Genomic DNA, 121,923 nt, shown 5'->3' with positions numbered 1-121,923 from the left:
TGTACCCATGCCTGCCTAACTCATCAGCTCTTCCCAGCACTTCCGTTCCCTCCTCACAACCCTCAAATCCAGAACGCACTGACAGGGCCTCTTATCAACCGTTTGTTTTTCATGGCGTTCATCTGGGGAGAAAGCCAGAAACAGATGTGGAAACACCTAATCTGAAAGTTTACCCCGAGCAATAGCATCCTCATTCCAGAGCTGAGTTCAGACCCTGCCGCCCAGGGTCATTTTCAAGTACCACGGTTATCAACCGGCAAAAACCACATTTCTCCGGGAGTGAAGGCCAAGTCCCTAAATTCATTTCCATCCAGTTTTATTTACTCACAAAACAAGTTAAAATCCTGGGCAGTAGCCATGAGCTCTGACCTTGTCCTTTCACATCCTATGGAGCTGTCCTGTGAGACCAGCATCAGTTTCCTTCACATAGACTAGCACTGGAACCCCCACAACAACCCTGTGAGGTAGGTTATCATCACCCTTTGCAATTCCATGTAACAGTTAGGGAAAGCGAGACACAGTAAACAGACAAGTCATGTGGGGGACTCAGCTCAGCCTGGAGTCTAAATCAAGGACTCCTGGGGCTAGCAACTGGCCAGGGGCCCACTGGTGTCTTCCTATCTCCTCTGGTGATCTTTGAAGCAGGAACACAGAACTTATGACTCCGTCTGCTGAATCAAACACACACTCATGTAGACAGTTTCCTTTTTGTCCCATCTAAGAGCTCCCAGGCTGGAGGCTGTTTAGGCACCTGCCTCGGCAGTGGCTCTTCTGACTTCCCCAGCAACACCCCACATTCTTTCAGGGCAAGAATGGGGCCCGCCTTCCCACCAGCTGGCATACACCACAGCTGCTTTAATGGCATTCCTCTTAGAGGCTTACTATAAAGGAACAAGGGGTAGGTTTTGTCCTGGGGAGCCTCAGCCAGCAGGACTCTGTTTAGAGGACAGCTGGTAGCCCATGGGGCTCTGAAGCAGCTTAAGAGTCCTGGAGTCCAGAACAGCCTGAGGGTTAGAGTCTGGAAGGGTGCAGCAGTGGGAGGTGGGGATGGTGGTAGAGGCTGTGGCAGCAACGACTCCAGCTGGCTCACTTGTCAGGGTTTACAGGTGGTGGCTCCAACCAGTGCCAGACAGAGGCTCAGGACCGGCTCCGGTCCTCATGGTTACCGACAATCATCTTGCTATACAGTTTCTGCTGCTCCTCCTTGAATGTGTCCTTCACCTTTTCTCTCTTCAGTCCACCATCCCTGAAAACACAAAGGATAATATAACAGCAGAGAAGGCCACTGGTCAACTCTGCAGTACCATGGATGCACTGTATGGTTCAAATCCCAGGAAAATTGGCCAGAAACATGGGGCAAGCTCCTGTTTAATGAGTTTAACGACTGCAGATGCTAGGGGTTAATTCACACCCTGGCTCACATCTGTTCTTGTAAACAAGTTTCATGGGACACAGCTAGTACTACTTGTTTGTGTATTCTCTTTGGTTGCTTTCATACTACAAATGGCACGAACAAGTGGTTTCAAGAGACCTAAAAACTGTATAGAAAAAGTGTAACTTCCTGTGCTAAGAGACAGGCAAGATAATGAAGTAAAAGAAATGCCAACTTTTCAAAGAATAGTATACAGACAACAGAGGAAATTCTACACTCTTCCCTCTGAAGTTTCCAAACAAAGTCAGGTCGTCTCTACCTAGAGGCACACACAGGTAGTCTGTCTGGAAGCCCCAACAGACTGGGCAAAGGCCACAACTCCATGTTCCGGAGGACAACACAGCACTGGCATTATAGGCTAGAACTAGGGGGAAAGGGTGTGGCCATTCCTCCTCTAGGGCCAGCAGGTTTCACTCTCTGTGCCAGGGTTAGGAAGGCCTTTGCCTCAGAGGTACATATTCTCTGGAATCAGCTCTACTCACCAGAGAAGGTCTACCAATCCTCCCTGCCGGGCAATAGCAGACTTCACCCTGTTGGCAAACTGCACAGCATCTTCATCTTTCTGTAACAAACAAACAAACAAAAAAAGAAAGAAATACTCTGCCAGACTCCTAAATACCAAAGCACACCAAGACTTGCACTGGAGGACTGGAGATACCTACCTCTCTGGTCATAGGAGGCAGGTACCAAACACTGCAGACAATGGCCCAACTGGTCATCATTCTCAGTAAGTATGTCACCATCCCATACTTGCTGCTATTCCAGAAGGCATCACCAAACTGAGGGTCATACTGCAAAAGGAGAGCAAACTGGATATAAGGAATATCCAAGCACCTGTGACCAATGCTTGGTGAAGGGTTCACGGGGGCAGGGAGCCATGATAAGAGGTATTCCTGGCCCCAAGTAAACACTGCTAAGTGGTTCTAAAGCCATGGGAGTCTGACTTGCAGTCCTCCAGATTCAATCAGGCCATCAGGGAGTCTTTCCTGACCACCGCACCAAACAGTTCCTGCCTCAGATAGCCTCATCTTGCACTCACAAGCAAACATAGGTTTCAGACAATCCAGAAAAGGATGCAGGACAGCACACTCTCAATCACACATTTCCTAGGTTCAATAATTAGGAACAGTCCACTGTGATTGCTTCATGCATCCTTTCCTCTGAAGGCATCTACTTATGTATGTAAAGTATATCTAATCAAAGTCACCTTCATACATAACCAACTTTTTCATGGGACATTCAAAGGAGAATTTCTGATGCTCCAGACCAAGAAAGAAACACTTAGAAAGCTTGCAATATACGCTATTAAATAAGTGTTCCAAATACAATTTACATATTTACAATCCTAACAAAATGAATTTCTGTTCAGGCAGAAAACATCACCAGTATCCATTAGCAAATGGGTCCACACAGGTTAATCTCATGAGGTCTCGACAAGACAGGTGTATTAGGTATTTGGGTTTGTCAGTGATTTTAATGGAGGGAAAGGCTGTTTCCAAGATGTTTTGTGAGAAAATAAGATTGTAGGCACTGAACTATTAGACCACAGTAATCTCAGGGTGGGAAAGTCTGGTGAGCGGGAAGGTACATGAGAGGTAACAGGAAGAGCTGAGTCCTTGAGAACCCTGCCTGAGTAAAGCATGGGCAGTTGCTACCAAATGTTTGAAGAGACAGATAAGGCAGTGCATTGACTGCAGAATCACAAAGCAGAGGGTCAGCATAGAGGACGCATAAATACAAGAATTTCAAGAGCTATCCCACAGGACCAAGGTACCTCGACTGGTCCTTCCCTGGCAGAAGGACGCCTGCGGAGGACTGCCATGGAGATTCATATGCTAGTGGATAGGGTTTCAACTGTCCAACTTCCCAGACAAAGTTTACGATTTCAGAATAAAAACTGAACAACTATGTTGAGATTAAGTCTTTACTATAAAAACAGAGACGTAACAACAGCAACTAAGAAACTTGGCATCTTAAAAACTAAGAGGAGCTGGAGAGGTGGTTCAGCAGTTAAGAGCACTGCTGCTCTTCCAGACGACCTGAGTCAGCAGCTACACATCAGCTCACAGCCATATGTAACTCTGGTTCCAGGGATCCGGATATTCTCTTCTGGCTTCCTCGGGCACCAGGTGCATAAGTTATGCACAGATACACAAGTTATGCACAGATACACGCAGACAAAACACCCATAAACATAAAATTAAAAAATAACAATTTTTAAATTGTAGGGGCTGGAGAGATGGCTTCAAGGTTACTCTTCCAGAGGATCCTGGTTTAATTCCTAGCATCAACATAACATGACAGCTCACAAACTGTTTGTTAACACTAGTTCCTGGAGATCCCATACCCTCATACACCTCATACAGATAATTTTTTTAAGAAATAGTAACAGTGAGCTGGGCGTTGGTGGAGCACGCCTTTAATCCCAGCACTCGGGAGGCAGAGGCAGGCGGATCTCTGTAAGTTCGAGACCAGCCTGGACTACCAAGCGAGTTCCAGGACAGCCTCCAAAGCCACAGAGAAACCCTGTCTCAAAAAAAAAATAAAAATAAAATAAAAAAAAATAGTAACAGTGAATTTTTTAATACCAGTAAGAAACAAGGGAAAATAAAAATTTAAAACTAACCTACTGTATATAATTACAAAGATAGTACAGCTAGCTAGACATATTGGAGTACACCTGTCATCCAGCTACTTGGAAAACTGAAGTAAAAGGATGATTTTGAGCCTGGGTAACAAAACTGACTCTTTTGTTATAAGCACACGAGCAGAGGTTGTGTTAGGAATAAGAGATGAATCTTTCTATTTAGGACTGATTCTCTTTCCATGCCAGGTAGACACCACAGCAAAGCAAGGCAAAACAAACATTCAAAATAACAATATCCTCAATCAGATAATGACTTATGATTGCAGAAAATATAATAAAAGCACTGTTACTGTTGAGGTTGAGGTTATCCATGTTCAGATACCAACAGAACTTCAAAAAAAGAAAAACCTAGAAACTATCTGTAGAACAGGAGTTGGTGATATGTAAGCAGGATGAAGATTTACAAGCATTTTACTTTGCAGGAGTCCTAATTCTTTCAAGAGTCCATGTTTCACAATGGATGAGAGCCATGATGCACAGCAGAGGGTCTACCACATCTGAAGTCTCACCAGGGCCTTGCTAAAATGACATTTAGAATCTGGCATGAGGCCTGCCAGTCTTTCTAGCCACCCCCCAGGTGATACTCCACAAACACAGTGAAGGAAAAAGGGCTGGTAGCTCGCTAGCACAGCTGACAAAGCCCCATGCACACCACTATGCTAGGCTGCCGGATGACAACGGCCGTACGATGGCTGTTCAGGGTTGTTAGCTTGACTTCACCTGAAATTAACTAAAACCTAGGGGGCTGGGCACATCTGTGGGGGAGTTTTTTCTTTTTGGTTTTTCAAGACAGGGTTTCTTTGTTGCTTAGCTAGTAGAAGGTGTTGTTCACCTACTCAGGAGTTGTGTCAGCTAGCTGAAAACCAAGTGAGACACATTTCTACAACACTGCAAACAGACAACAAAAAGGCAGGGGCTAAGCTGAGTTGTTTACAACTTCTGGCCCTGCTCTAAAACATCAGCCTAAGAACATGACATTACTGAAAACAATCTATTTGGGGAGTAACATTTGAGGTCTGGATTCTTTTAGAAATAATACACATCTGCACTAGGCTACAAGGAAGATGAGGGGATTGAGCAATACAGGGAAGCTGACTGGTTGAACCAGCCCACATTTCCAGAGAGTCCAAGGGGTTGGCTAGAAGGACAAGGTCCTTCCTGAAGGGTGAACACAAGAGTGGAGAAGCTCCCAGTATCCACTCCATCATCACTGAGGACACTGAGACCCAACGCAGTGGAGTGCTTAGCTACACACAGCAGACAAGGATCCACCCACCCTCTCCTCTCTACCCACCGCACCAGTCCAGCTTACAACCCCTCCGCTGCTGCTGGCAGTCAGAGTGCCCTGTACTTCAACAAAGGAGCGAGACACAATTACAGAGTTTAAGAACTTTCTGGCTGCAGAACCTTGCAGCTCTTCTTCTCCCACACCCCCCATCCCTCTGCATCCTGCAAGCACCCTCTTCTACTGCTCTGCCCACATGGTCTGCAGTGCTGGTGCAGACAGAGCAGCAGCCCCAGTGGGTTCTCCAGTTCCCCCCTCCCACTTGCGCATCTGAGCTGGCCTCAGAGGTCTTGTACCTTGATAGCAACAGGGTAAACAGTGGCTCCAATTTCAAAGCTTCCCTTTTTGAACATCATCACTGATGTGTTATTGATGCAGGTTCCTGAAACACAGACAAGAAAAAAAACCTTCCTTTCTGGACTTCTACCCAGTGTTTCTTCAGCACTAAAAATAATTCTCAAACAGGGTAAGCCAGTCATCATCCAACTCATGAATGAACACTAAGGCAGCTGCAAATGCAGTCCTTATTCCTCAGGCCACCGTCCCAGCCTTAGGTATGGAGCAGGGATGCCAAGCAGACTGAGGGAGTATTCTACCACAGACTGAAAAGCTCCCTGTCAGCAGTATTCCAGAAAGGATCCTGCACTGGTGAGGTACACACTATGAAAATTAACCAAACTTCTGAATTGACCCAAGTTGTTAAGTCCCCCATGCTAAAAGGTCCCAGTGTTACCCAGGACCAGGGCCCGGTTCCCCCCCCCCCCCAGTGTTACCCAGGGCCAGGGCCCAGTCCCCCCTCCCCAGTGTTACCCAGAACTCAGGGGCTGGTTTCCCACTCCCATCACTTTGTACCTTCTGGGAAGATGAGGATGGGCAGCTTACTTTTATCTTGTACGTGCTCAGTCAGTCTTTAGGATACAGGAATAAATGGAAGTGTCAATAAGTGTTTTGGCTTTCAGTCCATTAATCTCAGTAATGGACCATTTGTCCAGCATATATAATGCCCCACCCAGTACCACCCAAAACAAACAAGAACCACAGTTCCAAATTTGTTTATTGGGAAGGATATAATGAAAACTTAAATAAGTTTATTTACATCCTTTTTAGATGTCCTAAAACTTTATTACAACAACTGTATAGGCTCAGTAAGAAGGGATAACTACCCTGAAAATATTTTGTGTGTATTTTCTAACCAGACCAACTGAACAGCATTTTGCCCATTTACCTCTTAGCCACCAGGTGGCGATCTTTCACTTCAGAACGCTCAAACCAAACATGTGGGCAGGCTTTCACCATGGCTCTTTGAATCACACCCATAAGGCCCCCGTGTATCTGCCCCACCTAAACTCAGACAGAAAGGAATAATTAGTGAAATCACCCTTACACAAATCTCCCACTCTGGGGAGGACCCCAATCCCACAAAATACACACCCCAGCTTCTCCTTGTTAATATTTCATAATTTTCTCATGATCAAGAAACCACCATTCAGACTCCTTTGTTTCTAAATTCTCCTTAAGCCATCAGTACCAGAGGCTACTCCAGTTAAACACATAAAGATGAGTAGCTTATGCAATGGCCCTCTCCACCTTGCTTTCCCAAGGCTCCCTTCTCTTCTAATCTCCTCAGTCTAGGGACACAAGACACAACCCCAAGCCATACTCTCACTCTACTCAGAACAGCTTCTATCTAGTCCTAGAGTGACACTCTTTATTTATCTATCTATCTATCTATCTATCTATCTATCTATCTATCTATCTATCTATCTATTTACTTATTATGTGTACAGTGTTCTGTCTGCATGTATGCCTACAAACCACAAGAGGGTACCAGATCTCATTACAGATGACTGTGAGCCACCATGTGGTTGCTGGGAATTGAACTCAGGACTTCTGGAAGAGCAGAGCAGGCAGTGCTCTTAACCTCTGAGCCATCTCTCCAGCCCTAGGGTGACCCTCTTAAGTTGGGACCTGCACACAAAAACATGTTCACATGTCTGAACCCTTAATCAAGGAAGTTTCCTGTGGAGGGCCTAGAGATCTCCTAGTCCCAATCAGAAAACCACAAAAAGAGGCTTCGTACCATGGCATAGTAGCCATCACTGGCCAAGATGATCACATCAATGGGAGATGTATGATTAGCCACACAGATACCACCATTTCTTGGTCTGTTTTTCCTGGGTATAAAATATAAGCAAAGCAATAAAAATGGCATGAATCAATTTGTTTGGAATACACCTGTCACCTCACAAGCATCACTAGCTCCAGACAAATGTTAATGATTCGCCTTCTATGTTAATAATATAAAGTTCCCTCACCTGTTGTGGTAGGTAATGATGGCTGTCAGGGCTCGTACACAGATCCGGTAGCACATTAAGTGGACATGTTTACTTAAAAACTCCTTAAGCCTGCAACAACAGGACAGCTGAGGTGTTTGTATATAAAAATAGGATAAGTTGCTGACTTCAACTACTAAACAGTGGACAAAATATTTGTAGAAATATTAGCACACACGGTAAAACCTGCAAATGCATTACTTAACATCTTTATATCCACACACAATCAAAGAAATGCAGAGACATTTTAGTTTGTATTCCAAGCATAGAGCAGCCAAAGTTTCTTAGATTCCTGTCCCCCAACTCACCACTCACACCAGCCCCAGCAAAATAGATGTCTTTTGGGGCCCCCAGAACTTCCCTAAAGGGATAAAGTTTCCTGTGGCAGAGCCCAGGCAGCTGGCGGAGAAAACTATACTCTACATATGGTGATAGAAGTGGGATCATAAATTTCCACGTAGAATGACAAGATTAAAAAGGATTTTAGAAACAAAGGAACGGAGAGAAGCACAGCTTCTTGGTAGCAGCATTTTTCTCAGGTAAGCTCTGTTTTGCCAGAGACAAGCAGAGACTCACGCAGCTCACTTAAGGGAGTCTTCCTGACTCAGCATAAACAAAAAGCCACAAAAAAAAAAAAAAACCAACAAAGTTTTCCAAGAGGCTCTGCTAACAATTAAAATGTGTGTATGTACAGCTGAAAGTGACAGTGACCACATCTCCAAGCCGACAGCTTTCGCTGGATGTCAACATAGACTGAGGCGATGAGCTGGAGTCAAACTTACTCCCGCCATCTTGGAAAAACTACAGTTTAAACAGCCATGGTTTTTAACAGATAAAACACGTGGCCAAAAGCATGAAGATTTACAGTAAAGTCAGATTCAGATAAAGAAAAACCTCTAAAGGTTTACAGGGTATTTAAAAATATATGTAGGACTGAGAGAGAAAAAGAAAATGACATAGTGGTAAATAGAGACGCCGGTAGGATTTGCTCCAGAGGCAGAGACAGGTGGACTTTCAGAGAAATCCTGTCTCAGAGAAATAAATAAAAGTAAAAAAATAGAGTAATATAAGCCACATAAAGATGAAAAATACACAAAAAGTCTAGATACTGTATACTATTATGTTTTTCAGTTGTTCGGTGGCTAAGGAAGGAACAACTGCTAAAATATGCTTAGTTATAAACTGCTAAATTAATCCAACTTATATATTTCAAAAATGATTTGACCTCTAAGATTAAATATGAGGACCAGTTACTTGGGAAAAGAGTGTTTATGTTTCCACAAAAAATGGAAAGCTGTGGATTTCTTCCAGACTTCTGTAGTTTGATGAACCAAGACCCCGAAAGCAGTGGGCCAGGTGTTCCAACAATTAAGACAGCTGAAATGATACAGCCTTACAGACCCCAAAAATAAGAACTTATACAGGTTTCTGAGTTTTGTCATGATCCCCATGGTATGAACAGCACCCCCATCCAGCAGGAAACAGTTTGGAATGAGCTATGTCCAAATTCCCATATTGTTCATAAATCTTCGTTTTCATTTAAAATGGGGTTGCTTATAATTGGTTAATGATCATAACCAATTTGTTTTTAATGGTAACAGGGGTATTATGGTATGGAAATGAATACTTGGTATGGGTATGGTTTTTCATTTATTGATACAAATTCAAGGTCAATTTTGTGATATGTATATTCCTCCTCTTGATTAAGTATTGTGCTTATACTAATCTTTTAAAATGTAATACATAGCCGGGCGGTGGTGGCGCACGCCTTTAATCCCAGCACTCGGGAGGCAGAGGCAGGCAGATCTCTGTGAATTCGAGGCTGGGCTGGACCGACAGCCTCCAAAACAATACAGAGAAACCCTGTCTCGTAAAAACAAAAACAAAACAAAAAAACCAACAACAAAAAATGTAATACATAATAAAACACAGATTATACATAGTTACCTATAATAGTCAGAACTTATAGTTAGGTTAGTTAGGTTTTCTAGATATACAAAAATATGAGATAGCTAGATAGTCTTCAAACCTTTCAAAGACCTTCAGAAAATGGCATTTAAAATGGTTTAGGGTTTTTCTTGACAATGAGAAATGTCTGCTCCTGACAGCACCAGTTACATCTGAGAGGAAGATGGGCATCGAAGAAACTCGTTATGAAGTTTGCTTTCAACATGGCAAGTTAGCCATTTGGGCAAGAAATGCTCTTGCCTAGACTGTTTGACTGTTGCTGTATAAACTGGACATGCAGGACCCACAGGAAAGTGACTGCTAAACTCAAACAGTCCTTCAGGGTTTCTGCTTCATGGAAGAGTCTACGAGACTTTCTGCAGGACACAGAAAAATGAATGACAGAATGCCAATGCAGATGGAAACTTTGAAATTTCCTGCTTTGCTAAGAAGTCTTCCAGACACACTGTGGCCTATGGGCTGAAGATGGATGCCCCAATGTTAGAGGAACATCAGGTGACTGTCCAGGCAGGAAGGTGTCTCTATCAATCCTAATGTTTATATATTATCCTTCTGTGGTCTTTGATGGAGTTGAAGACAGATAGTTATAATTATAGTTTTCCTTAGTTATGATAAAAGATAAGCAAGCTACATATAGGACTTTGGACTCATAAAGATAGATGATATTTTCTTTAAATCTTACTAAATGTTAATGGACAAAATATTGTAACTATGATCTTCCTTGATAACTGTTCCGTTAAAGTTCAAACCTTTCTTTTTATTTAGACAGAAAAGAGGAGATGATGGGGAAGTCCTGTGTATATGTCAATAAAGCACTGTTGGCCAATAGGGAAGCAAGATAGGTGGGACTAGGAGTTGAGGAGGAGTCTGGGAAAGAGAGACACAGGCAGTCATGATGTAGCCGCCATAGGAGTAAGAGGTCCGGACCCTTTCTCTGGTAAGACTGAAATACTTAGATTAGAAATTATGGGTTAAATACTTAAGTCAGATATAGCCAGTAAGAAACCCAAGCAAACGGCCAACAGCTTCATAATTAGTACAGTGTCTTGTGTGTTATTTGGGGACTGCAATTGTGGCAGAGCCCAGGCGGCTGGCAGGGAAAACTTTACTCTACAGTTTCCTTAAGAAAAGAAGGGTGGGCCGGGCAGTGGTGGCGCCCGCCTTTAATCCCAGCACTCGGGAGGCAGAGGCAGGTGGATTTCTGTGAGTTCGAGACCAGCCTGGTCTACAGAGCTAGTTCCAGGATAGTCTCCAAAGCCACAGAGAAACCCTGTCTCGAAAAACAAAACAAAACAAAACTAAAAGGATGGTGAGGAAAAAAATCTACTCACATCTAAGTTATTTGTCATGGGTGTACACCAGCAACAGAGAACTTACTCTGCATACAGGGTCCTTTGATACCCAGCAAAAACAACAACATGCCGTAACAATTTGTTAATGCCTGAGCCTGAACTCCTTTATGGTATCTGCCTTTTTTTACTCTAAAATGGGAAGATGGTGAGGGCTGAATTGCAAGAAGTAAGTACACACAGCTACTATCTCATATCCATTACAAAACAAAAGCCATTTACTACAGACAGCACTATAACTGTGGATTATTTGAACCACCTAAGACTCAAGGATTGTGTTGACATCTGAAGCTGTGATTGCCTCCATCATCAGGCACCATGCTCAGAGCAAGCTGCTAACATATGCATTCACTGTACTTACCTCCCATTTGGCAAGTATCCAACCATGGTAGTACCCACTACCAAGAGACTAATCCCTGTGAATGCCAGAGCAATCCTGTAAGAAGACAAAATACAGTAAACCAGTGATTCAGTGAATATGTGAAGACAAAGGCAAGAATCATGAAAACCACAAGACCCGACAAGAGCTTCCCCTGGAAATGTGAGAAACCATTTGTATTGAGATGACTACAATTCTAAATAGATAGTGGAACTCTCTCTTCAGCACTAGGCAGCTGCTAGTCTGATCTTGCTTATTAGGTTGGATACCCTGGCAGAGGGAAAACCTCTGTTAAAAAGGAGGTGGAGTTGGAAGGTACCAGCATCTGGCAAAGACAAACCGAGAAGAGCACAGAGAAGCAGAGGCAAGTTTCAGGAAAGGCTATGCCTAGGAAAGAGGGGCCAGGGATTATATGACGCTCTCTGCCCTGTGTTCAGTCTCCCCAAGAAGCAAATGGTCTTTAAGAAATCCTACTACTGTCTGGATTCGGTGCTTGGTGTACGTACACTTTAATCCAGTACTCAGGAGGCAGAGGCAGGTAGATCTCTGTGAGTTCCAGGCCAGTCAGAGATACACAGTGAGACCCTGTCTGTCTGTCTGTCTCTCACACGCGCACATGTGTACACGCATGCAAAAAAGAAAGAAACTCAATTATTTGTCTTATATGTAAAGGATATAAGGACTTGAAGGGAAGTCCCCAGTGTGCTCTTCCAAGAGTAAAATAGACTATCCATAGAAAAAAACCATACTGTCCTCCTTTATAATGGAAAACAAGGCAAAGGGATGTGGGTAAGCCATGCACACACGGAGAGCAGCTTTTACTGGTTTCCAAGGCCCAGCCTCACCTGAGTGGTAGAAGGAAGCAATACCGAATGAGTACACCTAACCCCCAGAGGATGGTAAGTCGTAGGCTTATATATTGAAAATTATAATTGGTTCTGCTCAACAAGTTCCAGGATTCCAACTCCTCTGCAGAGAATCTCTTTGTCACCTCATCATCCATAATAGTCTCCATTCCTTTCCGGCAAAAGTAGAAAATATCAGAGAGCTCAAACTCCGGTGTCTTATCCAGAGCCTTGTTACTACCACTTCGACGAATTTCTTTGATTTCTTCTTCCAGAGAAGTGGGATCTTTTGCAATGATTCCTGCAAAAACAAAACAAATAAACAAAAAAACAGTATTCCTAGTCAAGTGGCGTGCTACTTGTATAGGATGACTGAGTTTTAAAGTACAAAGGATACATGTATCATGGTTTGGATGTGGGCTGAGTATGCACTCTAGAGTTTCATGAGCAGAGATAGCTCTCAATACAACATGAGAAGTGCTGGGGCTTGAAGTGGTGAGGTCTACCAAACTCTGATACATAAACTTCCACCTAGGCTCCTCTTGTAACACTATTTAAACTAAGTGAGTCATTTACAAAAAAAAAAAAAAAGGCATGAAAGTTGAGAGAAAAAGAAGGGTTTTTGTAGAAGAAAGGGAGATGAGGTAGGGAAATAGGGGATGAAAAGGACTAAAATTCATTGTATACTTTGTATGAAACAAAATCACTTGTATGATAAAAATCATCAGGTGTGGTAGCAAATGCCTTTAATCCCAATACCCAGGAGGCAGAGGCAATCAAATCTCTGAGTCTGAGGTCAGCAAGGACTACATAGATAGCTCCTGTCTTTAAACAAACAAACAAACCTGGAATAAGAGATTAGCTAATAGGATTAGGCCATGCGACTACTGTCCCTGAACAGAGCAGCACTGTCCTTGCTCTGGGTGGGTGGGTTCTTCAGGGTTGCATTCATTCACACATCAGGTTGGGGTTTTGGTGGATTTCTGGTTGTTTGCTTGTTTTTGAGATAAGGTCTCAGTAGTTCACTAAGAAGCTAAGGATGTCTTTGAATTCCTGATTCTCTTATTTCTATCTCCAAACTGCTGGGATCACAGGCATGTGCCACTATGCCCAGTTCTTTAGATCAGTTTGTTTTTAAAAAGTAAGCCAGATATCTCCCTATACTCTTGGTATTGAAACCAACTCTTCCCTCCCTCCTGCCCTTTGGTACCATCTGCCATACTACAATGTGACCAAGGGGCCCTCATCAGTGGTATTCTACTCTACCCATGTTTTCTTTTCTGTCTCTGTGTGTGAGAGAGTGCTTGAGAGGGATATATTAGGAGAGAAGAGGAGAGGAGAAGAAAGGAGGGGGGGGAGGGAAGGAGAGGAAGAGAGGGAGGGAGAGTTGCATGAGCATACAGCCCAGAGGTCTCAATGTAAAGTATCTTCCCCCATCACTCTCCACCACACATTTTAGCAGGGTCATAGTGAACCTGAAGTTCTATGATTGATAGGCTAACTAGCCCCTGAGCTCTGAGAATCTGCCTGTCTCTAGCTCTTAGCACTGGAGTTTTACAGGAGTATGTCACTGAACCTAGGTTTTAGATGGGCCTGGGGATCCAACCCATGTAAATGTACAGCAAGCATTTTACTCACTAAGCTATCTGGCTCAGCACCTGTCTGAGTTTTCTACTTACCAGAAGGTCAAGCTTTTTCTTTTACAAAGAAGAAAGAGGTATTCTGTTACAGGCAAGAGCAAGGACTAAGACTCTACAAGACTCTGGGTATTGTTTCAGAGGCTCTTTAACACTAAGATACCCAATCCTACCGTTGGTGTAGGGCTTGTAAAGCTGGTGGTTCTTCTCCTTGGCTCCTCTCTCCATTCTCAAGGTAGCCCACTGAGGAGGAAAATGGTAAAATGACAGCAAGAGTGATATTCTTTTAATCAGTAATCACCCTACTTCTTTAGTCTGTGAACAATTCAATTCTAGTTGTTTGACATGAGGTAGCAGCCAAGCAGCACACCTTCCAAAGAGGCCTCACCCTGTCCACAGGGCTCCGACTCACTGACCAGGAACACACTCTGAGTTCCCAGCAGTAAAGTGCTAAAAAGTCATGAAGCCATGACAAGATGTTCAGGGTGCTTTTCTCATTGCCTAGATCTGCCTCCAGGCACTTAGAAAGTAGTTAGTAAAACATGTCTCCTTTAACTACAGCCTACCCCTGCAAGGATACCCATCATCACAGCATTTGCTTATTTGTGTGGGGTATGTGTGTGTATGGGGGGGATGTGGAGGTCAGAGGTCAACCTGTGAGAAGACTGGTTCTCTCCCTTCCACCATGTAATTTCTGGGGATCAAATGAACAAAATTATCTGTGCATGCCCTGATGAAACCAGTGAACTCCAAGAACATAGAAGCAGATGCAACTGGTGATATGCCAAAGGAACAAAGAGTCTGAGAGATGAATTCTAAAAGACCCTGACTCATCAACAGGCTGTTCTTTTACTTCAGGGTTCTTCCTCCTCCTTGGTGACTTTAGTGAACTTCCTCTGAGTCTGCAGTCTTCTACCTGATCCCTTGACTAGTTAGAATTCCCCAAATACACTCAAACTAGTCAACCAGGCACATTCCAACTTGATGCTTAATTTATGTACTGATGGGATAAACTGATGACCCCTTGCTCATGTACAAAAGAATCTGACTTAGAAACTATTCACTAAGGGCAGGGTCTGTGGCTCAGTGGTAGAGTACTTGTCTCACCTCATGCATAAGGCCCTAGGATTAATCTCTAAAACAGCAAGACAGACGGATGGACGAACGGAGGAAGAAGGAAGGAAGGAAGGAAGGAAGGAAGGAAGGAAGGAAGGAAGGGAGGGAGGGAGGGAGGGAGGGAGGGAGGGAGGGAGGGAGGAAGGGAGGCAGGGAGGAAGGAAGAGAGGGAAGAGGGAAGGAACGAGAGACAGAAACCAATCACTAAATATGTCCACATTAAAGAAGAGGGAATCAGACTACTTCCCTTCAAAAGCCAGCAAAATTATCTGGAGAGCTTTATAAAACTGCTCATGACAAGACCAATCGATCAAGATACTAGTACCCAAAATAAGCACTTTTTTTTGAGAGGGTCTTATGCATCCCAAATTGGCTTCAAACTCACCCAGGATGACCTTGAATTTCTGACTTCCCGACTTTACCTCCTGAGTCCCGGGGTAAGAATGTACCACTACATTCTGTTTAATATTGTGCTGCAGATTGAACCCAATGCTTTGTACATGCATAACACACTTCAGTAAGCTACATCCGCAGCCTAAAATAAGTACTTAAATGTTTCCCTGGGTGATTAAAATGTTTAGTTAGGAGGGAGAACTAAAGAATTATGATAATCTTTTAGCTTTCTTCCAATTCTAAAAATATGCATATCCTCCCAGTTTAGGGAAAAAAATGAAGAATCTTTTAAAGGTAAAATAAGTCATTCTATGCCAGAGACAAAAATCTTTGTCCTCAAATTCTGCTGAAACCTAATCTCCAATATGATATTATTCAGAGGTGAATAAGGTTATGAAGGAAATGCCCTCAAGAATAAGGTTATAGGGGCTGAAGAGATAGTTAAGCTGATAAGATCACTTATTGCTCTTGAAGATTGGGTTTTGATTCCCAGCACCCAAAATTAAATAGTTCACAACCACATATACTTTCAATTACAAGAGATCTGACACCCTTTTCTGGTCTCCACTATACCTATACTCACTTGATACACATACATATACACATAAAACAATGAAAGAACTCTTTTAAAGGAATGTGGTTATAAAACGGATCCCATCAAGCTCCATCATCCTGAGGACACAGTAAAGTCTATAAACCAGGAAGTAGGCACTGGCCAGACAATGCTGCCAGCACCTTATTCTTGGAGAAACTTTGTTTTTATAGGTCATCAGTCTATGACAGCAGAATGTTATAGTAGCCCATTGGGCATTTCTCAAAACCAAGCAATTAACACATACAAGTGTAGGTATATTTAGATGTATATACACGGATACACATATACATACTTTCCAAAGTTTGATAACATCTTAGCCTGTACCTAAATATTGTCATTGATGAAAGTAGCATCAATTCTTTGAGTCCACTAAGATTAATTCACAGGATTGAGCTCATTGGTAGAATGCACGCAACCATGTAAGAGAGTGCACAACATGCGTGCACACCCTCCCCACACACATCTGTTTTTAAAATGACAATTTCTAGGGGCAAGAAAGATGACTAAGGTAGAAAAGCAACTGAGGAAAATGGGTACCATCAACCTCAGGCTCCCGCATGTACACATGTTCACCAACACAGGCTAACATAAACATAAAGGAAATAAAGGGTAACATCAAACAGGTACTCCTAACATGAGTCCACAGCAGCACTATTTACAGTAGCCATAAGGTGGAAAACAGTTCATCAAAGATGAATGCATAAGCAAACCACATCACAGATACCTACTGAGTTATTATTCAACCACATCTATCACCCAAAAGTACCAACAACTACTACCAAGCAGGTAAGCTCTGAAAATACTAAGTTAAAGAAGGCAAACAAAGAAGAGTGCATCATGTAGGATTCTATTCACAGGACATATTTAGAATAGGTAAATTCAGAGAACACAGTTTGTGTTAGCCAGGGCCTTAGAAGAGGAAACAAGGACAGACTAATGAGTGAGTTTGGACTACCTTTGCACTAGTTATCCCCTACTCTGGAATTACTGTACCTGGCTTAAGAGCTTCCTCTTAAGTGATAGCAACATATGGCAGTAGAACAGGTGGTGACTGTATCACATGAACATACGGAATGCCACCAAACTGTGTTTAGAATGGTTGGATTTGTCGTCTTCTTATTTCACCTCAATTTCAAATTTTTTAAAATCATGTGTGTATGTGTGCATATCTGTATGTGCCTGTGCACTAAACTAAGTGCAGATCCCACAGAGGCCAGAGGTGTTAGATTCCCCTGGAGCTAACATTACAGGTGGTTATGAGTCATTGGATGTGGGTCCTGGGATTCACACCTGGGTCCTCTAAAAGAAGCAGTACATGCTCTTAACCCCTGTGCCACCTCTCCAGCCCACAGAACTCAAAAGAACTAAAAGAATGTGGGAAAACAAATTAAAGACTGCAGAGTGTTTACAAAGCATGCCAGAACCACCAACTAAACCAAACAAACCTATAAGATATCACATGAACGAGTGCATCATATTATCATGGTACATTACTCAAATTATGCAGTGTCAGCTGTGGAAAAGAATTCCTGAGTATTTGGTGACTACTGAAAACATTCTGCAACTAAAGTAGCAACTGTCTGTCTACATATTAAAGTCTTGTAGCACAGGTCAACTTCTAGGAGATACTACTTCACATCTGCTTCCATTGAATACAGCCAGTTCTGTTCCACAGTATGTTAAGTTCTGATGTATTCTCTATCTTTCTGAAAAAGTGAAATGCTCTTTTCTGTGCATTCTTCTCACATGAATTTAGGATCGACCCCAGACTGCTGTGGGAGAGTACAAAAGGAGTCCATTAGTAAAAGCCTTATGTCCGACTACCTGTTCTGCATGAGGCACTTTCTGATGTCTAAGCCCCACCATGATGTAGAAGGTAAAAGGACTCCTGGTAAGAACCACTCTTCCTACTAATGCCCTTCTCTCCCCTGTGAGGAAACCTATCACAATAGTACAACTTACCGCAAAGATCTTTAACAATGTTTTCATGTAGAGCTTTCGGATACCAAAGGAGACTCCAAAAATGGCAGGGACTATGATGAAAACGAGTAGCAGGGTGAAGAGGACAGTCAGGGAGATGCCCAGAAGGTTGACAATCAAGCTATCAAAAGGCAGCAACAGGAACATGGTGGAGGATGCAGGTCAGGCTGGTGCCCTCCTTTATACACACAAACACGTCTTCAGATGGTCCCTTCCAACAGCACAAGTCTTGGAAAGGAAGCCAGTCCCCCACAGGTGACAAACTCCATCTCAAAGTTCATGCCATCCAACTGCCTGAATACAGAGCTGTGGTGTAGAACAATAGATGAAAAGGGCCACAGGAGCACCCCAGAAATTCCAGGTCTTCTTGGTGCAGATAGAGCTGTGGTCAATGAGGCAGGACAAGGCTTCAGGAACAGCATCCGAGCCCTGAGTGACTGGCAAAAGAGGCTATGTGGGCTGCTTCCAAGGTTTTACAAGCATTCAGCAGGTAAATTTGTCCTAAAGGTCTGTATTGCCAGATGTACCAAGAAGAGTCCACCTTGGTGCCAGAAGAATCCTGATAACTCCAGTAGACAAGAGTAATTGCTGGCACTTCACACCAAAGGCTTCTCAATGTCAGTATACAGAAGTAACTTTTACTTAAAATTCCTTCATAAGCTAAAACTGAGTTCACTGTAAAGAGTTCATAGCTGGTCCCATGCTCTCTTGGGGGGGGGGGATGCTCCCGGTGCTGGCTGCCCCAGGACCCTCCTACCCGGAGTGCCCCAGCCTTTGCCAGTAACAGACAGAGGCTGGCACAGAATGTCTCATGCTGCCTGTACCGAGCAATATTCCAGACACGCCTGGCATTGGTGTCCTCTGATATTCTTCTCCCTTAAGGCACCCTTCTCAGTGGTGACCTGGGTTCTTGGCAAAAGGTTGTTTACATGCTGCCAGAGCTGGGGGGTGAAAACAGAAACACCATCAGTCACACAAAGCAAGAGGAGAAATGTCAATGTGCTTCTTATGTGTGGCAAGGGAAAGCTGTTTTAGGGTGAACCCATAGCCAGTTTCTCTAATCATCAAGGTCAAAAAGAAGCAGGCAAATAGATACACATATGGAGAAAACAAACAAACAAACAAACAAACAAACAAAAAAACAAAAAAGGTTTCCATAGTGTTTTCAACTGCCATGAGAGGAACTACAGTCACACCAACTTTCTGATAGTACATATTTTGAAAACTAAGGGTATAGTATGGAATGCAAATCGCATTATGACTTGTCCCATAACAGGTGGGACCAGCTTTGTGTTCTTCTCAATATAATTTCTACTCATACAGGAAAATCATTTGTTCCTATCCTTCTCACGACCAGGCAACAAAAATGAGGACATTACTAACAAGGCATGCTGTTCTTCATATTGCTTTTTATTTTATCTTAACTTGGAAGAGAGTTCTGTTAGTAAAAACAGAGCTCCCCCACTCTTTGGGGGTGCACAGTTTGCAACTAAAGTAACATACCAGGATTAAGGTAATTTATCTTTTAAGACTAGACACTAGTAATTTTACCTTTTTGTTAAATATTGCTGTGCTAAATAATCCTACCACATATGATTTAGTAGCAGCAAAATTCCTAGAATACTAGAACTGTAGAAGAAAGGAAAATACACATTTAAACTTTTACAAGATATTTATCACATTTCTTCCATAGAAATTAAGCCTTCCAATCCATTACATTTGGCACACCTCTAATCCCAGCACTTAGGACACAGAGGCAGGAGGATCTCTGTGTGTTCGATGCCAGGCTGGTCTACAGATCAAGTAACAGGGCAGGCTCCAAAGCTACAGAGAAACTTTTCAAAAAAAAAAAAAAAAAAAAAAAGAAAAGAAAAAGAAAAAAAAAAGTAAAGTAATCCAATATATAGTGCTCATTCTAAATACAAAAAGTAAAGTAATCCAATATATAGTACTCATTCCAAATACAAGTTACTAATGCAAGTCCTGAACTCTGAAGTATCCTATCAAATCTTTCTAGCAAAAAATGTTTACCATGTGTTGCAGGGGACAGAACCCAGGCCGTTCCCTAACTATACTAGGCAAATACTCTATAACATAGCTACACTCCAGGAACAACCTCCCAGTTTTGTCCCAATACACAGTGCAAGAAACTGAACAAATAGGTACTGACTTACCAACAATTTTGATCAGTGTTTTATGAACTAAATGTGTTATCTCAGGGCTGGTGAAGTAGCTCAGTGGGTAAAGGACCTTGCCACCAAGCTTAAGGCCCTGAGTTTGATCCCCAGAACCCACATAGTACAATTAATTCCCACAAGTTGCCCTCTGACTTCCACATATGCACCACAAAATAAGCAAATGTAATAGAAAATGGTACTATTGACACTGAGCTGAAGCATTATCCACACACTGTCCTCATTTACTTTCCTTACCACTCTATGGTAGAGTCATCACCACTACCATTTACAAATGAAGACAATAAAATTTAGAACTAAACTTCCCAGAGTCATGCAACCTATTAGTACAGTAGAAGGGGAAGGGATTGTTTCTTATCCCATGTTCTTTAACAACATTTATGGCTTTCTACATCTCAAACAACCCTGAAATAATCAGTACCTTGCTTATGCAAGGTACTGAGGATTTTCTATTGAGAAACACCACAGGATAGATCTGGAGTCATGTATCAGAATTTGCTGTTCTCAGAATCCAAGTACATGAGTGTTTTTTTCATTTTTAAAAACTGGCCAAACTCATTATACATGCCAGATTTCTAACCACATCCTCAAAGTGACTGAGGAATTTGCGTCACTGTGTTCCTTACACCTATCAGAGCCTAGCTTAATTCAAGAGCCATACCCTCTATCCTGGCTCCTGTTCCCCTTGGCCAGCATTCCCACGAGAAGATGCAGCAAGAGCCCTCTGTCCCACTGCCCAAGGTTACCTCTCATTCCACGGGCCCAGCATGACTATCACATATCAAATTTGACCCACATGTCAAAGTTTTGAACATTTCTTCTTTGCATCATAATCAGCTGAGAATTCCCAAGGTTATTCTGGGTTCATGTCCCCAAAACACTAAAATAAAAACATGTGGCAACACACTCATTTCTTCAGTTAGTCCAAGAGTTGGCCAACCACAGATTTCTGGCTATGGCTTGCTTTATAAAGCTCCAGAGCTTTGTATGGATTTTACAATTTTAAAGAGATATGGAAATAAAGATGTGTGACAGAAACCATGGCCTGCAAAAGCCTAAAATACTAACCACTGAGCCTTCACAGAAATGGCTTGTACCTATCCTTTTTGCCATGAGAGGTGGTGACCTCTCCCCCCTCACCCCCCCCCCAGAGTACTTGCTCATGAAAGCTGAACTCCAAACCAGAGAACACTGAACTAGTCTGACAAGTTCTCTGGCCAACACCAATACATAAATTCTTAGAAGTCAAGGAAACAATAAACTGCAGTTAAAAAATAATCTCCTACACACCTTGGAGGATTAACAGAAATATTGAAGTCACAAGTACCCGAAATATCAGAAAACTGCTCAATTAGAAGATAATCACTTTGCCTCATGTAACATACAACACTATGTGGTAGAGAAGCCATTAATTAATATTTGCTTATTCTCTTAGCTTCCACAGCCAGATTCCAGCCAAACACTGAGAATCACATCAACCAAAAGCTCCCCTCCCCCCCCAAAATACTCAACTGTTCCAGAGAAAAACACAAGACCCAACTAGTTCTAAGTGTCAGAAAGGAAGACAGTTTCACTGTAGTCAGAGACAGAGCCAACAGCTGAACTAGCTAAACTTTTTAGTTTAGCTAGAGTAGTCTCCTCAATCCTTGGGAGTGACTCGCTGAACAAATAGCATAATATATTGCTAATAGTCAGTGAACAAATAACCTATAGACAGCAATCAAGTGAAAAAGCAAACGCCAAGTAGGAAAAGACAGGAGCCCTAGAAAAAGTTGGGAAATGAATTATTTAAATTCATTTAAACCTCTACACCAGTTCATATCTAGTCATAGGCATGTAGCAGGAGCTATAACCACTCCTACTCCAAATGCTACCCTCTGATCTTTACATGTCCACACACATGTGTGCATGTACACACACACACACACACACACACACACACACACACAGTTTAGACCACAAAGTACATGCTTGTCACACATTAGATATCAATTAACAATTCATACTCTGCAAGGAACTGTCCTAGTTAGCTGTATAGACACACACACACACACCTGTGAAAAGATTGCTTAAACTAAACTGACCAGTAGGCATGTCTGCTGGGGACTATCTTGATTGTTAATTGACACAGAGGGCCAGTCCACTATGGGTGGCACCATTTCCTAGCAAATAGTCCTGGGTTATATGAGAAAGGTAGCTAAGAATAAATGAGAAAGCCAGCCAGCAGTCTACCTGCTTGGGTTCCCTCAGTAATGAGCTGCAACCCAAAGTATAAGACAAATACATCCCCTTCTCAACTAAAACTGGTATCTGCCACAGCAGCATTAATAAAAGTAGAACAGGACCCAAAGAAAATCAAGATTATTTTGAATTCTGAACAACAAATTTTAAATAGTCTTCGAGGTATTTCATAGGGCACAAAATCCACAAGAAAAAAAAGAGAGATAATGAAAAAATAAAAATTACATTCACAGCAAGTACTCAATTAAAAAAAAGGTAACTATAAAACAAACAAACAAAAATGTTATTTAAACCTCTATTCTAAGCCAGGTGTGGTAGCCCATGCATGTAATCCCAGTACTCAAGAGGCCGGGGCAGGAGGCTCAAAGTTCAAGGCTACCCTTACCTATATATTAAGTTTTTGGGTAGCTCAGAATACATGAGACTGTCAAAACCCCCAACCATCCAACCAACCACACTATGGTAAATTGTACCAAACCACTGTGTTGATGACAATTGTAAAATAACCTCAGATGTCAATGGTTAAAGTGTTAACATGTTATGTTACAATCTCTTTGAGAATAATTTAGCAATTTTCTTAAAGCTTAAATGTTGATACCTTAGGTTCAGCAATACCACTTACAGAAATGCATACTAAAAATAAATAAAAGCAATAGTTCTCAACCAAAGCTGATTTTTTTTTTACCCCTTGGGAGCATTTAACAACTGCAGGTATATTTGGTTACCATAACTCAGAACAGTGATACTACTGGCACCTGGTGCAATGGAGCTGGGATGCTACTAAAATTGTCAGGTATGGGATTGCTCCATAACAAAGAATCACCTTGTCTAAATATCCATAGAGCTGGGGTTAAAACCCTATACTAATGCATATGCAAAAGGAAGCAGGTACAGCTGTACTTTAAATATCTAAAAAAAAAAAAAAAAATACCAAGCCCCATCAGCAGGTCACAACAGCACACTATCTTTTAAAAAAAAAAAAAAAAGGGACGAGCTGGAAAGATGGCTCAGTGATCAAAAGAACTTGCTATACAAGTATGAGGACCATAGTTCACACTGTAGCATATACACAATAAGCCTGGTATCCAGGGCACAACTGTAACTCTAGCTCTGAGGCAGGTGGAAACAAGAGGATCACTAGGGATTGCTGGCTTCCAGCCAAGCTAATAAAGTAAATAAGCAAATAAATAAATAAATAAAAAGAAACATGAGTCCCAGGTTTAGGGTGAGAGAACACCTGGATACCCTTTTCTTTATTTAGCCATAAAAAGTGCAATTCTCATTTACAGCAATATGGATGGAACTAGAAGTCAATATATTAAGCAAATTATGTCAGACACAGAAAGACAAGCATCACATATTTTTACCTGTAGAAACAGGTTAGTCAACCTGTAGAATGAATTGGAAGAGTGATCACTAAATAGAAGAGTAGGGTAGAGTGAGGCGTGAGGAAGTTCAGTAGGGGGCACTAGGGCCACAAGATGGCTCAGAAGCAAAGGCACTTGTCATCAAGATTGATGATCTGAGTTCAATTCCTGAAAGGAGAGAACTGATTCCCACAAGCTGTCTCTGGCCTCCACACTTGTGCTTTGGCACACACATGCCCACACACATAAAACCCATGAATAAAATAAATGTAACTAAAAATATATAAACAAGGTACACCAAAGTTCAACTGGAGGTAAGTACTGTTTTTAAGCACAACTGGTTAAACTATAATAGATTCCAAAATGGTTTGAAGAGTATGGCATTTCCAGTATATAAAATGATTGTTTAGAAATAGAAATATTTATTTACACTAGATAGCATGATTAAAATGCCCACATGTATTGGATCACCATAATGATGTATAAATATGTTTCAGGAAAAAAACCTCAAAATACAGACCATGGTCTGTACAATGCACTGAAATCAGAGTGAAGAAAATATTTTGTGTTTAAAAATAGCACACTGAGCCGGGCGTTGGTGGCGCCCGCCTTTAATCCCAGTACTCGGGAGGCAGAGGCAGGCGGATCTCTGTGAGTTCGAGGCCAGCCTGGTCTACAGAGCGAGTTCCAGGACAGCCTCCAAAGCCACAGAGAAAAACCAAAAAATAAAAAAAATAAAAAATAAAAAATAGCACACTGTGTGAATCGTAAGTTCACATAAGACCATCACAGTAATTCTGAAACCAGTGGCACTGATTGGGAGGGGGGGCTGGAAGCATTATATGCTAGAAGCAGACCCAGCCACAGCTATACCAAGTCCACAATTGGCTCCATCAGGATATACTTAGTCACCCAGGCCTCAGTCCAGACAAAATGAATGAGAATCTATGTGGAGGAAGACTACTACTATTTAATGCACTGGGCTGAGATAATACTTGCCAGGGTCACACAACCAGTGAGTGGTAGGACAGGGATTAGAACAAGGGTCTCTTTCTCCTAGTCCAAACTCTTTTTTTTTTTTTTTTTTTTTTTTTGGTTTTTCGAGACAGGGTTTCTCTGTACTGTTTTGGAGGCTGTCCTGGAACTCATTCTGTAGACCAGGCTGACCTCGAACTTACAGAGATCCACCTGCCTCTGCCTCCCGAGTGCTGGGATTAAAGGCATGAACGCCACCAACGCCCGGCTTAGTCCGAACTCTTTAACAACTGCACATGAAATAAACACTTGCCTCATTGGCAGACTTGTTTACCAGAACTTCTTGGTAATTAGAAAAAGTCCCAAGAACATCTGGATTTGTATTCAAAAGAAACAAATTTGTAAGTATTCCTAGGAAACTCAGTGATTCTAATGTGTAGCTGAAGCTGGGTTCAGGATTATTACCAATGAACTCAGTAAAAACAAATAAAATCTGAGAAAACCACTAACTGTCTTTGATGATGTATACCCATAAGTAAAAGGCATCTAACTCTCTAAGTAGAAAAGGGGGAAGGGAATATAAACAAATTTTGGTACACTGGTAAGAAAGCTCATGACAGGATATGAAACTTCATCTTAGGTTGCAAACTCTGGTAAAAATCATTCTGTGTTAGAGATCACTCAGATGAAACTAAAGTGGCTGTCAACTAGAAAAATGAGACTGACTCTGGTCACCCTTAAGGTAGAGAATAATACTATTATTAGAAGTTATGGGGGTATAAATTTTAGCACAATATTAAAAAATCCAACCCAAGTGCTGGAGAGATGACTCAGTGGTTAGGAGCACTGGCTGTTTTGCCTAAGTACCTGGGTTCTAAGAACCTGGGTTCCCAGTACCCATATGAAGGCCGGGATCATTTATAATGTCAGTTCCAGGAGATTTAATACCATCTTCTTTGCATCAGTACCTTCCAGATATCATACAAAGGACCACAAATCACATGATTTCATTTAAATGTAATCAACAAGTCCATAAAGACACAAATAGACTAGTGGCAGCAAGGACTGCAGAAAAGTGGAAAGATTGGGACTAACAGTTAAAAAGGTGTAGGTTCTTCCTAAAATGATGAGACTGTCCTGACTTGACTGGTGATTCTTGCACATATTTGTTCATATAGTAATTACTGAACTGGATGCTTTATATGTGTGGGTGGTTACTTTGGCTCAGTTTCTAGTTTTACTTTATCATGGAGAAGGCACAGCATAGTTCAGAGACAGAAAGATGCAAGAAGAGCTCTGTATCTCGGCAGCAGATAGAAGGCAGAGAGGCAAGTGTGTGTGTATTAAATGGGAAAGTTGTATAGTGTGTGAATTTTAAATTACTTTTAAAAGATTAAGTTATTAAAAACTAGTAAGTGGGCTGGGCGTTGGTGGTGCATGTCTTTAATCCCAGCACTCAGGAGGCAGAGGCAGGCGGATCTCTGTGAGTTCAAGGCCAGCCTCCAAAACAATACAGAGAAACCCTGTCTCAAAAAAACAAACAAACAAACAAAACACTAGTAAGTGGAGCTGCCGGTGGTGGCGCAAGCCTTTAATCCCAACACTCGGAAGGCGGTGGCAGGAGGATCCCTGTGAGTTCAAGGCCAGCCTCGTCTACAAGAGCTAGGTCCAGGACAGTCTCCAAAGTCACAGAGAAACCCCACAAAAAAACAAAAAAATAAAAAATAAGTCCAAATGGATCAAAGACCTCAACATAAATCCAGCCACACTGAACCTCTTAGAAGAGAAAGTGGGATGTATTCTTGAACGAATTGGTACAGAAGACCACTTCCTGAACATAACACCAGTAGCACAGACACTGAGATCAACAATTAACAAATGGGACCTCCTTAAACTGAGAAGCTTCTGTAAGGCAAAGGACACAGTCAACAAGACAAAAAGGCAGTCCACAGAATGGGAAAAGATATTCACTAGCCCCACATCTGACAGAGGGCTGAGCTCCAAAACTTATAAAGAGCTCAAGAAGCAAGTCTCCAAAACACCAAAGGATCCGATTTAAAAGTGGGGTATAGAGAATTCTCAATAGAGGAGTCTAAAATGCCTGTGAGACACTTAAGAAAGTGCTCAACATCCTTAGCCATCAGGGAAATGCAAATCAAAACAACTCTGAGATATCTAATCTTACTCTGGTCAGAATGGTTAAATATCAAAAACACCAATGACAGTTTATGCTGGAGAGGATGTGGGGAGAGGGGAACACTCCTCCACTGCTGGTGGGAGTGCCAACTCGTACAGCCACTTTGGAAATCAGTATGAAGATTCCTCAGGAAAATGGGAATCAGTCTACCACAAGATCCAGCAATTCCACTCTTAGGCATATACCCCAAAGAGGCGCATTCATACAACAAGGACATTTGTTAGCAGCGTTATTTGTAATAGCCAGAACCTGGAAGCAACCTACATGCCCCTCAACTGAAGAGTAGATAGAGAAAATGTGGTACATCTACACAATGGAGTACTACTCAGTGGAAAAAAACAATGGAATCTTGTAATTTGCAGGCAAATGGATGGCACTAGAAGAAACCATCCTGAGTGTGGTAACCCAGTCACAAAAAGATAAGCATGGTATGTACTCAATCATATATGGATTTTAGGCATGAAACAGGGGAGTGCCAGCCTACAATCCCACAGCCAGAAAGTCTGGGAAACAGGGAGGACCCTAAGAGAGATATGCATGGTACCCAGAGAAGGGGAACAGGACAGAATCTACTGAGGGGAAGGGGAGGGGAAGCTGGGAGCAAGAGAGGGGGTGAAGACGAGGGGAGAGGAGGATGTGGGGGAGCAAGAAGGTTGAATCGGGGGAAGAATAGAGGAGAGCAGGATGAGAGATACCAAAATAGAAGGAGCCATAACGGGTTTGAAGAGAGATCTGGCACTAGTGAGATGTCCAGAGATCTACAAGGATGACACCAACTGGCAATCTAACCAACAGTGGAAAGGCTACCTTAAATGCCCTTCCCCGATTCACCTGTATGCCATCCTAGAACCTACATCCAGTGGCTGAAGGAAGCAGAGGCAGACACCCACAGCTAAACACTGAACTGAACTCCTGAAACCTAGTTGCAGAGAGGGGGGAGTAATGAGCAAAGGAGTCAAGACTTGGCTGGTGAAACCCACAGAAACAGCTGACCTGAACAAGGGGGAGCTCATGGATCCCAGACTGATAGTTGAGAGGCCAACATGGGACTGATCCAGACTCCCTGAACGTGGGTGTCACTGAGGAGGCCTCCTCATTCTTTGGGGCCTCGGGCGATAGATCAGCATTTATCCCTGGCATCCAGATGGACTTTGGGAGCCCATTCCACTTGGAGAGATGCTGTCTCAGTCTGTACACATGGGGGAGGGCCTAGGCCCGCCCTGGATGATATGACAGACTTTGGAGATCTCCCATGAAGGGCCTTACCCTCCTTGGAGAGTTGAGTGGGGATTGGGTGGGTGGCTGGGGGAGGGTTGAAAGGGGGTGGTGGGAGGGGCGAGGGATAGGGAGCTGGGATTGACATATGAAGCAAGTTTGTTTCTAATTTAAATTAAAAAAATCAAAACAAAACAACCAGTAAGTGGGACTGTAGAGTTTTTTTGTCTCCTGGTCTCTCAAAGTGTGGAGCCTAAGCACTTAAAATCTCTACCAACAGTACCAATCAACCAGATCAAGCTATCAGTTCAGTGCTTGATAAATTGATAATATAAATATTACTTATCATTTCAGAGCTGGAGGCAACAAGCTGATGGAAAATCACAAAGTTGTGACTTAACCACTGAGAATCCAGTTCAACCTTAGTATTTTATAAGCTCTAAGGGATAAATATTAACTAAGACAAACCACAGAAGAGAAGCAGGACTATACCTCAGATCAGATCCCAGATCCCAAGTCTAGAGATCTTTCTGTTCCTGGGATAACTTCACATTTACTTTTGGGTGGGATAAACTTCAGACCTATCAAATGCTCGCTTCTGATATGATGGCAAACATGACTCCCAGGTACAGTAGGGATGACTTCATTTTAACTCTTTCCAATAGTAAAATGGAAAGAATAGCCTGAATGGGATGCTACAGCTCAGTAGGAAAGATGTTTCCACAGACACAGAGAAACATTGAAGCTAAGGTAAAGTGAACCTAAAGAATCACCAACATACATACATTTGAAATCTTCTCTGGGTAAAATAAATTATCCAAGGTATAGTCAGATTACAATAGGCAAAGGATGACTGAGCTCACTAGAAAGAGTGGGGCTTGGTTTAAGGTCTTGTTCTCCCCCAACTCCTAAGGTCACTCTGAACTCATCAGTTAGCACTGGATAGTAAGTAACATGGTACACCAAGTTCACTCCCAACAATAGAAAGGTCTCCTACAGCTAGGAAAAAACAAGCAATTTGATAAACAGTATCATTCACTTAAGAAATGGGGAGAGATGGCTCAGCAGTGAAGAACACTGTCCTTGCAAAGGACCCAGGGTAGGTTTTAGCAGTTATAGGGTATGAGATGCCCTCTTCTAGCTTTTGTAGGCACTGCAGGCACATGGTGCACACAATACTGCAGGTAAAACACACACACACACACACACACACACACACACACACACACACCTTTTTAAAAACCTGAAAGGAAGGGAGGGAGGAAGTGGATGGAAAGATGGAATAATGAAGTGAATGGAGATGGCTCAGTGGTTCAGAGCAGCAGCTTCTCTTGCAGAAGACCCAGATTTGGTTCCCAGCACCCACATGGTCTATACATGTATACACATGGTTATAACTCTGGTTCCAGTGTGTGTGGGGGGGGAGAGCAACATGGTCTTTAGGCCTCAAATGACACATTGGATGCATGTGGTGCTTATATGCATGCAAGCAAAACACTACTTGTACACATAAAAACAAATCTTAAAATAAGACAATGTGGGGCCCAGTGAGATGGCTTGGTAAGGACACTTGCTGTGAAAGCCATAAGGACCTGAATTCAACTCTACAACACGTTTAAAAACAACAAAAAAGTTCAGTAGCAGTTCTCCCATGTTTCAAGTAAGACTGTTGAATCTTTATGCAAAAAGATATTTTTTTAATGCCAGTAAAAAAGCAAGTGAGATATCTCAGTGTATAAAGGTGCTTGTCACTAAACCTAATGACCTGAGTTGTATCCCTGGGAATCAGATGATGGAAAGAGAAACCAGCTGGGAATGTAGATGCACACCTATAATCCCAGAACTGGAAGCAGGCAGTTCTTTGTGACTTTGAAGCCAGTATGGTCTACATAGTAAGTTCCAGGCCAGCCAGAGCTACATACTAAAACCGTCTACAGAGATAAAACTGACAAGTTGTTCCTCTGACTTCTACCCTCACACCATAGAACACATAGAAGCTCCTCTGATGTGCATGTGCCTCTGAGTTCGAGGCCGGGCTGGACCGACAGCCTCCAAAACAATACAGAGAAACCCTGTCTCATAAAAACCAAAAAAAAAAAAAAAAAAAAAAAAAAAGTTGGTTACTACTGATTGGGCATGTTAATTAGGGCAGCCAAAAGGGGGCTTTTTGATTGCTAGACTTCAATATTTTGATAGCTGGATCTTGGTAGTCAGTTTCAAGAGGAGGAAGCAGCTAAATACAGGAATAGACTGTGGTGACTAGCTTCAGGAATGTAATCTGTAATCTAACGGTTTAGAAGGTAGAGGGAATGGCAGAGAAGGATAAAGCAAAAACTGTTGGCACCATGTTTGCCATGCCTGGGTCTACTACAGCCCTTTAAGATGTTGCTCCCGAATACTCCTCCACTGTTGAACCTCTTGCTTCCTCTCTCGTTCAAGCTTGAACCACAAACAAGTAGTAGAGTGGGAATTTAAGTGGGAATGGCATGTGACTTTTGAAACCTCAAAGCCACACCTCCTAAGCCTTCCCAAACAATGCCAGCAACTGGGGATCAAGCATTCAAAAGCTGGAGACCATGACGGACTGCTCATTCAAACCACCACATGGTAGAAGAGAAAGCAAACTACGTCAACTACACTGGGCTGCTTCCCACTGAACTCCATCTGTATGACAATTACTATATTGGTTACAAACTCACAACTGGCCATCCTGAAAGTAAATCTACAACCATGCACAACATACACAGACTATATTCATGTCTAAATCCCAAAGCACTCTACAGTCTAGGGTTTGCTTGTTCACAGCACTCCTTGGACAACACCCCCACATTAAGTGTGAAAACTGATACACAAATAAAACTACAGCCATGCACTTGTGCTAGACTTTTTCTCACTGTGACCAAAATGATCAAGTAACTCAAGGGGAAATTTTTTTATTTGGCTCAGCTCCAGAGGTTCAGTCTAAGGTTGCCTAGCTCCACAGGCTTGGGCAAAACACGACAGCAGTATGTGTGATGGACTCCGCTGTTCACTTCATGGCAGACAGGAAGCAAAGGTGAAATACAGAAAGACATAGCTCTGAAGGGCACAGCTCCTGTGTGTCTTCTTAGAGTCAGACATTTCTCACCTTTCACCACTATTCAGTAATGCTACCATATAAATCTACCAAGGTAGGTGGATCTTTGAGTTCGAGGCCAGCCCGGTTTAGAGTGAATTCCAGGGCAGGCTCCAAAGCTACAGAGAAACCCTGTCTCGAAAACAAACAAACAAAACAACAAAAAGATGGAATATAATCAACATTCAGTTTTACCATATGCTGTCAATGGACGGAATGTGATTCAAGTTAACTCAGTTATATTACTTTTCATTTGGCTTACCAGTTTAACTTGCATAGGGAATGTCATTAATCAACCCCTAGTCCTCTTGTAAAAATACTCCAGTCCTGAACTAATCAACATACAGATTCACTTAGTGAAATTGTCCCATTTAAAGCATCCTTTTCTAAAGACAGGTATCTCATGCAAGAAATCTTGGTAATAGTTATCTTCTGCTTGTATGCACCTCAGTTCATTAAAAAAAAAAAGCAAACCATAATCAAACAAGCAAAACTTTCAACATACTTGAAGAAATTCCTTTAATTGGGTCTTGTAACATTCAGTTTCCTAGCTGCAATATTGTTTCTGGGGGAAAAAAATTAACTGCATAAAGGCAGTTTGGTCAATAACAAAGCACCTAAATAAAGGCAGTGGTCCCCCCAAGATTTTACTACTGATAGACATTGTAGCTATTTTATTTTGTGTGAATGTCCTCTACAATGTTCCAATAACAAACTTCCTAACAATGCACTTTTCAGAACAGTATCTCCACATAACTGTACTGAAAATTTATTGTTTATTTAATTTTTTGCTAGGAAATGCATACCGTTTTATCAAATCAAAACTGAACCCATTCAGCCCAGATGTTTATGTTAACAGCATGAAAGGGCTTATGGAAAGATATTTTTCTCTTAACCACCAAGAGTAAAGCAACCCTAGGGAGGTTATGACAAGAGGGCCAGCCTGGACTACAAAGACCTTCCCATCACATTCATGCCCCCCTCCCAAGGAAAAGGAAAACACCAAGAGCACACTTCCAATCAGTGTAATTTCCATTATTAAACTTCCCAGCAGAGCTGGGGATCAAACCTAGGGACTCAAACATTCTGAGTGCTCCAGCATTTGAGGTGCATCCCCATCCCTAGTGTGATCCCGTGACTTTATTAAATAGCAGTAAATGTTATCTAAATTCTTATATCTTATTCTTATCACCAACCATTTTTAAGCCAGTATTTTCTGGAGTTTTCTAAAAGCTGTAATCAGAACTTCTCCTTTATTCTATATTTACTTTTAAAATAAATTAAAAACTTATTTTCATTTTTAGATTTCCCTGGGAAAGTTCATGCTAACTCATCTAAACCTTTTGTGATTATCAGACTTTTCAAGGCAACCTAAAGGTGGCACCTCACTGTGGCAAAGGAAGACCTAATATGGGGTTGGGAAAATGGTATGTTCTTCCTAGCCTTAGCATAGCCTCTTAGAGCTATTAGTTTGGACAAGTCAATGAACCCCTCTAAAACTGAAGGCTTGTTAAAGAAATAAAGGAAGGAAGGAAGGAAGGAAGGGAGGGAGGGAGGGAGGAAGGAAGGAAGGAAGGAAGGAAGGAAGGAAGGAAGGAAGGAAGGAAGGATGAAGATATTGGATAAGATGATCTGGAAGGTCTCATTCATGAATATGCATACTGAAACTAGAAATTTGGTCTTTTTCTTAGTCATTCCCCACTTAAAAAATTTAAATGCTTCATTATTTTATGTTTATAAGTGTTTTGCCTTCATGCATGTCTGTGCATATCTGGTGCCTGAGGCCAAAAGAGGGTGCTGGATCCCCTGGAACTGGAATTATGGGTAGCTGTGAACCACCATATAGACGTTGGGTATCAAATCTAGGTCCTCTGTAAGAGCACTCTGTGCTTTTAAGCTCTAAGCCATTTTCCAACTGTTCTTATTTTAATTGTGTAACTGTATTTCTGTGTGTGGGTTGTGTGCATGTGAGGCTATAGGATCCCCTGGAGCTGAAGTTACTGTAAACCACCAAACAGTGCAGAGAATAAACCAAGTCCTCTGCAAGAATAGCAGGATCTCTTAATTGATCTCTCAAGCCCGTCCATGTTATTGAGACAGGGTCTATCACCAAACCTGGATCTTATCAAATGCTTTGCAAGATCTTCTTGTCTCTGCTTCTCAGCAGTGAGATTACAGATTAGTGCCACATCTGGCTTTTTACATGGATGATAGGGATCTGAACTCAGGCCCTCATGTTCATGCAGTACTTTACCCACCAAGCCATCTCCTCTGCTCAAGGAAGAACTTTTAATAGGTTATCTTCCAACAAAAATACTTAACAATTTTACACAATGCTACAATCTTTATTTTGAAACCTAAGCTACTTTGACATGTAGAGCTCAGCATCTATCAAAAACTCCTCTGGGCCTGGAGATATATACTTCACTGGTAAAAACAAAACAAAAAACTAGCCCCACCCTACCCACACATACTTATGGGGATATACATATGAGGATACACTTCAGAGCTGATATTTTTTTCTTTCTGAGACATAGCAGAAAAAAAATGGGGATGTAGTTGGCACATGATTAACCATAGGTGTCATTGAGACTAAGTAATGGACATATGCTAGCTAGAAACAGTTTGTATATTATCTAAAATACTCCAAAATATAGATCTGAAAAGAAAGTCACTCTCACAAAGAGAAAACAATATTCACAGCAGGCAAGAGCGCAGAAGTTTTGTTCACACGGTCTTTGATTTCAGGTTAAGTGACTTAAATGCCCATTCTTACAGGGTTTCGATACAATCTTCAAGGCATGCTGCCATTCTGCAGCGGTTCCTAAAAGCTCTGCTAGGATGAAGTTAAACGACCTCGGAACCAAAGTTCTTCAAATGCTCTCAAGGCTGCCTATCGATAGCAAGCTCGGAGAGCTGAGTATGGATCGGAACCATTTCACACACATTTTTCTATAACTGCTGGGCCACCAAAGTTACACCCAAGTAAGACGGAAAGTGAGTAAATAGTAAAACTTTCAGGCAGGAGCGAGAGCATGGGACCAAGGTGAAAGGCAGGAGTCTGGGGTAGGAAAAGAGGCGGACGCGGTGGCTCGGCCAAGTGAGCTAGAGCCCAGGACTGCCCCTGGGATGACGGGAGGGAGGGGCAGACCCGAAAAAGAAAAATGTGAGCCCAGCCAGGGGGAAAGGGTGCATTCCAGGGGGAAACCACCGGTGGGGGCGTTTCCACGTGATCTAACGCCCGGTTCTCCGCCACGTTCCTCAGCTCAGAGCCTCGCAGGGCCGAGGCGGCCAGCGGGAAGAGAAGCGGGCTGAGGAGAGGAGCGGGGCGGCTGAGGTGCAGAGAGAAGGGCCGGATGAGGAGAGGGGAGGATGAGGAGAGGAAAGAGGAGGGCCGGATGAGGAGACAAGAGGAGAGCACGGCGGGCTAGGAGTGGGGCGAAGAGAAGAGGGCCGGTGAGGAGGAGAGGGAGGGAGGAGCGGGCGGCTGAGGAGAGCAGAGGGAGAAGGGCCGGATGAGGAGACAGGAGGCAGCAGGGCGGGCGAGCGGGAAGACGCTCGGGCCGCCCGGCAGCGGCTGCCCCACCGGCCGGACCCCGGACAGCGACCCCCAACCCCGCGCCCCGCGCCCGGCCGGTCCGTCAGGAACACGTCCCTCCAACTCACCGGCCGTGAGGCTCGGCTCCAGTCCTCGCCGACTGTCGCTCCCGCCCTGCCCTGCCCTGCCCTGCCCGCCGCCGGCCCAGGCCTACGTCAGAGCGTGCGCACGCCCGCCCGCCTTTGTCTACGCCGCTCGACGTGGTCCCCCCTCGCCCCGCCCACCCTGGCGTCAAGCGCACTCGCGCATGTGCAGTCCTCGGGAGGACGGGGCGCGGGAGGGGCGAAGGCAGGGGGTGGGGCGCAGGCGACGCCCGCCTCCCGCCGCTGCCTATAGGCCTGCGATGAGCCTTTCCCCGCCCCCGCGGTAGCCCCGCCCCCGGCACCAATGCTCTGTGGCCCGCCCGCTTTCCCGTCCAGGCATGGTCGTGGGAGAGAGGGGAAGGAGCCCAGAACAGCAAGGTTTGTTTACTGAAGCGTGTGGGACTTCGTGTCCAGTGAGGTTCGGGGCTGGCTAGCCACCAAATGTTAGCGGCCACCCCAGTGCCGCCGGTCCTGTCCGAGTTGCTCTTGATACACTGAGAAAGGCAAGGGCTTGGCTGGTTGGCCAGCTGCACTTCAACTCAGCCTCCGTTCTAACTAATCTCTCTTCAGACCTGAAACTCCTAATTCAGGCTGGTTTCCCCGACCTGGGTCTGAAGAGAAGAAAGGAGTGTGTGTATGAGGTTAGGGGCGCCTCTCCCTTTCTTCCTTCCTTCCTTCCTTCCTTCCTTCCTTCCTTCCTTCCTTCCTTCCTTCCTTCCTTTTCCTGACAACGTCCTGTAGTACAAACTTGCCCCAAACGCTGAGGTGACACATGACGTTGAACTTCTGGACCTACTGATATCACCTCCCAAGTGCTGGGGGAAAAAGGTGCTGGGGATGGAACTCAGGACTTCATGCATGCTAAAATAAGCCCTCGACCAACTGAACTACCTTCCCGGCCTCCAAGTTTCTTGCGTTTATTTAATTCCTACAGAACTAAGCCCTTTCCCTAATTCAGGACTTAAACCTTTCCACCTTTCGATTTCTTCTTGCCAAAGAAATGTTTACACAACTCCAGTATGTTAAGTATGTAACAGATATACAAGGCATATTTATTGATAGGTGCATATAGTTTTAGTTTTACTATTACTACCTGTTAGGAATAGTGGCAGGTGGCCCTGGTCCCACACTGTTGGGTTTTCCTCTTGGCCCGTGACCTTTCTAGTCTTGTCCTAATGGCATACTGTTATACTCAGCCCTCATTTGAAAAGCAGCTTGTCACAGCAAGTGGGAATTAACAAAGACCCACAGTTAGACAGTGGGGTGGGGGGAGGCAGAGAGTTCACAGCAGGTCTAAATGGGTCAGTCTTCTTCATCAAACCTGTCCCCCCAAAGCTCAGGGATCCATGTTGAATAGGAAGCAGAAGATGGTAGGAGCTACAGGCGGTGGGTGACTCCAAAGAAACAGTGTCTTTCAGGACTGACACACATAGGAACTCACAGACTGTGACAGCATGCCCGGGACCAGCTCTGGCTCAAACCAGACAAAAACTCCAGCACGGTAAAGGGGAGTTGGATACAGAACTTCACCCCTAACGAAGAAGCTCTCTGTAAATGAGTCTCACTGGGTATATTAACCACATCTCAGGGCAGGCCCAGTGCCCAGGAGTAGTTAACTAAACAAAATGAGCTCCATGTTTTGTGTTTTAACTTTTTGTTTCGGCATATTTTCTGGTCATTTGCTTGTTTTTTTTTTTGTTTTTTTTTTTTTTGTTTTTGGTTTTTCGAGACAGGGTTTCTCTGTATTGTTTTGGAGGCTGTCCTGAAGTCTTTTGCTTGTTTAATTTTTGCTTTTGTGGATCCTTTTTTTAAAGAGAGAAAGAACAAAGTTGGGTGTGGAGGGTGGTGGAGAGATCTGGGAGGAGTTGAGGGAGGGGAAGGAACACAACAAAAATAGATTGTAAAAATTATTTTAAAAAGCCGGGCGTTGGTAGTGCACGCCTTTAATCCCAGCACTGGGGGGAGGGGGCAGAGGCAGGCGGATCTCTTGTGACTTGTAGACCAGCCTGGTCTACAAGAGTGAGTTCCAGGACAGCCTCCAAAGCCACAGAGAAACCCTGTCTTGAAATAACAAAAACAAAAGTCAGAAATTTTTTGCCTGGGGGGTGCGGGAGGAGGCCAGGGAGAGGGACCTGGGATTGACATGTAAAACAAGCTATTTAAAATTAAAATAAAAAAAAAAGAAATGTTTTGCCTGCTTGTTCTGTGGTTGAGAAGTGGTGGAACTTAGGAAGAGACTGATGGAAGTTAACCATTCCTCATCCCTTTCCTGGCCAGCAGGACTTAGGCAGATTTGTCTTCCTCACTACTTACCATGGTGCTCTGCTACTCTGCAGACCACAGCAATGGAGCCTGTTAAAGACTGAAAACTAGGACTGGAGAGATGGCTCAGTGGTTAAGAGCACTGACTGCTCTTCCAGAGGACCCGGGTTCAATTCTCAGCACCTACATAGTAGCTCAAGGGACTTAAAAAAAAAAAAAAGACTGAAAACCCTGGAGCTGTGAGCCCAAATAATAAACCTTTCTGCATATAAATGGCCCAAAATAAATCTTTCTTACTCATAAGATCATCACAGATCACAATAACAGCTTAAAATACCCCACAAACTGGCTAAGCACATAAACACACCTGAAACACGTGTTTGAATACGTGCAAAAGCTTCAGAGATCCAAAAGCCTTTCGCCCACAGAGAGACCTTGAGTTGGAGTAACATTTCAACCAGTTAGAAATGGAAACAATCCACCAATCAATCAGATTACTTAACTCAGTTGGGAAACAGCCATCTGGATAAGCACTACCTTGTGAATGCTGTCTGAAGAGCTCAACATCATGCCTTTTTCCCCCTTTACAAACACTGGGGGCAGGGAAAGGTAACTGATTTTCTGAGTTGGAGGTACTAGCTTGGCCACACTACTTAATTGGCTGTGGAAATGCCTAAGCGCTTGTATCTGCAAATTTGTACCTATGGGGGGGGAAGATAAGATCGTGCCTAGTTGGGTGCCGTGTCTCAACCTATGATCCCAGCACTGGGGGAGGATGATCAAGAGTTCCTGGCAGCTTGAGCCACATAGGTACCTTGCCTCCTAACCCCCAAAATGTAAAGAAGGAAGGCTGGCTGCATTAACTGACCACTGTGTGACGAAAGAAACGGTAATAAATATATTTATAGTGCACATGGCTGACAAAGAATAACTATGTACATGATATAAAGCACTCATTCTACAGCTATCATTTGTGAACAAGTGTACAGGGCATTCAATGTAGCAGTGGTTATTGTAGCAAAAGTCTGGAAACAATCCCAAGTGACTGGTCAACTCAACTATGGTTATTCAGGTAATAAAATTCCATGTAGCTGAAAAAGAGACCCAAGATCCCATCTTTGTTCCCAACTGGTCAGATCTTGAGGAAGATGTGCTATTAGGAAGAACAATGAGAAAAGAAAATTAAAAAAATAAAAGTTGTTACATTTTGTGTAGATGGAAAAGTATAGTTTTTATAATAAAATTAAGATGAAGTTACATTGTTAGGAGTTACTGATTTTCTTTGCTCCACAGAGTCAGAGAGTCACTTAGTGAAGTCAACTGAGTGGTAAGGCCCAGCATTGATGACCAAATAATGGAGTTAGGTAAGCTTATTTCCCATAAGGCTTCCAAGTTGCTCATGGAGAGCAAAACCTGGGGTCTTAGTTAGGGCTTCTATTGCCGTGAAGAGACACCATGACCACTGCAACTCTCATAAAGGAAACATTTCATTGGAGCTGGCCTACAGTTCAGAGGTCCAGTCCATTGTTGTCATGGCAGTATGGCAGGTAGACATGATGCTGGAGAGGTAGTTCAGAGTTCTACATCTGGATTGGCAGGCAGCAAGAAGAGTGACACTGGCCTGACTTGAGCATCTGTAACACTCCCAGTGACACTTCCTCTAGTTAGGCCACACCCACTCCAATAAGGCCATTCCTAATAGTGCCATTCCCGATGGATCAATGGGGAGTTTCATTTGAACCACCACATCTGGCTCCTGCAATTAGCAATGTGTAGAGAAATCTAGTCCTATTAAATATTGAGTAGAGAAATCCAGTGTCAGTGACAACCCTTCCCACTGACTCCAGCCTTATTTTTTTTTTTTTCAAGACAGGGTTTCTCTGTATTGTTTTTGGAGGCTGTCCTGGAACTTGCTCGGTAGACCAGGCTGGCCTCGAACTCACAGAGATCTGCCTGTCTCTGCCTCCCGAGTGCGACTCCAGCCTTATTAAAAAACAAAGCAGTAGTCCTCAGGCTGTGCGGCTATTTGTCCCTTTTCTCCACTTTTATTTTGATAAAACAGCTGATTCCCACCCTGGTCTGACCAATCTTTTTGTTGTTATTTTGGTTTTCTTGAGACATGGTTTCTCTGTGTAGCTTTGGATCTTGGAACTTGCTCTGTAGACCAGGCTAGCCTCAAACTCACAGAGATCACCTGCCTCTGCCTCCTGAGTGCTGGGATTAAAGGTGCACTCCACCACAACCTGGTGGTTTAGCCAATCTTAATCACAGCCATTAGTTTTAGGGTATATGAGCCCAAACGGGCAGTCACTGGGACCTTAAAGCAGGAATCAAGAGCTGGTACAGAGGTACACACCTACAAGCCTAGCAGGAGGGTAATGAATTCAAAGCCAATCTTGATGACACAGTGCCGCCACCTTGTACAAAAAAAAAAAAAAAAAAAAAAAAAGCAACAAACCAACAACAAAACAAAGAACACCTGGGATTAGGAGCTGACGCAGTAAACTGCAGGAGGTAAGTCAACAGCCTATACCTGTAAGGGAATCAGGACGCAACAGAAGAGTGAACAGGGATGGTGTGCCCGTTCCTTTCCCACCCATGATAAAGTACAGGATGCAGTGACAAGGGAAGCACCGTTTATTTTTGTTCGTAGTTCCAGAGGGTACAGGCTGTCCTGGTAGGGAAAGAAAGGTGGCTGGCTTGGTGTGGGTGGTGACGTAGCGCCCTACAGCGAAGACATCTTGGTAGCTTAGGAAGCAGAGAGCTCTGGAGTGGAACCAGGGTTAGGCTACACAGTGAAAGGCTCCCCACCTGGAACAGTCTGCCTCTCCCAGCCATGCCTCGATGGTCCACAATTATTTAACCCAACACCAAAGTGGAACCAAGTGTGCAGACATGAGCCTGGCGTCCATTCTGCAGTCTCTTTCTCCCTCCCCTCCCCTTCCCTGTCCTCCCCTTCTCCTCCTCCTTCCTTCCTCCTCCTTCCTCCTCTCTCTCTCTCTCTCTCTCTCTCTCTCTCTCTCTCTATATATATATATATATATATATATATATATATATATATATATATATATATATATTTGAGATTCCCAAAAGTGATTCAGTTTAAAGCCTTTCAGAACTCCCAACTCTTTTAGCACAAATCCCAGACTCTGCAGTTCAGTAAATCACTCTTTAAATGTCTGGATCTCCTTAAGTCTACCATACAAGACAGACACTGCCTCTCCACACACCAGTCTCATTTATGACTTTCCAGGCTCAGTTCTTTGGCACCGTCTCCTCTTGGATCCCGTGGCTTCCCAGGCAGCCTTCTTTCCTGACTCCTCCTCCAGCGTTCCAACCTTGGACTAAAGCCCTCTTTGGGGACATTTCTGTGGTTCTTACAGTCTTGGAGTCCTTCCTATGTCCTTTCATAACTCTATCCTCCTTCACCTTTGCAAGAACATAATATTCCGTGACTTTTGTTGGTTTACCCTACGAGCCTCTCAGCTGCTTTCAGCCAGGGGCTTTGTCTCTAAATGTACATATCGAGGTTTGGAAATTGATACCCCCCCCCAACCTGGCATCCTGACATGCTGAGTACTCTGAGCTAAAAGGTTGGAAGGTCTTAGAAGCAGCTCAAAAGCAAAGTCCCCTTGCACGTCTCCTTTCTTTCTCTCCTGAAGTCAGCCAAGGAAATTATAATTTTTCCTCTTAAGGTGGAACTTAGAAACTACAAGGCACTTTTTCTCAAAGCAAAGCATATAATCTACAAAGGTCACTTTCTATTCTGAAGACCCTCATTCCACAGTGGTCCTTGCACCGACTGTGAGGCTGGAGTGACAAGTGCCTTTACCCCTTCATCCGCTAAGTCACCCCCCCACTTATATTTCATGAAATGGCCTATAGTCCGGGTTCATATTGTCTTTGTTTGTTTTTTACTGATTTCTCCACAGGGTATCCCTGGCTGTCCTGGAACTAGCTCTGTACACCAGGCTGGCCTCAAACTCAGAGTTCAGCCTGTGCCTCCTGTGTGCTGTGATTAAATAAATGTGTGTTCCACTAATGCCTGGCATTTTTTTTTCCTTTTCTTTTTCAAAACAGTCTCACCATGTAGCCTTGCTTAGCCTGGAACTTGCTATATTATAGACCAGGCTGGTCTTGAACTCAGAGATCTATCCACCTGCCTTTGCCTTCAGAGTAATGGAATTAAAGGTGTACAACACCACACCTAGCATAAATTGCTTATTATTACATTTTCAAAAGTGAGAACTTCTGATTAATAAAGTTCATCCAAGCTACTGTGTATTTATTAATATTTATTTCCCCCTAAATAAGAGCTTTTTAAAGCAAATATGTAGATATAAAAACAATTTATCATGCTCATGGCCTTGGGTTCACTCTCCAGCACCACAGAAACAGAAAATAAAAGACATACAACAGGTTAGGAGTGACAGTGCAGAGCTCTGTCAGGAAAAACTGGACATAACAGTGAACACTAAGTAGTCTGGGTCCCTGGTGAGAGACCAGAAGGGAACCCATAGGTCTCTTGCCTGGTAGAATAAAGTATTAAAAATGACTTGTACTAAATTTAGAAAATTGTTATACAGATTCTCATATAGAAAACAATGGAAAATATATCTGAAAATTTAATTCTAATTTTGTGGTACTTTTTTTTTTTTTTTTTTTGGTTTTACGAGACAGGGTTTCTCTGTATTGTTTTGGAGGCTGTCGGTCCAGCCCGGCCTCGAACTCACAGAGATCCACCTGCCTCTGCCTCCCCAGTGCTGGGATTAAAGGCGTGCGCCACCACCGCCCGGCTTTGTGGTACTTTTTGAGAGGTGGGTCTTCCTACATCGCCCAAGCTGGTCCTTCTGCCTTGGCACCATTGTTAAAGGTGTTTATTTATAGTACTGCTTACCAATTGTATTTTTTTTTCTGAGAAAACTTAAAAACTTCAATGATTTCTTCATTCTGCTCCATTTGTTTTTAATTGTGTTTTTGTTTTGTTTTGGAGACAGGGTTTCTCCGTGTAGCTTTGGAGACTTGTAGACCAGACTGATCTCAAATTCAGAGATCCCCCTGCCTCTGCCTCTCGAGTGCTGGGATTAAAGGTGTGCTTCCCACCACCCGCCTCACTTGTTTTTATTACTCATGGTTCCCGGTTACATAAGGATATTTTTTTTTTTTTTGGTTTTTTCGAGACAGGGTTTCTCTGTATTGTTTTGGAGGCTGTCGGTCCAGCCCAGCCTCGAACTCACAGAGATCTGCCTGCCTCTGCCTCCCGAGTGCTGGGATTAAAGGCATGCGCCACCACCGCCCGGCTACATAAGGATATTTTTTTTAAGATTTATTTATTTATTACATATACAGTGTTATGGCTACATGTCAGAAGAGGGTACCAGATTGAATTGTAGATGGTTGTGAGCCAGCATGCAGTTGCTGGGAATTGAACTCAGGACCTCTGAAAGAGCAGTCAGTGCTCTTAACCTCTGAGCCATCTCTCCAGCCCCATAAGGATATTTTTATAAGTATATTTTGACTGTATGTTCACTCCCCCATGCTCTTCATAATCACACATCTATTTGTTCCCTTAGACAGTTTTGCTTCTATTTCCACGTCATATATACAAACATGCCTTTAAATGCTTATTTAAAATTTAGGAACCACAGGAGAGGAAAATGTGATTGTTTTTTTAAGACTGAATTATTTAATTCACTCAATAATTATCTCCCCTTACATCCATTTTCCTGCAATTGATGCAACTTTGTTCTTATGGATGAAAAAACTTTCGTTGTTTATAGTAGCACATGTTCTTTGTCCACCTCTGTTGTTGGACACATAGGTTGGTTCCATTAGCTACTGTGAATAGTGCTGTAATAACTACTGGTGTGGAGGTATTTCTGTGATGTGCTGTCCTGGACTCCTTCTGATTCTTACTTTTTCTATTGCTGTGAAGAGACGTGATGATCAAAGTAACTTAGGACGTATTTTGGGGCTTGTTTACAGTTTCAGAAGTTGAGTACACTCCATGACCATCATGGTGGGGAGCATGGCAGTAGGCAGGCAGACGTGGTGCTGGAGCAGCAGCTGAGCTGAGAGCTTATATCTATCTGATCCATAAGCATGAGGCAGGAGGGGGAGGGAGGGCGTGCACACAGCTGGGAATGGCATGGGCTTTTGAAACCTCAGAAAGCCCATACCACCCAATCCTTCCCAAACAGTTCCACCAAGCTGTTTTACCCTCCGAGTCCTAAGAATTTTCTATTTTTCGTGGGTCTTTTCTTTTTTTTTTTCTTTTGGTGTTTCGAGACAGGGTTTCTCTGTGGCTTTGGAGGCTGTCCTGGAACTCGCTTGGTAGTCCTGGCTGGTCTCGAACTCACAGAGATCCGCCTGCCTCTGCCTCCCGAGTGCTGGGATTAAAGGCGTGCGCCACCAACGCCCGGCTCGTGGGTCTTTTCAAGTTGACTCTGGCAGGGATGATCAGCTCATCACCCCAGAGCCTCTAGCATCTGTATTTATTTCTAGGGCAGATGTATTCTGGAACCAAAATGTCACGTCTGGTTAGGAGAGACAGAAGGCATGAAGCCCAGCTGTGCAGATATCTGTCCAGCCCAACTTGAGGTGGCACCCTGAACAAGGCAGCAATTGTTGGAGTCTACTGACATAGGCACAGGCCTGTACTGTGACACCCAGTGGCATGCACTCAGCTGCTGCTAACTCCCCAGTTAGGTCCCATCCCTTCCCCAGCAGTGACTGTATCTGGCCTGTATCCCTTCCAGCTGACTGCCAATGCTGGGGTAGTGTAGAGCAGATGCTCAGGTACAATGAAGACGAGGTGCTGTGGTCAGTCCCCAACTCAGGAGCAAAAGTTGTTGCTCCTTTTATCTTTAGAAGATGGAGATGTAATTCTTACTTCTTTCCTAAAAGCAAGAAACCATACTATTCTGACGTAGAAATAAACTTGGGGAAAAAGTAAAAAAGAGTAAAAAGAAGCAGACTGATCAACTTTCTCCAAGCTCTCTAGTTCTATTTATTACATTATTGCCAAACTAGTGAGCAACATCAAGAAGCATATAATGCTGGTTGGAGATCACAAAGTATTAAGACCTTAGAGGTGAGGATCAATTATAAAAGAGAGAGGCAGAATACCCCCTCTCTCAGCACAAGGGCCAGCTTGTTTGGGGTGGAAGGCAGACATGCCTGTAAGGAGAGTTACAAATATCTGGTACACAATCCAACATGCTATATTTAATATTAATACTAAGTTTGTCATTTTATGTGGAAATTCATGCAACCACTTCTGACATCAATTTGTCATGTGTAGTCTTCCTGCCAGCCACCTGGGCCCTGCCGTCACTGTCTCAGCCCCCAAAGAACACACAGGACACTATATTAATTATAAGTTGTTGGCCTGTTTGCTTCGTTTCTTACTGGCTAGCTCTGACTTAAGTATTTAGCCCATAATTGCTAATCTAAGTGTTTCCATGTGGTCTACTCTTACCAGAGGAAGGGTCGGGGCATGTTACTTCTCCTGCATCCTACACTGTGACTCATTGTGTCTCTCTTTCCCAGAATCCTCCTCAACTCCTAGTCCCACCTATCTTGCTTCCCTATTGGCCAACAGTGCTTTATTAACATATACACAGAAGGACTTCCCCCATCAGTTCCCTAAGGAATTTTTGTGGGATCTAAGTGAAGACAAAAGAGTAAAACTGTAGACATAAGAGATAAATTGTTAAGAGAAAGGACAACATGACCAGGACCCAATAGCCAATGGAGAACTATGCTTATTAGGGGCTACAATATGGATTAAAAGTCATCTGTGGAATGCAGCTTGCTCATTGTCCACAATGTAGAAACAAAAGCTAAGTTTCTATACTCTCAACAACTAGCCATGACTACTTGGAGCCTGACTTCCTACTGACTCAATAATGTTTTATTTGGACCCTAATTACTAATGATCCCATGGCATTTTATACAGCCTGTGCTGTAAAATTTATTACTTCTCATCATAGTGAGGTGCCTATCTATTCAAACAGAACCCCCACGACTGTCCTCAAGGTAAGACCTACGTAAGGCAGAGTAACTTTCCTTAACTGTTGCAAAAGAACTTCCTCTTCCTTTCTTGTAGTGTCAGTGTCGTGTCCCCCCCACTCCCCCAGGGCTTCTCTGTGTAGCTTTGACCAGGCTCTATAGACCAGGCTAGGCTTGAACTCACAGAGATCTGCTTGCCTCTGCCTCCCACGTGCTGGGATTAAAGGTGCACTGGGAGCCTTCTTGCAGTTCTTCAATGTCTCAATTATGACCCTTGCAAATTCCTTTTACCCACCCATGTCTTCTAAGCTTGTTTCTTATGACGTAAGATATCTGCTGAATGCACATTAATCGCCTTTACTCCTTCCTCTTCTGGACGCAACTGATAACAAAGCTTTTCCGAGAAAACAGGACAATAAAAAATCATTTGGGCTGGGATCAATTTGGGCACCAAGTTATAGCTCTAAGAGAACTTAAAACTTCCTCTTGCCGGGCGTTGGTGGCGCACGCCTTTAATCCCAGCACTCGGGAGGCAGAGGCAGGCGGATCTCTGTGAGCTTGAGGCCAGCCTGGTCTACTGAGCGAGTTCCAGGACAGCCTCCAAATCAATACAGAGAAACCCTGTCTCGAAAAACCAAAAAAAAAAAAAAAAAAAAACTTCCTCTCATATCAAAGCTTACAACCCTAGAAACTTCTTTTCTTTTAGTTGTCTAAGTTGTAGGTCAGTCTACTTTCTTATTGGTACAATCTCATGTCTTTATGCTTATAACCAAAGTGTTTTGTTAAGCCTTACTATGTTTCCGGGAGGAAAGAGGGAAAAAAGAAAGCTTGGTGAAACCCAGGACAGGCATCACTCTACCAGTGAACTTACACTCTTAACCCTATGATTTAGCTAAGTTTCTTGCATAATTGTACAAGCTTACAACAAAGGATGATGTAATTATCTGATGAAAACATCTGTCATGATTTTAGTGGTAAGTTTCTAACCCTAAGGCAAAATACTATGAAAGAAAAAAGTAAAATCTTTCCACTTGGTTTTGAAATGCAAACTCCCCTTTATTAGAAGTCTAAGCAAGCTATGAAGAGAAGCCAGTAACTGCTCCTCCATGGCCTCTGCTTCAGTTCCTGCCTCCAGGAGATTCTGCCCTGATTTTCATCAAATGGTGAACTTGGTTGTGGAAGTTCAAGCAAGCAAAAGAAATCACTTCCTCCCCAAGCTGCTTTTGGTTTTATTGCAGCAATATACTGCAAGCTTTGGACAGCCACAAATCTGGCCACTCTGGTACATCACCCTAATTATCTGCAAGGGACAAAGAATATTTAATTCAGGGTTGTTACATCAGCTAGGTCCATCAGCTGTGCCTAGCTCACGGTCTGCTCCATACACGTTTGTTTATTTAATGCAGGGGACAGAGCTACTCTGGAGGATGCAACTTACTAGATAATGTCACACGTTTTTGCCTTTATCTATAGGGTTCTCTTGGCAGTGACAGAAATTTCACTGGCTTACTCTGATCATGTTGTGTAAGTGAAAATCTGCATTATCACAAAGAGACTGGTTGGGAATGGAAGTGCATGTCTTTAATGCCAAAGCAGGGAGGTAGAGACAGGTGCATCTTTGGGTTCAAACCCAGCCAGGTCTATATAGTGAGTTCCAGGATAGACAGAACTACCCTGTCTCAAAATCAGTACCAAAATAAGTAAATGAATGAATAAGTAAATAAAAAGGAAGAAAGGAAGAAGAGACTGAACACAGGCTGCTTTTACTCATAAGCTGTCTTCCCTGCAGGTGTTAAGCTGTTCACATTAGGTCATTCTATCCTCAGACACTGCTGAGGTCCCTACTTAGGACAGTTAATAATGATGATGCTCTGTTCAGAGGCTGGACCAGAGACAGCCAGATGGCCTGACGCCTTGCCAGGCAAAGCTGAATAAGGCACAGGGAGAAACTACTTCATTAGAATGTAAGCTAAGAGCTGTTCAAAGATGACTCCTACCGCAAGTCTGACATTTAACAGTGGCTTAGCTAGTTGTGACTTTCTTCAGTTATGCATGATGGAAATTTGTGTTAAGTCCAGTATCTGAAGTTCCAAAACATTAGGCCATACATTTAATGATGCATAGAAGCAGACCGTAACTGTTTGCTTTAATCTGCTTATGATCTTCTACCAGAAAAGCTAAAGGAATTCTCTTGTTATTATCAACCTATGCCCAATCCATCTCCCACCATGGCAGGCCGAAGAACCCTCTTCATGACCTTTCCTGAGCTCAATAAATAGTAGAAAAAGAAAAGGAACACACCTGACAGTCCATTTATTTGCTGTGTATACAAGCAGAGCGATGGCCCCATCTGCTGGTGCTGGCTAGAACAGTAGGGAGTTAGGAGAAGGGTATGGTAAAGGGAATCCACATTGATTCTTTTTCTGTGGCCAAGTAGTCCGCACATTGCTGAGGAAAGCCTACTGTATGGAACGTGACTCCATTATTCTTAGACACAAAAGGAAATAGGGTTTCTAATGTTGTCCATGATTCCACATCCTCAGGCCTGTTTGTGCTGTTTTATATTAACTGAACTGCTCCAGAAGCAACAAGAGGTGCGATGGTTTTGTATCGGATCAAGTGCTGTGAGCCCTCCTCCAAGTCAATAACATAGTCTCTGAAAGAGAAGGACACGTTTTATGCACAGAGCTTAGCGCCATCTCCAGGGGGAAGCCACACATGCCACTCACCTCTGCTCATCTGCTTCTGGTTCTACTAGGATGTTTTCTTGTCGTTCTTTCACTCTCAGAAACACATATGAGTCTAGGTCTGGTTTGGGAACTGCCAGGAAAAGACAAAAACAGCTAACATGACAGAAACCACTAGAGTTAATCTACTGAGACTTATGATGAAGAGGGTGTTGGAACCCTTGGAACTAGAGCTACAGACAGCTCTCAAGTGCCATGTGGGTGCCAGGATTGAACCCAGGTCTTCTATAAGGGCAGCAAGTGATTTTAAGCACTGAGCCATCTCTCTAGTCCCAAGAGTTCAGTATTTAAAACAAGTTATTTCTAGAATTGTCCAGTTTGTATTTCTGGAGCATGGATGACTATAGATAGCACATCTTGCAAAGTGAAGCCCAGATGAGTATGAACCACTGCAACTCATGAAGATACAAACGAGTATTAACACATCTTTCCAGATGAGATGGGAACTGAGCCACCAGGGAAGCCTCGCATTAGTGGTATAAGCTTTCAAAAGTGGGGGGCATAGGAGCAGGTGTGCTTTTCTTCTTTTATAAGCCCAGGATTTAAAGAGGGGAAATGAAGTTGGGAATGCCACCAACAGGCCGAGACAAAAACATACACCAAGATCTAGGAATTTATACACAGGGACGCTTGGGTTACATGGTCACAGTGTTGTCTGTTGGACAAAGGAATATGGTCCTAACCTTAAGTAGTCTCTCAGTGATGAAGGCTAAGGAACTGCTGCCACCCTTCTGCCACCGCTGACCAACAATGTCAATGTGTGCCACAGCTGGGCTGTGCTTCAATGACTACTCCGCTCCTGGACTTCTTACAGCAGTTTCAGTGAAATTACTGACTTAGAATTCTACAATGTGGTATGGATCTGGTTTGTTCCAGGTCTCACAGGCTAAAGTATATGCCTTTGGAATTCATATGCGCAAGTAATAACTTCTGGTATTTGGAATGGAACTGTGGAGGAAGGCTTTTAAGAAGGTACTGACGTTTAAATGATGCTGTTCTAGGTAGGCCCTAAGTCAGTCTGATCAGTGTTTGTTAAGAAGAGATTAAAACAGAAGGGTATAGTGACTTTAAAAGAGGCCCCAGGGCTGGAGATGGCTCAGAGGTTAAGAACACTGACTGCTCTTCCAGAGGTCCTGAGTTCAAATCCCAGCAACCACATGGTGGCTCACAACCATCTACAATTCAATCTGGTGCCCTCTTCTGGTATGTAGGCAGAACACTGTATATGTAATAAATAAATAAAAGATAAATCTTAAAAAAAAAAAAAGGCCCCAATGCTTGCTTCTTCCCTTTGTCCATGCAGGACACAAAGGGGACAAGTTCCTACTAGACACTAAGTCTAGTGCTTTGATTTTAGACATCCAACAAGCAAAACTGGGAGCTGTTCAAATGTGCTAGGACTGTTCCATGCTCCTGGTGCAGCATACATGCCAGGGCAAGAGATGAGGGCACCACTGTGTGGCCTGGGTACACTGAGCTCAGTAACCCAGGTAAGACCTGGTCCCCTGGAGACAGGTTTGATGATTTGGTTTGGCAGTTTTATCCCACTAGATTCAACTACAGGGAGCCATGAAGCCGAGGGATGTGGATCTCACTGACAACACAAAAGCTCGGCCGGCCGATCTTTACAACAGAGCTGAAAAGCCCTTTCTAGAGGCAGAAAACTGTTTCTACCTCCTTTGTAGCTACCACATTCTAAATCCTAAGAAATCTGTGAGGCCTGTTTCCCTAGAGCTCAGAAGGGCCCAGGATCCTCCAAGATGCTCAGGAAGTATGTGGCTGTATCTGGAGTAGCAGCCATGAGTCCGATTCCATTTGTAGGTCACAAGGGTGAGTAATGCTGGAACAGGGACCTTGACATCTAGTTTTGATTGCCTTTATTTTTAACCAGAACCCTTCCTTTTTTCTCCTTTTAGCTGCTTCTCTGCATACTGAGTAAAGAGAGCTGACTCTCAGGTATCTGAAGATGGATGTCTGGGATGTACTTTATGGTCCTGACCTTGATCTAGAAAAGGTGGCTTACCTGCCCTCAAGAGGTCCACTTTCTGCAGGTTGGGAGGCATGTGCTTTAAGGCAACATTTTTAAGATGGGTCTCCGTGTGACCCATATACCTGGAACAAAGAAAGCCAAACGGCTGTAGTGTGCATCCACAGGAGCCGCCATGGCCACCAGGCTGAGCACCGTGGACGAAGCCCACGCTGGAATCAAGTGCAGAAGCAGCCCCACATTTCCTGTTCACTCACTCTTTGACAAAGACAAACTCCTCTGGAGAAAGGATGGAAGGCTCCCCTGCAGGTCGCATTTTCTCCTTTTCTAGGATGTGAGGGAAAAACTTCTCTATCTGTGAAGATAAATAATAAAAATGAAAACTGATCATTCTGGGTTCACATGCTTGCTTCCATGATCTCAGTGCCTTGCATATACTAGGCTAGTGCTCAGTCACTGAGCTGCACCAAGGCCCAGTCTTAGTTTGTGTGTGCCTATGCATGTTTGTGTGTGTGTGTGTGTGTGTGTTTTTGAGACATTGTTTCTCATTGTCCTGGGGCTTGCTGAATGAGGTTGTTAGTAGTTTTAAAGCTAACAAGAGCTACAGAAATTGCTCAGTGGTTAAGAGCATTTATTGCTCTTGCAAAGGACCTGGGTTCGATTCCCAGCACCCACATGACAGCTCCCAACCATCTGTAACTTCAGTTCCAAGGAATCCAGCGGGCACCAGACAAGAACACTGTGAATGGACTCAGATGCAGGCGAAACACCCACATAGGTAAAGTCAGCAGCAGCAGCGACAATAAAACTGACAAGGAGCTGAGAATGTGACTTGGCGGTAGAGCACCTGGCTAACATGTGCAAGGCCCGGGTCCCCAAGCACCAGGGGTCAGAAAAGAAAATGACACAAACAGCAAGCCTCCAAGAACTCAGAGAAAGATTGATTCCAAGTGTTGTTCATTTAAAAGTGGGAAGAGAAGTCACACCATACGACAGGGCTTACATGGGAGGATTACTGGAAGAGGAGAGAGAAGGGAGCAGAGACCGGCCCCTGAGGACAAGAGTGATGGAAAGGAGAGAAAGGGAATGGGGGGGGGGAGATACGAGAGGGAAAGAGATGGGAGGTGGGCGGGGCCCTTTTGAAAGGGAACGTGGTGAATGTGCACAGGTGCTCCTAGTGGCTGTAGCTGAGAGCATATCCTGTCAGGACCCCAAGGGCAGGCCAGTACAGATGCCTGAATACTAACACCAAGACCCCCAAAAGGAAGACAATTCACAGAGTAAACCTTTTGGCAAAGAAATTCTGAGAAAACAACTGTATCTAATGTTAAGTAAAAGAAGGGATATCATTTAATATTTAATGTACAGGTATCTTCCTAGGAGCTGAAACCCACACAAAAGCTGAAAAAAAAATATAGAATACACAGACAGAAAAATGACATTTAATTGTAAGAGTTATTACTAGAAATAAGATATAAAGCTTGGAAAACAGTAATAAGACTTAAAAAAGCTCAACATCAATACCTATAATTTTAGCTACACCTCCCAGAATGTACTCTCCTTAATCTCTGGCTTCAGTGATGCTGGGCTTAGAATATTCAGGTCCTGAACTTCTCCCCATGCTATTCAATATCCTAAATTTTACTACATTAACAGCCATCAAACCTTCATGAGTCGACACCGCAAGTAGCTGCTCAGGATATAGCGGATCCTCTCCATCTCCATTCGATGGATACTGACCTTCAGATCCCCACTTTTGGCTCTTCTGAGATTTCCTTCCTATTATAGGAGAAATTTAAATCATGATATTCAAACGCACCATAAACACTGGCAAAGTCAGGGACCCCAAGATTATGCCACTGTAAGATAACAAAGAACTCTGTTAGGTGTATAATTCAAAAGCACTCATTTTAAAGATGACCATTTGAATAGAATCTGAAAATGGTCAGCCACCAGGGCCTAGGACTTGAAACCAAGTGTGACGGAGGCAATAGGGCAGGAGCAGAGCTGTCTAAGGGAGTGTTAGAAACTAGCCTAGGGGCTGGGGAGGTCACTCAGTGGGTAAAGTACCTGCTACTGTAAGCAGGAGAACCTGGGTTTTAATCCTCAGATCCTAAGTGTAGGGCCAGATGTGGTAGTATGTCTGCAATCCCAGTACTCATGCCACACAAAGGGAGGCAGACAGGACAGTCCTGGACACTCCCAGGCCAGCTAGGCTGACATACACAGCAGTGAGCAGCTAACAGACCCTGTCTCAAGGTGGAAGGGAAAGGTTGACATCCGAAGTTTCATTATGACCTTCACACGCATGCAAACATGTGCCTGAGCATCATACACAATGCTAAAAGAACCCAACAACCCCCCGTGAGAACCTATAAAACACAGACACTGTAAATGTGCTCTGAGGTGGTAATAACCTAGGCCCTCAGCATTCCAAGCAGGTTAAAGATCTAAGAAGGAAGGGCTGTCAGGAATTATAGGAAACAGGACAGCACAGTGAACGGGAGGATACTTAGCTGCTCTGGCAAGTCCTATTAGGTAGAATGTAGACCTTAGAATGTTTTCAGGAAGCTGACATGCTGGTACTTATAGGAACTCTTGGGTTGGAGAGGGCTTGGTGGTTGGCAGTACAGGCTCTTTTTGCAGAGGACTCAGGTCTGGTGCCTAGCACCCACAGAGCAGCTAATAACTACTATTTGTAACCTCAGCTCCAGGGAATCTGATGCCCTCTTATGGGCTTTGTAGGCACCAGGTATCCATGTACCACATACACATGCAGGCAAACATCCATACACGTAACAGTGAAATAAAACATTTTATGGAACCTCTTTAGTTTATAAACACAGATGAACAATTTTGGCTGTCATCTTACCGCATCTGGAATCAACTAAAACCCAAGCAGCTGGGCACACCTGTGAGGCATCTCCTTGATATTATGTGAGATGGAAAGACTGATCTTACATTCTGTGGGCAGCCTACATGGAAGCCGGGCAGTGCTGGCACACGCCTTTAATCCCAGCACTTGGGAGGCAGAGGCAGGTGGATCTCTGTGAGTTCGAGGCCAGTCTGGTCTACAGACCGAGTTTCAGGTTCTAGGACAGGCTCCAAGCTACATAGAGAAAGAAGGAGGGGGAAAAAAGCACACGGGAAAAGGAAGCTCTTGCACTTTGCCTGCTTGTCCTCGCTCTCAATGGCAAATTCATCTACCCTGCTGCTGAGGCATTCCTTCCCTAGTAATAGGACTCCAACCTATCCTGAAGTTCAGCTGAGACACACATCCAATCGGAGTGAACTATTTACTATCAGATTCTTGGCCTTTCTGTTGGGAGTCAGACCACAGCCTGTAAGCCACTGTAATAAATGCCCCCATACGTATATTCACTCTTTCAGTTGTATATTCAATACAGTTGGAACTTCTTTTAAAGCACTGGGCTGAGTCAACCAAAGACTTGCTATCAAAGCACATTTCATTACGCTGCCCAAATGCTGTTAGCTTTCTCTTCCTCCATAACCCGGAGACAAGGAACTCTTACCATGTGTTCTAGCTGTTCCATGACACACTCGACAATTTCAGGCTTGCTCTCCAGGAGCTCAGGGGCAAACTTTTCATTCATCCATGCCTATAAACCAACACGGGGAAAATGAGTGACACCATGGAGCAAAACAACCTAGAGACGGCTCACGGGCCCATGCACATGACACGTGTCTCCCACAGAAGACTATCAGAAGAGAGCCAGCTCCTTGGTTCTGTCCTCACAACCACAAAATCAAAAATTCCTGCTGTAATTCTTTTTTTCTTTTTTTTTGGTTTTTTTGAGACAGGGTTTTTCTGTGGCTTTGGAGGCTGTTCTGGAACTCGCTTGGTAGTCCAGGCTGGTCTCGAACTCACAGAGATCCTCCTGCCTCTGCCTCCCGAGTGCTGGGATTAAAGGCGTGCACCACCAACGCCTGGCTCCTGCTGTAATTCTAACTCAGTGCCTGCAAGTGTGACTGTTTGGAAAAGGGTTTTAAGGAGGTGAGGGTGCTACAGTGAGCTCATTAGGATGGGATCTAATTCAATGTGACTGGCCTCTTTTTCAGAAAACAATATTTTATCACAGACACAGCCAAGAGGGTAGACCAAGTGAAGTCACAGGAGAGAGTCGCCAGCAAGCCGAGGAGAGAAGCCCCAGAAGAAACCAACCATGCAAGCACAGTGATCTCAGCCTCTTAAATGCAAAAATAAATCTCTTGGTAAACCACTCAATCTGTGCTTGGTTACATAGTCCCACAAACAAGTACAATCACTGGAGCGAGAAACGCTGCATTGCAGGAAATCTCTTAAACCTATTATTTAAAATAGATCTTCCCCTTTCCTTTTCTCCCTCCAACCCCTCCCATATCCCCCAACTCCCTCTCAAATTCTTTTTATTTATTTTACATATGTATGAAAATAAACACATAACCACAACCTGCTTAGTTCATTTAGTGTTGCTTTTAGGACTGCCCTTTGGTACTGGATAACCGTTTAGGGACGTCATCCTCAAGGACTAATTCTCCCTCGCTCTCTAAGCAGTTGTTGATTGCCTGCAGCTAACTGAGTGGTGGGGGCCTTGTGAGATCTCCTCCATTCCGTTGGGATGTCAGCTGGTGTTGTCATTCATTGTTCAGGTCTTGTTTAAACAGCCATATTACTGAGCTGTCATGGGCTTCCCTGTCATATTCAGAAGACACTCGCACAGCAGATCTCCTGGTCCTCTGGCTCTGACAGTCTTTCTGCTCCCCCTTCTTTGATATTCCCTGAGCCTGAAGGGCAGGGGCTATGTTGTAGACATATCCATTGGAGCTGGGCACCCCATCATCAGCTGTTCTATAAACACCAGTCAAGAGTATATGCCGTACATGCCCCTGAACTTGTAGGGTGTCGCAGTGCATGCTTTTACCGACAGCACACAAGTGGCAGAAGCAGGTGATCTCTGAGAGTTCAAGGCCAGCCAATGATGCACAGTGAGTCCCTATCTCAAAACCGGCCAACCAAAAAGAAAAAACCCCAAGCATTATATATACACAAAACTACACATACAATAGCCTGTGTGTGTTTCATGAATATATGTATATGAAACCATCTCTATATAAATCCAACTTACTAGGGCTGGGTGGTGGTGGCACATGCCTTTAATCCCAGCACTCAGGAGGCAGAGGCAGGCGGATCTCTGTGAGTTTGGGGCTAGCCTGGTCTACAGAGCTAGTTTAGGACAGTTAGGGCTGTTAGAGAAACCCTGTCCCATAAATAAATAAACAAACAAACAAATAAATCTAAGTTACTACAAATAATCATTGCTATTATGACCAGAAGGTATATTGGAATTTTCTTGCTAAATAAGATACTGGGGGGGGGGCGGGGCGACACGACAGACAATAGATAACTGCATACCCCCACTACCCACATCTTTACATCCTGAGAACACCACAGTGGTGCCTTGCTTCGGGAAACGTTCTAAGTATGTCCAAAGCTGTCCTCCACTAGCCATGCTTCAGGAATGACAGGAAGAGGTTTCTTCTCGGGAATGCCCTGCTCTCTGCCTTCCTATTTTTGTGCACACGTTACATACAGTGGTTTTCAGAAATAAACCTTTGGTGTCCTTATTTCCTGGGCCCTGGTATTGCACACGTGGAGTAAGTTAAGGACTAAGAACGGGGGCTCTATTGCGGGGATGGGGGGCTTACCTGCTCCAGCCTTTCGATGAGCTCTGCAGGCGTTAGGACCACCTCCTCACTACCCTCATCGGAGTCCTGTCCATGGAGATCCAGCACCTCTGTCATCGTTTCTGAACCAGGAACCTAACGAGAATAAACCAACACTGTGCCACGTTTTCCCCATTTACTTGCAAAAGGCTTTTAGGGGAAATCACTGGCCAGGGATGGAGAACTCATAGACTAGTTTTCTGTGTTGGGCTTAGTCCCTCAAGGATTAGGTCGGTGGGCCTGGAACTAAGCACCTGCCGTAATAAACGGCAAGTGCGCCTCTTCGTCCCCAGGAGCAGTTTGTTTGTTTTGCCTTAGTGACCCAGGCACCCATTTCCGTTCAGATGTGAAACTTTCATCGCGTTGTGAGCACGGCACATCCCGTCCGCGGCTACACCTGACCTATGTCGCCCGGGCGCCACACGCTCACCTCACAGTAGGCACTTAGAGCGGCGACACTGGCTGGGAGTCGCGGGCGGAAGCTCCACCGGAGGCGGCTCCCGGGCCAAGGGCGATGCGGCTGGAGCTCCCGCGGCAACACTAACACGGACCGCTCACCGCCAACCTGACCCCGGGAGCTGCAAACCCCGCGCTCCTTTCCGAATCCCAGCGTCCACCGGAATGACGTCAGCGCGCTGGGGAGCACTAACCAATCAAGTCCCGGGGAAAGTGGACAGACGCCCCCGTTTGCCCCGCCCCCCGGAGGGCGGGCACTCGCCGCGCCCTAGAGCGTACTTCCGGAAGGCGGAGGCGAAGGCTGGGAGTGCAGTCTCAAGCCCTGACTCGCCACGTGGGGGCGCTCACTCACTACACAGCGAGGAAAGCGGGCAGTGCCGCCTGGCGGCCGACCCGTGCAGGCGCCCGCTTCCAGCTGTTAGAATTGGTTGCTTCTCCTTTGCGTGCTTTTCTCCCCAGCTCCACCACTGCATCAAATTCCCCTAATTGTTTCAATTCAGCAAGAGAAGGAAGGCAAAAATGTGTGTGTACATATCTGTATATGCGTGCGCGTGCGCGCGCGCGCGCGCGCACACATACACACACACACACATACATATATATATAAACATTTCCTGGTTGCCAGTATTTCTTTGAATTGTAGATGCTTTCCGCTTTGCTGTGTTTTGTTCTGTGCAAAATGTTACTTTGGATGTTCTAGATTTGTTTGTCTCTAGATCAGAGAACAGGGAAATTTCCTATGCCATGTTGACAGATGGGATAAAAGAGAAGGCAAGCTGTTAGACTGATATTGCCTGTATTATGATAAAAACAATTTACAGGTCTGGGTTTATAACTTAGTTGGTATAGCGTTCACTTTGTAAGCAGGAGGACCTGAGTACCAGAATTTACATAAACGAGTCGTGGCAGCATGCATTTGTAACCTCTGCACTCTACAGGCAGAGATGAGAAGATTCCTGGAATTTGTGGGCCAGTCACCAACCCAATCCGTTTCCCAGGGTGAACTTTGGCTGAAAATACTTAAGTTGGTTATGCAGTTGTGTTCTTCTCTTTTGAAACAAGAACCAGCAGCCTTAGCTATTTGGTATATTACAGTAGATCCTGTAAACAGCAGCCGCTCTAGAAACTGCCCAAACATAAGCTCGGAATGCGACCTGTGAGGCCCTGTGAATGCTGGAATCACCCTGGGTTTTTCTCTGGAGAGGGCTTCGTCTTTGACGCTGACACTGAGCGAGGAGCCCAGCTTTACCCTGGCCACTTTCTTTTATTTCACTTGTAAGCCAGGAGAAGGTACTTCCCACACTTTCTTCCTCTCCCTCTTTCCCGTATCATTCCTGGGAGTGGTGACCATTGTGGACATGGCAATTTACAGATTCACCAAGGTGGTTTGTTGTGCAATTCCCACCCCTGTAACCCCAAGTCTAACTGTTTTGTCCTAGGTGGCCTAGAAGTGGCCCTGTAGACCAAGGTGGCCTAGAACTCTATAGAGATCTGTCGGCTTCTACTGGGATTAGTCACCATACCCAATGTACAAGTTGTTGACACACACGTAGTTTTGTGGGAGCATTTTCTAGACATTTTCAAGAGTACTGAAACAGCCGGGCGTTGGTGGCGCACGCCTTTAATCCCAGCACTTGGGAGGCAGAGGCAGGTGGATCTCTGTGAGTTCGAGGCCAGCCTGGTCTACAAAGTGAGTTCCAGGACAGCATCCAAAGCTACAGAGAAACCCTGTCTCGAAAAGCCTAAAAAAAAAAAAAAAAAAGAGTACTGAAACGATAAAATATTACACACACTACTGGGGCAGGGATATAGCTCAGCAGTAGAGACCCTGTCTGACACGTGAGGCTATGTGTGCTCCCTCCCACTAGGGTTGCTTTTCAAATGCAACTCGTCAGACATCCATGAAAATAGGAACTGGACTACATAAAAGCCATGGTGTGGATGAACTGCACATGCTAATCCTTCACTGAAAGGGGGGGCATCTGTTTGCAAGCTTTTGCATACCAGCGTATGAGTTCTCCTCTAGTTATTAAGTTCCTTGACATTTGGAGGATGCCGATTAGTAATTACCAAAACATTTTGAATATGAATTATGCTCACTTCCTGGCAATGAACTAGTTTGAAAATATGAGGTGAGAGAACACACCCGTGAACAACAATAGGGTTAGCGGCCAATGCATTCATTTTTAGGTCTCCTTAGTCTTTTTTTCTTAAAAAAACAAAACCAACGCTGTGACACCCCCTATACCCCGGAAGGTCTATCTCACTCCATAGCTCCTAAACTCGAGACCTTCCTTCGAGATCACAGGTGTGCCTAACCACATCCAATTTCAGAAATTCTTATTTTTTTTGTTATTTTGATTTTTATTATACATCGGAAATCTAAACTCTAAATTCTTTTTCAGACCATATGCAGAAGTAGCCATTTTAAAAATTTTATAAAGACTGTTGTAAATTGTTACATAATAGATTTATAACATAATACATAAAAAAGAGCAAATTAAATATTAGATATTAGAGGAGTCTCTCACTCAAACTTAAGGAGTCTTCTTTAAAATCTTTCAATGTTGCTCACTGGCAATCATAAAAATTTTAAGAAGTTCATTCATGTTTTATATGCCCTAAAGGAAAAAACTGAGGTAACTCGTTGATAATCTTCACAGCTTCATTGTAAAGTTCAAGATCAAAGCGAACAGAATGCACACATTATGGTTGCTTTGGCTGTGACTTTTCCAACTACTTCCACAATTCCAGAGATTTCTTCATCAAGTGGCTCCATCAATTCAATGGTTCCATTTTTTCCTTCTCCATCTGAAAGAATAAGCATTTTTCCAGTGGGATGAATCTTTTCCAGCTTCCCCACGAAGCACATGGGTCGGTCGATGAACTGCGCTAACATGCTGACGTTGATGCGCGCTTTGGGGACCTCCAGGATGTCCACCATGATTGTGCCGCCAACTCTCGGAACCCGCGGGAAAGCAGCCAGAAATTCTTATTAAACAAGATGATTTACGAATCAGAAGATTCTATTATTTTGCTGGGGATGACCCCCTGGGCAAAGAGCTCTACTATAGAGCCACACCTCAGCTAGAATTAAGTCAAAAAGTAATGGAACAAAGCTAAACAGATTACTAGGATCAATACTTGTATCGAATAGATGGTAAAGCAAAGCCTGGGCACGGTGGTCTGAATGCTAGTCCCAGCTGAGGCACAAGGACCACTTGAGTCCAGCTTGTCGTTAAGTTCCTATGAGTCTTTTCCTTTTCTGCGATGATGGATTGAACCTAGGATCTCATATGCTAGACAAGCGCTCTACCACTAAGCTATGTTCCCAGTCCCCTATAGAATTTCTTGGCTGTAAGCACACTTAACAAAATTGTTCCTCTAAGGTACTGGAAGTAGAATATAATGTTGAGTAGCCATCCTTGCTTGGGTAACTGCAACCCCACACCACGCATTTGTGCGGCACCGGTGGGGTGGTCCCGCCGAAGCAAACACAGAGGTCAGAGGGCTACTTGTTGAACTATTTCTTCATCATGTGAGTCCTGGGGAGCCAGTCTGAGTTGTCAGGCTTGGTGGTATCTCTGAGGCCATCTGTCAGGCCCATATAACTCCATCTTACCTTAAATCAAGCTGTATGTATCCTGAAGTATCCCAGAAGCTGGGTGGTCTAGAACCTCTATCTTGCTAAGGGCAAATATTGTGTGAATTAACTATTTGCTATCTTTACAGTTACAAGTTTTGTGCATGGAGAAGTATATAACTACACATATTGCTGTCTGCTCACTTCAATAGAAAGATGGTAAAATTTTTCCTATAGGAAAATAAGCTCACAGTAAAATGTCAGAATAGACTGTATTTTGTATCCTTTTTAAAAATCCTGTGTGCCTATGCTTGCCTGGTATGCAATAGGGAACAAATTCCAACTTGTGGGATTGGCTCTCCTCTTCCGTCGAGTGGGAATAGGAGACCGAGAGGTGGTCAGGCTGGGGCAAGTGTGCTTACCAACCCACTGAGTCATCTCCCCAGTCTATGAATCTAACGTATTTCTTAAAGGTCAGATGAGCCAAGATATTATAGTTCTGACAAGTCTTTTCTAATGAAACTATTTATATTAAGTGAGGGTGGATAAGATGGCTCAGCAGGTAGAGTCTTGTTACCAACCTTGATGATTTGTGTTTTGGGGTTCTCACGGTGGAAGGAGAAAACTGGCCTCCACATGCCATGCCATGGCATGACTGCATCCACATACAATACACAAAATTAAAAATACTTAGATATACTGTATGTTACTCTATCATGTCTTCCAAATACAATGCCACACCATTTACCTTATCAAATCACATCAACTACAACACAGAGTTTATTTAAGAAAAGTTTTACTAATGTGTTAATATTTCAGCAAAGTTATTGCAACAAGTTTAAAAGGCAGACAGACTAATATAGGCTTTAAAGGAACAAATGAGTTTTATACAATTAAATTATTACACAGATCTATGGGAGTTTACTAAATAACTACAAGGCCCAGAAAACAAATTAAATCTGAAAGATTAAATCCAGTATTAGCACCTACAATATCTCTAAAAGTTAAACTTTTAACTGCTTCGTTCATTTCTTAGATTTCTTATCTTTCTCCCAAATACAGTGCTCTCCAACTCCTAAAAGAAAGGACATAAGAAATTCCAATACTAAGAGTATAGGAAAAGTGGACTTGAACTTGCAAGTTTAATGTGGAAGCCAGAACTTACTGAGTCAATCAAAAGATTTCTGTGCCCTGAATACTGTATGTGAGGAGGCTATGAATCAGTTTATGAGTAGGTTACAAATTAGCAACATAAAGTATAATTCCTATCAACTTTTTCTCCTAAGTTATATTTGTAACAAAACTAGAGTTAAATGTCACTTGCTTATTAGGACACTTGCTTATTACACACTTGGGGCAGAGCAGGGACAGGCATATCTGATGGCTGAGCATCTACTTATTGTGCTTACTTATTTGTGTAACGAACAAGCAACACACACATCTTCCCCACATTTCGAGGTAATGCACATTAACATAAATGCTTTCAAAGAAATAACCTGAATTGCATTAAATACTGCTTTAATAATAACTGCAATACTAAAACAAATGACATATATTATTCTCTCAGGGAGCTTCGGTTTCTGAAATTGAACAGCAGAAATCAATCTTGAGATTGGAATCACGTCAAGACCGGCAGCTTTTGGAGATCTGGGTGGTGCATTAGCCAAACCAGAGGTGTGACACACCCTCAAAGCCTGTCACTAATCTAGGGGAGTAACTGCGTTAAGACATGACATGTTGAATTATAAAGCCACTTGGGGAACTGGCCCAAGGAATGAATAGAATCAATGATACTGATGTCAGTTAAGAAAAAGACTTTGTCTTGAGCTGACTAACTGCTTATTATTTAAATGGCTTTGAATTTTAAAAAGTGAATGCTTCCTTGTATTTTCTTGGAAATGAATCAAAAGATTACAGAGTCCTACACAATTGGGAGACACGAAGTGGATGCTGAGTGACAAGAAGTCACTCCAGGTGTGGCACCGTGGCTCTGGCAGCAGATACAAGAGAATAACGCTCTGGAGAGGAGGTAGGGACACTCTGCCATCGGCCAGTGGATAGACGAAGGTCCCAGCTGGAGGCGGGATCTGTAATAGGTGAAAAGTAAATACTTTAGAAAGGAATGCTAAATATAACTTTGAAAACCACCACTTACGAATGACATGAGCTATGCTAATACCCAACTGTTTAGCAGAGTTGTGGTGATTAATCACTTAGAACATGTTGTCACGTAAGTGCTAACAAATGACAGCTACTTTAATCACTCACTAATTTATTCTGCTGGCAATTATATTTAATCTCCTTTTTTAACCTTTATTTTATGTGTACCAGTGTTTTGCCTACATGTATCTGTGTACCATCCATGCGCAGTGCCAGGGAGGCCAGGATAGAGTGTCAGATTCTTTGAACTGGAGTTACAGTTATGGCCAGGGGGTGCTGGTGATTGAACCTGAGTCCTTTGAAAGAGCAGTCAGCTCTCTTAACAGTGGAACCATCTCTCCTGCCCCTATTTCATCCTTAAATACAGATGGTTTAAGAGAGAAAACATGTATCTAGTATAGACAGTAGGATATTTGAAAACTGAAGTGCACTATTAATTCCCATCTAATAATACTTCAAACTATAGTCACCTTGCAGACTTAAGAGAAATAGCCAAACTAAATAAACCATTCTTATGGTTTAATGTCCTTCTCTAACACCCTACCCCACACTGGATCCTGGAACGAAGGAACACAAGGTCTGTAAACTGCACTGCGTTGAACAAAACTATCTAGAAGATCCTATGCAAATCTTTCCCAATTCAAAGTGTCACTGTTGTCTTAATACTGATATATTAGGCTCTGGGATACAACTGCTCACAACTTTATACCACCTCAGAAAAACATCTTTAAAGCAGTAACACTTACAAAAGGAGTCATGACAAATGGGCTGTGCAAAGTCAATGCAGCTGTAATTGATAAACTTATTCCAACAGCACATAACAAAAACCACACAGAGAGTTCATCTGAGAAATATCAGATTGGAAACTGTACATGAGAAAATGTATGGACAAGTAACACCATGTGTTCAAAACAAAGCCTTTCAGAAGAAATAAAACATATGGCAGTCATTATTTAGACTCCTGGCTTTCAAAACTTTAGGTGACACATTAACTATAGCTAAAAGACTGCAGTTTTGGAATGTTGAGTGATTTATAGGATTCAGTAAATGAACAGGAGACAAAATGGATTTTTAAAAAAGCTACTGCAAAAAAGAAAGGGGGATTAACATTAAAACACCCATGATCTATCTGCCCTTTCTGTGTTTCTGTTGCTGTAAACACTGAGACAAAGCATGGTTTAGAACAGGCCTTTCTCGTTAATCAGCCTCGAGCTCATCCAACACTTGTTAGCTGTGTGACCCTGATCACTAGTCTATTTGTCTCAGATTGCTCATCTGAAGTGCACTTGTGAGATTCAGAAGTAGAATACCCAGCAGAGTAGGAGCCCACAAATGGCATCTGCTATTTTTGTTGCCCTAGAAGACGTGTGCTTTGTATGTTGTGTCAGGAGCAGACCCCTGCGAATCGAGGTAGAACTATTAACTGACATGGATGGGACAGTGAAATTCCACTCTGTCCTTTAGAGAGCTGGACAGATAGATGGACAGGCTCAACAATATCTGACACAGGTTTTATTACTGTAACTAATATGTTCTATTTATTTAAGGGTATCACTGGATATACAAGAATATTAAGGAATGAAATTTATGTTGTACCCTCCAGGTAAAGTTTCTTCTAAAAAGTTCTGAAGCCATGTCCCTTGGAATGTCCCTGGGCTTCCTTCAAGCCAAGGCATACAGGCAGACACCTGACAGTTAGGAGGCTAGGACAGCTCAAGTATTAAACAAGCCAAACAAACTCCTCTCAAAATATCACAATAGCAACCAGTCTTAGGATAACAGAGAGGGAAAAAACAAAAAATAAAGCTTATAATCAAGTCAATTTTGGGTTACATACACATTTAAAATACAACGGGAACCTGTGATTAGCTGAAGCTCATACAATGAGTGGAGTTCCTTACATGATTTAGTCTGTTATTTACCAGGTAGGGGAAAAGTCATGCATAATTAAAGATTCTAAAACTTCATTAAACCATGTGATTTCATACTCACCTTTAATTCTATGGTTTATCTTCCACTGCTCACACCTCTGTCTTCATAGATGGTGATTTCAATCTAAACAGCATGGCCGTTAAGAAAACACACTGGACTGTAACACACGAAGGGACAGACAACAGCAAGATGATGTGCACAGTTTGGTTCGTGCAGATTATGTTTTTCTTATCTTTGAACTATTAAATGTCTTTCTACTTCAGTTAAACATTCTTTTTCTGCATTGCATAGAGTTTTAATTATCTGCAATGATTTGAGAAAACACTAGTTTTAAAAAGAATGGCAAAGTTTGTTTTTTTAACACTTATTTATGTGTATGTTCTGCCTGCATGTATGTACATACACAAAGGGTTAGGGTTAGAAGGTGTGTCTGATTCCCTGGAACTGGAGTTATGGGTGTGAGCTGCCACATGGGGGCTGGGAATCAAACCTGAGTCCCCTGCCAGAGCAGCCAGTACTCTTAACAGCTGAGCCAACTCTCCAGCCCCTGGAAAATATTTTTGTAACCAGGAGATTTGCAGCTAAGAGCTCATAGGAATCCAGGGGCTCAAAAAATACCACAAAATAATATTAAAGTATTTTCATGGAGAGGGTATGTGACCCCTAAAGAGCCATTTCTGCCAAATAAAACAAAACTCTAAAGTTATCAACTGCATACAGCCTAGGATGATGTGGCTGGGTAAAAATTATTTAGCCATTACTTCATTTATCAAGTAAATGAGGTTTTAGGATTTTATTTACCAAATCTACTTAGTGATTACTCAAGGCCTGTTGCCTCTGAAAATATAGACAGTATGTCAAAGGTGATGGAATTACACATCTGGCAGCTGTAACTGACTTCAACTAGTCCGATGAACCTGTGGGCTGCAATTCATTTGGATGACAAATCTCATCACGCAATTCAAAGGGGCTCCAGGCTGCTAGTGTCGGCAGCTGAGATATGCTAGCTTACAAGCTTCATTTTTACCATAAGACGCCCTCAGACCCAAGAAAGGCAGTAACCAGTTCAGAGAGATGGGCTTTAAGAAAACATGCTGGCGAAGGGATGCTTATGGTATACAATTCACACAAAAGTTCTGAATGCACATAAGGGGTAGGAGTTAAATTCTCTCTGGCCAAGGCAAAACAGTACCATTACAATTTTCTTTTTATAGATATTTAGACCTTCTGATCTGCACTAAAAAGATACAACTCGGAGTCCTCTCTCAATGGGGTCTGTTAGGAGGAGGCCTTGGGGAGCATATATCTTCTCATTCTGCTCTTGGATGTATTTGGAGACTTTCTTCAGGACCTGTCAGAAGGAAACATCACAGCTTTTTACAGATTTCACTTGAAGTGTTAGCTAGATCTCAGAATACACAGACAGGGAGCTGGTTTTCAATGCAAGTCATTTACAAGGCAGAGCAGAGTCTGTTATATGGCTCTTATCCACTACACACAAGACACAGTGTGTACAGTGTGTTGGACGTCAGTGCAGGGCAAATGTACACAGATACAGTGAGAACCATCCCCTAGCCCGCTCACCTTGTTCCGGACACAGGGAAATGTTTATATACAGTAATCCTACTACTCAAAATGTCGTCAGCTAATATGACCTCTTCTAATATGAAGAATCGTTTTTTGTTGTGTAAGAACTTCCTGCTCAAGAACCATTGTTCTCCTTTTTGTGATTCCAGCCATTTAAAGCAACAGCTCGGCCTATAACAAAGGGAGCTCTGTCATGCTCCTGGGAGGTTCATTTCCTTTGTAAAGCACATAGACACACAAACTTGAGTGCTGGGGGGAGGGGGTTCTTAACACAGGTGTCTCGAATCATTCCTATGTTTGCATACATTGATACTCTGCAGTTTGTTCTTGTTTCCTAGACAGGAACTTCAAATTATAAATTTAGTATTAAGCTTGTAAAAGTCAAAACAAACGTAGACAAAACCCAGACAGGACACAAAGGAACTCTGAGAAACAGTCAATTCTGAGAGAGTGAGAAAATATGTCTTAATGGCTTTAGCTAAAGTCAAGGGACTCCATGTTTTACTTCAGGCTCAAAGTCATCAGAACCCTTTCTGACTTGAGCAGCCTCAGGAACTGTGATTCAGTCTTAAGTTACCCAGCACCTCCTTAGATACACACTAGGAGTAAATGATGAAGTTAAAGAGGAAAAGCAACACATGAAAACAAAGCAGCACTGGATGCCAAGCCCAAGTGTACAGATGTACCAGGGAAAGGAACAAAGGAAACAGAGGTTACAACAGAGAGACTTTAGTATAAAGTAACCTAAAATATAAAGCTCTGCTATGGTTTGAATAGTTTTCTTGTTGAAGGAAAATATATGTATGCTATTTAGATTCTGTCCCTGGGGGTAATACAATCTCAGGATTATTACCTTTAAAAAACGGTGTGCTCAGATAGCGAGTGAGCAATCTCCATGGTTCTTTATTTAGTAAATTGAAAAGGCTATTTCTGAAAGTAACAGTTTCTAACCTAACCCTGCAGCACTGTGTATACATACCACTGTCCCACTTTCAGCACTGAAGAATGTGAGCTTTGCTTGGTCATTATGAGCAAGCCCACAGGCATTATCTTCACAGCCTGTCAATCACTCTAAATTAATGAGTGGAAGGAAGCAGTCTGGAAAGGAGTTCCACTCAGGTCATTCGATCATCTTCCAATTTCCTTACCTCAACCACCAGAGTGGGAACCTGGAGACCAAGTCTCGCTTAGCCCCAGTCCATTAATAGCAGAGGAACACAGAGTTATGTGCATAGGTAGTTCTTTAGAACAGCTTTTCTCCTTGGACACAGATTACTAGCAAGGAAATAGCATTCCTTTATTTGATATTTGATTCAAGCATAATTTGTTGGGTTAAGTTTCTGTTTAACCTTTAGTACCATTTCTGTGTACCTGGCTATCAGTTCAGAACAAAATAATTTATTCTCTCTCTCCCTCTCTCTTTTCCAAATCTTCTTACACTATTTTGGAGAAGGTAATGCAAGTTGCTTTTGGACTCTTCATTCCTAGTAATGGTAAACTGTTAATATGGGTAGCCATCCCAAACTGTACCTGATACTTCTGTCCCGAGACGTCAATAAGACATTTTATTCATGCTTAAATTAATTTTTTATTAAATTAATTTTTATGTGTATATGTATATAAGTATGTGCTTGGTCAGGACACATGTGTGAAGGCCATAGCACAACTATCAGGAGTCATTTCTCTCCTGTCGCTCAAACTCAGGTCATCGGACCTACACACAAGTTCCTCTATCCACTGAGCCATCTCACTGGTTCTTGTACTTTAAACCAATGTTAAAACAAACCAAGCCGGGCGGTGGTGGCGCACGCCTTTAATCCCAGCACTTGGGAGGCAGAGGCAGGCGGATCTTTGTGAGTTCGAGGCCGGGCTAGACCGATAGCCTCCAAAACAATACAGAGAAACCCTGTCTCGTAAAAACAAAAAAAAAAAAACAAAAACAAAACAAAACAAAACAAAACCCCCCCCAAAAAACAAAATTACTTTATTTACAAATGCTCAATACAACCTCAACTAGTATAACTTATAAAATGAAACGTGACCATACTCAAACCTCCAGAACAGACACCTGCTCTTCCTAAGAATGTGACACTACAAACAGGCTGCTGGAGAGATAGCATGAGCCAGGCTGAGTTGAGATCAGAATCTCCATTTTTCAGCAAATATTCAAGTGTCTTTCTAATTACAACCCACAGGCAGAAGTGATGCTTTCTAGGTTGGTAAACAAAGCAGACAGTGAGGAGAACCTTCTACAAGCTCAATTGTTCTCTAATTCTAATAGATAGCAACAATGGAAAAATAACACTAACGTCTTTATCTTCCCTGAAATATCAACAAATAGCGTATTTTAAGCAACAAGTGCATAATTGTTCAAGTAAGTTTTAAAAGGACTACTGACAATTTAAAAAAATTCAACCCATATGATAAGGTATAACATTATATTTGGATTACTGTTCATAGACTAAGAAACTTTAGTATTTAAAACACCAGAGTCTAAATGACTCATAGAGAACTAAAGGAAACAGTGGATGGGGGATGGTTTGCTGTGCAAGCCTAATGACCTGAGTTCAGACCCCCAGAACTCACGCAGAAGCTGGACACAGAAGGACAAGCATCTACAATCCAAGCACACCTTAGCAGGAGATAGGAAGGGCCAGCTAGCTGGAATATGCAGCAGTGTGCAACAAAAGGAGAACCTGTCCCATCAAACAGAGGAAGAAAGGGCCTGTACATGCTCTCTGATCACCACAGGTACCCTAGCATATATACGTGTGTGCTCATAATACATAAATGCATACAAATGTTTTTTAGAATTCTACTTCAAGAAATGTACTATAGGTGAGGCAATATATTAATTCTAAGATTTACTTTACAGTTGAGAGAACTCCAAGAAAATGAATGTGTTCAAGATCCTGTAGCTAGAATGACTTGTGTAGTACCCCATTATTAATTCACCCCAAAGGAGGTACTTCTCCCACCGTTGGCAGACACGTACATACTTCTTTAAGAGCACCGATGGATGGCTGTGTTTTTAACTAAGGGAATTCAACTTCCTCTCCATCCCTAAAGTTAGCTCCTGCCTGAATCCTGGTTGTTATCAGCATATCCTTTGGAATTAGTCTGGAATTAGTCACTTCCTTCCACTCAAACTGCCCTCCTCCTAATCACGCAGTCTCAGCTTGGACTTCGGTGAACTCCATACCTTGTTTGTCCATTCCCACTCTTGGGCTCTTTCTCCACAGGGCTGAAGACTACTTAGAGTCGGTGTTGCCCTATCTACTGTATAAAATCTGAGCAGCTCCTGCTATAGCTGGGATAAACTCTACTTCCTCCCAAACTGTGCACTCCCCCACGACCCAGCTCTCACCCTCACTTAGCACCTTTCCTCTGGTCCTCATCTTGAGCCACAGCATCTGCTTTTAGTCTCTAGGACCCATCAGGTTCAGGGCGCTTCTACATAGACTCACCTCTGTCTGCATGGAATGCGGTTTCTCGCCTGTGTCTAGAAGCTGACATTTAGTCAGCACCTCAGAGGCCGTTTCTGATCACACACAACCTTACACGGGTCCCAACTTGACAGTTCCTATGGGAGGCCAGTCGGCTTCTTTCACAGCACTATGACAATCACGGTCTCGCAGGTTTTACTTCTCTCCTGTTGTTATCTCTTGCTACCACTACCTTATAAGCCCCACAAGGTCAGCAACCACGCCTGTTTGCCTTGTGCGGTTTTGCCCCTGGTATCTTGATTAGCATAGCACTGCAAACTTTTTAATATTCTTTTTTTTTCCTTTGTGCTGTGTCTACATTTATGACTACATGCCAGAAGAGGGCACCAGAGCCCATTATAGATGGTTTTGAGCCACCATGTAGTTGCTGGGAATTGAACTCAGGACCTCTGGAAGAGCAGTCAGTGCTCTTAACTGCCAAGCCCTCTTTCTAGCCCCTGAAAGCTTTTTAATTCATACTTCTTGAATGAGAAAATCCTCTGACCCTTCATTCATCAAACAGACCATTAAAAAAGTAAAAAAGAGACACTAGGACTAAAGGAAAGACTAAGAACTTGTGATTTTGAAAATTAGACAGGAACAAGTTTGGAAGCCCTTCAGTTGTCTAAACAAAGGTTTTTCTTAAGATAGAATGATGATCTGGGTGAAGAGGATGCTAGTGAAGAATCAAGTAGCACTTTCAGCGATAGCTCCACAGATTTTATTTCATGAAGCCTAAGCTGGCTTTTAACTCACGATGTAACAGAGGTTGGTCCTGAATGTCTGATCTTAATTGGTGAGATTACCGGCATATGCTACCACAAACCAGGGGCTTTACACATGCTAGGCAAAGTGCTCTGCTACTGAGCTATCTAGTCTCCAACAGATCCACTATTCCAGCCGCAACTCTTTCTGCACTCCCTTACATGGAATGTATGATACTCACAGGGACATTTCTTTTAGGTGGTCTGTACTGTGGGTACCCTTACAGGATTTCATTCTGCAAACACTGTAAGAATTTATAGGCATGTTTGGAGTTTCCTGTGGTAACATAGTTATTTAACACACATTCAATGAGTGCCCAATATAGCCAAGTCATGGTTTAGGCATTAATATGAATAGCAAAAAGGTTAAGGCAATACCTGTAGTTGAAGAAGAAAAATGATGAGGACACCTATCTCTATGTTCCACAGTGATGCATCATTAATGCCAGAAAATGGACAAGAACCATTTAAATGTTATCAGGACACAAGAGACATATCTGATTCTAAGAGTAAAGTCGGACAGGAACAGGAAACAGAGGCCTGGTTGAAGCTGGGAATGGACAGAACAGTCACTAGAGGTGACAAGAACCACAGAGCTACTCTACTGTTTGACTGAAAACTAACCAAGTCCGGCTGTTGAAACAATCGAAGGAATAGTGTGGGAGACAGTAAGAAAGGTGATCTGACATCAGCTTCAGGAGGGTCTTGCCTGATCCGGCCTTAACTGGAAAACGATGAAGGCTACTGAGTTAGGAGAGGCTATGAAGTAAGGCTGTGTTTTATATAAAGACAGTGGAAGGTAGGCAAAGAAAAGCAAAGAACATAGAGAAACAAGCTAAGATAACGCTAGTCTAAGCGTGAGATGGAGGGGTAGCAACAGAGAAGACGGCAGAGAGCATCATGACACTTTAACAAATGGAAAACAGAAAACACTTCAGTTCTTTACAACCGACAGCTTCCCTCTCTAGTTCTCACACCTAAAGACAGGCTAGAAAAGGCAGGGTACCCCTAAACAGCACGGGAGATGGGACGCGTGTATTCTCAGCACCTTAACTCTAGATCTGGTGGGCAACTGAGAGAGGAAGAACTCAGGTTGGACAATAACTGGAGACAATGAAGACACACAGATTTTATATGTCCACTTTCCATATGGAGTCTCAACACTGACCTGTTACTCCAAGCAGACACACACATTTTGACCTGTTCTGAAACACTTAGGACTTACTCCTATGTGTTATGGACACAGGAGCAGTAACAAATTTCAGTTATTATTATCCATGCTTCCAAAGTTTAAAGCAACTGTTACTACACAAAAACTCATCTTCTTTCAAGATCTGCAGAGATTCTGAACATACATGTAGCTATACCTTCTCATAATGAGTTTCCATGCATAAGAAGATGGTATATGCTGTTAAACAAGCCAAACAGCCTTCAAGATATGACTGGCCCCCAAGCTTCTCCGCTTCCGCATAAAGGTTATTTAGAGTTCGCACTGTTTCTTCAAACTGCTGTCTATCAATCTGTGGGAAGGAAAGAATTTAAAATAAGTTTAGAAGCAAGATGGTCAACTCATTGTTTGCTACCACAAATTCACCTTATTGTTTTGACAATATTCTGAATTTAAAAGACAAGAAATAAGATCAGGCATGGCAGTATACACTGTGATCCCAGAATATGGGATGCCAAGGCAGGAGGGTCAGTAGTACAAGGTCACTCTTGGCTGTGCTGATTAGAAGGAGAATGGCCCCACAGGTCCATGCTTGATGCTTGGTCCCCAGTTGTGGCACTGTTTGCTAAGGATCAGAAGGTGCGGCCTCGTTGAAGGAAGTGTGTCACTGGGGGTGGGCACTGAGACTTCAAAAGGCTCTTGCCACTCCAGTTAGCTTTCTCTGTTTCCAATTTGTGGATCAGAAGTAAGCTCTCAGCTATTGCAGCGCCATGTCTGACTGTTGCCATGTCCCCTACCATGATGGTCATGGAGTCCACTTACCCTCTGAAACTGTAAGCAAGTCCCTAATTACTTTCTTTTATAAGGTGCCTTCATCGTGTGTCTTTTCACAGCAACAGAACAGTAACTAAGACATTAGCTACACAGTAAATGCTGAGATCAGCCTGGGTTCATGAGACCTTGTCTAAAAAAAGACCCCCAAAGTCAAGGCAAACAACCTTTTATGTGATTAAATTTGGACCCATGTCACTAATATAACTGCTTGGAGTATACAATCTTAAAACAAGCATCTGATTACTGAATTTACTAGGCAAAAGGGCAAGAGTATTTTAAGTAGAGTGACCAAAAGGTAAATTCTATGTTGTTTTCTCAGGATCCTTTTTTGAAGCAATTATTTTATTAGATCTTCATACTATGAAAACTGACACGATGCTTCACATTAAAGACATTTCTAAACTCTATATAGTGACATTGTTACCCTGTGTTCACACTAATACATTTGTCTCCCAGTGATACTTTAGTCAAGGACAGGCTGTGTATGTCCCAGAAAACTTTACCAATAGTTCCACGACATATCCGAACACACAGTGCTCAGGAGACAAGCGCCTTGCAGCAACTTCCCAGATCACGCTCCCGCCGTTAAGTAGCAAAGCACAGAGCTGCTACTGCATCCTGCTCTCCACTCTAGTCAATGCTCGTTTTCTTTTGAGACAGGGTCTCCAGTACTCCAGATTTCAGGTTCATTACATAGCTAAAGACAAGATGACTTTCATGTTCTGATCCTTGAGTCTTCTCCATCTTGCTAGGATTATCTTGCTAGGATTAAAGGCACAGACTATCGCACCTAATTGTATTTGGAGCAGGAGACAGCACCTAGGGCTTCCTGCACCTTAGTCAACTACTCTAAAAACTGAGTTGTCTCTCCAGCCCTAGTAATTTGTCTTTACTTTCTTCTTCTAACAATGTTCTGTAGACTTGAAATTTCTATATTTTATCCTAGAGTTTTAAAGGCCCATTCATTAGTAGAGCATTTCATCAGACACTATTATTTGAGCCAGGGCCTCAAACACACTGGGCAAGCACTCTATCTTGAAGCCATATATCCTGCCCAAAAAAATAATCTTGAGAGTAAATAGTACTTTATGATCTACTCCTTGAGCTCTTAAGTCCCTTAGGTCAGAAGCAAAGACACACACACACACACACACACACACACACACACACACACACACACACAGAGGCAGCGTTTCTCCAAGCTCACTGAGAGTGGGTTAGTGGTACACAGCATACCTTTAATCCCAGCACTTGGTAGGTAGAGGCAGGCAGATATCTGTGACTTTAAGGTCAGCCTGGTCTCTAGTGAATTCCAGTACAGTCAGAGCTACATAGTGAGACCCTGTCTTGAAACACACACCACCAAAAAATTAAAAGGCAGGGGGAAGTACACTTGTTAACTGACACAATTGGTCTGTGCTCTTAAATGGCATGCATGCATTTTGTTTTTACTATAATGTATGACATTTGTGTATTAGTTCCTTTCTCTATTAAACTGCCAAGTATGGTATTCCCCAGAATGAAATCAAGCCTACTGGCAGAGCAATCAGTAGTATTTCTAGGTTAGTAGAGAAATAAACCTTTCCCGTCATACAAAGTAAGGAAAACTTAAAATTTATAATCAACACACACACATAAAGCTCTCCCAAGAGGTTAAGGTATGAAAAGTGTTTAACTCACACAGACACAGACACACACACACACACACACACACACAGAGACACACAAAATCAAAGGCACATTCTGTATAGTGCTCAGTACCACAAGCAATTCTGGGTTATCAAAGTCAAAGAAACACCATTTTTGGAGGCCAGAATTTAGCAACACCAATTTCCTGTAATAATATGAGAGGTAATGCAACTACATCTTGCTATTTAAGTAAGAATGGTTCTATCATAGGAAAAGGTTATGCCTGACTTTGCATACATGTGTCTGGCTCAATAAAGAGAGACGTTTGACTTTTAAACTAGCAAACAAAGGCATTTAAATGGCATTTCACAACAAGTAAATCAAAATCACACTACCCTCTCCTTTCTCACCCTCTGTGAGACAGAGTCTTGCTATGCAGTCCATAGCCGTCTATAACCAGAATCCTGCCTCTGGTACCCAGTTGTTCACGGCCACATCCTATTTATATGGCATCTTTTCAAACCTTGATCTTTAATTTGCAGATTAAAAAAAAAAAAGGCAACTGGGCCACTAATTTGCCTATGGTCATAAATCAAACTTAAGGAGAAGACAATAATCAGTGATTTTCCAACACTAAAAATCAGTCAGTACTGGGGATCAAAACCAGAGCCCCACTCGTGCTAGATAAGTGGTCTACCACGGGACTATGCCATCAGGATCCCCACCCTTTTCAAGCTGGTTTGGAGCAGGGTATCCTTAAGCTGCTGAGGCTGACCTTGAACTTGCCGCCTTCCTGTCTTAGTGCTACTAGCTGGGATGACAGGCCTGACTATTTAGTGCTGGGGACAGAACCCTAGGCCCTCAACCAGTTACGAGCAGGTTCTAGCACTGAGCTACATACCCAGCCTACAACCCAACAAGCTGATTTTAAACAGCCAGGACACATTTCTCTAGTACACACTCATCTCTACCCACCTAGTTCCACGACCAGCATTTCTTAGCCTCACACAAACACACCACGCTTAATTACCTCCAAGTTCCTCACCCTCCTAGCTCAGTTTTCAGAAACTGACTTCTGAACCGGAAACAGAATGTGAGCAATATCCCTGAAGAACAAAAGAATCGCACTGGGTAGACACAGGCACACACAAGCTCCCGGCAGTAACTTTTAAAGCAGGACAGACTTTTGGGTGCTGTTAAATCCTAAGGGATGCTAAACAAACCCGCCTTTGTTTACAAGGCCACCCAAAGGCCTTATCCCCTGATGACAGTTGTGAATACGCAAAGGCAAACAGTGATTACGTCGGGGAGTGAAGAGCTCACTACAAGCTCCTTAGTCGTTCCTGCCCAGGCCCATGTACGTTTTTAAGGTTCCAAGAAGGCCTGCCTGGCCTACCAGGCACATCACTAATAAACCCTTTCGGCTGAACAGGATGATCGAGCACGGTGACCACAGACATCAGTCATGAGAATGATGATGACGTTTTCTTTGGTGTGGAAAGGCAGTAGGATACAGGTTACCACAGGCTGTATGAGGTGGCCTGGAGTGTGTCAGGAATTAGCACCTCATCAAGGCGTCAATAACCGTGTGTGTGTGTGTGTGTGTGTGTGTGTGTGTGTGTGTGTGTGTGTGTGTGCCTGGAGTGTCAGGAATTAGCACCTCATCAAGGTGTCAATAACCGTGTGTGTGTGTGTGTGTGTGTGTGTGTGTGTGTGTGTGTGTGTGTGTGTGCGTGTGTGTGTCTGTGCGTCCTGGGTAGACAGAAGGCAGCGTGCATCTTAAAGTTCTCTTGAGATCTCTTTGTATGAGCGCTGGCCTTAGCAGACACTGGACCATACCTTCTTCGTCCATCTTTTGCTGTGACTGTGAGGTCTGCTGCTTCCCAGAACCACGAGACAGCGGGTGGGATGGCAGACCCACACCCCCTCCCGCTCCACCGACTCCCCCTCCCCAGGGCAGGTGCAGGGAGCCGGGCTGCGTTCGTACCCTGTTCTCCAGCTCCGCGGGGAACTTGGTCTGGAACTGGCAGCGCGTGCCGCTGCTGTAGTCTCGCTGAATGAACACCTTCCCGGACACCGGCGCCTGCTGCGGCCTCATGGCGAGGACAGGACCCGCCGCTCTGCGAGTTCGGGGAAGACACGGGTCAGATTCCCGACCGGGAGCCGGCTCTCGGCCCCGCCAGCCCTTCGGAGCCACCCACCGCCCAAAGATGCCCACGGCCTGGCCCTCGCCGTTCCCCTTCACTCATGGCTGTAGCTGAGGGCCTCCAGCTACCCAAGCCCAGGACCCGCGCCCCCCCTCATCCTGGTTCGGCCCTGGAAACACAAACCCGCCTCCTCGGCCCTCCAGCAGCTGTCGCACCACCTTCGCCGTCACTTACGTCCCGTCGCAAAAGCCCCCGCCGCTCCTAAGCTCATTCTGCGCCACACGCTTCCGCCCCGCCCCTCCGGCCGTAAGGCGAGCCGTCCGCGGCTGCGCGCTGCGGTGAGGTGCGCCGTGGCTGGCAGAGGGTTTTCCTCCTGTAGGTGGTTGAAGCGCTTCCGGGCGGAAGAAGAAGGTGGGGCTGCTGATCCGTGCATCCGGGAGTTGAGGGAAAGGTGCTGGGGTTTGAGACGCAGGATTCCCCCGTGGTGGTGGGGTAGTTTCTGGCCGCAGGAGTAGTTTCCTTCTCGACTGCGTGTGTGCCAGCTTTCATCTGTGCCACGTCAACGCCTTCAAACCGAAAGCGCAGCAAAACCAGCCATCGCTCTCCAAATCCCGCACACACAAACCGTTCCCAAGTATTTACGACTACTGCAAAGCGGACTAGTGGGGATGCGCTTGGCCCTTCGGTACCCTCGGAGCTCGAGGGAGGAGGATAATCTTTCTGGTGTGCATTCTCGCTCAGCTCCTCCTTGAGGTGTTGAGACCTGCTTACACAGCTATGCCCGTATAGGCGACCCGACTGGACCTACAGCTCTCGCATTGGTGCCCGCTGTACTGACCATTATCTTTGCAAGGCAGCCAGAAAACCCCTATCCACTTTTCGTGTTCCCTCCCCCTCCGTATACTCTTAGTATCACTGCCTGAAAAATAGCACTGTGGCGCACGCCTTTAGTCCCAGCACCAGGAGGCGGGACAGAGACTGGTGGATCTCCTGAGTTCCAGGCCACCCTAGTTTAAAAGGATAGTTCCAGGCCAGCCAGGGCCACCTAGTGAGAGCCTGTTTCAAAAAATGAATAGCGCTGTCCCTATAAAGGGCGTACAGTAGACTACTCATTTAAAGTGGACACAGTTTGCTAAGTTTATCATGTTTGCACTATCAATACAATCAAGATGTAAATGCCACCTTATAAAGTTCCTTATTCTTGCTGTGTGTTGGTGGCGCACACCTTTAATCCCAGCACTGGGGAGGCAGAGACAGGCGGATCTCTCTGAGTTCGAGCCCAGCCTGGTCTACAGAGCGTGTTCCAGGACAGCCTCCAAAACAATACAGAGAAACACTGTCTCGAAAAAAACCAAACAAGAAAAAAAAAAAAACCAGTTCCTTATTCTTTATAATCCTCCTTTTCTGACACCAGACACTGACCTTTCTGTTACTAGAAATTAGTTCGAACTTCCTTAACTTAAATTGGAATCATGGTTTTTGGTCTAGTTTTTATTGTATAGATTATTTTGAGATTCCTCTGTTGTGTTATACATAATTCCCTGTTTGACTTTCCAGATTTATACGTTAACTTAATGATACACTTGTGGAAATCTCCAGTTTTGGAGTAATGCAAATAAAGCTGCAATAGACATTAACCTGTAAGTCTTTGTAGGGTTGTATTTTTTTAAGAGGTCAACATTTAGTTTTTATGTCAGTGAATCCTGTAAAGACATTTATTTCTTTTTTTAATTTTATAAATGTTATTATTAAAAAGCTTGCAAGTAAATAAAAAGATCACACACCAAATTTAACCAGACCCAAAATCTATACAACTAAATGAACTTTATACAGTTAGAATGGTCATTCCGAACAGAAGCCGTGGGGCTTCACATTAAATCTTACATAGTATTTTATGCACTTATCACCCACCCAAAACAATGGCAACAACAACAACAAATCCTTGGCAGAATTAGGATAGGTTTTGTTTTTGTTTGTCTGTTTCATTGTACCTTGATTTGGTTTACAAAACATTTCAGTTAAATCAACTGATGCTGGAACTGGAAAACTATCAGACTTATCTGAGAGGGCATTAGGTTTTTTTTTTCTTACTTACCCTTACTCTGGTCCAACAAGCTTCATATCAGGAAAAAAGGAATACAAAAAGGCAATAAGAAAGTGAATGAGCCCACGAGTGCATGCACATCTTTAATCTCATTGAGTTGGTTTTAGTGTCGGCCACCTACTGCTGGGCATGGGGTCTAACCTTCAGTGTAGTTAATCTACCTAATGAGATTCCATTGGAGAAAACTGATTTTCCTTTGCCAGAGAATGCCAGAGGTGAGAACTCATGTACACCCGCCCTCTCAGTGCTGGGACTGTATCTGTTTTGAACCCATGCAGACCCTGTTCATGCTTCCCAATCTCTGCGAGTTCGAATGTGCACTTGGTATTTCTGCTCCCTGATCCCTATTTAGGATTGAGTGTTCTAAAGTTTCTCACTCCCTAGGTATTGGCCAGTTGTGGATCTGTGTTTGTTCTCTGATGATGGCTGAGCAAGGAGGCACTAATCTGTGGTACAGCAGAATGGCATTAGGAGTCATACTGCTTCATTTCTTTAGCAGAACAATAGTATTTGGTTTTCTCCTGTCTAATGAGTCTCAGGTTCTTAGCCACCAGAGCAGTGTCAGGCATGGGTTCCATCTTGTGGTGCAGGCCTTAAATCTAGAGTGGTGTGTTACCCTCACAACATATGTACCCCTATTGCACTGCCAAAGGTGGGGGCAGGTCACCATTGTAGATTTCAGAGTTTGCACCTAGGTTGATGGTTACCTTTCTCCTCTGGTAGTGTGCAGTGTGCATTTCAGTACCATGAACACTAATCAATAGGGGTAAAGGCACCAGCTCAACTCTGTGTTCAATGAGATGTTGTTTTCAGCAATGGGAATTTACCTTCAGTTTGTGGAGAACATCCAATAGCTTTGGAAATAACCTGAGATGTTTGGAGGTTTCTATGGTGTCTCTTAGGCTAATGACTCAACTAGATGTAACCATTCCTGGCACTGGATATTTTACTTGGTCAGGAAAGATGTCTAAGTGGGGCCTTCTTTCCCCCCATTTTTTGGTGACTTTGCTTAAATCTATTTCATGTATGTAAATATTTTAGGAAGTTTCTATAGTAGTAGGTGTCTGTATGACCCTCAAATGGCCCTCAAGTGTTAGTTGTCCCTTTCCATATTCCCTCTTTTACCCCTTTTATCCATCCTACTCCTCACTTAATCCTTCCACTCCAGTATCTCTCCTGTCTCCATAACTGTGTATGTGGTGAGATATTTGTATATTTGCACACTGTGTGAAGATACATTGCTGTGATTGGTATAATAAAAAGCTAAATGGCCAATAGCTAGGCAGGAAGTATAGGCAGGATTTCCAGGGAAAGAAAGGGAGATGAATCTATGCACGTGGAAACACCAGGAGACACATAAGCAGCAGGATGGACTTTACTTGGCAGAATGTAGGTTAATAGAAATGTGTTAATTTAAGTTAGAAGAGCTAGTTAAAAGCAAGCCCAAGCTAAGGCCAAGCTTTCACAATTAATAATAAGTCTCCATGTTGTTATTTGGGAACTGGCTGGAGGGACAGATTAAGACTTATTACAATATATTCTATTTCCTCTTCCTTGGGCTATCTGTCCTCCTCCCTTACTTGACACCCATCCTCTGTGGCCAAATGGGTTACAGCACACCTATCAAGTGTTTTACTTTATTGAGGGCCATTTCATTTAGCTCAGGCTAGCCTCCAGCATTAATCTCTGCCTTCCAAGTGTTAAGATTACAGGCATATATCATGCTCTGCTGGATGTTTTTTTGTTTTAAGATTTAGTTTTATTATTTTAAATTCTATGTATCAGTATGTATACTTACAGCCAGAGGTGTGTAATCTGGAGTTACAGGTGGCAGTTAGTCACTTGATGTGTGTGCTGGGAACTGAAATTGATCCTCTGCAAGATCAGTGTCTGGACTAGTTTATGTCAACTTGACACAAGCTAGAGTTATCTGAAAGGAGGGAGCCTCAATTGAGAAACTGCCTCCATAAAAGCCAGCTGTCACGCATTTTCTTAATTAGTGATTGATGGGGGAAGGCCTAGCCCGATTCGAGTGGTGCTATCCTGGGCTAGCGGTACTGAGTTCTATAAGAAAGTAGTCTGAGCAAGTCAGGATGAGCAAGTCAGTAAGCAGCACCCTCCATGGCCTCTGCGTCAGATCCTGCCTCCAGATTCCTGCCCTGTTTGAGTTCCTGTCCTGACTTCCTTCAAAGATTGACTATAATATGGAAGGCAAGCCAAATAAATCCTTTCCTCCCCAACTTGATCCTTGGTCACAGTGTTTCATCACAGAAATAGTAATCTTAACTATTGCAGTGTGCACTTATTGGCTCTGAACTACCTCTCCAGCTCCTCCCCTCTGAAGACTGGAGACATGTTTATTAATGTTCGTTGAGTATACATATTAATAGGTTTGTTCTATCATGGCATTTCATGCGTACTTGTCATTGTGCTTTGGTCGTCTTGTTCCCTTCCCCCATTCTCCTCCCGGTACCTCCTCTTCTCTCCTTGTTTCTGCAGTTAGTTCCTTCTCTGCTTCCTATTACATGTGTTCCTTTAGCCTATTTCCCTCCTCCCTTAAGATCTCTTCCTTCCCTTTAATGATCCCCCTTCTAGTTTCATGACCTAAAAACACATATTTCTCTTTAGTAAATGGCCATGAGTAAATGGCTAGGTGTGGTGAGTACAGGTCTAACTTTTTGTGAAACTACTCAACTGCTTCTTCTAGTTTTACATTTCTACCAGCTGTGTTTGAGATTTCCAGTTGCTCTACATCTTTGCCAAAAATTGTTTTTGATTTTCATTTTTCCATGCATAATGCTTTTGAGCATCTTGACATGTATTTATTATCTGTCATATTCCTTCTATGGTGATGTGACTGTTCCATTGTTTGGTGTGTGTTTGTATAGTAGCTAGTATTTTATCAGTGTACTGAAACGTGTAACACAGGCTTATGCAGGAAAGAGATATTTATTTTAGTCATGATTCTGGAGGCTCAAGTCCGTGATTGGGTGACTCCATTGGTTCAGCCCCCTGGTGTACATGGCACATTCTAAGAGAATATCTTAATCTGGGAAGCAAATGAAGAGGATGGGTGAGGTCCTACAATCCACTTTGAGGGCACATCTCCAGTGATCCAAGCATCTGCCACAGGGGCCCACAGCACTTCTTAGTATCTTGAGTACAAAATCTTTACCTACAGATTTCTCAGAGACACAACTCACACTAAAACCATAGCAGTTTGCTTTTCTGTTATTGAATTTTGGGATTTGTGTATTTTGAGTCAGACATGCAATTTGCAAAAATTTTTCCTCTAGACTGTGGACTGTCTTTTTCCTTTCTTAGCCTGTTTATAGGTTTGAGAAAACAGTGTGCATGTCTTGAGGAGGGCATTATTGTGCCTACCACAAGTATGGATTGAAGCTCTCTAGTCTAGGATGACTACAGCTTCATTTGGTTGTGTGGTTTCTATTGGAGAGGGGTTGCAGCTGGGCCCCAGTGCTCAGCTCTCCCATCTCCTTTGTCTTATTGTGTATTATCTTGACTATAATTTTTCTGTCACTGAGTTTCTGTATTGTGGTTTCTAATCTGCCATCTTACCCAGAAGTATTGAGTAAGCTCTATTTGTCATGACACAGTGTCCCCTGTATTCCAGAGGACTGGCTTCAATTCATTATGTAGCTAAGGATGATCATGGATCTTTGATCTTCCTGCCTTCACTCCCAAGTGCTGAGGATGCAGTGTAGGCTACTGTGCCAGGTTTATGTGGTGCTGGGGATTGAACCCAGGGCTTTGTGTGTGCTAAACAAGCATTCAAATAACTGAGCTACATCCTCAGCCCTTAAAATGCACATAGTAAACACAGAGATGGATGTCATTATAGAAGCGATAGATTTCTAGGGAATGAAGATTGAAGATGTTACCTGATTCCTATTCTGCACAGAAATTCCTTCTATAGCCTTTCCTTAAATATCTGGTTCATTTTCTGCTGTTTTGCTAGCTTGCCTTCAAACTGCTTTCTAAACGTTTGTTGATACCTTCAGACAAATGCTACTCTCAGTCTTAATCAGAGAAGCTTCTCTTTGCAGTGAATAGCAGTAAATTCAGAGACTCATGCTGTTCAAGATGCTGAGAATCCTCACTAGAACAGAACATTGCTACTTCTAACACTACATACAATACCACATATATGTAAATCGCACATATCACAATAGTATTAGATATGTGAATCTTTCAAGATGTATCTATACCTATTACCTTTGGCTATTCCAAAGGACTACAGCCAAAGTGGGTATAGCTGTATGCCAAACTGCTTCCCTTTGACAACTACTGCTACACAAAAAAGAAAAAAAAAGAAATCCAGCAAATGATTCGCTTAGTGCTGTAGAATCACCTTATTACCAAGATGGGAGTAAATGTGACATAGCAATATATTTTCCTTTTGCTGAAACTCTGAAAAATGTATCCATAAAAATGAAATAATTTGTTCATGTTTCAGTATGCATGATAAGAATTTTAAATTAATTTGGTCATTTTTTACTAAAATAAATATATTTTGGAAGAAAAGAGTCTGAGAATCAGTGACTTTTGAATGCTCAGGGCTAAACTGAACATTTATACCAGTCCCATAAGGCTCCGGGAACATTGTGGGAGAGGGAGAAGAAAGAATGTAAAAGCTGGGTGACAGGGAGAAGGGTTTCACAAGGCCATCTTCTGGGTATGACACGACCATTGAAATGATGGCTCATGGCAGCTGTCATTGTATGCACTGGACTTGCATAAGACTAGACCTGCCAGAAGTCAGGCTCATGGGGCCCTACCCTTCCCTGGGGAACTATTGGTTATTGATAGATGCTTTGGAGGGAGAGTCATTGTCCTGATATTTACTGATGAGCCTACTAGACTCCAATGGATAGTTCTGTATCTGTGGTGTGTGTGTGTCTATTCTATCCCAGGGTGTGTATGTCTATTCATTCTATCAGTTCTAATATATTCCTCCTATCAGTCCCAATGAATATCCATGTCTATATATCTATATCTTACAGACTGAACTAGATTCTTGAACTTTCCATTGGTAGGCAGCCATTGTTGGACTAGCTGAAGCACAGCCTATAAACCACTCTAATAAATCCAATGTAGACAGACAGACAGATAGATAGTTATTTAAGGTGAATCTTTCTTCCTCAGAAGATCTTGATTAAAGGTGAATCTTCCACTTCAAATGATTTAATTAAGAAAGATCCCTCATAGGTGTACCCAGCTTCTTGGTTTTAGTTAATTCTAGATGTAGTAAAGAGTTGACAACCCAAACCAGCTATCATCGTACTCTATATTGTGTAAAACTGTAGTTTTTCAGGCTGTGCCTTGCGCTGAGAGACTTACCCTTTATATCAACCTTCTTCTAAAACCTTTTAAACTGTGCTGTAGCCTCATCATGACCACATAATATTTACAGTGTACTAGATGATGAGAGAGTTAACATTAGTAATTAAGATTAAAATGAAAGAACTTATATTTGTCTTGGTCAATTACCAAGGTAGGCTGGATTATCTGACAAATCGTTGCCAATCAAACCACTGAATGTTGTGAATCTATTGTTTCAAGTTCTGATATTGTGAAAAGACACACATGTGTTCATCTGTGTTTATGGCATAGTGCTTTCTCCATGGTTCTGATGTGTCTTGATAACTGGCTGACACAAACACGATTTTGTTTCGTTTTTTGAGACAGGCTTTCTCTGTGAAGCTTTGTAGACCAAGCTGGCCTTGAACTCACAGAGATCCACCTGCCTCTGCTTTCAAGTGCTAGGATTAAAGGTGTGTGTCACCACTTCCCAGATCACACGTTTTTTTTCTTTAAGTTCTATTTGTATATATTGATCATACATAGTAATGGGTTTCATTATATTTTCATAAATTTAGTATTTTGAACATATTCACTCCCCATTACCCACATATCCTCTCCCACTCTACTGACTCTTCCTAACTAGTCTCTCATCTACTTTCATGTCTTTTGTGTTTGTATGTGAATGCGCCTGTGTGAAGAGTCCAGAAGTTGGCATTGGGTGTCTTACCCTGTCACCTTGTTTATTCTTCATTTTCAGAGTTCCTTCTTGAATTGGAGCTCAGTGATTGACTAGATTGCCCGGTCAGTTTGCTCCAGGATTCTGTGGGTCTTTGCTCCCTCCTCTTACCAGTGTTGGGTTAGAGGAGTGTGCCACCACATTTAGTTTTTATATGGATGCTAGGGCTTCAAAACCAGGTCCTCTTGCTTGTGCAGCAGGGCTTTATCTACTGAGCTATCTCCCTCGTGCCCCCTTGTTTGATCCAATGACTTTCATTAGGGTTGCTTACAGGAACATGGGTAGAGGTTATTCACAGCCTCATTGGTACCTTATCAGTGGCTGTACCACTGAAGAGAATCTGACTTTGTCCTCTGGCAACTATTAACTGTCTATAGATTCTTAGGAGACATGTGTAGTGTATGTCTGTGCTGGTTAGTTTTATGTCAACTTGATGCAAGCTAGAGTTGCCTGAAAAGAGGGACTCTCAGTTGAGAAACTCCCTCCATGAGATGTAGATGAGGGCATTTTCTAATTAGTGACTGATGGAGGAGGGCCCAGCCCATTGTGGGTGGTGCTATTCCTGGGCTGGTGGTCCTGAGTTCTATAAGAAAGCAGACTGAGTAAGCCAGAGAGAGCAAGGCAGTAAGCAGCACTCCTCCATAGCCTCTGCATCAGCTCCTGCCTTCAGGTTCCTATCCTTTTTAGTTCCTGCTCTGATTTTTCCTCAGTGATGGACTGTTACCTGGAATTGTAAGCCGAATTAACCCTTTCCTCCCCAAGTTGCTTTGGTCATGGTGTTTTATCACAGCAATAGTAATCCTAACTAGGACAATGTCTGTGATCCATGAGCCCCTCTCCCCAGTTACTGTCAACTGCCTACAAATCCTCAGAAACACGGGATGTTTTATTCCAATTTTAATTACTAACACTAACTCTCAGATCACATCACACAGTAAATATATCTCTTCATGTGTGTGTATATATGTAGGTTACTGAATGTCCTACAAGAAAATTAAAGAGGCTGAAGCATAATTTATGGAGTTCAAAAGAAGCTTTACAGAGATGCAAAGGGCATCTCTCTCTCTCTTTCTCTCTCTCTCTGTGTGTGTGTTTGTGTGTGTGTGTGTGTGTGTGTGTAGTGGGGGCGTGACTAGATAATGAACCCAATTGGAGATCTGCTGGAGATGCTGCTGCAGGGTCAGACTGCTGGGTCACAGATTTGAGTTGAGCCTCAAGGTACAGTCCATCTATAGAAGCAAAGTGTAGGATTGTGAAGGCCATGGAGGTCTATCGTAGGCTTGGGTTCAGAATGGACATGTGGATAGATAGACAGTGTATCTGAATGGACAAACAGACAACAATTTAAGTAGGCCATGTCAGCAGTGGAATTGTAGCTAAGCTGAAGCCTGTAGGACATTTAGAAGTTGTCTGCCCATATGGAGGTCATTGCTATCACAGAGTTAGGTGTTCATCTGTTTGAGGAGTTCAAGTGTTTCCATCCCTTTCTTAGTTTGATGTATTCAATACATTCTTAGTCTTTGTTTTTCTGATACTTTAACATGTCTGTGTGCTCACATGGTCCCTGTGGTACTCTGAATGGGAATGGCTCCCATGGGTTCACATATTAGAATGCTTGGTCATCAAATATATGGCAGTATTCGAAAAGATTAGGAGGTGTGGCCTTATTGGAAGGAGGACATGTGTCACCGGGGGTGGACCTTCAGGTTTCAAAAGCCCACGCTAGACCCAGTTCTGTCTCCCTGCCTGCAGATCAGGATGTAGCTCTCCGCTGCTTCTCCAACACCATGCCTGCTTGCTGCCATGCTCCCTGCAATGGTGCCAGTGGACTAAGCCTCAGAAACTGTAAGCCAGCCCTCAATGAAATGCTTTTTTTTTTTGTAAGAGTTTCCTTGGTCATGATGTCCCTTCACAGCAATAGAACTCCGACTAAGATGGTCTCAATTTAATTTGATAAATTTATAGTCTTTTAAAAGGTAGAAAATAGTTTTTACTTTTAGGAGTAAGTTTTTTTTTCAGTCTGTGTTTTGTGGGTGGTGCCAGACAGGTGATGTTGTTTGTATGCCCAACAGGGATAAAAACCCTGCACTCAAAATGGGATCAAAAGCTGCTTATAAAATGGAGTCTGTCAGGGCAAGGTGCAGTCGGGAAAATGGACAACAACATTGTTTTGTATAACCTGGAGTAATTTAGAGCAGGAAGCAGTCTATCTTGACACACCCATGGGATTTATTGGTTTGTGGCAGACCAACTCTTATTTCTGCCTCTGTCTTCACATTTCTTTCCCCGTCTCCTCTGCCTTCAGATCTCTCTTTTCCTGGAAAAGTACAGTAAGCGTTGATTTAGGACCCACAGTAATCCCGAGTTAACTAGATTATATCTGCAAAGATTCTGTCTTCAAATGAAGGCCTGACATTCTTGACTTATGGAGTTTTGGAACACCATTCAGTCCAATAAATCTGTGCTGCTGGGCGAGGGATTTGACACATAATAAATATTTGAAATATTCACTTAGGAGGCTGGAGAGATGGTTTAGTGGGTAAAAGCATTTGCCATGCAGTTCTAACAACCTAAGTTCAGATTTCCAGAACACATATGAAAAGCCAGATGTATGGTAAATATCTGTAATCCTAGCAATTCCAAATGGAGGTGGAGACAGAGACAGGAGAATCACATCGAAGCTCATGGACCAGCTAGTGTGGCATATGTGATGCAGTAGCAGCAAACAAATAGTTTCAAAAACTAAGTGTGACTTTGAATGATAATGGTCGAAAGTACTTGCAGAGCAAAATTGTCCACCTCATTGCAGGAAACCACAAATGGGAAGGGGATGAATACAATGTCTCCCCCTACCTTGTTCGAGCTTACAACCCCAAGACCTAAAGACCATCCACTATACTTCATCTCATAAAGCTTCCACTGTATCTCAATAATACTATACCGAAGATGAAGCCTTTAACAAATGGATATTCAAGACCCAAACTGGAGCAATAGTCATTGTTTTGATTACTACTAGAGATGTGCTCAACCATCAGCACCCACTCTCCATTTGACTATTTTTAAAAATGCATATTTATTTATTATGTATACAGTGTTCTGTCAACATGTATGCCTGCGGGCCAGAAGAGGGCACCAGATCTTACTACAGATGGTTGTGAGCCACCGTGTAGATGCTGGGAATTGAACTCAAGACCCCTGGAAGAGCAGCCGGTGCTCTTAACCTCTGAGCCATCTCCCCAGCCCTTCATTTGACTATTAATGCTAGCAATGAGGCTAAATAAATTGTATGCATGGTTTCCTGTAGTACTTACTTCGTGTCCCTTTAGTCTAGTAACTCCAGCCAAGCAAATATTATAGCATGGCTCTGATATGATCTCAAACTCATCAGCTTATGCAAGATTCAAAGTTGTACCTAATTTTCCTATAGTTCAAAATATCCTTTAATATTTTAAGGAGTGAAACTAAGATGTTAGTCTGTATTGTTGAAAATAAATTCTATTTCTCTTGGAATTTGGAAGCTTGTATGTGTTTAGTTTCTTTGAACTCTGCATATTTTCTCTTATGGTGTTTTGTCTCTAATATTCCCAAGAAAATTTTTGAGTAATCCTGAGAGCTGGTGCTGAAAGGATAAGCAAAACCCAAGCACACATGTGACTAGGAGGGTAGTTGAGACCTTATGACAGGTACATACATAAACTTGGGAGGACAGGGAGGTTCAACATATGGAGATATGCTGTGCACAGGGAATGATGAGTACTCCCGAAGTGGGTTGAGTCTGGGTCCCTTGGATGAGGGAGATGGCAGGATGAAGGCTCTTTAGCAGAGGAGGGGAAAGGTTGTAGATATCATATCAACCCATCTATATATTCCCTTCAAGGTGAATGGATGAGTTTTCATAATCCCAAAGCTTCACAACTGTTTGGTGTTTAGAACTAGTTAACTCCAATGAGAGCATCACCTGCACAGAATAGTACTGTAGAATTCTTTCAGCCCCTTCATTTGAAACTAATGTTTCCATATCAGAACAAACAAAGCTGGCTTTTCTACATCACAGCTTTGAGTCCCACTGTCCACCTGTGGATTATTTTCAGCCTTGCTTTCAGTTACTCTGTCTGCAGTTTTCTCCTTCTCTCTAGCTACTCTGTCCCCTACATTTGCTTTACTAATGTCCAGTCCCTTCTGCTGGGGTCTGGCCATCTATTCCGGACTGATGTCTTTAGGGCTGTGTTCAGAACCAGCTGAACAGCCCCCGGTCCGACCCTGAGTGGGGGAGTGTGGATCAGGAAAGTAGCTACCCAGTGGTGTTAAGGATGAGACAGAGACATCTTGTCATTTCAGGAGGTCTCTCAGTCAATCTGGACACCACAGTTTATTCAAGCATCCTATCCTCTTAAATAGCTTTTCAAGAGGGGGGGTGGTCCTGGCAGAAGACATCTATTGTCATGTATATAGAGTTGACTAGGAAACACTTCCTTTAACCCTAGAGATTGTCCTAGAATGCACGTACCCAAACCCTCAGACTCTCTGTAATGACATGTCTCAACAGGCTTCAGACACATCCCACTAGCCCTCATGATGGGTTTGGGGCCTTGGTCTATTGTTACACAAACTAGAAGCCATTCTCCACTGTGGCCAGGCCATCTGGAGATAACCAGCCGACATCTAAAAGGTAATAGGAGATTCGAGCTCCTGGAATTAAGCTGAGGCCTATATCTGAAATATCATATTCAGGCCCTAACACCTTTATTTCCCTCTTTTTCATGATGGTTTAAGTGAAATGGAAAGACATCCTTCTACTAAGGAAGCTCTGAACCGCCACCCCATCCAGGCTTGTGCTGCTACCTAGAGCTGCCTCTGCTTCCTGTAGCATTGCTGCTGTTGTGTCCTAAAGAAGCATAACAGAAGCCTGTGGGCTGAGAAGATACGTTTTCAAGTCTTTATTTTGTGGTATTTTTAGGGTGCACAGTGAGCAAGACGCCCAAGAATCACTGCCTTTTTGATTTTATGCTTTTGTTGGTAATTTCAAGTCAGTGTCTATTTTAGCAGTCACCTGCCTTCCTGCATTTTCAGATAACATTGTTAGCGTATATGAGTGGAAAGCATCTGTTCCTTCCCTTCAAATCCCACCATCCAGAACAACATGTGTCCCAGTTCAAGGAGTCAGACTTGGCAGATGTGTAATGGTTGTACTGAACACTTCGCCCGCGAAAGAGCTGCCTTGATGTGATCATGTGTTTCTTGCGTTGTGACAGTGAAGAGCAGATTGAATGATGGCCCCAGTAAGGGTCCTTTGCTTTTATTCTGGGGCTATGATGAGAGATCTATTGTATCAGAAGTGACTGGTGGAAGAAAGCTTGGAGATTCCTATCTCTTGACCACACATGCCAAACCACAGAGGCAGATGAGAGGCCACATTGCACGTGTGTGCTGTACATGTATAGCACATGATTCCAACTCCATACGATTTTTGAACACTAGTTTAGATGGCATCTAGTGCACTTTAATGAGATGGGTTTCTACTCCCATCATGTAACTTGCTGGTAATTGGGGTTGCTGAGTATTAGAAGTTAAAAAAAAAATCAGTGTTAGCTGCACAAGTGCCCATCTCCACTGTTAGCTCTGCTTTTGATTGAACTTATTTTGTACCAGGAAGTCACAGTTGATGAAATGCACACATCTCTCATTTAGGACGTGTTTACATTTATGAAGCAACCTGGGCTCATCCTATTGTTTTGTATGAGCCTGGAGGGCCTGCAAGAGTTCATCAGGAGGTGGATGCATTTTCTTTCCAGGAGATGTATGGAAAGGAAGAGTTTGGGCTGGAGGACCGCACCAGGGAATTTCCTGGGGGTCCAGAAATGGTTGAAGGCACTGCTACTAAAGTTAATTAGTCATAGCATCTTTTTCTGTTTATTTCCCAAACATCCCTGCAACTCTGTTCTTTATTTTTACTGCTACTGTCCATGTTTGGCACTCATGACCTTATACCTGAACTCATTTTAGATCTGAAATACTCACAAGTCTCATGTGGTAGAGAATTAGTTTTCAGCTTGACACTATTGGGAGGTTGTAGAACATTTAGGATGCAGGCCTAGTGGGAAGTTTTTGGATTTTGGGGGTTTTTACCCTTAAAAGAGATGTTGCAAGGCTGGAAAGATGGCTCAGTGGTTAAGAACATAGTCTGCTCAAACAGAGCACCCAGGTTCAATTCCCAGCACCCTAATGGTAGCTCACTGTCTGTAATCCAGTTCCAAGTGATTTGACACCCCCATACAGACATAAATGCAGGCAAAACACCAATGCACACAAAATGAAAGTAAATAAGTCTGTCGCACGCCGAGCTCCCAGGAGCTGCGGTTTCTCCACCACAGAGGTCAGTCTCCCTGATCCCAGTTTTCTGTCCATGTATCATCTGTCTGTCTTTTTCTTCATTCCCTTGCCATCAGAGTCAGATCTGTCTGTGGAGCCTTAACCACATGTCTCTCGCTCTTCCTAGGTGAGTCTAAATCCTGTGAAGTTTAGTCTGGTCTACAGACTGTATTTCAAGACAGCCAGGGCTAAGCAGAGAAATTCCATCTTGAATACCCTCCCTCCACAAACATACACACAGCCAGACACATGCACAATAAACAAACTTAGATCCAAGTGTTGTGTTTTCAACATGGTTGCATTGAAATGTGAAATATCCCCCATAGGATCATATATTTGAACAACGTCCCTCAGCTGGAGGTGCTGTTGAAAGGGTTGTGGAACTTGTTTTTGTTTGTTTTTTTCAAGACAGGATCTTACTGTGTAGCACTGGCTGTCCTGGAACTCACTCTGTAGACCAGGCTGGGTTTAAACTCAGAGATCCACCTACTTCTGCCTCCTGTGCGCCACCACCTGGCAGATTGTGGAACTTTTGGGAGGTAGAGCCTTGCTGGAGGAAAGGAGTCCCTGGGAGCCAGCCCCACTTCCTTTCTCTCTGGGTTTTCTGAGTGTGGATGCAGTGTTAGAGCTAGCCTTCTTTCTCTTGCCTGATGTTGGCCTTGTCTGATGCCATGACAGTCCCAGGACAAGGGTTCAGAGACTCTTTAAACCACATGAAAACTGACCACTGAGAGTCCTCCCGAGAGCTTATGGGAGGTAGATGTTTCCCTGAGATGCAAAGTCTAGAGGAGGACATGGAACTTTTTTTTTTTTTTTGGTTTTACAAGACAGGGTTTCTCTGTATTGTTTTGGAGGCTGTTGGTCCAGCCCGGCCTCGAACTCACAGAGATCCGCCTGCCTCTGCCTCCCGAGTGCTGGGATTAAAGGCGTGCGCCACCATTGCCCGGCAGGACATGGCACTTTTAAGTCTTGAACATTCTAGATCCTGCTTGAAGCAGCATATTCATCATTGGTCTAAATGTGATTTTTCTCCTTTGCATAAAAATATATAAGACAGGCACTGTTGGCACACACCTTTAATACCAGCACTTGGGAGGCAGAGGCAGACAGATTTCTGTGTGTTCGAGGCCAGCCTGGTCTACAGAGCAACTTCCAGGATAGCCAGAGCTACGCAGAAAAACCCTGTCTTGAAAAACAAAACAAACAAACAAAAAGTAGTCACAATTGCAGCACTTTTCTGGGTTCTGTGTTGGGGTCTTTACAGGGGTTATCAGTTAAAGTAGGGTTAGTGCTGGATGTAACGGTGCACACTTCTATTTCTACCACTTGGGAGACAGAAGCAGTGGTTTTCTGTGAGATCCAGACCAGCCAGGGCTACACAGTAAGACTCTGTCTCAAAAAAAAAAAAAAGGTAATTTCAGTGGGTGCTTTATTCAGTATACCCAGTGGGAAAGAGGCCCTTTCTAGAGACTTTGAATTTAGACACAGCCCCCAGAACCATGACACCACAGTTTCCGTGGTTTAAGCTGTTCAGTTTGTGGTACTTTCTAAGTGCTGCCCTAGCAATACAATATAATGGGCTCTGTATCACCTCCCAGTACTTGATTCCCACATAGACGCAGCTAATGTTTGGTGAGAGTTGGTCACATGCCAGACGCTGTGCTAGTCTTCAGGATACAGTAACGACCAAGGCTGGCAGCTCCTGCTCCTCAGAACGTTTGCCCCCAGGTAGGCTAAGGCCAGTGCTCAGGCGTCAGAATCCACAGAAAGTCTTTTGATGAGTAGAGTGGAGTGCACAAAAGTGTGTCTTCCTGGAAGAGGTGCCAGTCAAATTTGGTGATGTTTCAGATGAACTGTGAAGAGGACAGAGAGAACGGTGACAAGCCATAACAAGTGGTATTGACATTGTCAGCCACCCCCCTGAGACATCACTATATGCATTTATCTGCATTGTGGGTAAGTTAAACAGAACATGACCATATAGACTGATGGTACAATGCACCACCTTGTGGTGATATATTATTTATGATTTATTAAAGCTTGCACGAGGATTCAGAAAGCCAAGTCAGGTAGTGATGGCACACACCTTTAATCTCAGAACTCAGGAGACAAAGGCAGATGGATCTCTCTGAGTTCAAGGCCACCCAAGGCTACATGAGATTGAATCAGTCTAAAAGAGTAACAGAACTCACACTTTTTATCCCAGCACATGGGATCACATGCCTTTAATCCTAGCACTAGGGAGGTGGAGACAGGAGTTTTATGGCTGGGTGGAGAAAGAACTATAAGGAGGAGGAAATAAGATCTGAGAGCTTTTGCCTCTGAGGACTTATGGAGATGGGATTGCCATTTCAGCTGGGTAGAGGTTAGATCTACTGGCTTGGATGCTTTGTTTCTCTATCTTCAGCTTGAAGCTTGAATACCAATATCTGTCTCTGGATTTTTTATTTGTCATACTACACCACCTTCCCCTCTTTCTTGCCCAAAACTCCCTTAAAGGGATATCTTTATGATTTTTGTCTGCTTTAAGATCAGCATTATTTATTCTAACCAGAGATTGTGTACTTTAAAAGCATGAGCAAGAAAACTGCAGGCCAAGAGAAAATATTTGTAAAAGAGACTTCTGACAAAGATGTTATCTCTGTACTAGGTGGTTTTGTGAGTCAACTTGACACGAGCTATAGAGTCATCAGAGGAAGACGCCTCAGTTGAGGAAATACCTCCTTGAGATCCAGCTGTAAGTTAGTGATCAGTCGGGGAGGGCCATCCCTGGGCTTGCTGGTCCTGGATTCTATAAGAAGGTGGGTTGAGCAAGCAAGGGGAAGCAAGCCAGAAAGCAGCACCCCTCCATGGCTTCTGCATCAGCTCCTGCCTCCAGGGTCCTGCCCTGTTTGAGTTCCTGTCCTGACTTCCTTCAGTAATGAACAGCAATGCTGAAGTATATGCCAAATAAACTCTTTCCTCCCCAACTTACTCTTTGGTCATGGTGTTTCGTCGAAGCAATAGAAACCCTAAGACAATCTTGTAAAACAATAAGAAAAATGGATTTAGTAGTCTGACACTTTGCTGAAAGTGCTGATTATTTTTAGAAGCTTTCTGATGGAATTTCTGGGATCTCTTACGTATAATATCATCATTGCAAAAAGGGATAATGTGACTTCTCTTCTGTTTGTATCCCATTAACTTCCTTCTCTGGTTTTACTACTCAAGCTAAACACTCAAGAACTACTGAAAAGGAGCAGGAAGAGTGGACAGCCATGTTTTCCTTTTGATTTTATGGGATTGTGCCAAGTTTTTCTCTGCTTAGATAATGATGTTGGCGTGGGTTTGTCATATATAACCTGTATTATGCTGAGGTACAGTCTTTCCAGTCCTGTTCTCTCTAGGACTTTTATCATGACAGGGTGTTGGATTTTGTCAAAGGCCTTTTCTGCATCTATTGAGATGATCATGTGGTGTCTATCTTTAAGCTCACTTAAACAATTGATTATGCTTATTGATGTACGTGTGTTGAACCATCGATAAAGCCAGATTGAGTGTGGTTGATGATTTTTGATATGTCTCCTTTTACAGTCTGCAAGTATCTTATTGAGATTTATTTTTTGCATCTATGTTCATCAGGGACATTGATCTGTAGATTTTTTTCCCTGATGTACCTCCAACTAGTTTGGGTATTAGAGCTTTGTATAGAATTTGGGAGTGCTCCTTCGGTTTTTGTCTTTTGAATACTTGAAGAAGTAATTGGTTGTAGTTCTTCCTTGAACATCTGGTGGAATTCTGCTGTGAATACCTCTGGACCTGGGCTTTTTTAAAGTTACAAGGCATTTTATTACTATTTCAATCTCATTTGTTATGGGTCTGTTTAAGTTGTCTCTTCTTGACTTAATTTCGGTGGTTCCATGAGTCTAAATTTCATCCATGTCATTTAGGTACTCTAACTTAATAGAATATTATGGGTTTTTAAATTCATTTTTTATAGACGTATATTTTGATCATATTTTTTCTCCTAGAGAATAGGTGTTTTAAAGTGATCCTTGTAATGTCCTAAATGTTTTTGGTATAGGTTGTAATGTTTCCCTATTTATCTTTGACCCAGTTAATTTGCGTTTTCTCTTTCTTTTACTAAGGTTATGCCAATCTTGTTTATCATTTCAAAGAACTAGCTTTTATGGCTGTTGGTTCTTTTTATTCTGTGGTGATTTGAATGGAAAATGAACGTCATTGCCTCACAGGGAGTGGCACTATTAGGAGGCATGACCTTGTTGGATTAGGTTTGGTTTTGTTGGAGGCATTGTGTGTCTGGGTGTGGGCTTTGTTGTTTCAGATGCTCAAGTCAGGCCCAGTGTTGCGCTCTCTTCCTGCTGCCTGCCAATCTGGAATATAGAACTCTCAGCTTCCTCTCCAGCACCATGTCTGCCTGCTGTGCTGCCATATTCCTGCCATGATGACAGTGAACTAAACCTCTGCACTGTAAGCCAGCCCTAATCGAATGCTTTCCTTTATAAGAGTTGCTGTGGTCATGGTGCCTCTTCACAGCAATAGAAACTCTAAGATATATTGTTTTCTTAGTTTTCTTTTCATCAATTTATGTTCTGATTTTCATTATTTCTTCTCAACTACTGGATTTAGGTTTGGTTTGTCCTTGTTTTTCTTGAGTTTCATCATAAGTCATTTTTTGTGCTCTTTTTGATTTTGTTAATGTAGGCACTTGAAGTTTCAATTCCCCCTCTTAGAACTGCTTTCAACATTTTTTGTGTGTGTTGTGTTTTTATTTTCATTTAAAATTTTTTCTCTTGATTTTCTTTTCTTTGACTCACTCACTATTCAGTTAATGTGCTGTTTAATCATCATGAGTTTGTGTAATTGCTAGAGATTCTTTTGCTGTTGATTTTAAGCTCTATTCCACTGTTACCAGATAGGATAAACACTGACGTTATTTCAGTTTTTCTGAATTTGTTAAGATTTGTTTTGAATGCTAGTATGTGGTCTATTTTAGAGAAATGTCTATGGGCTTTTGAGTGGAATGTATATGCTTTCTTTTTTGATGTAATATTCGATAACTATTTGGCAGGTCCTTTTGATGAATATCATTTAATTCTGATGTTTCTCTATTCATATCTGGAACTGACCTGGAAACCTCTTGCCTGGGGAACAAGCTCTCATAGTATTGGAAGGTGCTATGCAAACCACCAAGGGAAAAAGCAGTCAGTGATCCAACTCAGCAGTAAAGCCTGTGAACTACAACAATGATTAGCCTGGGAGGATATCCCCCCATGGTGCGATGGTGGCACTTTTACCTTGTAGTGTACCCAACAGCTAACTGCCTGAACTTAAGACCACTTATTTGTAGAAGTTCATGCCTGGTATTGTAAAACTAGCCAACTACCTGTGGCTGTAGAGGTCATAGACTCTAGAGGATAACCTACTGCTGCCATTTCGAAACTAAGATCTCTAATTGTACTCTAAATATTTTTCTAGGGATAGTTCTCACCTCTCATCAAAGAAGCTTATTTTTACAGCAAACAGGATGTTACAGAGAGTCACAACTGGCAAGATGCAGAGAATAAATAGTTGTGGGGTGTCCAGGCCAAGTTGATGTGTACATCCCCTACATCTAAGGCTCAGCAACGTCTTAGAAGAGGGGAGAAGATTTTATGAGCAAGACATCTGCTAGATAATGTCTTCTAGACATGACAGGTAAGTTGCAACCATAAAATATCAAAAATAAGATTGCCTTAACAAGACCTGCAGGACAAATACAGTAGTTGACATGATGACATGGACTGCGAAAATGCCATGAGGCTCCTATGTCTAGATCAAGAGCTACAGGCAATCAATGGCTACTGAGAGAGGAAGATTCCATTTTCTCCAGGGACAAACTCCATGATAGGTTATCCAATCTTAAGTGGTCAGTCCTAAATGCATACACATGCTAACAACACTAAATGGATTTGGTACAGAGGTAAATACAGTAGTCACATATGAGATTCTCAGAAAATTTAAAATAAAAAAGCAAAAATAAATTCTAGGAAATTAAAGAAAGGAAAATATCTGAACAAACACCTTGCCAAAGAATGAATATATGTGTATATGATATATATGACAGTATATATGACAGATAAACATATGAAAATGTTCTGCATCATAATTTTATTAGGAGGCTGAATATTAAAGCCACTGCACATCTGCTAGAATGGCTCAAACCCTGTCACCATCAAACACAAGGACATAGAACAACAGGAAATCTCTTATTCATTGATAGTAGAATGGCTAATGATAAAGATACCTTTTTACCTTACAAAACTAAATATAACATTTATCATATGACCTAGAAATCATGCTTTTTGGTATTTAATCAAATCAATTGAAATTTTATGTCCTCACAAAGATGTGCAAATAAATTCTTTTTTACAATTGATAAAGCTCAAAAGCAAGCAAGATGTCTTTTAGTAGCTGGTTGAATAAATCAACTGAAATATATAGACAATGGAGGACGTCTCATGACAAAAAAGCATTGAACTCTCAAGCCATGGAAAGATATAGAAGAACCTTGAATACATACAAGTAAGTGAAAGAAGCTGATCTGAAGGTGCCATACACCAAATGGTCCCAACTCCAACATTCAGGACAAGCAGAACTACAAAGACAGCAACAGGATTAGGGGGAGGGAGGATAATGAGTGGTGCAGAGGACTTCTAGGTTTGTGGAACTACTCTGTAGGATGTCACAATGGTGGATTCATGCCATTAGATACTTCTGGAAACCAGAAGGATGTACAAAAGCAACAATAAGCCTAAGTGTAGATAGAGTATGGACTTTGGGTGACATTGTGTCAGGTTCATCAAAGGTCCACCACTAATGTATGATAAGTCTGTGCTTTCTGCTCAACACTGTCCTGAAAAATAAGGACCCAAGCATGGATGGGACTTGTCGTGTGCTCTAGGCTTTACCTTCTTCTTCCCTCTCTATACCCCGTGGCTGAGTCCCAACCATTTCTTTTATTTCACTCTTGGTGTCTATTTTCATATTTCCTTTTTAAATTTTGGCCACGTTTGGAATGTCTGTTTCCTGTTATGATCTTTCCTCTAACAACTAATTTCCAGTGAAAATACTCTTCCTTTTCTGGTTCCCAGTAACCTTTAACTTCTTGTTCAGTATTTCAAACTTCTACCAGCTATTGGCTCAATTCTATTTCAGTGCATCTGTCCTGTGTCTGTTACCATATGGCTTCAATATACGTGTTTTCAGTATCTCTTAGTATGTATCATCAGAGCATTTACAAAGATGTCCAAAATGGAATCTAATTAAAATCGGATGGGACTTCTTTGAAACACTTTCTTATCGATTAACAGTACAGCTGCTTGGCTGAAGCAATCCCATAGAAAACAGACACTATCTCTTCCAACTTCTCTTTGCAGATAAAAAACAACCCTGAGGGTCAGCGATGTTACTGTGTTGCTAATTATGAAGGTCATACTGGAAGAAAGAAGTAAACCTGAATTTTTTCCAGAAGGTCTGTGTGTGAGGACCCCATCTTCATGTGTCCCCTGTGGATTACCTATCCCCTTCTGAAGTAGCAATGCTTATATAAGGAAAAACTGACTCATTCCCTTCTGGCTTCCCCATCTTCCTTCTTTTTTATGTGTCAGGCAACTGAAGTTTAAATATGTTTTCTTTAAGGTCACATATGTTATTCCTTAAAAAGGGTGGGTACAGCGGTCATTGCCAAGTGATTCTAGAGCCTACTAGGTACTCTAACACCTCAGAAAATGAAGGTCCCTGGCTGCTGCGGGGAGATTGCTTGGTTGTCAGAGTTCTTTATCTGCAAGCATGAGGCTTGGGTTTGATCCCCATTGTGACATAAATCTGGTGTTGTGACGCAGGCCTATAATCCCAATACTCTGAAGGCAGGAGGATCAGAAGTTCAAGGTCATCTTCGACTACATAGGGAGTTCAAAGCCAGCCTGGGATATGAGGCCCTGTCTTTTTGTTGTTGTTTTCAGTTTTGAAAAGAGGCCCAGTGAGTTAAACTGATTTCCCCAGCATCATACAGAGCATGATAACAATTGTTTGTACCAATGGGCAGATGGGAGTGGATTGAGGGTGATAAGAAAGGAATTAGGAAGGATTTGAAAATCCACTATTAATTTTGTGTGAAGAGAATCCAGTACTTTTAAAAACTCGTTCCTGGGTCAGAGGTAACAACGATGTCCTAAACTATTCAGAAGATGAAAAACAGAAGTTTGTGTTGGCAGTCATCTTTAGACCTCTCCCTCCCCGATAAAAGAAAATGTTCTTTGGTTGGCGCAAAGACTGCTTGGCTTGTCAATTTCATTGCTTTTCTAGGAATTTGAGACAATGAAAACACTCTGGCCTTCACTCACATTATTATTTCTGAGTTTATTTTGCTAATAAACTTACTATGATTTCCAGACCATGTAACCTTTGACCTCTAGCATCCTGCCTTCATACGACCCAAGTAAGGTAGAAGGATGTTGTGTCCAGGGGAACATCAGAGAATTGTTGTTTCAACTCTACTGCACCAAAAGGCAGTATTTTATCCTGATTTTTTTCATGTATTGCTCTATAAATTGTTTGAGCTTTCTTTTAAAAATAAAGCCCAAGTATTTATGAATTACAACTTTTGCAATAATAAATTTGAGAACAATATTTTAAGTACTTAGCTTTAAAAATACCCTTGAAATCATTTTTTATTTCTCTTCTCCCCCTTTCCTTCCCTTTCTCCCTCCCTCTTTTTTTCTCTTCATCCATCCATCCATCCATCCATCCATCCATCCATCCATCCATCCATCCATCTCCCATCCAGGCTGAGTGATGAGATTACAGGTTTTGTGTATCCAACATTTTTTTTTTTTGTATCCAACATTTGTAATGCCTGACAAATGTTGAAGTTGATAGTTTAGTTTCTGTTTCTGTACATCTTGATTTCACTTTATATGGAGTATTGACTACTTTGCTTGGAGAAGGGAGCATGTTAAGGGCTGCTGTTAAAGTCACTATTACCTCAAGGTGTGACTGACTTTGGTGATGGGAGTCTTTCAAATGGTAATTAAGTCAACATGAGGTCCCAGAGCTCGAGCACGCATGCACGCAAGCTCACATGCACAACCATGTGGAGACATACAGACAATGCAGAGAGTCGAGGAGGACCTAAGCTTGCAGGTGCCTATGTTATGGTGGCTTCAGTTTTCTCTGGTCTTGACCTTAGTACAATTCTTGACAGGGCAATAGAGCAAGTAGTCAAGAGTTTGGTTAGAGTAAGCACAGGAGGATACACTATTAAAAAAAAGAGCCTAGAAGTAGGGGGACTTCATCTTAGGAATAAAGTTACATTTTTATTCTTTCTGTTGTCCCCTCCCTTGTGCCACCTCCAAGGTGGGCACTTTCAAGGAAAGGGTTTTTTTCTTCGAAGAACCCCATTTTACCCACAATTCAGCTCAAGTAGCTGTAAATGTGAAGTTGAAAAGTTCACTGGGGGAAGGGTAACAGTACTTTTGTGTGTACCCCCCAGCCGAGGACGTCTTGAAACTGTTTTAATCCCATCTGCCTGCCATTGCCCACTCTTGGCCACTGTCTCTGACTTCCTGTTCCAGGCCCTGAGATCTGGGGTTGCCATCACCACTTGCTATCTATGTATCTTGACCACCATCGTTTTCTTTACTTCTTTGTAGACGACAACACTATCTACAGCTCAGCTGGAGTGACTACCACCACATGCTGCTCCTTTTGTCTGGCTGTGGGGGGCTTGGTGGTCAGTCCCAGAGCTAACCTTCTGCCTATCACCTTAGTCTTGGCCTTTTAGTTGACAGAGCTGTGAGACAAGAAGACCATTTGTTTCGGTCCGCTTGTGGCACTTTGAGGCACCCTAGGAACCCAACAAAAGCTGTGCTGAGAGAGCACAGAGTTCTCCCTTTCCCTGGGAAGGCCTTCATTGACCTTTCAGGACTGACCAGATCAGGTGGGACTATTTAGAAAACTGTGAGTCGCTGTCATCTGCCCACAGAAACCTGATATCCAGCTTAAAAAAAAGAGACTTATCCTTGGATAGTAGATGTAAAGCAAATGATAACCAGGCTACAATCCATAGCCCCAGAGAAGCCAGGTGACAAGGAGGATCCTAAGAGAGATGCTTGGATATCCCTGGGAAGGTGAAATAGATGAGATCTCCTGGGTAACCTGGGGTACGGGGGGAGAGTATGGGGGGTGAGAACATGAAGTATTGGGATGGCTGAGTTGGAGGTGGGGTGGAGGGGGAGAGTAATAAAAGAAATATCTTAATGGGGGGGGAGATTTGGGGGTGAGGGAGAAACCTGGTACCATAAGGATGATCCCAGCTAAGTCTTCTAGAAGTAGTGGAGAGGGTCCCTGAACTGGCCTTCTCCTGTGATGAGATTGGTGACTACCCTAATTGTCATCAGAGGCCTTCATCCAGTAACTGATGGAAGCAGATGCAGAGATCACAGCCAAGCTCTGGACAGTTTTAGAGGTTACAGGTCACGGTAGGTTGGCATTGAGGACTTGGGGTCTGCAGAGAGATAACACATCATGATGGGAGTACATAGTACAGGAAACTGCTCTCCCCATGGCCAGGAATGAAAGAGGGAGGAAGAACCGGGTGGTGGTGGTGCACACACCTTTAATCCCAGCACTCGGGAGGCAGAGGCAGGCGGGTGTCCATGAGTTTGAAGCCAGCCAAAGCTGTTAGACAAAGACTGTGCCTTGAAAATAGTTTAAAAAAAAAAAAGGGAGGAAGAGACCAGTACCGTAGTCTCCTCTTTATGCACATGCCCCAGTGACCTGAAGACGCTCCATCCTTTACGTTCCTACCTCCTTTCAAGAGCAGCAAGCTGGAGACAAGACTTTTGGGAAATGTTCAAGATCCAAACAGTAGCAAGCACTGTCAGGCTGTGACATACTGGCCAAGTCTCATTGGTCTGTGGGAGTCTGTTTTCCCACAGAAAGCTCCCGACATTTCGATGTTTAACAAACCTTCCAGCACATTCTAATGGGAAGCCACACTTGGAAACCACTGGGATTAGGTCATCTCAAAGATTTCTGCCTGTTCTAGCATTCTGTGTTTCTATGGAAAAGATTTAAATCCCTGACCTTCCAAGAATGAGGCTGGAACCTGAAAGGATATCAGCAATGGAATCAGGTTATTTTTGTCACACAGTGACTATGTTCCAGTTTCCAGGAGTTATGAAATTTCCCAGGACAGCGTGGGGTGCAGGGTCCTGGTTGGAGGGACCACGTGGACTGGTAGAGATACTGTTGCTGACTCCTTGAGCTCGGCGGCCAGAGACGAGGTGTGACTCTGGAAGGATGCCTCTGGGAGCCTAAACTGGGCAGACACACAGATTGAGGGTCTTACCTGAGTGTCCAGATTTGTAGTACTCTGGCAACCTGGCCTGGCCTAGCATAGTTTAAGCCCCAGTTTTCCCGCTCTCAAAGTTCTTGTCGTTTTGTCCTTTCTATTAATGGGACAAACAATCGAGAATGATTATCAAAGTACACGGGAAAGCGTGAATCTGTTTTGTTAGTTGCTTAGTCTATTGTTAGACTATAGCGATAACAGTGAGCGGGGGCCAGGGCTCTGAAGGTTGGAGGGTGGCCGAGACCTGAGGCAGCTCTTTTAACTGCATCTTCTGGAGTATGTTTAATTATGCCTGCAGCTTTGGTTAAAACTTCGCTGTATTAGTTACTTCTGTGTTGCTGTGGTAAGACACCGTGACTAAGGCAACTCTGGAACTATGGTTCCAGAGGAGAAAGTTCATAATGGTGGCGAGGCGTGGCAACAAGCAGCAGCTTTGGCGGCCCGCGGTAGGCATGGCAGCAGGAGCTGACATCGGCAACCACAAACGAGAAGCAGAGAGAGACAGAGACACAGAGACAGAGAGAATGAACTGCGGCGGGGCTGTGGACTCTCAAAGTCACCCCTAGTGGAGTATTTCGTCTAGCAAGGCTGCACCACTCCCCCAAACAGCGCCACCCCCTGGGCACCAAGTGCCAGAGCTTATGGGGGACATTTTTTTTTTTTAATTGAAACCACAATGTTAGCCAGGACCTGTAATGAAATTAGATATCAGGAAATGGATTACGGTATCAAAGTCTGGTTTAAAGTTCCCAGGCCAGTGTTCATGGAAGGTTCTACATCCATGTTCAGACCCCAAATTTGGTGCTCACTTCCCACATGATGCTACTCCTCTGACTGCAAATGTCAAGACACCGGTTGCATTTCGCTCCTCAGTTTTCCCCAGAAGTTCCAAAGGAAAACTCAATTGATGGTTCTGAGACAGATGAAAGGTGTCTCCTCTCCTTCCTGGAGCCATACCGTGCATGGCTCCAGGAGCTGACCCCACTGGCCCTGGGGGGAATGAAAAGAGACACATGAGCACACGGAAAAGCTGGGATCAGGAGGTCTGAACTCTGATGGAGAAACCACAGTACCTTGGATGCTCAGTGTGTTTATTTCATACAGTTGAACAGGGAGGTGCATTATTGCACACCGCTGACTCAAGAAGGCAGCATTTATGATACAGTCGGATCAAGGTGGCAGGTTTCTCTAATCTTGGTAGGGCAAGCTCTATAGAGGAGCAATCTCTAGCTGTCGTATCTCAGGGTACTGACCATGGATATATTTTGTAAACACTGTCAACATTCACACTTTGACCCCGAGAAAGGCTTTGCCACTCCCATGGGGCTAAAGTATTAGAGTCCTTGATATGGCAATACCATGTCACTCAAGACTTAATCTACTCAGGGCTTCCTCTGCTTTCCATGTAGAATCACCGTTAGTGTTAATGTTATGTTCTTTCTGTTCTACTTTTCCTGTGTGTGTGTGTGTGTGTGTGTGTGTGTGTGTGTGTGTGGCATGTGGGGCGTATGGAGGCTGGAGTTTTACGTGGGAACCATCCTCCATCTTCCCACCTTATTCATTGAGACAGAGACTCTCATTTAAATCCAGAGCTCACCAATATGGCTAGTGTTAATAGCAAGCTTGCCCGCCCAGCATTTTTGTAGATTTGGGGGATCAATGTGCTCAGTAGAGAAAGAAGGGTCAGGTGTAGATGAGGGTTTCATATGTCTCACACTGCAATGTAAAGATCTTATTCAGGCCGCATCTCATACAGTACAGCCGTAGTCCCCCAGGGCAGATAATAGGCATTTTCAACTTTTAGTCTTCAATGCCAGAAGAAACCTAGAACCTTGGGGATGCTATGCAAAGAGCTCTACCACTGAATGACAAACAACTCCAGCATTATCAGTCCTTAAAAAACTCTTCAGGAGACTCAAGCGCACATTGAGTTTGAGGCCAGAGGGATATTTTTGTTTGTTTTGTTTTGCTTAAATATTCTCAAGGAAATGTGTGGAAAGATTCAGAATCTACTCCAGCAGGTGTGGGGCAGACTCCAGACTCCACACACCTAGCAATCCCCAGCTGAGACCAATGTAGGTCCTTGATCACATGAGTACTGTGGCCCAGATGGCATACCTCAGCCTCCCAGACACTTACATGACCCTATTTGCTGTGGTACTGTGGCAGGTTTCTAGTCTGTGATGGAGTGTGGTAGAGGTAACATCTGTAACAGGAAATAGCTTTGGCTGAAAGACAGTTCAGTTTGGAAATGGTTTATGTATTAGGGAAGTGTACATGTTCCAGATAAATGGGACTGTGGACCTAATGACATTATTTAGAAACAGTTTAAATGAAAATGAGCAGTTGGTCCTGTATGTGCCTCTCCCTGGGTCCTGGAATGCCTCTGTTTAGTGTAACAAGTGCTGATGTGGCCTCCTCATGGCCTCTGAAAAGGGGCAGTGCTCTTTCAGCAAATGAAAACTCCCTGCAAACAGCAGGAAGCCTGTAAACAGTTTCCAGCTTCAGATTTTAATCTGTCAAGTGTGGATCCTATAAAAACAACCCGCTCCCCAGCTTGGCCTCAGAGCCTGGCCTATGCCACATTCTTCACTGAGCACTTTCCCATGTCATGAGGGTGAGTGAGGAAAGAGGGAGGGGGAAGCCAAGGTCGGAGGCTGGCTACTGTCTGATTCTCCTCAGACAGGCAGGGAATGCTGATTTGCCTTGAGACTTCTTTTTATAGATATTTATTTTTAAGTGTGTGTGTGTGTGTGTTTGCATGGGCATGTGCGTGTGCACAGAGGCTAAAGGAATTGGGGCATTGGATTCCCTGGAACTGGAGTTACAGGTGGTTATGAGCTGCCCAGCATCAGTGCTAGGAACCAAACTCAGGTCCTCTGCAAAAGCAGTATTTGCTTTTAACCACTGAACCATCTCTTTAGCCTCTAAGGTTTCTTGTCATTAGACTCTCAGGACTGTCACCAACAAGGAAATTCAGGTAGTACTGCTGTTTAAGACATCACTAGATATAGGTTCCCCATCTTGGGAATGGGTTTAGCACAAAGTAGATTTTAATTTCTCCAAGTAATTCTAATGGGTACCCCGGTTGTAGAAGACAGTGGAGTCTTTTGTTCTCCACATATTTATGGAAACATTACTAAGGGTGCATGTTGTAGTGGTTTTGAGCTGCAATAACAAAGCGTCATGAAGCAGTGGCTTATAAACAAGAGGTTTTATTTCTCACAGTTCTAGAGGCCTGGAAGTCTAAGACCAAGCTGCTGGCAGACTCAGCGTCTGTGGAGGCAAGCTGCGTGGAATGTGGTGGTTTGAAAGAAAATGGCCCCCAAAGGGAGTGGCACTATTAGGAGACATGGCCTTGCTGGAGGAAGTGTGTCACGGTGGGGGTGGGCTTTGAGGTCTCTTAAGTTTCCCTCAGGGTGACAGCCAGTTGACTTCCTGTTGCCTGCAAGATGTAGCACTCTCAGATCCAGCACCACATCTGCCTGCACGCCGCCATGCTCCTCTTCATGATCATAATGGACGGAACCTCTGACACTGTAAGCAAGGCCCATCAATTAAATGTTTTCCTTATAAGAGTTGCCATGGCCATGGTGTCTCTTCACAGCAATAAAAAACCCAAACTAAGATACCTCTCAAGTTGTTTATCTTAGGTACCTGTGATAAAGAGCAACAGAAAGCTGACTAAAACAATACCAGTATTTCTACCGTTTGTATTTGCTAAATATTAATATTCTCCTAGATTTACTTAAGAATTTGCTTTAAAGAAAGAAGAGTTGAAAACATATGTGATACAGCTTCTCTTTTTTAAAGGTTGTATATTAATCAGGGTTCTCTAAAATAAAAGAACTGATAGACTGGATATACACATATATATGAATAGGAATACATACATATATGGGATTAACTAGAGTGGGTTATAGGCTGTGGTCTGGGTAGTCGTCAGTCAATGTTGGAATCCTAAAGAAGTACCAGGAAAGGAATACCTCAGCAACCAAATAGATGAACTTGCCAGCAAGAGTGAGGGCAGCCAGGCAAAAAGCAAAAGCTAACTACTTCCATGTCCTTATATGTAGGCTGCCATCAACCCACAGGTTTGGTCCAGAATTAGGGTGGGTCTTCCCAATTCAAATGATCAAATCATGAAAACCCCTTACAAGTATGCCCAGCTGCTTGGTTGTAATTGATTCCAGATATAGTCAAGTTGACAAAAAATTAGCCATTACAAGTCTCCTTGACACACAGTCACATTTTATGTCATGTTTAGTCTCCAAATGAAAACAATAACTAGGTCACAATTCTGTCTAATATGATAAAACCATCTCATGCACAAGTGCAAATGTGTTACATATTTTAGAAGAGATGGTAATGTCCCTTGAGAAATGCTTAGTCTCAGTGTCTCAAGATTTAAATGTGATAATAACCATCGATATTTATTTCAATCTACTTTATATTACAAGAAAAGGAAATAGAAGAAAATACAAATACCTGATATACACATACATACAAATTCTTAACAAAATAAGACGAAACCACTCAAGACAGTTATAACCCTTGTTTCTGTAACTGGTCATGTGGTTGTAGCTGGTATTTATAACTACCTTCCACTATTAACCATTCTGCTACTATTTCTTCCACCCTCAACAAGTACCTCAAAAGATCTCAGTTTCTTCTCTAGAGTGACCTGTACCTTCATCCTTTAAGGATCTGAGACCATTGTCATCCTGCTCAGACTGGGATGTTGTCCTTTATCTCAGGACATGGTAACATCAACAGATGGCCTAAAGGATCTCCCACAGTCCAGACATAATCTTCCTTACCTGCAATGTGGTCCACCCTGGTCGTCTGGATCTATCAGCCTCTCTTAACACTGCTATTCTTTTCTTATCCTTTTGGCTTTATGGCATCAGAAGCCCAAAGGGACTGGGGGAAGTCTGAGTTTCCAGTTCAATGAAATGCTTGTTTTGTCTTCTGGCAGGAATGCTCCTTGTCTAAACCCCAACTTTTTAGGCCAGGAGAACTTAAGGTCTCATGAACAGGAACCAAAACTTTTCCTAGTGGGTTTCTAGGGGTGATAGAGAGTGGAAACACTCCTACTTCTGCCCCTTGATTCCTGGACCCATGAATCCTGGGTATGGGAGAAGCTGTAGCAGGGCCCTAGCCTTTAGTAGGCCCCCAGATATTGGCATACTGACCCCATGATGGGAGTGCCATTCAGGCCATAAAACTCAACATGTAGACAGTACCACCTGCCAAAATGAAAACAAAGACCTAATCGATCAAAGTCCATAGTTCTGGGACAGCCTCTAAATGTGCTACCCGTGCTTTTGGCTTCTGTAGTTCTGCTTCTGGCTAACTCTTCTTATTAACTAATGTATGCCAACTCAAGATATGGTTTTGTGCTTAAAAGCTCACTCTAAGAAATGCTAGAGGTTGCAATGGGATCTGGAACACCCAGTTTATTTTATCTATTATGTATACAGTGTTCTGTCTCCATTATACCTGCAGGCCAGAAGAGGGCACCAAATCTCATTACATATGATTGTGAGCCATCATGTGGTTGCTGGGAATTGAACTCAGAACCTCTGGAAGATAAACCAGTGCTCCCAACCTCTGAGCCATCTCTTCAGGCCTGGCCTACTAATAAAGACTTTCTGTTGGCTTAAATCCATGTTTGAGCCATCTTCTCTGATTCAAAGCACATTCTACCTTCTGGAGACCTCTGTCCCAGCCCTCCAGGCTACTGCTACCTAATTGGCATTGTAACTGTGTCTTTCCAAAGTAATCCCACCATTCTTGGACTGGAGAGATGACTCAGTGGTTAAGAGCACTGTCTGTTTTTCCAGAGGTCCTGAGTTCAATTCCCAGCAACCACATAGTGGCTCACAACCATCTATAGTGAGATCTGGTGCCCTCTTCTGGCATACAGGTGTTTATGCAGACAGAACACTCATATACATAAATAAAAATCTTTAAAAGGGGGGGGGGCTGGAGAGATGGCTCAGAGGTTAGGAGCCCTGGCTGCTCTTCCAGAGGTCCTGAGTTCAATTCCTAGCAACCACATGACGGCTCACAACCATCCTAATGAGATCTTGTGCCCTCTTCTGGCCTACAGGTATACATGCAGACAGAACACTGTATACATAATAGATAAAATAAATCTTTAAAAAAGGGATTCCACCATTCTATTAGTCCAGATGCTTTAGAATAGTGAGGAACATTGTAATACCTGTGGATTCCATCAGAGTGACCCAACTATTGCACATCTCTGGCTGTGAAGTGAGAACCTTGGTCAGAAGCAAATTACCCTCTATCTGGGCCACACATTCTGGTGGCAACCCACATAAAAAGCATTCTAAGCAGGAAGCTTTCCCTTTTTTTATTTCATTCTAGCTTCAAGAATCCACTCTGTGTTAAGTGGGTTTGCAAGTTTATCATGGTTGATAAACGACTTCTGCAACACAGAATTACTCATAGTGGTTCTCCTTGTATTTAACAAAACTTGCACACTTGCAAGTTATTTGCAATTCCACAAACAGGCAGAATATTCAGACCATATTGAGCAACATCTTAGAAACAACCATGCTTAAGAGACTCAAAAGAAAACAGTCAGGGAAAGTTGATATCTGTCTTAGTGATGAGAAAGACTACATTCTTCAAATGAAAGGCATCTTCAGGAAATCTAGTCCATAACTGGACCTCCAAATTTTATCAGTACATGATAATAAATGAAGACCTGAGGCAAATCTGGCCATATTCCATTACCATGGTATCTGCCAAGGCCACTGCTGCTACCCAAGAATGAAGCTATGGCTCTCATCATTTTGTGTCTTAAAGTGTCAGTAAATGGTATGTCTTTTGGGTCTTTCCATTGTGGAGGATTAGGTTTCATATAGTATACCCACTCTAGCACTGTAATTTCCCTGAACCTTAAAACTAATTCGTCAATACAAAGCCAAGATATACCAGGCATCTCCAGTTCCTTTTCGGTAGCATTTTTATCTTATGTCAAATGCTTCAGCCAACCAGTCAAATCAATTTTGACAAATTGTCTTTCTTTCTCTCTTCCTTCCTTTCTTCTCTCCCCCTCTCTCTTTTAGTTTTGTTTATCTATCGAGCCAGGGTTTCTCTATGTAGCCCTAGTTGTCTTGGAACTCTGTAGATCAGGCTGGCCTTGAACTCTCAGAGATCCACCTGCCTCTGCCTCCTGAGTGCTGGAATTAAAGGCTCGTGCCACCACTACACTGCAACACATTGGTTTTCAAACTGGGTATTTCCATACTAACCCTAGGATCCTCCACTCATTGGGTTCATATAAATAAACTCAGCCTGATCTAGTTTCATATTCCTTCCACCATTATCTCATACCCTTAAAATTCATTCCCATGCACATTCCCCTCAGATCCCTACTTGAATGAGTTAGCAAAGTTTTAAACTCTTTAGTGGTATAGCATACCTCCTCATGGATTATATTTTCTATTGCCCCTCTAGGAGCCTGTTTAGCCTTGAGTCTGGTTATAGATCTAGAGACAACTATTGGTGGGGACTGAGGGACATTAGTATCCCTTAGGGAAAGGCACTGATGACTAGGTAGACAATGTTGGATTAATTTCCCTAGGCACAGGGGGAGAGGGCACAATTGCAGGGTGTGTACCTGAACGCATTGTCTGTGCAGTGACTTCTTCCTCAGCTGAGATGAACCCTTTCAATTTTGTGATGTGTATATTTCTCCTCTTGATTAAGTATTGTGCTTATACTGACCTTTTAAAATGTAATGCATAGTTAAATACAGACTATAGATAGTTATTTATAATAGTCAGAACTTAGGTTAGTTAGGTTTTCTAGATATACAGAGATATATTTGAGATAGATAGATAGTCTTCAAACCTTTCAAAGACCTTCAGAAAATGGCATTTAAAATGTTTTAGGTTTTTCTTGACAATGAGAAATGTCTGCTCCTGGCATCACCAATTACGTCTGAGAGGAAGATGGGCATCGAAGAAACTTGTTATGGAGTTTGCTTTCAACATGGCAAGATTAACCATTTGGGCAAGAAACTGCTCTTGCCTGAACTGCTTGACTGTTGTTGTATAATCTGGATGTGCAGGACCCATAGGAAAGTGACTGTTCAACTCAAATAGTCCTTCAGGGTTCCTGCTTCATGAAAGAGTCTACAAGACTTTCTGCAAGACACACACACAAAAATGACTGACAGACTGCTGATACAGATGGACAGTTTAAAATTTCCTGCTTTGCTAAAAAGTCTTCCAGACACATTGTGGCCTATGGGCTGAAGATGGATGCCCCAACATTACAGAGGAACTTCGGGTGACTGCCCAGGAAGTGAGATGTCTCTGTCAATCCTAGTGTTTATATATTATCCTTCTGTGGTCTTTGATGGAGTTGAAGACAGATAGTTATAGTTTTCCTTAGTTATGATAAAAGATAAGCTACATATAGGACTTCGGACTCACAAGCATGGAATGGATGATATTGTCTTTAAATCTTGCTGAATGTTGATAGACAAAATGTAACTGTGTTCTTACTTGATAGCTGTTCTGTTATATATAATTTGACTATGTTAAAGTTAAGGCCTTTCTTTTTGTTTAGACAGAAAAGAGGAGATGATGGGGAAGTCCTGTGTATATGTCAATAAAGCACTGTTGGCCAATAGGGAAGCAAGATAGGTGGGACTAGGAGTCCAGGATTCTGGGTAGGAGAAACACAGGAAGTCAAGATGTAGCTGCGATAGGGGTAAGAAGTTCAGAACTATTCTCCTGTAAGAGAAATACTTAGATTAACAATTATGGGGTAAATACTTAAGTCAGAGCTAGCCAGTATAAAGAAAGCAAGGCCAACAGCTCCATAATTAATACAGTGTCTTGTGTGTTATTTGGGGACTACAACGCAGCAGAGCCCAGGCAACTGGTGGGGAATAAACAAAGTAGCTGGCAAGGAAAAGTCTTTACACACAATAAAAAAGACAGCAAACCTTATTAATTTAGACACATGGCTCCCACCTAGAGGGTGGGAAGGGGCACCAGTGGTGGGAGTCTGCCCTGGAGTTGTGGGTGGAAAGTTTTGTAGGATTCCACCCACCTCCCTTCATGGGTTCCCTTCTCCTCTGTGTCAACTTTACACAAGCTGAAGTCATCTGAGAGCAAGGAACCTCAACTTCGAAAACGCCTCCATATCATCCAACTGTAGGGCATTTTCTTAATTAGTGATTGGGGGAGGGTCCAGCCCATTGTGATGGTGCTATCCCTGGGCTGGTGGCTGTGGGTTCTATAACAAGGCTGGGCAAGTCATGAGGAGCATGCCAGAGAGCAGCCCTCCTCAATGGTCTCTGCATTGGCTCCTGCCTCCGGGTTCCTGCCTTGAGTTTTTAACACTATCTTCTCTTCATAAAGGACTGTAAGCTGAAAGATAAAATAAACCCTTTCCTCCCCAAGTTGCCTTTGGTCATGGTGTTTGTCACAGGAGTAGACATCTTAACTAATGCATGTGGGTCCTCAGATTGAACACAGGTTGTCAGGCTTGGAGTAAAGCACATCCCTGAGCCTTCTAGTAGGCCCTCGTTACACCTTTTATAACTCACAGCATGACATTGTTTTAATCTTCTGAATTATTATGGATTATATGTTATAGTAGTTCTTATTCTAAGAAGTATTCCATAAACATTTCATAATGAAAAGGTAAAAAGCACTGCGTGTCTATGGTTAATGGCTGGAACAAATAAAATGTGAAGTCCAGTGTGGCAGTATGTGTCACGATAGCTACTTCTGGAGCCTGGGGCCATAGCAAGGTCCACTTAAAAATTGTCCCTTTTCTCAGCTCTCTGGGGACACTGTTAATATCAATACAGTGAGAGTGTCTTCTGTATTTAGAAAACTTGTATTCAATTACTTGTGTGTGTACACGTGTTTACCTAAGTGTGATTATGTGATATAGATTTCTTTACAGCTGCCTTTCATTCAAATATACTCGAACATCTTTCCTTATGAGTATACAGAGTCATAACTCATTATCATAGCTACTTGATAATTATCTGTTGGGTGAAGGACATAGGACAACAGGCTCTGCTTTCTCTGACTGGTGGCTATTTCAGTTGCTTTTAGTGTTTTGGGATCACAAATAATTGTTTTTCTCCCGGTTAATCTTAGGACTTTTTTTTCTATTTTAAATATAGAAGTGCATTGTATTTGTGGAATAATTGAGAGGATACTTGTCATCTCTGTTAGTTTTGAGCCTCTGCCTCCAAACCAACTGTATCCTTCCATCTAATCTACTTTGGAAAAGCTTTGCAAGTCTTTTCACACTTAAAAATGCATTCTTGATGGGCATTGGTGGCATATGCCTTTAATCCCAGCACTTGGGAGGCAGAGGCAGGCAGATCTCTGTGAGTTCGAGGCCAGCCTATAGAGTGAGTTCCAGGACAGCGTCCAAAACAATATGGAAAAACTCTGTCTTGAAAAACAAAAAAAAATGTATTCTTTGTGATTTGACTTCATTTTTATTAGAGTTTAGAATTATTTTTATTACAGTTTCTGACTGATTCTCTCTAGTAAGTGGATAAACCATTGGTATAATAATTCATTTTTACTTTATGAGCTAATCATTATAAGAAATTTAGCTATTTCAACTGTTTTATAAAATAACAACATCTACATATATTGTTTACCTGTTTTCTGACAACTGTGTTTGTTTTTATACAGGAAGTATAAGCCATCACATAATGGCTAGTGTATCATCTGTGCGAAAGTGCGATCATACCCTTAGCTACTTACTTTCTTTCCTTACCTTGATGCAGTGGAACATTCTAAGTTAGTCATTGGTGGGTGGGCACATCCTGTCTTAGTTGTTATTGGATAGGCATTTCCTGACTTAGTCATTGGTGGGTGGGCACATCCTGTCTTAGTTGTTATTGGATAGGCATTTCCTGACTTAGTTATTGGTGGATGGACATATCCTGACTTAGTCGTTGGTGGGTGGGCATTTCTTGACTTAGTCGTTGGTGGGTGGGCATATCATTTTATTCTGTTCTGAATAGTGATATGCAAACACACTATTGCTTCATAAAGCTATACATCTTAAAAAATGAATAACTGTCAGAATAGCTTCAGACTTAGAAATGTTGTGAAAATAGTGCTGTGTTCTGTGTCTGGAATGTTCCCCAAAGACTTGTGTGTTAAAAGTCCACCTCTCTGCTTCTACCACCTGAAGAGCACTCTCCACTGTGATGTTTTGATTTTTTCATGAAGCAATGGGGCAAAGTAACCACAGGTCAAAACCTTCCAAATCGTGAGATAAAGTAAACCTTCCCTCCTTAAGTTGATTTTCTCAGGTGTTTTGTCACAGTGATGGAAGTAACAAATAATACAGAGAGTTCCGATATCCCCCATGTCCAGTCCCTTCCATTGTTAACACGAATGTGATCATCAAAATTGTAAACTCTAAAACCAGCACTGTGCATTTCCATTGATGGAACTCTAGACTTATTTGACTTTTTCTGTCTTTGTAACTAATATGTTTTTCCTCTTTCAGCAATTCAGTTTTTATGTGTCATTAAATTTTCTAAAAGGGTGTTAGTCAAGTAAGTTGTATAATTTCCCTTATTTGGATTTGTATCATACTTTCTTATGAACAGATAATTGGTATTGGTTCTGGGGAAGACCACTGTGCAATTTTCTGTATCTTCATATCACATTGGGAACCGTTCAGAACAATTTAACTCATCACGTGGCAATGTGAACCTTTGTCACCTGATCACAGTATCGGTCATCAGGCTTCTACTCTGCAGAGTTACTTTCCCGCATCCTGTCTAGGGTTTTGTGTGGCTAGGCAAGTGCTCTACCAGTGACTTATGCTCACTCTCATCCTTTCTCCTGCAGCAAGTCATGAAGTCCAGCAGACACTGAAGTTTGAATGTTTTGCTCATTGCTAATTAGATGATAGCCTTTCTGGTGTTCTGTAGCTATAACATCTGCACTTGACTTGTCAGAGAAGTATCTAAAGAAATGTGTTTTGTGTGGGCCTGGGACAGGTAAAGCTTTCTTTGGATGGATGGACGGATATATATATCACCAACACAGCTCAAAACAGCACTGATGGATGCATATTCTCAGCAGATAAACATCATGATATAATTCTGGAAACCGAGAATGCAGGAATCTTTGTGACAATGGGATGCCAAGGCTAAGCTCTACAGTAAAGCCCATTCTTCCCAGCAAGGGTTCCTCTTTTAACAGAGAAGTTTCTGAGCCATTGGAGAGGTGGCTCAGTGGGTAAAGCACCTGCTATGCAAGCAGGAATAGCAGTCTGAGTCTGCATTCTCAGCATTCACACAAAGCCAGATGTGGAAGTACAGTGCTCCTTTGGTGAGATGGGAGATGGAGACAGCAGAATCCCAGGAAGCTTGGACCAACAGGGCTGGAATGCCAGCAGAACAAGAGACCCTGTCTCCAAACAAGATAGGAGGTAAGGACTGACACCCAAGGTTGTCCTCTGACCTCTGTAGGGCCCAGGGCAAGTTGTTACACACCTGCCACTTTGCTACACTGCTGCCGTGCCAAGGCTCAAGTAGGCCTAAGTTATCAGTTTACCCTAAAGCAACACCTGACTCCAGGGAAAGACCACAAACTGTGACCACCCAGGCACCACCCAGGAAGGACCATCGAAGGGGAAAGCACCAAAAGAAATTCCTAATGTTCCAGCCATTGTAGATAGGGTCACCTGATGTCCGTTAGTCTCTCTCTGTAAGAGACAGAGAGGGAGGGAAGGAGGGAGGGAGGGAGGGAGGGAGGGAGGGAGGGAGGGAGGGAGAGAGAGAGAGAGAGAGAGAGAGAGAGAGAGAGAGAGAGAGAGATTTTGAGTCTTGTTTATTTCTCAGAGAAGACATAGAGGGAGCAGGAAATATGTATATACTTTGGTTTAAATACATTCAGTGGTATGGCAATCTTGAAGAGGTTTGAATAGAGATGAATGATAAACTCACTTGCTTACGCAGCTCCATTCTACAAACCCTTGCTGGTGATGTATAGTTCTTTTTCAAAGAAGCTACACAAATGGTCAGCCCACACACAGATGCTCAGCATCAGCAACTGGTGGGAAATAGAAACAAAGCCACAATGGAGCGAGCACTGCATTTTTAAGACAGCGAGGATATGAAAACAAGTAAAATAAGAGACGGATAGAGTCGCTGAGGACATGGGCTGGTGAAGATGTGGAGAAAATTGCAGCCTTTATGCTCTTTGTGGGACTGCAAAATGGTACATTATAAGGCAATGTCTGGAGGGTCTTCAGAAAGTTAAACACAGAATTACCACACAAGTCAGCAGTTCTACTGAGATGCATATGAAAACACATGTGCACACAAGTTGCACAAGAATGTTCACTGTGGCACTATTCAAAATAGCCAACAAGCAGATACCTGCCGGAAGCCCGTCTATGAAGGACTGGGTAATTTCAGTGTGGGACTACTATGCAATGGGTTGATACTGGACAGCAAAATGAAGTACTGAACCTTGAAAATAGACTAAAGGAAAGGAATCAGTCACAATGGATCACAGGTTGTGTGGTTTCACTACATAAAATGTCCAGAATAAGCAATATGATAAATGTCCATCTACATGGAGGACGTAGGTTGGTGACTGTAAGGGCTGGGGAGATGGTCAGTGGTCAAGATTGCCTGCTGCTCTTGCAGAGGACCCAGACTCAGTTCCCAGAACCTACGTGAGCTCGGATCCATGTACAGCTCCATTTCCAGGGAATCTGATGTCTTCTTCCGGCCTCCATGCCAGACACCCATGCAGTGGACATGTAGACATGCAGGTAAACACATAACATTTTAAAATCTTCCAAAATAACAGTTGCAACACTCTGAACTGGGGGACACAGAAGTCATTGGATGTGAGAGGTCAGGTAATGAGTGGTCTAGATAGCTTGGCAGCCTTAGCAAAGATAGTTCCTCAGTTTTGCTGTGTGTGGCTGCACTTCTGATTTTCGGCTGAAATTTAAGGCCTTGTTTTGGTTGCCTTTTTCTTTTTTTTTTTGAGTCAGCTCATTGTGTAGATCAGGTAATAGTAATTTACACATCAGTCTCAGATTAAGCACCTGTAATCTAAAGACTATAGAACACAGAATCCTTTTAACCTCAAACAATCTGGAAAGGGACAGCATCGGCCTGTTCTTTTCCTTAGCCTTATTGTAATTGGAGACTAAAAACAGAAGCAGGAACACCCAGGGCTGGCTGGGACAGAAACAAAAGCAGACAGTAAGCAGGGAGTCCAGGCGTGTGGGGTAAGGATGGGACGCTGTGTCTCAGCTAGAGAAAAACAGGAGACTCCTTGAAGAAACAGAAGGCATTGAGTCTTGGCCTAGCTCGCATACATCTCCAGCCTCCTGAACAAACAGGAGGATTCCTTCTTGTCCTCATCTGTTGCAGCTGCCTCCTGCCACAGCCCATCCAGCACCCGGCAATCCGTCCTCTGGATTGGTCCTGGTTGGGACGCGCCTGCCCAGTTTTCCCCGGACAACTAAGCTTTCTGAGTCTAGCCATTTCAAAGTGTCGGTTCCCTTTGGCTAGTGTGGGTGGCACGGGGTTGGGGAAACTCCTTTAAGTCCTCTCTAGAAACCAGTAAATACATCATGAAAAATGACGAGCTAGAATTAGAACGGAAAATGAATTATTAAAACAAGGAAACAAACATTCACCATCGGAGGTCTGGCGTTACCTCCACAGACTGGTATAAAAAAGGGGTGCAGCGGGCCCTCAAGGACTCAGTGGTATTGGTGGGAATACATACAAGATGGCTAGAGCTTGAGCAGCCATGTTGGACTGTGAATTAGTAGTCACATGTGGCACATGGCAGAGGGAGAAAAATAGGAAGCTGAACCAAGTCAATATAGAAGGAATTAGGGTAGGAAGCAGAGACCGCCTTGGGCACGCCAGCATCACTGTAGGCACTGTATCCAGGTATATCTGAAGCTCATAGTTTTACATTTTTGGTTAGGTTTGTCACCGTTAAACTTTTTTTAGTTATTTTTAATTACGTGTTTGTGTAGGGGCGTGTGTACGTAATTCAATGCCTGCAGAGGCCCGACGCATTGGATCCCCTGTGGCTGGACTAACAATACTTGTGTGTCTCATCGCAGCACCAGGGCTGTGAGCTTCAGAAATGAAGCTTCATTCTGTGTCATAACACTGGAGGTTTGGGGTTAGCAGGCTGTCGTTCAAGAATGTTCAGGCTGCTGTGTGGCAAGAGCGCAGTTGTGTGTCTGTGGGTGTGTGTTTTCTGCTCTTGTGAACTTGCCAGGATTTGATGATGGTACGTACATCCTCATGATTTATCAAATCCTATTCATCCCCAAAACACCGTAATTAGCTTAATTTTCCATCCTCCCAATCTCTCACAATGGGCATTAAGTTTCAACCAGGAAATCTTGTTGGACATATTCAACCAGTATCCTAACCATAGCAGAATTTGAGGTGATGGATATATTAATCAACTTCTTTTAATTATTCCACATTCTATTAATAAACCATGACAGTACTTGGTTTAGCATAAATATAAATGACCAATTATGAATTACTAAGTCGCAGTTTAAAAAATTATAGTCTGGATCCTTTGACCCTAAACAATTCATTGATGCTTTAGCTCTGACTCTTGTGATTAGGGTCCTATAGCCTTCCTCGGGTCACTGCTGCCACCCCTTGTGTCTGCTAGGTTGGCTGCTCTGGGGAACTAAGTTTAATTTGTAAGTTCCTGGTTGGACCTTGAAAGATTCGATTCTAAACTTGGATGGTCACTCACTGAGACCAGTTTCCTCTTCTGAGGGATGGGCGAGCACTGTTTCAGCTTCCATTCTGACAGTCTCCTTCGTCTGGTCTCTCACTGACAATCCGGTCCTCAGTCTAGAAAGTGATGCACATTTCTTTGTCTCCACCTAGGGAAGGACATCAGGCCACTGTTGATGTGCTTCGGTGTGGCACGCTCCATAACAAATAACCATGACAAGAATTTCACAAAGTAGAAAGGTTTGTTTTGGGGGTTTCAGGCCTCCTTGCTTCAGGGCCACATGAGACCCAGACTAAAGCAGACAGACATGCGGGGCCAGTGGAGTGAGCTGTCTGCCGAGTTCCTAGCAATCAGCTTTGTGTGTGTGTGTGTGTGTGTGTGTGTGTGTGTGTGTGTGTGTGTGTGTGTGTGTTCCAGGTTTGGAAAGCCTTGTCTTGCCAAGAAAGGAGGTGAGGTCTTGCTGAAGTCTCTGCCGTACTCAGTCCTCTAGAACCCAGGCTGAGACTCCCTTTGAGTTGTTGGAAGCCTTGGGATGAAGAATGGCATCACCTCCAGCTTCTAGAAGGAAGGGTTGATCCTTCTACGCCCTGATTGTCTTCTAAGACCTCTTCATGCCCTGCTGCAGAACCAGGGAAGGTTTAGAATGGGACTCCAGCGTTAGACCCAGAGTCTGCCGAGTTTCAGGGTTGTCACTACACAGAGATGACAAGCATGCAGCTTAAACACCCCGTCTGAAGAGAACTGCTGAGAGCAGCATCTATAGGCTTTCCGGATGGGCGGAAAGATGCCATTTGCATTCATAACAACCTTCCAATACTCCTTTTATCATTTGTTCAATTCTTTGCTCTGTTGATCACTGCCATGAGCATTTAGGCATTTCTCTGTGTATGTTGGGTGTTAGAAATGTACTTCCTGTTAAGATAGCTTGAGAAGCTGTGAGGAGTGTCAGTGGTCCTGAGTTTCAGTGATGTATCAGTTTCTTTTCTATTGCTGTGATAAAATCCCATGGTTAAGGGAACTTAGAAAAGAAAGAGGTGTTTGGGCTTTCAGTTCCAGAGGGTGGAGCAGAGGTAGCAGGGTCAGGCATGGTGGCTGGAGCAGCAAGCTTAGAGCTCACGGCTCGAACTGCAAGCACAAATCAGACAGAGCAAACTCAAAATGACACCTTCTAAATTTTCAAAGGCCACCTCCAGGGCCATGTTTCTTCCGTCAAGGTCACACCTCCTAAACCTCCCCAAAGTGGCATCAGCTGGGGACCAGGAGTTCACATTCACGAGCCTATGAGGGACAGTCTCATGCAAGCCACCACGTGGACTAGAGTGGAAAGCCTTTGCAAATTCTCATCAGAAGCAGGGCTGCCATAGCCACTCCAGACCATGGTGGATGTGGGAAGACAGAAAAGAGACACAAGGAGCTTGCAGAGAGCCTGTGCGTTTTTTCAAAGTCGGACACACTAAGAGCTGTGTTACAGCTTGAAATGAAGGCACGTCAGACTCCCTGGCAGGAATTTTCCCTGCTTTCCTACAAAGTGCCTCCCATTAACTCTGAATAAAATTTGGGATGGACAGGTTTTCTTTCTGTCGTGTCTCCAGGAACTCTGGGATGGGTAAAATGCACCACAGTGCCTGGATCGTATTCTCAGTCCCTATTCCCTTGGTTTCTTAGTAGGGTTTTCTGAGAGCTTTCCAGAAAAAAATATGTGTGAGAAGTTGTGCATCCACTTATCTCAGGGAGGAATATGTATTTCCCTTCACTGATTCTGAGGGTTGTTATCTGAAAGCTGTCTAGACTTCAGATTCCAGCCAGGCCAAGGAGAATGTGAATAAAATATGTTTCATGTGGGGGTAGGGGTGGACACCATGAAATATTCCTTTTGTTGACCTCTGGGTCAGACTCCCTGCATAGTCAGCTCGAGGCCCCACAACTTGGGGAATGGGATTTGTCAGTGTCTAAGCGACGTCCCATCACTAGGAGCCTGTATACTGCTTGGCTGGCGCAAAGTGCTTTTGCAGTAAACTTTTCCATTTGGGTGAAGAGAGCAGGAGCAGCCTTTAATCTTGCCTTGTGTATCTGTGGTGGGCTGGGGTGATTGCTCCCAACTGCTTCAAGATCATCTTGGTGGAATGATGGGAGGTGAAGCCCAGCCTTTCTTTTCTTTTAAAGAAAGAAAAAAAAAAGCCTTTTATCTCAAGCACATCATTCTAACATCCAGCCAAAACCACATTTTCTTTCCAGTTTATTAAACACGTTGCCTCTTAGATCTTATAGTAAAATCAGTTTCCTTTCTGTAGGGGACAAGCATATCGTCTTGTGATTTTTCCATGTTGATTCTGCTGTCTTCAAAGGGCATCTCCAGTTCTCCAGCTGCAGCACAAAGCTGCTAACTGAGAAGAGGGTTAATTCCTGTCTTTGTTGCCCTCCCGGGATAGGGGAACACAGCTGGTTCTCTTCCATCACTGAGCAGTAGTGTCCCACCTCACCAGACAACTTTGTCTTGGGGATCACATAGACTGTCAAGATTTAGTGATCTATGGGCTGTTCCTCAGCGAGGCCCTGAGGCATCTGTCTCTAGCAAGGAACATTGCAGAAACATCAGTGTCCCTGTAATCTTCATTGAGAAGATTATTCATTTTGTGTCCCATGAAAGACCTCATCAATTGTCACCTAATTGACTCAGTTTCTTTACCTTGGAAATTAGTAGGGCCTCTGTATTTTAGCATCCAGGAAAAAAAAGCCACAAGTGAAATGATGTGTTAAAAGGGTGGGGGAAGGGTGTTAGCTCTATGTCCTATGACAAAATTCCCAGGACAATCAGCTTAAAGGGAAGAGAGGAAGTTCCTCCACAATGAATGCTAGCTAGTCAGAGTGGTGAAGCTTCTAGCTGGACTCCAGCTTCATTTTTCCATGCTCAGTGACAGATGTGAGTGGTGTACCCAGCAATAGGGCCTTACCATTTGGTTGTGGAGGGTAACTGATAACGCTGACAATAGCCTGTAACGTTTGGTGAGATCTTTGGGACCTCTTTGGACAATGACTCAACAAGATGCAACCTATGATGGATAGTTTTTTGTCAGTTTGACACAAACTAAATTCATTTGAGGGAGGGAGCCTCCATTAAGAAAACACCTACATAAACTTGGGCTGTAGGGGAGGCTGTAGAACATTTTCTTAATTAGTGATTGATGGGTGGGAGAAGGCCCAGCCCATTGTGGGTGGTGCTATCTCTGGGCCGGTTGTCCTGGGTTCTATAAGAAAGTAGACTGAGAGTTATTCAGCATCTCCACACTTTTTTTTTTGGGTGGGGCCATTGAGACACTTCCATTTTTTTAGACTAAGGAAACAATCTATGATTTTATTAAAAACATTTTCTGTGCCTTTGACCTGGATTTCTTCTCCTTCCTCTAAACCTATTGTTTGTAGTTGTGGTGTTTTCGTAGTGTCCCAGATTTCCTAAGTGTTTTAGGCCTGGAATTATTTAGATTCAACATTTTCTTGGATGAGCTATCCATTTCTTCTACTCCACATTAAAGACCTGAATCTTTTTTTTTTTTTTTTTTTTTTTTTTCGAGACAGGGTTTCTCTGTGGCTTTGGAGGCTGTCCTGGAACTCACTTGGTAGTCCAGGCTGGTCTCGAACTCACAGAGATCCACCTGCCTCTGCCTCCTGAGTGCTGGGATTTAAAGGCGTGCATCTATCTTTTCCACATCTTGCAGTCTGTTAGTGAGGGTTACCTTAGCTCTGGGCCTTTTGTTTGACTTTCTAAAATTTCCATTTTATTTAAGATTGACTTTTCTTTAACCACTCTATTTCTTTGTTAAATTCTACTTACATATCTTGAGTTGTTTTCATTCAACTGTTTGTGTTTTCACACTATTCACTGAGGCATTTATTCATAATCTCTTTAAGGTCCTTGAACATACTCATAATTGCTATTTTGAAGTCCTTTCTTGTGCTTCAGTTAGTTAAATTGATTTTTTTGGGGGGAGGGTCAGGGCATATTACAGCAGTGTTGCTGACTTCTGGAGGAGGCATACATACTGTCTTGGTTATTTATGTTTGTGATTTTGAGATGGGATCTAGACATCTGTAGTTGTGGTGTTTGAAGTGTTTTCTTGATATAGATAGCTGGTCTTTGTTAGGTGGGGTGCTCTGCTCTGTTCTTTGATTTCTGTCGCTCCGATCTGACAAGCAGTGGAGTGATGCTTGGTTTCCAGTCTTGGGGCCCCTACTGGCTCTGGCCTCAGATGATAGGGGATGGAGATGGGCTGGGAGGAGGAGCTGAGGCAGAAGGCAAAGGAAGTTATAAGCACACTCTGGAGAGACAATGCAGGCAGCAAATCTGGAAGGACAGAGCCAACTGAGCCCCTTAAAACTAAAGTCCCTCTATAAGATATGGGGCTTCAGGATATTGTCTCTGCCCTGCTAGAGTCTGTTCTTGCTTTATTCAATATTCCCTCACTATAGCACTCTCTCTCTTTTGGTATGACAATAAATATTTTGTGCCGTTATATGTTGGAACTATACAATTTGATTTTATAGGGGGTTACAATTAAGAGACTACCTTGAGTCTTAGAAGAGACTTTGGACTTTTAAAGAGTTTTGATATTGTAAAAGACTATGGGAACTTTTGGACTTGGACTAAACACTAAACACATTTTTCATTATGCTATCATCATGAGGCTATGGGGGTGAGAGAGTGGAATGTGGTGGTTTGAATGAGAAATTTCACGGAAAGGCTCAAGCATTTGAAAATTTTTCCCTAGTTGGCAAC

The 121,923-nt window shown here is 43.0% G+C and overlaps 3 protein-coding genes, 1 long non-coding RNA gene and 1 pseudogene across 6 annotated transcripts; all 5 read right to left on the bottom strand.

The window, feature by feature from the left end:
• Nucleotides 1–299: 299 nt before the first annotated feature.
• Nucleotides 300–35,017, bottom strand: Gpat4 (glycerol-3-phosphate acyltransferase 4). Its single transcript, XM_005066553.4, has 13 exons — nt 34,931–35,017; nt 17,942–18,900; nt 14,049–14,118; nt 12,239–12,539; nt 11,376–11,450; nt 7,680–7,769; nt 7,445–7,538; nt 6,590–6,705; nt 6,217–6,272; nt 5,661–5,746; nt 2,095–2,223; nt 1,915–1,994; nt 300–1,246 (listed from the first exon to the last, which is right to left on the bottom strand). Exons 2-13 carry the CDS (start codon nt 18,104–18,106, stop codon nt 1,138–1,140), a joined length of 1,371 nt encoding a protein of 456 aa, XP_005066610.1. The 5' UTR covers nt 18,107–18,900; nt 34,931–35,017; the 3' UTR covers nt 300–1,137.
• Nucleotides 35,018–47,521: 12,504 nt separating this feature from the next.
• On the bottom strand, nt 47,522–56,312 carry Gins4 (GINS complex subunit 4). Of its 2 annotated transcripts, none has more exons than XM_005066556.4 (8): nt 56,112–56,312; nt 55,664–55,777; nt 53,491–53,577; nt 51,623–51,736; nt 50,215–50,312; nt 49,994–50,082; nt 47,953–48,043; nt 47,522–47,879 (listed from the first exon to the last, which is right to left on the bottom strand). In XM_005066556.4, the coding sequence occupies exons 2-8, from the start codon at nt 55,757–55,759 to the stop codon at nt 47,783–47,785; spliced, it is 672 nt and encodes a 223-aa protein (XP_005066613.1). In that variant the 5' UTR covers nt 55,760–55,777; nt 56,112–56,312; the 3' UTR covers nt 47,522–47,782. The 2 variants fall into 2 exon arrangements, with proteins under 2 accessions (XP_005066613.1, XP_021080781.1); XM_021225122.2 differs by having other exon boundaries at nt 55,664–55,764.
• Nucleotides 56,313–58,480: 2,168 nt separating this feature from the next.
• LOC121134117 lies at nt 58,481–60,356 on the bottom strand (annotated as a pseudogene).
• A 143-nt stretch (nt 60,357–60,499) lies between these two features.
• Golga7 (golgin A7) lies at nt 60,500–75,696 on the bottom strand. 2 transcript variants are annotated; one of them, XM_005066557.4, is made up of 6 exons: nt 75,610–75,696; nt 75,267–75,399; nt 71,016–71,168; nt 65,062–65,163; nt 63,873–63,935; nt 60,500–61,807 (listed from the first exon to the last, which is right to left on the bottom strand). In XM_005066557.4, the coding sequence occupies exons 2-5, from the start codon at nt 75,375–75,377 to the stop codon at nt 63,888–63,890; spliced, it is 414 nt and encodes a 137-aa protein (XP_005066614.1). In that variant the 5' UTR covers nt 75,378–75,399; nt 75,610–75,696; the 3' UTR covers nt 60,500–61,807; nt 63,873–63,887. The 2 variants fall into 2 exon arrangements, with proteins under 2 accessions (XP_005066614.1, XP_021080782.1); XM_021225123.2 differs by lacking the exon at nt 75,610–75,696 and having other exon boundaries at nt 63,873–63,940; nt 75,267–75,602.
• Nucleotides 75,697–91,372: 15,676 nt separating this feature from the next.
• LOC121134152 lies at nt 91,373–101,673 on the bottom strand. Its single transcript, XR_005871186.1, has 2 exons — nt 101,353–101,673; nt 91,373–91,813 (listed from the first exon to the last, which is right to left on the bottom strand). It is a non-coding gene; the product is annotated as an uncharacterized LOC121134152 (long non-coding RNA).
• Between the last annotated feature and the right edge of the window lie 20,250 nt (nt 101,674–121,923).

Source organism: Mesocricetus auratus, unplaced genomic scaffold, assembly GCF_017639785.1.
Source record: "Mesocricetus auratus isolate SY011 unplaced genomic scaffold, BCM_Maur_2.0 Super-Scaffold_100026, whole genome shotgun sequence".
NCBI classification, from domain to species: Eukaryota; Metazoa; Chordata; class Mammalia; order Rodentia; family Cricetidae; genus Mesocricetus; species Mesocricetus auratus.
This window is presented reverse-complemented; position numbering and strand designations above follow the sequence as displayed.

Excerpts from the sequence above, each read along its gene's own strand:
- Golga7 (XM_005066557.4), bottom strand. The coding sequence starts at position 75,377 with ATGAGGCCGCAGCAGGCGCCGGTGTCCGGGAAGGTGTTCATTCAGCGA. Across the intron at positions 71,169-75,266 it reads CCGCGGAGCTGGAGAACAGG|ATTGATAGACAGCAGTTTGA; the intron begins GTACGAACGCAG and ends TCCTTCCCACAG. Across the intron at positions 65,164-71,015 it reads TGGAAACTCATTATGAGAAG|GTCCTGAAGAAAGTCTCCAA; the intron begins GTATAGCTACAT and ends TCCTTCTGACAG.
- Gins4 (XM_005066556.4), bottom strand. The coding sequence starts at position 55,759 with ATGACAGAGGTGCTGGATCTCCATGGACAGGACTCCGATGAGGGTAGT. Across the intron at positions 53,578-55,663 it reads TCATCGAAAGGCTGGAGCAG|GCATGGATGAATGAAAAGTT; the intron begins GTAAGCCCCCCA and ends GTTGGTTTATAG. Across the intron at positions 48,044-49,993 it reads AGTGGACCTCTTGAGGGCAG|TTCCCAAACCAGACCTAGAC; the intron begins GTAAGCCACCTT and ends TTTTCCTGGCAG.
- Gpat4 (XM_005066553.4), bottom strand. The coding sequence starts at position 18,106 with ATGTTCCTGTTGCTGCCTTTTGATAGCTTGATTGTCAACCTTCTGGGC. Across the intron at positions 6,273-6,589 it reads CGCCACCTGGTGGCTAAGAG|ACTGACTGAGCACGTACAAG; the intron begins GTAAATGGGCAA and ends TGTATCCTAAAG. Across the intron at positions 2,224-5,660 it reads TTTACCCTGTTGCTATCAAG|TATGACCCTCAGTTTGGTGA; the intron begins GTACAAGACCTC and ends CTCCTTTTGCAG.